General features: G+C 39.0%; 3 protein-coding genes across 8 annotated transcripts; 2 read left to right on the top strand and 1 right to left on the bottom strand.

Moving 5' to 3' along the window:
- The first annotated feature begins 5,897 nt into the window (after nucleotides 1-5,897).
- LOC143847156 (uncharacterized) lies at nucleotides 5,898-71,177 on the top strand. Of its 6 annotated transcripts, none has more exons than XM_077355873.1 (14): nucleotides 5,898-6,050; nucleotides 6,850-6,919; nucleotides 7,002-7,131; nucleotides 51,847-51,964; nucleotides 55,682-55,776; nucleotides 57,356-57,413; nucleotides 59,294-59,488; nucleotides 61,345-61,421; nucleotides 64,133-64,215; nucleotides 65,765-65,816; nucleotides 69,515-69,583; nucleotides 69,971-70,057; nucleotides 70,152-70,213; nucleotides 70,616-71,177. In XM_077355873.1, exons 6-14 carry the CDS (start codon nucleotides 57,377-57,379, stop codon nucleotides 70,839-70,841), a joined length of 888 nt encoding a protein of 295 aa, XP_077211988.1. In that variant the 5' UTR covers nucleotides 5,898-6,050; nucleotides 6,850-6,919; nucleotides 7,002-7,131; nucleotides 51,847-51,964; nucleotides 55,682-55,776; nucleotides 57,356-57,376; the 3' UTR covers nucleotides 70,842-71,177. The 6 variants fall into 6 exon arrangements, with proteins under 6 accessions (XP_077211988.1, XP_077211987.1, XP_077211989.1 ...); XM_077355872.1 differs by having other exon boundaries at nucleotides 51,797-51,964; XM_077355874.1 differs by lacking the exons at nucleotides 51,847-51,964; nucleotides 55,682-55,776.
- Nucleotides 71,178-80,421: 9,244 nt separating this feature from the next.
- LOC143845580 (uncharacterized) lies at nucleotides 80,422-82,763 on the top strand. The gene is made up of 2 exons (XM_077353957.1): nucleotides 80,422-81,054; nucleotides 81,850-82,763. Exons 1-2 carry the CDS (start codon nucleotides 80,542-80,544, stop codon nucleotides 82,564-82,566), a joined length of 1,230 nt encoding a protein of 409 aa, XP_077210072.1. The 5' UTR covers nucleotides 80,422-80,541; the 3' UTR covers nucleotides 82,567-82,763.
- A 6,464-nt stretch (nucleotides 82,764-89,227) lies between these two features.
- LOC143847153 (dolichol-phosphate mannose synthase subunit 3-like) lies at nucleotides 89,228-102,876 on the bottom strand. Its single transcript, XM_077355866.1, has 6 exons — nucleotides 102,725-102,876; nucleotides 102,042-102,135; nucleotides 101,852-101,889; nucleotides 91,441-91,576; nucleotides 91,248-91,355; nucleotides 89,228-89,375 (listed from the first exon to the last, which is right to left on the bottom strand). The coding sequence occupies exons 4-6, from the start codon at nucleotides 91,540-91,542 to the stop codon at nucleotides 89,316-89,318; spliced, it is 270 nt and encodes an 89-aa protein (XP_077211981.1). The 5' UTR covers nucleotides 91,543-91,576; nucleotides 101,852-101,889; nucleotides 102,042-102,135; nucleotides 102,725-102,876; the 3' UTR covers nucleotides 89,228-89,315.
- Nucleotides 102,877-104,360: the final 1,484 nt, after the last annotated feature.

Genomic DNA, 104,360 nt, shown 5'->3' with positions numbered 1-104,360 from the left:
CGTTCAGAACACGTGGCTCACTACATAAATAGGCTGTATTTGATGAACCTAACGCTCCGATCTATAGTGGTGTCTATACTACATAGTTTATGTATCTAAGGGTTAGGATCATCCTATTTAGATGACTTACGAGGTACATCCTATTTACGTAGTGGTCCAACAAATGAACGGTTTTGGATATCCTACAAAGTGGGCCCTAGAGTACTTTTTAAAAAGAGAGTTTATATGGTGCCCGGCATGAAGTCCAGTGTGGGCAGTATGATAAAAGTACCGCGCTTGATATTTAATCAAACAGCCGACACTTGCTGGATCAAATATCAAGGGTGGTGCCGCCCACAGTGGACTACATGGTCGGGCACCAAATAATTTCCCCTCTTGTAGAAAGAGGAGTGATAAATTGACCTCCCATGTATCTTTCTCTCTCCTCTGGGTTAGAGAGAGAAAGATGACAGAGATAGACACATGGGAGTCGATTTATCATTTTGGAGGGTCGATTTATCACTGCCCTATAGAAATGGTAAACCAAGATTTTATACGGTGTAAGCCGTATAGTCCAATATTTCAGCCGAAATTCTGATGGATGGCTAGGATAGAAACACATTTTGAAACTGAAATTTGAAACCATAAGAGCTAGATCCATCGTGTGGTGGAGGGACCATCTGAATGGCCTTTAACTTATGGTAGGCCCATTAGACCATGGATCCCAACTCCCAAGCGGAGATCTACACTACGGTTTCTTTCTCCTTTAATATCATAGAGTGCGCCTTTGACACGTAGCAGTTGGCTTTTTGCACCCACCCAACCACAAAGTTTTATAGAGTTTCACTTCCCCATAAAACGCGTCTCTAAGAAATCAGCCGTTCATATTTTTGTGAATGGCTGACATTAAAAGAGAATTGTTAACGTTAGTTTTTCTTCCAACGTGGGGCGTCTTTCTAATTTGCTTGCCCATTAAGTCATCATTAATAAAAGGAAAAATGACCAAATGAAAGGGCTTTCTACTGACTATGACATTTGAAGAGGGGAGACTTGGAAATAACCAATCTATAGTGATGGTGACCGGTTTGCAAGGGTTTAGGACAAAAATACCCTCATTTTTAAAATACCGTCACCTCTCTCTCTCGTGAGATGATCCCAACCGTCCATTAAAGGGCCACAATGCCCCCTCTCTCTCATGGGATGATCCCAACCTTCCATTAGAGGGCCACAATGCCCTCCTCTCTCTCATGGGATGATTCCAACCGTCCATTAGAGGGCCCCAATGCCCCCCTCTCTTTCTCATGGGATGATCCCAACCGTCCATTAAAGGGCCACAATGCTCCCCTCTCTCTCATGGGATGATCCCAACCTTCCATTAGAGGCCCACAATGCCCCCCTCTATCTCATGGGATGATCACAACCATCCATTAGAGGGCCCCAATGCCCCCCCTCTCTCTCATGGGATCAACTGTCCATTAAAGGGCCACAATGCCCCTCTCTCTCTCATGGGATGATCACAGCCGTCCATTAGAGGGCCACAATGCCCTCTTTCTCTCATGGGATGATCCCAACCGTCCATTAGAGGGTCACAATGCCCCGCAGGTTCGTGCACCTCTCTCCGGTATCCTCTAATTCTGAGTGAACCTCCTCTCACAGGTTGGTAGTCTCTCCCTCTTAGTTGTTTAAACCATTGATAATCCTAAATAAACAACTTATAAACACTCTAAAACCACTGCTAAGTCTATATAAACCACTTATAAACACTCTAAACCACTGATAGGCTTATATAAACCACTTATAAACACTTTAAGCCAATGATTACCCTATATTAAACACTTGTAAACACACTAAACCACTCCTAGGCTTATATAAAACACTTATAAACACTCTAAACCACCGTTTACCCTATATAAACCACTTGTAAATACTCCAAACCACTGCTTACCCTATATAAACGACTTATAAACACTCTAAACTGCTGTTAGGCTTACATGAACCACTTATAAACACTATAAACCACTGCTTACACTGTATAAACAATTTATAAACACTATAAACAACTGTTTACCTTATATAAACCACTTGTAAATACTCTAAACCACTGCTTACCCCTATATAAACCAGTGCTTACACTGTATAAACAACTTATAAACACTCTAAACCACTGTTTACCCTATATGAACCACTTGTAAAAACTCTAAACCACTGCTTACCCCTATATAAACCACTTACAAACACTATAAATCATTGCTTACACTATATAAACAACTTATAAATACTCTAAACCACTATTAAGCCTATATAAACCACTTATAAACATTATAAATCACTGTTAGGCTTATATAAACAACTTATAAATACTCTAAACCGCTGCTAGGCTTACATGAACCACTTATAAACACTCTAACCCAGTGCTTACACTGTATAAACAACTTATAAACACTCTAAACAATTGTTTACCCTATATAAACCACTTGTAAATACTCTAAACTACTGCTTACCCCTATAAACCACTGTTTATACTGTATAAACAACTTCTAAACACTCTAAACCAGTATTAAGCCTATATAAACTAGTTATAAACAATCTAAACCACTTTTAGGCTTATATAAACAACTTATAAACACTCTAAACCATTGTTTACCATATATTATACACTTATAAATCCTCTAAACCACTGCCAGGCTTATATAAAATACTTATGAACACTCTAAACCACTGTTTACCCTGTATAAACCATGTATAAACACTATAAACTACTGATAAGCCTATATAAACCACTTATAAACACTTTAAACCACTTATATGCTTAGATAAACCATTGTTTACCCTATATAAACCACTTGTAAACACTCTAAACCACTGATAAGCCTATATAAATCACTTATAAACACTATAAACTACTTCTTACCCCGTATAAACCATGCATAAACACTCTAAACCACTGATAAACCCATATAAACCACTTATAAACATTCTAAATCATTAATACGCTTATATAAACCACTATTTACCCTATATAAACCAATTGTATAGGGTAAACACTCTAAACCACTGTTTACCCTATATAAACCACTGTTTACCCTATATAAACCAATTGTAAACACTCTAAACCACTGATAAGCCTATATAAACCACTTATAAACACTATAAACTACTTCTTACCCTGTATAAACCATGTATAAACACTCTAAACCACTGATAAGCCTATATAAACCACTTATAAACACTATAAACTACTTCTTACCCTGTATAAACCATGTATAAACACTCTAAACCACTGATAAGCCTATATAAACCACTTATAAACACTCTAAATCACTGATAGGCTTATATAAACCACTGTTTACCCTATATAAACCAGTTGTAAACACTCTAAACCACTGATAAGCCTGTATAAACCACTTATAAACACTATAAATTACTGCTCACCCTGTATAAATCACTTATAAACACTTTAAACCATTGTTAATCCTTATAAACCAATTATAAACACTCTAAACCACTGGTAAGCCTTAATAAACCACTACTTAGGATTATAAACCACTACTGAGGATTCTTAATCAAAGAAGCTATATAAACCACTTATAAACACCCACTTCAGTAGTGGTTTATCGTAGTGAAATAGTAGTTTAACTTAAGAAATTAGTGGTTTACAGTAAAATAATAATGATTATAAAGTGGAAAACAGTAGTTTAACATGGAAAGCTTTCATTCAAGTTTATAAACATGCCTTATAATTGAAAGAGAAGGGAGAGGGCTAAAAATACACACCTTTCCATTGAATGGAGGCTTTGTGCAATAGAATGATGGTTTCTAGTGAAGATTTTTGCGATTTCAGAATCTAATAACGTTTTTTTTGCAATAGTTGTTGTAAATGGAGGCGTTTTCCAATGCAATGAAGGATTAAGGAGGCTTTGACATCTAAAAATGAGGTTTTCAGCAATAGAATTGCGCTTTTGGCATCTAACGATGGAGGTTTTTGGGTTTAAAAAATGAAGGTTTTTGGGTTTTTCATAAGTACGTAGGTGGGAGGAAGAAGAAGAAGAGAGAAAAAGGTGGGTTTTAGGATTTGTATTCTAAATATAATCATTTCAAAAAGGTGATTTGATAGGGAGAGAGATAGAGAATCAATGGCATTTTAGTCATATGCACTCTTAATTGGTGATTTACAAAACACCCATCTTCAAATGTCATAGTCAGTAGAAACCCCTTCTATTTGGTCATTTTCCCATAATAAAATAAAAGGGAGAGAGCGGGACTTTCTAATTTCAGTGAGCATTAAGGAGAGAGAGAGAGAGAGAAGAAAAAAGAACGAGCCCCTACTCACGATCGCTTCTAGGGTTTTGCAGATCTGTCGTTTCCCGATTCCTATCGCTCATTATAAATTTATAATCTGATCTTTGCCTCGGATTTGGATCAAATTGAGTTGTTCTACATCTGATCTCGGTGGTTGAACTTGTCAAACACTGGTTTTTTTGAATTCTGTTGAAGTTAGGGTTTTTTTCTTCTTCTTTTTGTGGTGGATGAAACCCTAATCAGGTGAATCAGAAGTGATTGGGTGAAATATGTTTCAGGATTTCGAATTCTGTTGAAGTTGGGGGTTTTTTTTCTGGTGGATGAAACAACCCTAATTAGGTGAATCTGAAGTGATCTGGAGAAATTCGTTTGAATATCTTGGACGGTCCTGATTTGATCGGAAATTTGGAACCGTTGGGGAGAGATCCAATGCCGGAGGAGGAATTAATCGAGCTTAAGTTTCGTCTCTATGATGGATCAGATATCGGTCCGATCCGGTATTATTCTAATTCTAAGGTTGGGATGCTTAAGGAGAGAATCGTCTCCGAATGGCCACGAGGTTTGAAATTTCTAATTTTTTTTTTTTTTCTAATTTCCGATGTGTTTGTATCTTGTTTTGCTTTGATATGGTTTCTGGTATTGACGTAAACTAGATCACTCTTCAGAAGTTTTTTGTAATTGATCATTATGAATTTGTTGATTGGCATCCACACTTTCGAGAAACGCCTGTGTGTGTGTTTTTTTTTTTTTTTTTCATTGTATTTGATGAAAGGATAGTTATTTAGACCTATAGGAGCGCCACACGTTTAGTGTTTTGTTTCAGTTTAATGACCCCTTTCTGAACAGAAGTCATCATTTAACAGTTCAATCATGCTCCAACCATGGGGAAATTTTAGATACTGGTATTGTAAAGGAGTAAGCTTAATGGGAATATTGAATTTTATACTGTTTGTATCAGACATGGACTGATGGCCAGGCTGTGGAGATTTTTGGAGAGTGGCTCATCCATAGGAGTTCCATTTGATGATTGGTTCTGATATGTGGAGGTGAAGGTTGGGGCCTGGGGGTGGACTACCAACTTTGGTAGTCTGGTGACTCCTAACTGAGCTCAATATCAGAGTGTCATTAAACTTTGGGAGATGATAAATTCGCACCACCTGGAGAATAATTCGCACCCCTTTAACGCTGTTTGACGTCAAAAAGCGTAAAAACGAAGGTTATGTGGCAGCCTTTAACGCTGTTTGACGTCATTTGACGTTAAAGGGGTGTGGATTATCCTAAAAGGGGTGCAAATTTATCATCACCCTAAACTTTTTGCACTCAACCAAAAAGTTTTATAAGAGGAGGTGGTTTCACTTCCCCATAAAACGCGTCGCCTAGAAATCAGCCGTTCATATTTTCGTGAATGGCTGAGATTAAAAGAGAATCGTTACCGTTAGTTGTTCTTCCAACGTTTGGCGACTTTCTAATTTGCTTGGCAATTAAGCCATTAAATACAAGGAGAGGGAGAGAGCGCGACTTTCTTTCTAATTTGCCGTTAGTTATTCTTCCAACGTGGCGCGACTTTCTAATTTCGTGGGCATTAAGTCATTAATAAAAGGAAAGGGAGAGAGCACGACTTTCTAATTTGCGTGGCATTAAGCAATTAATAAAAGGAGAGAGAGAGAGAGAGAGAGAGAGAGAGAGAGCTTTTGTTTCCTTTTTGTCTCATCTTGTGACTGATATTGCAAATGAAGCTCAAGAAAAGATGTGATTCCGCTAGGGTTTATAAGGTATTTCAGTTTTCTGATTCTGTTTTTAAATCTGTCTATATGGTTGCGGAAAATCCACATGCATTTGATTTCACAAAGGATAGATCACTGGGTATGATTTTTTTTTTTAGGGTTTTATAGTTTTTTCGGCTCTTTTCTTTCATTTCTTCTAATAGAAGCAAGGGAGTAAAAAAAACAAAACGTAGCATTTGATTATATTTCTGGTGATAATATTTTACAACGATTTATTTTAATCTTAGGGTTTTCTAAGCTCTTATTTTAACATGGATTTATCTTAATTTTAGGGATAATTTTGTACAGATTAAGGCATTCCATATATTGGCTTAAAAGATATTACCAACAGAACCCATCTTCTCTCTTCTTGGTTTATTTTCTTATTTTTTTCAAATTAGGTTTGTTTTGGGGTTTGGGGTTTGAGGAAGGCTGTTTTGGAGGGGCTGAGTTTGGATCATTCGGCCGTTGAAGTAAGCTTCCAAGGAATGGAGATAATGAAACCATAATTTGGTCGTGTTTTTGTTTTCTTGCTGAAATTCCAAAGTTACAAGGATTTATCTCCCTCTTTCTCTCTCTCTATTAGCTCTTGGGTTTGTTTTAGGAATCTCTTTGAATTGCCAGTGGTAATGGGTGCTCAATATGGGTTAGATTGAACCTCTGTTTTTTGAATAAAAAATGCTATTTCATGTAGAAATGGAAATGGGTTTTTTTTTTTCACAAAATGTTTCAGAGGATTATTCTACCTCTGCGCTATGGTTGATGTAGAAAGAGTATTGTTTTGACGTTGTGATATTGTCAATTGCAGGACTGCTTCTTCTGGGTGCTCAAGTTGGGTTGGATTGGACCTCAATTTTTAATAAACTACACGGTTTCAGGTATGATTGGATTATTCTACCTTGGATCTATGGTTGTTGTAGAAAGTGTATTGTTTTGACACTCTGAGAATGTTCATTGTAGGACTGCTTTTTTTTGGGTTTGATGTAGAAGTCGTTGCCAAGTAAGGGACACGTTGCATCAATCACTGCGGATCACAGCATGGATTTAAATCAGGGTCAGAGGGGCTTTTTGCAATAATCAAACCATCCAGGTCAGGAACACTCCATGTTCTTCTCTACATACACCTTTCATTTCTTTATTAATATATTATTCTCATGAAATGCCTATCTTGTAAAGAGAGGAAAAAAATCTCACGTCCATGCCTCCTCATCACTACCATTCTATTTCTGATATCAATGAAACCCAAAAAAAAATAATTCCTCCTTCCCTTGTAAAGCTACAATTTATCCCCAAAGCAACTTTTTCCTCCAAAAATATGTCATGAATAAACTAAACATTGCCGAATTTTCAAAATACGCCTGTTTTTTTTTTTTTTTTTTTTCATTTGGTGGGAAAAGCGAGAGCATAACCATAATCGCCATCCACTTAGAATCAAGGTTTTAAAGTCCTGATATATATATATATATATATATATATATATATATATATATATATATTTTAATTTTTTTGGTTATGAAGTTCATGAAGCTGTGACCATTCAAAACCAAAAAAGTTCGTGAAGTTGTGATCGAAGTTGAATGTGTTTGAAGTTGATGAGAATAATATCAGGTGAGGGTTTCTTTTCGTTTCTGTTTGTTTTTATCGGTGGTTTTGTATGCCGGTATGCTTTTCTTTCAATTTTTCTTCACTTGGGTTTTTTTTTTTATCTTTTTATTGTTTCAATTATGTCCTTTTCCCCATATTTTTTTCTTAGTTAATCTTTGATTGGTGTTTCATTGTCTATTATTTTGTTGGTGTTGTTGAATGTTGTTGGGTTTTGGTTTATTTCTCTTGTTTTGTTTTCTTTGCTGTGGTCTTCAGTTGTTGTCGGTGAATATTGTAATACCACAGACTTTATATTCTTAAATCATTTTATCGAATTTCATGAAATATCTTTGGTTAGAAAATTTGTATGATGAAAAAATTCCTGATAATGGTCAAAATCTTTTTTGGAATCGGATACACACAATTGGTTCTAATATGTTGAGATTTAAGAGATTTATGCTGAAAATGAGGTAGATCGAAAGTCCAGTTGTATGCTGAAAGAACAAATTCCAATGGGTTTTGGAGCATTTTGGTACTGATAATATTATAGTACACGGAGATAGTGGACAAGAAGAAATAGAGGCCCATTTTGTATTTTTTCAAACAATGCAATATGGTATGCAATTGCTGAGAATCATTTTTAGTGGAAGAAGAATAACAGCTGAGTTCTTGGAGATTAAAGTGATAGAAGAATTTCAAATATGTTGAGATTTGGGAGATTTCAGTTGAAAACTGAGCTAGATCAAAAGTGTAGATGTGGGCTACAGTGCATTTTCCAATGGATTTTTTGGCATTTTGGTATTGAAACTGTCGGTATATGGAGATGGGAGACGAGAACAAATATAAGAAGCCCATTTAGTATTTTGCTAAACAATGCAATATGGTATGCACTATGCAGTTTCTGAGAATCATTGTTCGAAGAAGAAGAATGAAGATGTGAGAGATGAGTTAAATTTTTTACAAATACTTGCTTAGTAGTGCTAGTGATATGATGTGGATCGAGATTGAAGTCTTAATGAATCTATTCAAGATCAAAAGGGATCTGGCCAGGAAGAAAGGAGCCAGAGACAGATTAGTCATTTGGTTTATTAGAGTCTGAGGCCCAGGAGTTGCTATTTCAGATTGACCCTCCGCTGGATACACTCGCACACAGGCATTCGGAGGCGCGATAAGGCTTGATGGTTTAAAAGGAGATTCTCCAGTGAGGAGGGAATTTATAAAAAAAGGTATTTTTTTCTGGGTTTTGATAGGCAGGCCGTGGGGATACTGAAGAGCATGTTTTAGGATAAACCTTGGGTACTCTAGCAATATTCGGAGGCTTGATCAAGCTCATAATCAATCTGGAATTGAGATTAAGGCTTTGGTTAATGTTCAATAATAAGAATCCTGAGAAACAACTCAAAGGAAATTGAGAAGTATCTTCCCACAATGAATAGTGACTAGATCTATCTAAGACTCATCTTGGAGTTAAAACCTTTGTGAATCGGTTAAATGATGGCAGATCTTCATTGTCTTATTTAATATCTTATTCATCATAGAACTTAAAGATTCAAGTGGTTCTACAAGAACAGCATGTATTAGAAGTTTAGAACTGTGTTGCAACAGTCCTAAATCAATACTAACAATCCGATTCTATCTCTTGCTGGAAAATCTTAGATATAAACGATCCTTTACACAAAGGTGAAGATGTTACAAGGAGGATTGAAAAGAACCACAAAACTTCAATGTATGCACAGCTGCAGGAAATAGATAGGAAGCAAGGAAGGGATTTTGTATCTACTAACAATCCGATTCTATCTCTTGCTGGAAAATCTTAGATATAAACGATCCTTTACACAAAGGTGAAGATGTTACAAGGAGGATAGAAAAGAACTACAAAACTTCAATGTATGCACAGCCGTAGGAAATAGATAGGAAGCAAGGAAGGAATTTTGTATGAATGGATCTAAATAACATGGAAATATCAACCCTGAGGGTTAAATGATCAAAGACGAATTACCTGATCTAAGTGCTTCATAGTGATCTTGATTATTAATCTTTATCCACAGTTGACCTAAGTCGGTAGATCATCTTTGCCACTATATATGTTCTAAATGAAAGAAAAATCCAGAACGTAACTTGGGAAATAGGAGAAAATTTTGGAAGAAAATAGACACTACAGTGTATGATTTCCAGTAAGTTAGTAATAGGAACAAGACTGGACTACCGAGAAGATTCGTTGCATTAAATGAAAGAAAGAGGGAAATGAAAGGCCTTACTCTCCCAAGGAATTTCTCCTCCTCTCTCTCTCTCTCTCTCTCTCTCTCTCTTCTTCAAGCTCTCATCTAACCCCATAACTGTCTCCAAGCTGGAGGAGAAGAAAATTTTCAAATCTAAGAAATACTCAAAAGGAGAGCCCTCATCTTTATTTATCGAGGGAGGTAGGGGCCTTGAACGAATCCCTTGCTGCCACTTGTCCTCCTTGCCAGCTCATGGCCATTTGGAAGCTGACGTGGCATGCCATGTGCCTACATATTAGCTGCCCACCCCATTGGGTAAGGGAAGAGGATCCAACAACCCTTATGGATTGCTGCCATAGACAATCTCGAAAGGAGAAAATCTAGTGGAGAGGTTCATCATCGAGTTGAATTCAAACTCAATCTTAGAGATGACCGAATCCCAACTTTCAAATCTCTCGATGCTACTCTACAACAAATTCCCGAGTGTCCTATTAACTACACCTCCGTTTGACCATTAGTTTGCGGATGGTAAGGGGAGCTAAAATTCAAGTCGTTTCCAAGCTTCTTCCAAAGACTGCGAAAAAGGGCTCACAAGCTTAGAGCCCTATTAGATGTAATAGTCGTGGTATTTCGTGATGGCGTACAACCTTGGTGAAATACATGTTTTTTGCACAATGCTTTTGCATTCTTCAAATAAGGTTAAAATAATGGAAAAAACTTTTTTTTCTCTCTCTTAGAAATCCTATTAAAAAACCCTAGTTTTTGTTTAATACGATGTTTTCTTTTAATCCGTAGATGCTATTCTAATCCTTTTAAAACCCTAGTTTTTAATTTTTCATGATCCCAATTTGATATTTTTGTTCCATACACGCTTTTTTCCTAATGCTTGCGCATTCTTCAAATCAGGTTAAAATAAGGAAAAAACACTTTTTTCTCTCTGTTGGAAACCCTATTAAAACCCTAGTTTTTGTTTACTATGATGTTCTCTGTTATTCCGTAGATGCTATTATAATCCTTTTAAAACCGTAGTTTTTTATTTTTCATGATCCCGATCAGATCTTTTTGTTCTATACACGCTTTTTGCATAATACTATTGCATTCTTCAAATTAGGTTTAAATAAAGGAAAAAATGTTTTTTTTTTCTCTTCGAAAACTATTAAAACCTTAGTTTTTGTTTAGTATGATGTTTTCTTTTAATCTGTAGATGCTATTCTAATCCTTTTAAAACCCTAGTTTTTTGTTTTTCATGATCCCGATCAGATCTTTTTATTCCATAGACGCTTTTTTCTTAATGCTTGTGCATTCTTCAAATCAGGTGAAAATAATGGAAAAAAACTTTTTTCTCTCTCTTGGAAACCCTATTAAAAAACCCTAGTTTTTGTTTAGTATGATGTTTTCTCCTAATCCGTAGATGCTATTCCAATCCTTTTAAAACCCTAGTTTTTTGTTTTTCATGATCCCGATCAGATCTTTTTGTTCCATATACGCGTTTTGCATAATGCTTGTGCATTTTTCAAATCAGGCCAAATCAGGCTAAAATAATGGAAAAAAACCCTCTCTTTCTCTCTTCGAAACCCAATTAAAATCCTAGTTTTTGTTTAGTATGATGTTTTATTTTCATCCGTAGATGCTATTCTAATCCTTTTAAAATCCTAGTTTTTGTTTTTCATGATCCCAATCAGATCTTTTTGTTCCATACAAGTTTTTTGCATTAATGCTTTTGCATTTTTTAAAACAGGTTTAAATAATGAAAATAACTTTTTTTCTCTCTCTTGGAAACCCTATTAAAATCTTAGTTTTTGTTGAGTATGATGTTTTCTTTTAATCCGTAGATGCTATTCTAATCCTTTTAGAACTCTTGTTTTTTGTTTTTCATGATCCAGATCAGATTTTTTTGTTCCATACCCGCTTTTTGCATAATGCTCTTGCATTCTTCAAATCAGGTTAAAATAATGGAAAAAATCTTTTTCTCTCTCTCTTGGAAACACGATTAAAACCGTAGTTTTTGTTTAGTATGATATTTTCTTTTAATTCGTAGTTTTTTCGTTTTCATGATCCCGATCAGAACTTTTTGTTCCATACACGCTTTTTGCATAATGCTTTTGAATTCTTCAAATCAGGTTAAAATAATGGAAAAAACTTTTTTCTCTCTCTCTTGAAACAATATTAAAACCCTATTTTTTGTTTATTATGATGTTTTCTTTTAATCCGTAGATGCTATTCTAATCATTTTAAAACCCTAGTTTTTTATTTTTCATGATCCCGATCAGATCTTTTTCTTCCCATATACGCGTTTTGCAGAATGCTTGTGTATTCTTCAAATCATGTAATGGAATTTTTTCTCTCTCTTTCTTTGGAACCTTATTTAAATCCTAGTTCTTGTTTAGTATGATGTTTTCTTTTAATCTGTAGGTGCTATTCTAATCCTTTTAAAACCCTAGTTTTTTGTTTTTCATGATCCTGATCAGATCTGTTTCTTCCATACACGTTTTTCGATAATGCTTTTGCATACTTCAAATTAGGTTAAAATAATGAAAAAAACTTTTTTTCCTCTCTTGGAAACCCTATTAAAATCGTAGTTTTTGTTTAATATGTTGTTTTCTTTTAATCCGTAGATGCTATTCTAATCCTTTTAAAATCCTACTTTTTTGTTTTTTATGATCCCGATAAAGATCGTTTTGTTCCATACACCCATTTTGCCTAATGCTTGTGCATTCTTCAAATCAGGTTAAAATAATTGATTTTTTTTTTTATCTCTCTTCGAAACACTAGTTTTTGTTTAGTATGATGTTTTCTTTTAATCCGTAAATGCTATTCTAATCCTTTTAAAATTCTAGTTTTTTATTTTTCATGATCCTGAACAGATCTTTTTGTTCCATCTATGCTTTTTGCATTATGCTTTTGCAGTCTTCAAATTAGGTTCAAATAATGGAAAAAACGTTTTTCTCTCTCTCTCTCTCTCTCTCTCTCTCTCTTGGAAACCTTATTAAAACCCTAATTTTTGTTTAGTATGATATTTTCTTTTAATCTGCAGATGCTATTCTAATCCTTTTAAAACTCTAGTTTTTTGTTTTTAATGATCCCGATCAGATCTTTTTGTTCCATATACGCTTTTTGCTTAATGCTTGTGCATTCTTAAAATCAGGTTAAAATAGTGGATAAAACTTTTTACCCTCTCTTGGGAACCCTTTTAAACCCTAGTTTTTGTTTAGTATGATGTTTTCTTTTAATATGTAGATGCTATTCTAATCCTTTTAAAAATATTATTTTTTGTTTTTCGTGATCCCGATTAGATCTTTTTGTTCCATACATGCTTTTTGCGTAATGCTTTTGCATTCTTCAAATCAGATTAAAATAATGGAACAAACTTTTTTCTCTCATAGAAACCCTATTAAAATCCTAATTTTTTTTAGTATGATGTTTTCTTTTAATCCGTAGATTCTATTCTAATTCTTTTAAAACCCTAGTTTTTTATTTTTCATGATCCTGATTGGATCTTTTTCTTCCATACACACTTTTTCCACTATGATGCTTGTGCATTCTTCAAATCAGGTTAAAAATGGAAAGAAACTTTTTTTCTCTCTCTTTCTTGGAAACCCTACTAAAACCCTAGTTTTTGTTTGGTATGATTTCTTTTAATCCGTACATGCTATTCTAAACCTTTTAAAGACTCAGTTTTTTTCTTTTTCATGATATCGATCAGATCTTTTTGTTCCACACACGCTTTTTGCATAATGCTTTTGCATTCTTCAAATCTTGTTAAAATAATGGAAAAAACTTTTTTCTCTCTTGGAAACCCTATTAAAACCATAGTTTTTGTTTAGTATGATGTTTGCTTTTAATCCCTAAATGCTTTTCTAATCCTTTTAAAACCCTAGTTTTTTATTTTTCATTATCCTGATCAGATCTTTTTGTTCTAGATACGCTTTTTGCTTAATACTTGTGCATTCTTCAAATCTGGTTAAAAAAACAGTATTGTTTTTACAATATTGCCATATTGCCATTAGTTATAAAAACAATAAGAGACAAAAGAGTTCTGTGAAATTCATTTCTGCAGCTTGCAAACCTTTAGATACTTATTTTGCACCCAATATCTACTTTTGTCTCATGTTTCAAACAGCTTGAAGCTAAGAGTTCCAACTGAACCCAAACTTCACCATCCGATCCCTATTTAGCAAGCAACCCTTCTTAGTTGCAGAAACCTTAGTTCCAACTGAACTTGTTTATAAGAATGAAATTAAAGAGAATTTCATCAGTTTTATTTAGAATTTTTTGATATGAGACCTTGCATGCTTATGGGATTAAGCCTATAGGTTTGCGGTCGCTGCCACGTCACCGGCTCGTGCTGCCGGGTTCGGGGCTTGACAACACCGATAAAAGATGCCAGATCTGTGATAGGATCGCACCTAATGAATGTTATGAGGTGTCAACCACTCAACTACGACCTCTTTATCGATACTAACAGTCCGATTCTATCTTATTCATCATTGAACGTAAAGAATTGAATTCAAGTGGTTCTACAAGAACAACACGTATTAGAACTGTGTTGCAATAGTCCTAAATCGATACTAACAGTCCGATTCTATCTCTTGCTGGAAAATCTTAGATATAAACGATCCTTTACACAAAGGTGAAGGTGTTACAAGGAGGATTGAAAAGAACTACAAAACTTCAACGTATGCATAGATGCAAAAAATAGATATGAAGCAAGGAAGGAATTTTGTATGAATGGATCTAAAATGTATTGGACAGTAACATCGAAATATCAAGCCTGACAGTTAAATGATCAAAGGCGAATCACCTGATCTTAGTGCTTCATAATGATCTTGATTATTAATCTTTATCCACAGTTGACCTGAGTCCGTAGATCATCTTTTCCACTATATGTTCTAAAGGAAAGAAAAATCCAGAACGTAAATCGGGAAAAAGGAGAAAATTTTGGAAGAAAATAGACACTACAATGTATGATTTCCAGTAAGTTAGTAATAGGAACAAGACTGGACTACAAAGAAAATTTGTTGCATTCAATCTGAAAGAAAGAGGGAAATGAAAGGCCTTACTCTCCCAAGGAATTTCTCCTTGTGTCTCTCTCTCTCTCTCTCTCTCTCTCTCTCTCTATTGTCCTCTTCTTCATGCTCTCATCTAACCCCAGAACTGTCTCCAAGCAAGAGGATAAGAAGAAAAATTTCAAATCTCAAAAATACTCGAAAGTGCCCTCACCTTTATTTATCGAGGGAGGTAGGGGCCTTGAACGAATCCCTTGCTGCCACTTGTCCTCCTTGCCAGCTCATGGCCATTTGGAAGCTGACGTGGGATGTTATTTGGCCACAGTAGCTACCCACCCCATTGGTCAAGGGAAGAGGATCCAACGACCCCTGTGGATTGCTGCCATAGACGATTGTGAAAGGATAAAATTTAGTGGAGTGGTTCATCATTGGGTTGAATTCAAACTCAATCTGAGGGATGACCGAATCCCAACTTCCAAAGCTCTTGACGCTTCTCCACAACAAATTCCCGAGTGTCCTGTTAACTGCCTCCGTTTGACCGTTAGTCTGCATTTGGTAAGGGGAGCTAAAATTCAAGTCAGTTCCAAGCTTCTTCCAAAGACTGCCAAAAAGGGCTCACAAGCTCAAAGCCCCTCTTAGTCGTAATGGTTGTGGTATTTCATGATGGAGGTAATGAGCCTTGTTAGGGAGCACGACCTCAGGAAGAAGATAGATGTGGTGCTAGACCTCTCTCATAGGAGGCAACTCAGGTGGGAGGTCTTGAGGAAAAACATTTTGGAACTCTTAAATTACCTTCATAATTTGAGGGGATAATGCGGCCATTCCCTCATTAACACTATTTGTTGAAAAGGTAGTGGCAGCCAAGGCAAATACGACTTCAGAGTGAAAAATAAGGCAAATATGGGCCTGTTTAGGGAGCACAACTGCAGGATGAAGATCGATGTGGCGCTGAACCTCTCCCATGAGAACCAACTCAGTTGAGAGCTCTTGAGGAAAAACATTCTAGAACTCTTCAATGGCCTTCATAACTCGAGGGGATAATGTGACCACTCCCTTATTCACACTGTCTGTTGAAAAGGTAGTGGCAACTAATGCAAATATGACTTGAGAGTCCCCCATGACCACCTCAATCTCGGATCTGGAGAGACAAGTGATCCGCTTGTTAGAAGCCGGCTTATTAATTTCCCCTTTATGAGGTAAAAGAGTCTGCCGATCCTTTATTTATGAGGTAAGAGAGTCACCTTTTGTCGATCCTTAATGAAGGAATAGACATTTTTCTGTCAATCATAATGGTGTTACAATCATTTTACTTGGGATGCCCAAGAAGGACAAGACATGACATGACGCCGGCTATCTCATTATGCACCACGGACTTGTGTTTTATGGTGAAGGAGGACTCTGGTAGGTAAGAGAACTGGCCGATCCGTGAAAGGATTGTATCTCATGAATGTTTCGAGGTGTCGAACTAAGGCTGCTACGTCGTTGTCATAGGGCAGAAACTAGCTGCAGATACCTGATAACCCGAGAAGATGAGCTGTGGGGCCATCGAGACTTTTGAAAATTGACAAACAGTTTCTTCGTCTTAAAGTCCCTATGACGGTTCGGAGGTGGTCAAAATGATCTTCCTCACTCTGACTGCCAACAAAGGATATTAAAACCTGGTTCATGACCCTAATGATTATGCTCGGTGCATTTGATAGGCCGATTGGCATAGCCATGCTTTCAAATAACCTTTCCTTGGTTTTAAAGGACGTCATCCTGTCATCATCTCATGATAGCCACTCTTCAGGTCAATCTATAAGAAGACCATGGCCCCACCCAGTTGATACAATGTATCTAGCCAAGGTATGAGGGACTTGATACTTAATCATGATGAGGCTGATTGCTTGACTATCTGTCTACACACATTCTCCGATTGCCATCCGTCTTTGGCACAAGTAGGACAGGGACAACACAAGGAACTACTCTTTCTCTGATAAAGCTCTTTACAATTTTTCCAGTTTTCGACGTAGTTCCTGCTGCTCCTTAGGAGATGCGCGGTAATGGACCTTGTCAGGTAGCATATGACCTCAGAAAGATCGATGTGGCGTTGGACCTCTCTCATACCTGGCTAACTCACGTGGGAGCTCTAGAGGAAAAACATCCTTGAACTCTTCAATGACCTTTATAACTTGAGAGGATAATGTGGTCAATTCCCACATTAACACTGTCAGCTGAAAAGGTAGTTGCACAACTAAGGCAAATGTTCCGCTTCTCAGTAGGTGGCTTATTTATTTCCCCTTTATTAGGTAAGAGAGCCCCCTTCCGCTGATCCTTCATTCATGAAGGAGAGAGAATCACCTTCCGTCGATCCTTAATGAAGGAATAGACATTTTCGTCCATCATAATGGATGCTACAATCATAATTCCAGGGCCGCCAAAGAATGGCTCAACATGACGTTGATTACCTTATTCTGCACCCTGGACTTGTGTTTTATGGTTAATGTGAACTCTTGCAGGTAAGTGACCCATTGCCTTCATTCGACTTCTTCTATCCTTGTAGAGATGTAAGGGATTGATGGTCCGAATATGTCTTTCACTTAACTTTTGCTGCCCTTGTAGAAATTTAAGGGCTTGATGGTCTGAATATTGTACAAATTCCCTCCAGACCACATAATGCCATCAATAGTACGCAGGTTTTGCTATGGCAAAAAGCTTGAGGTAATATGTAGAGTACTAGAGTGCAATTCTTCCCTGCTTCTCACTGTAGTACCTAACTAGTATGGCTTGGCTCAGGAGCGCATCGATTCCCATTTTGAGGCATCACAATCTACCTCAAATACCTTAGCGAAATCGGGAAGTGCCAACAATAGATCTCTAGTCAGACAAGCCTTTTTTTTCTTCAAAGGCTCGTTGGGTTGCTGGGATCCATATAAAGTTGCCCGTCTGCATAAGATCTGTAATTGGAGCCATAATCATGTTAAACGGGTGTGTCATCACCCAGCCTAATCTACAGCTCATGCCACTCTCCAGGTCAATTTATAGGAAGACCTTGACCCCACTCAGCTGATGCAACATTTCTAGTCAAGGTAGGAGGGAATTGATACTTAATCATGACCCCACTCAGTTGATGCAACATATCTAGTCAAGGTATGAGGGCACCAATACTTAATCATGATGAGGCTGATTGCGCGATTGTCTACACACATTCTCCAAGTGCCAATTGTCTTTGGTACAAGTAGGACGGGGACAACACAAGGAACTACGCTTTCTCTGATAAAGACCTTTGCAGTTTTCCAGTTTCCGACGTAGTTCTTGCTGCTTCTTATGAGAGGCGTAGTAATGGGCCTTGTCAAGGACACGACCTCAAGATGAAGATTGATGTGGCGCTTGACCTCTCTCATAGGTGGCTAACTCATGTGGGAGCTCTAGAGGAAAACCATCATTGAGCTCTTCAATGACCTTTATAACTTGAGGGAATAATGTGGTCATTCTCTCATTAACATGGTTAGCTGAAAAGGTACTTGCGCGCAACTAAGGCAAATAGGACTTCAAGGTCCCCCATGATCTCCACAAACTCTGATCTGAAGAGGCAAGTGGTCAGCTTCTCAAAAGCTGGCTTATTAATTTCCTCTTTATTAGGTAAGAGTCCCCTTCCGCTGCTCCTTCATTTATGAGGTAAGAGAGTCACCTTCCGTCAATCCTTAATGAAGGAATAAACATTTCCCTCCATTATAATAGATGCTACAGTCATATTGCCAAGAAAGACATAACTTGATGTTGACTACCTTATTTCGCACCCTAGACTCGTGTTTTATGGTGAAGGCGAACTCTTGCACGTAAGCGACCCATGTGGCATGCCTTTCATTCAGCTTCTGCTATCCTTGTAGAGATTTAAGGGGTTGATGATCTGAATATGTCTTTCACTCAGCTTCTGCTACTGCGGTAAAAATTTAAGGTCTTGATGGTCTGAATATAGTACAAATTCCCTCCAGACCACAAAATGTCGTCAATAGTACATAATAGGTTTTACTATGGCGAAAAAGCTCGAGGTCATATGTAGAGTACTAAAGTGCAGTTCATCCTTGCTTTCACACTGTAGTACCTAATTGATCGATTGGCTTGGCTCAGGAGCGCACCGATTCCCATTTTGAGGCATCACAATCTACCTCAACTACCTTAGTGAAATCGAAAAGTGCCAACAATATATCTCTTGTCAGACAAGCGTTTTTTTTTTCTTTCAAAGGCTCGTTGGTCGCTGGGATCCATATAAAGTTGCTCTTCCGCATAAGTTCCATTATCGGAGCTATATTCATGTTAAACGTGTGTGTAAAGCATTGACAAAATTAGCCGATCCGTGAAAGGATCGCGTATCATGAATGTTTGGAGGTGTCGGCCACTCAACAACGTCCGGTACTTTCTCTTCATAGGGGCGAATACTAGAAGATATGTGATAACCCGGGAAGATGAGCTGTGTGGCCATCTAGACGCACTACTCTGGGACGGATCAGAGTTGGTGTAAATGATCTTCCTCACTCCGACTGTATATGAGAATGTCGTCAAAGTAAACAACCTGGAAATTGCCAATGAAGGGTCGTAAAACCTGGTTCATGACCCTCATGAACCATGTGCGTTTGATTGGCCGAACGACATAACCATCAATTTAAATAACTTTTCCTGAGTTTTAAAGGCCGCCTTCCACTCATCTCCCCACCTAATCTGTATCTGATGATAGCCAATTTCAGGTGGATCTTGGAAAAGAACGTGGTCCCGCTCACCTGATCTAACGTATGATCTAGTCGTGGTATTGGGAACCAATAGTTAAGCATGATGCATTTAATGGTGCGATTGTCTACACACATTCTCCAAGTGCCATCCTTCTTTTGCACAAGTAGGATGGAGACAACATAAGGACTTATCATTTCTCTGATGAAGCCGATCCTCGGCAATTCTTCCACTTTTCGGCGCAGTTCCTCCTGGTCCTTAGGTGTCATGCAGTAATGGGTCTTGTTAGGGAGCATGTCCTCATGAAGAAGATCGATGTGGCGCTGGACCTCTCTCTCACAGGAGGCAACTCTGGTTGGAGCACTTGAGGAAAAACATCTAAGAACTCTTCAATGAACTTCATAACTAGAGCGTATAATGTGGCCATTCCATCATTAACAGACAACTGAAATTGTTGTGGCAACTAAGACAAATATGACTTCAGAGTCCTCCTTGTCCTACTCAAACTCAGATTTAGAGAGGCAAGTGATCCCCTTCTCAGTAGCTGGCTTATTAATTTCCCCTTTATGAGGTAAGAGAGTCACCTTTCGTCGATCCTTTATTTATGAGGTAAGAGAGACACTTTCCATCGATCCTTTATTTATGAGGAATAGACATTTTTACGCCCGTCATAATGGATGCTATGCCCATGCTGCCAGGGCCGCCTAAGAAGGATATGATAGGACATGACATCGGCTACCTTATTATCGTGGAGGTGAACTCTTGCAGGTTAGTGACCTATTTGACATGCCTTTCACTCGGCTTCTACGAAATTTGAGCGCTTAATGGTCCTAATTTAGTACTTATTCCCTCTGGTCTACATAATGCCGCCAATAGTACATGGCTTTTAATGTGGCGAAAAGCTCCAGGTCATATGTGGAGTACTTGAGTGCAGCTCCTCCAGCTTCTGACTGTAGTACCCAACTAGTCGACCGGCTTAGATCTGGACCGCACCGATTCTCATTTTTGAGGAATCACAATGCCTCAAATACCTTAGTCAAATCGGGAAGTGCCAACACTGAGCTCTAGTCAGACAAGCCTTTTTCTCTTCAAAGGGTCGTTGGGCTGTTGGGGTCCACATGCCCTTCCAGATACGATTCGTAATCGGAGCCATACTCATGCTAAACAGATGTGTGAAGCACCTATAAAAACTGGCCTATCTATGAAAGGATTGCATCTCATGAATGTTCCGAGGTGTCGGCGTCTGTACCACGACTGCCACTTTGTCGTAATAAGGGCGGATATTAGCTGCAACTACTTGATAACTCGGTACGATGAATTGTTGAGCCATCCAAATGCATTTTATAAAATTTACAAACAGTTTCCCGGTCTTCAAAGTCTCTAGGACGGCTCAGAGGAGGTGCAAATGTTCTGCCTCACTATGAATGTATACGAGGATGTCATCAAAGTAGACGACAGAGAAACTGCCAATGAAGGGTTGTAAACCTGGTTCGTGACCCTCGTGAAAGTGGTAGGTGGGTTTGTTAGGCCGAACGTCATAACCAGACATTCATATATACCTTGTCAGGTTTTAGAGGCCGACTTGCCCTTATCTCCTGGCCTAACGTAATCCATATCTGATGATGGACTTTCTTTAGGGCGATATCTGATAGGACCGTTTCCCTAATCAACTGATCCAACTTATCATCTAGTCGAGGTATGGAGAACCAATACTTAATTGTGTGCGGTTGATCGCGCCACTGTATCCAAACATTCTTCAAGTGCCACCCTTCTTTGGCACAAGTAGGACGTGGACAACACAATGACTTATGCTGTCTTTGATGAAACCCATCCTTAGTTTCTTCCCTTTTTCAGCATAGTTCCTTCTGCTTCTTAGGAGACCTACGGTAATGGGCCTTTTTAAGGTGCATGGTCTCAAGAAAAAGATCGATGTGGCGCTAGACCTCTGTCGTAGGAGGCAACACAGGTGGGGAGCTCTGGAAGAAAAACATTTTGATCTCTTCGATGACCTTCATAGCTTGACGGGATAATGTGTCATTCCCTCATTAACACTGTCCGCTGAATGGTAGTGACAACTAAGGCAATTATGACTTCATAGTCTTCCATTACCCCCCCTCCACCCTCGAAACTCGGATTTGGAGAAACAAGTGATCCACTTCCTTCGGAGCCTGCTTATTAATTTTCCTATTATGAGATAAGGGAGTCACCTTCTGCCAATTCTTTGTTTATGAGCTAAGAGAGTTACCTTTCGTCGATCGATCCTTAATGAAGGAATGACATTTTTCCGCCCATGATAATGGATGCTACGGTCATATTGCCAGGGATACCCAAGAAGGACATGACATGACATGACGTCAACTACCTTATTCTGCACCCCCGATTTGTGTTTAATCATAAAGGTGTACTCTTGGTAAGCGACCCAATTTGGCATGCCTTTCATTCAACTTCATTTGCTCTTGTTGAGATTTAAGGGCTTGACGGTTTAGGTATATTACGACTTCTCTCTGGACCAGATAATGCCACGAAATAGTACATGGCTCTTATGATGGCCAGAAGCTCAAGGTCATATGTAGAATATTTGAGTGGAGTTCTTCTCAGCCTCTCATGTTCGTACCAAACTGGTCGACCGACTTGGCTGAGGACCACACTGATTCCCATTTTTTGCTCAGACTAGCCTTTTTCTCTTTGACAACTTGTTGGCCGCTGGGGTCCACATAAAGTCGACAATCCACATAAGATTCGTAATTGGTGCCATAATCTTGCTAAACGGGCGTGTCAAGCAACGATAAAAATTGGCCGACCCGTGAATGGATCGTACTTCATGAATGTTCCAAGGTTTCGTCCACTCAACTACGACACCTCATGAATGTTCAACATAAGATCCGTAATTGGTGCCATAATCTTGCTAAACGGTTGTGTAAAGCAACGATAAAAACTGACCGACCAGTGAATGGATCTACACCTCATGAATGTTCCCATAAGATCCGTAATTGGAGCCATAATCTTGCTAAACAGGTGTGTAAAGCAACTATAGAAAATGGCCGACCCGTGAATGGATCGTATCTCATGAATGTTCCAAGGTTTCAGCCACTCAACTATGACACCTCATGAATGTTCCGCATAAGGTCCGTAATTAGAGTCATAATCTTGCTAAACGGGTGTATAAAGTAATGATAAAAACTGGCCGACCCGTGAATGGATCCCTCACGAATCTTTCCGAGGTGTCGGCCATTTAACTACGACCACTACTTTGTCGTCTCAAGCGCAGTAAGTACCCATAGATAATTGATAACATAGCAAGATGAGCTATGTGGCCATCCAGACACACTTCTTAACTGATGATATGGTCATACTCCCAAGGCTGCCCAAGGACTTGATATGATGTCTGCTACCTTTTACGGCACCCCAGACTTGTGTTTTATGGTGAAGGTTAACTCTTGTAGGTGAGCAAGCTGTTTGGCATGCCTTTCACTCAACTTCTGCTGCCTTTATTGACCTGTGTTTTATTGTGAAGGTTAACTCTTGTAGGTGAGCAAGCTATTTGGCATGCATTTCACTCAACTTTTGCTGCGCTTGTTGAAATTAAGAGCTTGATGGTCTGAATATCATACAAATTCCCTCAGGACCAGATAATGTCGTCAAGAATACATGGTTATAACTATGGTGCAAAGCTCCGGGTTATATATAGAGTACTTAGGTGCATATCCTCCTAGCTTTTCACTGCAGGCTTGGCTCAGGACCGCAAAGATTCCCATTTTGAAGGCATCACGGTCTACCTCAATTATCTTTAGTGAAATCGGGAAGTGCCAACACTGGAGCTCTAGTCAGACAAGCCTTTTTCTCTTCAAAGTCTCATTGGGCAGTAGTTGGGCCACACACAAAATCGGCCTTTTGCATAAGATCTGTAGTCAGTCTTAATCAATACTAAACAGGTGTGTAAAACACCGATAAAAGCTAGTCGATCTAGGAAAGGATTGCACCTCATGAATGTTCCGAGGTATCAACCACTCAACTACGACTGGTCATTCCATCATTAACATGGTTAGCTGAAAAGGTAGTTGCGCGCAACTAAGGCAAATAGGACTTCAAGGTCCCCCATGACCTCCACAAACTCTGATCTGAAGAGGCAAGTGGTCCGCTTCTCAAAAGCTGGCTTATTAATTTCCTCTTTATTAGGTAAGAGTCCCCTTCCGCTGCTCCTTCATTTATGAGGTAAGAGAGTCACCTTCCGTCAATCGTTAATGAAGGAATAAACATTTCCCTCCATTATAATAGATGCTACAGTCATATTGCCAAGAAAGACATAACTTGATGTTGACTACCTTATTCCGCACCCTAGACTCGTGTTTTATGGTGAAGGTGAACTCTTGCAGGTAAGCGACCCATGTGGCATGCCTTTCATTCAGCTTCTGCTATCCTTGTAGAGATTTAAGGGGTTGATGATCTGAATATGTCTTTCACTCAGCTTCTGCTACTGTTGTAAAAATTTAAGGTCTTGATGGTCTGAATATAGTACAAATTCCCTCCAGACCACAAAATGTCGTCAATAGTACATAATAGGTTTTACTATGGCGAAAAGCTCGAGGTCATATGTAGAGTACTAGAGTGCAGTTCATCCTTGCTTTCACACTGTAGTACCTAATTGGTCGATTGGCTTGGCTCAGGAGCGCACCGATTCCCATTTTGAGGCATCACAATCTACCTCAACTACCTTAGTGAAATCGAAAAGTGCCAACAATATATCTCTTGTCAGACAAGCGTTTTTTTTTTCTTTCAAAGGCTCGTTGGTCGCTGGGATCCATATAAAGTTGCTCTTCCGCATAAGTTCCATTATCGGAGCTATATTCATGTTAAACGTGTGTGTAAAGCATTGACAAAATTAGCCGATCCGTGAAAGGATCGCGTATCATGAATGTTTGGAGGTGTCGGCCACTCAACAACGTCCGGTACTTTCTCTTCATAGGGGCGAATACTAGAAGATATGTGATAACCCGGGAAGATGAGCTGTGTGGCCATCTAGACGCACTACTCTGGGACGGATCAGAGTTGGTGTAAATGATCTTCCTCACTCCGACTGTATATGAGAATGTCGTCAAAGTAAACAACCTGGAAATTGCCAATGAAGGGTCGTAAAACCTGGTTCATGACCCTCATGAACCATGTGCGTTTGATTGGCCGAACGACATAACCATCAATTTAAATAACTTTTCCTGAGTTTTAAAGGCCGCCTTCCACTCATCTCCCCACCTAATCTGTATCTGATGATAGCCAATTTCAGGTGGATCTTGGAAAAGAACGTGGTCCCGCTCACCTGATCTAACGTATGATCTAGTCGTGGTATTGGGAACCAATAGTTAAGCATGATGCATTTAATGGTGCGATTGTCTACACACATTCTCCAAGTGCCATCCTTCTTTTGCACAAGTAGGATGGAGACAACATAAGGACTTATCATTTCTCTGATGAAGCCGATCCTCGGCAATTCTTCCACTTTTCGGCGCAGTTCCTCCTGGTCCTTAGGTGTCATGCAGTAATGGGTCTTGTTAGGGAGCATGTCCTCATGAAGAAGATCGATGTGGCGCTGGACCTCTCTCTCACAGGAGGCAACTCTGGTTGGAGCACTTGAGGAAAAACATCTAAGAACTCTTCAATGAACTTCATAACTAGAGCGTATAATGTGGCCATTCCATCATTAACAGACAACTGAAATTGTTGTGGCAACTAAGACAAATATGACTTCAGAGTCCTCCTTGTCCTACTCAAACTCAGATTTAGAGAGGCAAGTGATCCCCTTCTCAGTAGCTGGCTTATTAATTTCCCCTTTATGAGGTAAGAGAGTCACCTTTCGTCGATCCTTTATTTATGAGGTAAGAGAGACACTTTCCATCGATCCTTTATTTATGAGGAATAGACATTTTTACGCCCGTCATAATGGATGCTATGCCCATGCTGCCAGGGCCGCCTAAGAAGGATATGATAGGACATGACATCGGCTACCTTATTATCGTGGAGGTGAACTCTTGCAGGTTAGTGACCTATTTGACATGCCTTTCACTCGGCTTCTACGAAATTTGAGCGCTTAATGGTCCTAATTTAGTACTTATTCCCTCTGGTCTACATAATGCCGCCAATAGTACATGGCTTTTAATGTGGCGAAAAGCTCCAGGTCATATGTGGAGTACTTGAGTGCAGCTCCTCCAGCTTCTGACTGTAGTACCCAACTAGTCGACCGGCTTAGATCTGGACCGCACCGATTCTCTTTTTTGAGGAATCACAATGCCTCAAATACCTTAGTCAAATCGGGAAGTGCCAACACTGAGCTCTAGTCAGACAAGCCTTTTTCTCTTCAAAGGGTCGTTGGGCTGTTGGGGTCCACATGCCCTTCCAGATACGATTCGTAATCGGAGCCATACTCATGCTAAACAGATGTGTGAAGCACCTATAAAAACTGGCCTATCTATGAAAGGATTGCATCTCATGAATGTTCCGAGGTGTCGGCGTCTGTACCACGACTGCCACTTTGTCGTAATAAGGGCGGATATTAGCTGCAACTACTTGATAACTCGGTACGATGAATTGTTGAGCCATCCAAATGCATTTTATAAAATTTACAAACAGTTTCCCGGTCTTCAAAGTCTCTAGGACGGCTCAGAGGAGGTGCAAATGTTCTGCCTCACTATGAATGTATACGAGGATGTCATCAAAGTAGACGACAGAGAAACTGCCAATGAAGGGTTGTAAACCTGGTTCGTGACCCTCGTGAAAGTGGTAGGTGGGTTTGTTAGGCCGAACGTCATAACCAGACATTCATATATACCTTGTCAGGTTTTAGAGGCCGACTTGCCCTTATCTCCTGGCCTAACGTAATCCATATCTGATGATGGACTTTCTTTAGGGCGATATCTGATAGGACCGTTTCCCTAATCAACTGATCCAACTTATCATCTAGTCGAGGTATGGAGAACCAATACTTAATTGTGTGCGGTTGATCGCGCCACTGTATCCAAACATTCTTCAAGTGCCACCCTTCTTTGGCACAAGTAGGACGTGGACAACACAATGACTTATGCTGTCTTTGATGAAACCCATCCTTAGTTTCTTCCCTTTTTCAGCATAGTTCCTTCTGCTTCTTAGGAGACCTACGGTAATGGGCCTTTTTAAGGTGCATGGTCTCAAGAAAAAGATCGATGTGGCGCTAGACCTCTGTCGTAGGAGGCAACACAGGTGGGGAGCTCTGGAAGAAAAACATTTTGATCTCTTCGATGACCTTCATAGCTTGACGGGATAATGTGTCATTCCCTCATTAACACTGTCCGCTGAATGGTAGTGACAACTAAGGCAATTATGACTTCATAGTCTTCCATTACCCCCCCTCCACCCTCGAAACTCGGATTTGGAGAAACAAGTGATCCACTTCCTTCGGAGCCTGCTTATTAATTTTCCTATTATGAGATAAGGGAGTCACCTTCTGCCAATTCTTTGTTTATGAGCTAAGAGAGTTACCTTTCGTCGATCGATCCTTAATGAAGGAATGACATTTTTCCGCCCATGATAATGGATGCTACGGTCATATTGCCAGGGATACCCAAGAAGGACATGACATGACATGACGTCAACTACCTTATTCTGCACCCCCGATTTGTGTTTAATCATAAAGGTGTACTCTTGGTAAGCGACCCAATTTGGCATGCCTTTCATTCAACTTCATTTGCTCTTGTTGAGATTTAAGGGCTTGACGGTTTAGGTATATTACGACTTCTCTCTGGACCAGATAATGCCACGAAAATAGTACATGGCTCTTATGATGGCCAGAAGCTCAAGGTCATATGTAGAATATTTGAGTGGAGTTCTTCTCAGCCTCTCATGTTCGTACCAAACTGGTCGACCGACTTGGCTGAGGACCACACTGATTCCCATTTTTTGCTCAGACTAGCCTTTTTCTCTTTGACAACTTGTTGGCCGCTGGGGTCCACATAAAGTCGACAATCCACAGAAGATTCGTAATTGGTGCCATAATCTTGCTAAACGGGCGTGTCAAGCAACGATAAAAATTGGCCGACCCGTGAATGGATCGTACTTCATGAATGTTCCAAGGTTTCGTCCACTCAACTACGACACCTCATGAATGTTCAACATAAGATCCGTAATTGGTGCCATAATCTTGCTAAACGGTTGTGTAAAGCAACGATAAAAACTGACCGACCAGTGAATGGATCTACACCTCATGAATGTTCCCATAAGATCCGTAATTGGAGCCATAATCTTGCTAAACAGGTGTGTAAAGCAACTATAGAAAATGGCCGACCCGTGAATGGATCGTATCTCATGAATGTTCCAAGGTTTCAGCCACTCAACTATGACACCTCATGAATGTTCCGCATAAGGTCCGTAATTAGAGTCATAATCTTGCTAAACGGGTGTATAAAGTAATGATAAAAACTGGCCGACCCGTGAATGGATCCCTCACGAATCTTTCCGAGGTGTCGGCCATTTAACTACGACCACTACTTTGTCGTCTCAAGCGCAGTAAGTACCCATAGATAATTGATAACATAGCAAGATGAGCTATGTGGCCATCCAGACACACTTCTTAACTGATGATATGGTCATACTCCCAAGGCTGCCCAAGGACTTGATATGATGTCTGCTACCTTTTACGGCACCCCAGACTTGTGTTTTATGGTGAAGGTTAACTCTTGTAGGTGAGCAAGCTGTTTGGCATGCCTTTCACTCAACTTCTGCTGCCTTTATTGACCTGTGTTTTATTGTGAAGGTTAACTCTTGTAGGTGAGCAAGCTATTTGGCATGCATTTCACTCAACTTTTGCTGCGCTTGTTGAAATTAAGAGCTTGATGGTCTGAATATCATACAAATTCCCTCAGGACCAGATAATGTCGTCAAGAATACATGGTTATAACTATGGTGCAAAGCTCCGGGTTATATATAGAGTACTTAGGTGCATATCCTCCTAGCTTTTCACTGCAGGCTTGGCTCAGGACCGCAAAGATTCCCATTTTGAAGGCATCACGGTCTACCTCAATTATCTTTAGTGAAATCGGGAAGTGCCAACACTGGAGCTCTAGTCAGACAAGCCTTTTTCTCTTCAAAGTCTCATTGGGCAGTAGTTGGGCCACACACAAAATCGGCCTTTTGCATAAGATCTGTAGTCAGTCTTAATCAATACTAAACAGGTGTGTAAAACACCGATAAAAGCTAGTCGATCTAGGAAAGGATTGCACCTCATGAATGTTCCGAGGTATCAACCACTCAACTACGACTGGTCATTCCATCATTAACATGGTTAGCTGAAAAGGTAGTTGCGCGCAACTAAGGCAAATAGGACTTCAAGGTCCCCCATGACCTCCACAAACTCTGATCTGAAGAGGCAAGTGGTCCGCTTCTCAAAAGCTGGCTTATTAATTTCCTCTTTATTAGGTAAGAGTCCCCTTCCGCTGCTCCTTCATTTATGAGGTAAGAGAGTCACCTTCCGTCAATCGTTAATGAAGGAATAAACATTTCCCTCCATTATAATAGATGCTACAGTCATATTGCCAAGAAAGACATAACTTGATGTTGACTACCTTATTCCGCACCCTAGACTCGTGTTTTATGGTGAAGGTGAACTCTTGCAGGTAAGCGACCCATGTGGCATGCCTTTCATTCAGCTTCTGCTATCCTTGTAGAGATTTAAGGGGTTGATGATCTGAATATGTCTTTCACTCAGCTTCTGCTACTGTTGTAAAAATTTAAGGTCTTGATGGTCTGAATATAGTACAAATTCCCTCCAGACCACAAAATGTCGTCAATAGTACATAATAGGTTTTACTATGGCGAAAAGCTCGAGGTCATATGTAGAGTACTAGAGTGCAGTTCATCCTTGCTTTCACACTGTAGTACCTAATTGGTCGATTGGCTTGGCTCAGGAGCGCACCGATTCCCATTTTGAGGCATCACAATCTACCTCAACTACCTTAGTGAAATCGAAAAGTGCCAACAATATATCTCTTGTCAGACAAGCGTTTTTTTTTTCTTTCAAAGGCTCGTTGGTCGCTGGGATCCATATAAAGTTGCTCTTCCGCATAAGTTCCATTATCGGAGCTATATTCATGTTAAACGTGTGTGTAAAGCATTGACAAAATTAGCCGATCCGTGAAAGGATCGCGTATCATGAATGTTTGGAGGTGTCGGCCACTCAACAACGTCCGGTACTTTCTCTTCATAGGGGCGAATACTAGAAGATATGTGATAACCCGGGAAGATGAGCTGTGTGGCCATCTAGACGCACTACTCTGGGACGGATCAGAGTTGGTGTAAATGATCTTCCTCACTCCGACTGTATATGAGAATGTCGTCAAAGTAAACAACCTGGAAATTGCCAATGAAGGGTCGTAAAACCTGGTTCATGACCCTCATGAACCATGTGCGTTTGATTGGCCGAACGACATAACCATCAATTTAAATAACTTTTCCTGAGTTTTAAAGGCCGCCTTCCACTCATCTCCCCACCTAATCTGTATCTGATGATAGCCAATTTCAGGTGGATCTTGGAAAAGAACGTGGTCCCGCTCACCTGATCTAACGTATGATCTAGTCGTGGTATTGGGAACCAATAGTTAAGCATGATGCATTTAATGGTGCGATTGTCTACACACATTCTCCAAGTGCCATCCTTCTTTTGCACAAGTAGGATGGAGACAACATAAGGACTTATCATTTCTCTGATGAAGCCGATCCTCGGCAATTCTTCCACTTTTCGGCGCAGTTCCTCCTGGTCCTTAGGTGTCATGCAGTAATGGGTCTTGTTAGGGAGCATGTCCTCATGAAGAAGATCGATGTGGCGCTGGACCTCTCTCTCACAGGAGGCAACTCTGGTTGGAGCACTTGAGGAAAAACATCTAAGAACTCTTCAATGAACTTCATAACTAGAGCGTATAATGTGGCCATTCCATCATTAACAGACAACTGAAATTGTTGTGGCAACTAAGACAAATATGACTTCAGAGTCCTCCTTGTCCTACTCAAACTCAGATTTAGAGAGGCAAGTGATCCCCTTCTCAGTAGCTGGCTTATTAATTTCCCCTTTATGAGGTAAGAGAGTCACCTTTCGTCGATCCTTTATTTATGAGGTAAGAGAGACACTTTCCATCGATCCTTTATTTATGAGGAATAGACATTTTTACGCCCGTCATAATGGATGCTATGCCCATGCTGCCAGGGCCGCCTAAGAAGGATATGATAGGACATGACATCGGCTACCTTATTATCGTGGAGGTGAACTCTTGCAGGTTAGTGACCTATTTGACATGCCTTTCACTCGGCTTCTACGAAATTTGAGCGCTTAATGGTCCTAATTTAGTACTTATTCCCTCTGGTCTACATAATGCCGCCAATAGTACATGGCTTTTAATGTGGCGAAAAGCTCCAGGTCATATGTGGAGTACTTGAGTGCAGCTCCTCCAGCTTCTGACTGTAGTACCCAACTAGTCGACCGGCTTAGATCTGGACCGCACCGATTCTCATTTTTGAGGAATCACAATGCCTCAAATACCTTAGTCAAATCGGGAAGTGCCAACACTGAGCTCTAGTCAGACAAGCCTTTTTCTCTTCAAAGGGTCGTTGGGCTGTTGGGGTCCACATGCCCTTCCAGATACGATTCGTAATCGGAGCCATACTCATGCTAAACAGATGTGTGAAGCACCTATAAAAACTGGCCTATCTATGAAAGGATTGCATCTCATGAATGTTCCGAGGTGTCGGCGTCTGTACCACGACTGCCACTTTGTCGTAATAAGGGCGGATATTAGCTGCAACTACTTGATAACTCGGTACGATGAATTGTTGAGCCATCCAAATGCATTTTATAAAATTTACAAACAGTTTCCCGGTCTTCAAAGTCTCTAGGACGGCTCAGAGGAGGTGCAAATGTTCTGCCTCACTATGAATGTATACGAGGATGTCATCAAAGTAGACGACAGAGAAACTGCCAATGAAGGGTTGTAAACCTGGTTCGTGACCCTCGTGAAAGTGGTAGGTGGGTTTGTTAGGCCGAACGTCATAACCAGACATTCATATATACCTTGTCAGGTTTTAGAGGCCGACTTGCCCTTATCTCCTGGCCTAACGTAATCCATATCTGATGATGGACTTTCTTTAGGGCGATATCTGATAGGACCGTTTCCCTAATCAACTGATCCAACTTATCATCTAGTCGAGGTATGGAGAACCAATACTTAATTGTGTGCGGTTGATCGCGCCACTGTATCCAAACATTCTTCAAGTGCCACCCTTCTTTGGCACAAGTAGGACGTGGACAACACAATGACTTATGCTGTCTTTGATGAAACCCATCCTTAGTTTCTTCCCTTTTTCAGCATAGTTCCTTCTGCTTCTTAGGAGACCTACGGTAATGGGCCTTTTTAAGGTGCATGGTCTCAAGAAAAAGATCGATGTGGCGCTAGACCTCTGTCGTAGGAGGCAACACAGGTGGGGAGCTCTGGAAGAAAAACATTTTGATCTCTTCGATGACCTTCATAGCTTGACGGGATAATGTGTCATTCCCTCATTAACACTGTCCGCTGAATGGTAGTGACAACTAAGGCAATTATGACTTCATAGTCTTCCATTACCCCCCCTCCACCCTCGAAACTCGGATTTGGAGAAACAAGTGATCCACTTCCTTCGGAGCCTGCTTATTAATTTTCCTATTATGAGATAAGGGAGTCACCTTCTGCCAATTCTTTGTTTATGAGCTAAGAGAGTTACCTTTCGTCGATCGATCCTTAATGAAGGAATGACATTTTTCCGCCCATGATAATGGATGCTACGGTCATATTGCCAGGGATACCCAAGAAGGACATGACATGACATGACGTCAACTACCTTATTCTGCACCCCCGATTTGTGTTTAATCATAAAGGTGTACTCTTGGTAAGCGACCCAATTTGGCATGCCTTTCATTCAACTTCATTTGCTCTTGTTGAGATTTAAGGGCTTGACGGTTTAGGTATATTACGACTTCTCTCTGGACCAGATAATGCCACGAAATAGTACATGGCTCTTATGATGGCCAGAAGCTCAAGGTCATATGTAGAATATTTGAGTGGAGTTCTTCTCAGCCTCTCATGTTCGTACCAAACTGGTCGACCGACTTGGCTGAGGACCACACTGATTCCCATTTTTTGCTCAGACTAGCCTTTTTCTCTTTGACAACTTGTTGGCCGCTGGGGTCCACATAAAGTCGACAATCCACATAAGATTCGTAATTGGTGCCATAATCTTGCTAAACGGGCGTGTCAAGCAACGATAAAAATTGGCCGACCCGTGAATGGATCGTACTTCATGAATGTTCCAAGGTTTCGTCCACTCAACTACGACACCTCATGAATGTTCAACATAAGATCCGTAATTGGTGCCATAATCTTGCTAAACGGTTGTGTAAAGCAACGATAAAAACTGACCGACCAGTGAATGGATCTACACCTCATGAATGTTCCCATAAGATCCGTAATTGGAGCCATAATCTTGCTAAACAGGTGTGTAAAGCAACTATAGAAAATGGCCGACCCGTGAATGGATCGTATCTCATGAATGTTCCAAGGTTTCAGCCACTCAACTATGACACCTCATGAATGTTCCGCATAAGGTCCGTAATTAGAGTCATAATCTTGCTAAACGGGTGTATAAAGTAATGATAAAAACTGGCCGACCCGTGAATGGATCCCTCACGAATCTTTCCGAGGTGTCGGCCATTTAACTACGACCACTACTTTGTCGTCTCAAGCGCAGTAAGTACCCATAGATAATTGATAACATAGCAAGATGAGCTATGTGGCCATCCAGACACACTTCTTAACTGATGATATGGTCATACTCCCAAGGCTGCCCAAGGACTTGATATGATGTCTGCTACCTTTTACGGCACCCCAGACTTGTGTTTTATGGTGAAGGTTAACTCTTGTAGGTGAGCAAGCTGTTTGGCATGCCTTTCACTCAACTTCTGCTGCCTTTATTGACCTGTGTTTTATTGTGAAGGTTAACTCTTGTAGGTGAGCAAGCTATTTGGCATGCATTTCACTCAACTTTTGCTGCGCTTGTTGAAATTAAGAGCTTGATGGTCTGAATATCATACAAATTCCCTCAGGACCAGATAATGTCGTCAAGAATACATGGTTATAACTATGGTGCAAAGCTCCGGGTTATATATAGAGTACTTAGGTGCATATCCTCCTAGCTTTTCACTGCAGGCTTGGCTCAGGACCGCAAAGATTCCCATTTTGAAGGCATCACGGTCTACCTCAATTATCTTTAGTGAAATCGGGAAGTGCCAACACTGGAGCTCTAGTCAGACAAGCCTTTTTCTCTTCAAAGTCTCATTGGGCAGTAGTTGGGCCACACACAAAATCGGCCTTTTGCATAAGATCTGTAGTCAGTCTTAATCAATACTAAACAGGTGTGTAAAACACCGATAAAAGCTAGTCGATCTAGGAAAGGATTGCACCTCATGAATGTTCCGAGGTATCAACCACTCAACTACGACTGGTCATTCCATCATTAACATGGTTAGCTGAAAAGGTAGTTGCGCGCAACTAAGGCAAATAGGACTTCAAGGTCCCCCATGACCTCCACAAACTCTGATCTGAAGAGGCAAGTGGTCCGCTTCTCAAAAGCTGGCTTATTAATTTCCTCTTTATTAGGTAAGAGTCCCCTTCCGCTGCTCCTTCATTTATGAGGTAAGAGAGTCACCTTCCGTCAATCGTTAATGAAGGAATAAACATTTCCCTCCATTATAATAGATGCTACAGTCATATTGCCAAGAAAGACATAACTTGATGTTGACTACCTTATTCCGCACCCTAGACTCGTGTTTTATGGTGAAGGTGAACTCTTGCAGGTAAGCGACCCATGTGGCATGCCTTTCATTCAGCTTCTGCTATCCTTGTAGAGATTTAAGGGGTTGATGATCTGAATATGTCTTTCACTCAGCTTCTGCTACTGTTGTAAAAATTTAAGGTCTTGATGGTCTGAATATAGTACAAATTCCCTCCAGACCACAAAATGTCGTCAATAGTACATAATAGGTTTTACTATGGCGAAAAGCTCGAGGTCATATGTAGAGTACTAGAGTGCAGTTCATCCTTGCTTTCACACTGTAGTACCTAATTGGTCGATTGGCTTGGCTCAGGAGCGCACCGATTCCCATTTTGAGGCATCACAATCTACCTCAACTACCTTAGTGAAATCGAAAAGTGCCAACAATATATCTCTTGTCAGACAAGCGTTTTTTTTTTCTTTCAAAGGCTCGTTGGTCGCTGGGATCCATATAAAGTTGCTCTTCCGCATAAGTTCCATTATCGGAGCTATATTCATGTTAAACGTGTGTGTAAAGCATTGACAAAATTAGCCGATCCGTGAAAGGATCGCGTATCATGAATGTTTGGAGGTGTCGGCCACTCAACAACGTCCGGTACTTTCTCTTCATAGGGGCGAATACTAGAAGATATGTGATAACCCGGGAAGATGAGCTGTGTGGCCATCTAGACGCACTACTCTGGGACGGATCAGAGTTGGTGTAAATGATCTTCCTCACTCCGACTGTATATGAGAATGTCGTCAAAGTAAACAACCTGGAAATTGCCAATGAAGGGTCGTAAAACCTGGTTCATGACCCTCATGAACCATGTGCGTTTGATTGGCCGAACGACATAACCATCAATTTAAATAACTTTTCCTGAGTTTTAAAGGCCGCCTTCCACTCATCTCCCCACCTAATCTGTATCTGATGATAGCCAATTTCAGGTGGATCTTGGAAAAGAACGTGGTCCCGCTCACCTGATCTAACGTATGATCTAGTCGTGGTATTGGGAACCAATAGTTAAGCATGATGCATTTAATGGTGCGATTGTCTACACACATTCTCCAAGTGCCATCCTTCTTTTGCACAAGTAGGATGGAGACAACATAAGGACTTATCATTTCTCTGATGAAGCCGATCCTCGGCAATTCTTCCACTTTTCGGCGCAGTTCCTCCTGGTCCTTAGGTGTCATGCAGTAATGGGTCTTGTTAGGGAGCATGTCCTCATGAAGAAGATCGATGTGGCGCTGGACCTCTCTCTCACAGGAGGCAACTCTGGTTGGAGCACTTGAGGAAAAACATCTAAGAACTCTTCAATGAACTTCATAACTAGAGCGTATAATGTGGCCATTCCATCATTAACAGACAACTGAAATTGTTGTGGCAACTAAGACAAATATGACTTCAGAGTCCTCCTTGTCCTACTCAAACTCAGATTTAGAGAGGCAAGTGATCCCCTTCTCAGTAGCTGGCTTATTAATTTCCCCTTTATGAGGTAAGAGAGTCACCTTTCGTCGATCCTTTATTTATGAGGTAAGAGAGACACTTTCCATCGATCCTTTATTTATGAGGAATAGACATTTTTACGCCCGTCATAATGGATGCTATGCCCATGCTGCCAGGGCCGCCTAAGAAGGATATGATAGGACATGACATCGGCTACCTTATTATCGTGGAGGTGAACTCTTGCAGGTTAGTGACCTATTTGACATGCCTTTCACTCGGCTTCTACGAAATTTGAGCGCTTAATGGTCCTAATTTAGTACTTATTCCCTCTGGTCTACATAATGCCGCCAATAGTACATGGCTTTTAATGTGGCGAAAAGCTCCAGGTCATATGTGGAGTACTTGAGTGCAGCTCCTCCAGCTTCTGACTGTAGTACCCAACTAGTCGACCGGCTTAGATCTGGACCGCACCGATTCTCATTTTTGAGGAATCACAATGCCTCAAATACCTTAGTCAAATCGGGAAGTGCCAACACTGAGCTCTAGTCAGACAAGCCTTTTTCTCTTCAAAGGGTCGTTGGGCTGTTGGGGTCCACATGCCCTTCCAGATACGATTCGTAATCGGAGCCATACTCATGCTAAACAGATGTGTGAAGCACCTATAAAAACTGGCCTATCTATGAAAGGATTGCATCTCATGAATGTTCCGAGGTGTCGGCGTCTGTACCACGACTGCCACTTTGTCGTAATAAGGGCGGATATTAGCTGCAACTACTTGATAACTCGGTACGATGAATTGTTGAGCCATCCAAATGCATTTTATAAAATTTACAAACAGTTTCCCGGTCTTCAAAGTCTCTAGGACGGCTCAGAGGAGGTGCAAATGTTCTGCCTCACTATGAATGTATACGAGGATGTCATCAAAGTAGACGACAGAGAAACTGCCAATGAAGGGTTGTAAACCTGGTTCGTGACCCTCGTGAAAGTGGTAGGTGGGTTTGTTAGGCCGAACGTCATAACCAGACATTCATATATACCTTGTCAGGTTTTAGAGGCCGACTTGCCCTTATCTCCTGGCCTAACGTAATCCATATCTGATGATGGACTTTCTTTAGGGCGATATCTGATAGGACCGTTTCCCTAATCAACTGATCCAACTTATCATCTAGTCGAGGTATGGAGAACCAATACTTAATTGTGTGCGGTTGATCGCGCCACTGTATCCAAACATTCTTCAAGTGCCACCCTTCTTTGGCACAAGTAGGACGTGGACAACACAATGACTTATGCTGTCTTTGATGAAACCCATCCTTAGTTTCTTCCCTTTTTCAGCATAGTTCCTTCTGCTTCTTAGGAGACCTACGGTAATGGGCCTTTTTAAGGTGCATGGTCTCAAGAAAAAGATCGATGTGGCGCTAGACCTCTGTCGTAGGAGGCAACACAGGTGGGGAGCTCTGGAAGAAAAACATTTTGATCTCTTCGATGACCTTCATAGCTTGACGGGATAATGTGTCATTCCCTCATTAACACTGTCCGCTGAATGGTAGTGACAACTAAGGCAATTATGACTTCATAGTCTTCCATTACCCCCCCTCCACCCTCGAAACTCGGATTTGGAGAAACAAGTGATCCACTTCCTTCGGAGCCTGCTTATTAATTTTCCTATTATGAGATAAGGGAGTCACCTTCTGCCAATTCTTTGTTTATGAGCTAAGAGAGTTACCTTTCGTCGATCGATCCTTAATGAAGGAATGACATTTTTCCGCCCATGATAATGGATGCTACGGTCATATTGCCAGGGATACCCAAGAAGGACATGACATGACATGACGTCAACTACCTTATTCTGCACCCCCGATTTGTGTTTAATCATAAAGGTGTACTCTTGGTAAGCGACCCAATTTGGCATGCCTTTCATTCAACTTCATTTGCTCTTGTTGAGATTTAAGGGCTTGACGGTTTAGGTATATTACGACTTCTCTCTGGACCAGATAATGCCACGAAATAGTACATGGCTCTTATGATGGCCAGAAGCTCAAGGTCATATGTAGAATATTTGAGTGGAGTTCTTCTCAGCCTCTCATGTTCGTACCAAACTGGTCGACCGACTTGGCTGAGGACCACACTGATTCCCATTTTTTGCTCAGACTAGCCTTTTTCTCTTTGACAACTTGTTGGCCGCTGGGGTCCACATAAAGTCGACAATCCACATAAGATTCGTAATTGGTGCCATAATCTTGCTAAACGGGCGTGTCAAGCAACGATAAAAATTGGCCGACCCGTGAATGGATCGTACTTCATGAATGTTCCAAGGTTTCGTCCACTCAACTACGACACCTCATGAATGTTCAACATAAGATCCGTAATTGGTGCCATAATCTTGCTAAACGGTTGTGTAAAGCAACGATAAAAACTGACCGACCAGTGAATGGATCTACACCTCATGAATGTTCCCATAAGATCCGTAATTGGAGCCATAATCTTGCTAAACAGGTGTGTAAAGCAACTATAGAAAATGGCCGACCCGTGAATGGATCGTATCTCATGAATGTTCCAAGGTTTCAGCCACTCAACTATGACACCTCATGAATGTTCCGCATAAGGTCCGTAATTAGAGTCATAATCTTGCTAAACGGGTGTATAAAGTAATGATAAAAACTGGCCGACCCGTGAATGGATCCCTCACGAATCTTTCCGAGGTGTCGGCCATTTAACTACGACCACTACTTTGTCGTCTCAAGCGCAGTAAATACCCATAGATAATTGATAACATAGCAAGATGAGCTATGTGGCCATCCAGACACACTTCTTAACTGATGATATGGTCATACTCCCAAGGCTGCCCAAGGACTTGATATGATGTCTGCTACCTTTTACGGCACCCCAGACTTGTGTTTTATGGTGAAGGTTAACTCTTGTAGGTGAGCAAGCTGTTTGGCATGCCTTTCACTCAACTTCTGCTGCCTTTATTGACCTGTGTTTTATTGTGAAGGTTAACTCTTGTAGGTGAGCAAGCTATTTGGCATGCATTTCACTCAACTTTTGCTGCGCTTGTTGAAATTAAGAGCTTGATGGTCTGAATATCATACAAATTCCCTCAGGACCAGATAATGTCGTCAAGAATACATGGTTATAACTATGGTGCAAAGCTCCGGGTTATATATAGAGTACTTAGGTGCATATCCTCCTAGCTTTTCACTGCAGGCTTGGCTCAGGACCGCAAAGATTCCCATTTTGAAGGCATCACGGTCTACCTCAATTATCTTTAGTGAAATCGGGAAGTGCCAACACTGGAGCTCTAGTCAGACAAGCCTTTTTCTCTTCAAAGTCTCATTGGGCAGTTGGGCCACACACAAAATCGGCCTTTTGCATAAGATCTGTAGTCAGTCTTAATCAATACTAAACAGGTGTGTAAAACACCGATAAAAGCTAGTCGATCTAGGAAAGGATTGCACCTCATGAATGTTCCGAGGTATCAACCACTCAACTAAGACTGTTACTTTGTCATGATACGGGCGGATACAAGTTGCAGATACTTGATAACCTGGGAAGATGAGATGTGAGGCAATCCAGATGTACTTCTTAAAATTACCAAACAATTTCTTGGTTTTCAAAGTCCCTAGGACGGCTTGAATGTTGTCCACATGATCTTCCTCACTCCGAATGTATACGAGAATGCTATCAAATGAGGCAACAACGAAATTGCCAATGAAGGGTTGTAAAACATGGTTCATGACCATCATGAATGTGCTAAGCGCGTTTGATAGGCCGAACAACATAACCGGCCATTCAAATAACCTTTCTCGGGTTTTAAATGTTGTATTCCACTCATCATCCGACCTAATCTGCATTTGATGATTGCCGCTTTTCAGGTCGATCTTAGAGAAGACCGTGGCCCCACTCAACTAATCGAATGTAACTTCTAGTGGAGGTATTGGGAATTAATACTTAATCGTGATGCTGTTGATTGTGGGACGGTCTGCACAGATTCTCCAAGTGCCATCTTTTTTTGGCACAAGTCAGACAGGGACAACACTAGTACTTATGCCTTCACCGATGAAGCCCATCCTTAGCAGTTCTTCCACTTTTCCGTGTAGTTCTTTATGCTCCGTAGGAGACATGTGGTAGTGCACCTTGTTATGGAGCAAGGCCTCAGGAAGAAGTTTGTTGTGGCCTTGGGCCCTCTCTGATAGGAGGCAACTCAAGTGGAAGCTCGGGAGGAAAAACAGCCTCGAACTCCTCAATGACCTTCATAACTTGAGGGGATAATGTATTCATTCCATCATTAACACTATCTGCTGAAAGGGTAGTGGCAACCAAAGCAAATATCACTTGAAAGCCCCCCATGACCTCTTCAAACTCGGATCTGGAGAGGCATGTGATCCGCTTCTCAGGACCGGGCTTATTAATTTACCCATTATGAGGTAAGAGAGTCACCTTCCACTGATTCTTCATTTATGGGTTAATACAGTCACCTTCCACTTATTCTTCCTTTATGAGGTAATAGAGTCACTTTTTGCCGATCATTGATGAAAGCATAGACTGTTTTCCGGTCATCATAAATTAAACTATGGTCATACTACCAAGGCTGCCCAAGAAGGACATGACATGCCTTTGTCTACCTTATTCTACACCCTGGACTTGTGTTTAACGTTGAAGGTGTACTCTTGCTGGTAAGCGAATCATTTGGCATGCCTTTCATTCGACTTATGCTGCCCTTGTTGAGATTTAAGGGTTTGATGGTCCGGATATAGTACAACTTCCCGCTGGACCAGATAATGCCGCAAATAGTACATGGCTTTTATTATGGCGAAAAGCTCCAGGTACTATGTAGAGTTATTGAGTGCAACTCTTCCCAGCTTCTCACTGAAGTATCCAATTGGCTGACCTGCTTGACTCAGTGACACACAAATTCTCATTTTGAGGCATCACGGTCTACTTCAAATCCCTTAGTTAAATCGGGAAGTGCCAACACCTGAGCTCTAGTCTAACAAGCATGTATCTCTTTAGAGGCTCGTTGGGCTGCTTGGTCCACATAAAGCCCCCCTTTCGTTTAAGATCTGTAATTATAGTGACAATCTTGCTAAACAGGTGCGTAAATCACCTATAAAAACGGGTCGATCCTTGAAAGGATATCGCCACATGAATGTTCCGAGGTGTTGGCCACTCAACTATGGCCGCTACTTTATCGTCATATGGCGGGATAATAGCTATATATGCTTGATTACCCGAGAAGATGAGCCTTGGGGCCATCCAAACACTTCATAAAATGACAAACAATTTCCCGGTCTTCAAAGTCTCTTGGACGGCTCAGAGGTGGTCCAAATGATCTGTCTCACTTTGATTGTATACGAGGATGTCATCGAAGTAGACGACAATAAAACTGCTTATGAAGGGTCATAAAACCTGGTTCCTTACGCTCATGAATGTGCTAGGTGCATTTGATAGGCCGAACGACATAAGTAGCCATTCAAATAACCTTTCCCTATTTTTACAGGCCGTCTTCCACTCATCACCTGACCTAATCCTCATCTGATGATAGCCGCTTTTCAGCTTTGATCTTGGACAAGATCGTGGCCCTGCCCAACTAATCCAATGTATCACTAGTCGAGGTATAGGGAACCAATACTTAATCATGATGCGATTGATCGCACGACATCTATACACATTCTCCAAATGCCATCATTGTTTAGCAGAAGTTGGACGAGGACAACGCAAGGACTTACGCTTTCTCTGATGAAGCCCATCTTTGGCAATTCTTCGTCATCTGATGATAGCCTCTTTTCAATTTGATCTTGGAGAAGACCATGGCCCTGCCCAACTGATCCAATGTATCACTAGTCGAGGTATAGGGAACCAATACTTAATCATGATGCGATTGATCGCACGACTATCTATACACATTCTCCAAGTGCCATGCTTGTTTAGCAGAAGTTGGACGAGGTCAACACAAGGACTTATGCTTTCTCTGATGAAGTGCGTCTTTGGCATTCTTAGCCCATCTTTAGCAGAAGTTGGACGCTGGACTTGTCTCTTAGGAGGCAACATAGGTGGGAGCTCTTAAGGAAAAAATATCCTATTACTTTTCAATGACCTTCATAAGTTGAGGGGATAATTTGGCCATTCTCTCATTAACACTGCCTGACTTTAGAGTCCCCCATGACCTCAAACTCGGATCTGAAGAGGCAAGTGATCTGCATCTCAATTCTCAAGAGCTGGTTTATTAATTTCCCCTTTATAAGGTAACATAGTCAGCTTCCATTGATCATTTATGAGGACATGAAATGACATGATGTTGGCTACCTTATTTTGCACCCCGGACTTGTGTTTTATGGTAAAGGTGAGCTCTTTGCAGGTAAGGGTCCCACTTGGCATGCCTTTTACTCAACTTTTGCTGCACTTATTGAAATTTAAGGGCTTGATGATCCGAGTATAGTACAAATTGCCTCTGGACCAGATAATGCCGCCAATAGTAGAATGCTTTTACTATGGGTAAAATTTTTAAGTCATATCTAGAGTACTTGAGTGCAGCTTCTCTCTGTAGTACGCAACTGGTCGACCAACTTGGCTCAGGACCGCACTGATTCCCATTTGGAGGCATCAATGTGTACCTCAAATACCTTAGTGAAATCGGGAAGTGCCAACACTAGAGCTCTCGTCAGGTAAGCTTTTTCTCTTTAAAGGTTCGTTGGGCCGCTGGGGTCATCATAAAGTCATCCTTTCACATAAAATCCATAATAAGAGCTACAGTCATGCTAAAGAGGTATGTGAAGCGATGATAAACTAGTTCATGACCCCCATGAATGTGCTAGGTGCGTTTGAAAGGCCGAATGACGAAACCAGCCTTTCTCGGGTTTTAAAGGTTGTCTCCCACTTATCACCTCGCCTAATCCGCATCTGATGATAGCCGCTTTTCAGGTTGATCTTGGAGAAGACCGTGGCCCTGCTCAACGGATCCAACATATCATTTAGTCGAGGTATGGGGAACCGATACTTAATTGGGATGCGTGATCAACCCAACCCTACCCAACTGATCCAACATAACATTTATTTAAGGTATGGGGAACCGATACTTAATCTTGATGTGGTTGATCGTTGTCTACAGACATTCTCCAAGTACTATCCTTCTTTGGCACAATTAGGATGGGGGACAACACAGAGACATGATTTCTCTGATGAAGCCCATCCTTAGCAATTCTTCCACTTTTCGGCGTAGTTTCTCCTGCTCCTCGGAAGACATGCGATAATAGGCTTTATTAGGGAGTACGACCTCAGGAAGAAGATCGATGTGGCGTTGGACCTCTCTCATAGGAGGCAACTCAGGAGGGTGCTCTTGAGGTAAAACATCGTGGAACCCTTCAATGACCTCCATAACTTGAGGGGATAATGTGGTCATTCCTTCATTAACACTATCTACTGAAATGGTTGTGTCAACTAAGGCAAATATGTCTTTAGTGTCTCCCATGACCTCCTCAAACTCGGATCTAGAGAGCTAAGTGATCCGCTTCTTAGGAGTTGACTTATTAATTTCTCCTTGATGAGGTAAGAGAGTCGTCTTCCATCGATTCTTTATTTGTGAGGTAAAAGTGTCACCTTTAGCATATTCTTAACGAAGGAAAAGTCATTTTTCTGCCTATCATAATCGATGCTACGGTCATACTGCCAGGGCCGCCCATGATGGGCATGAAATGACATGAGGTCGTCGCCTTTTTCTGCACCCCGAACTTGTGTTTTTAGTGAAAATGAACTCTTGCAAGTAAGCAACCCATTTGGCATGCCTTTCACTCAACTTCAAGGTGTATTTTGGAGGACGTGCTCCCCAGTCTGCCACCCAATAACAAGCTGTGTTTGGAGGAACAAATGGTGAGGCCAAAGCAGTAGATTATAACTTGAACATGGTCGAAGTATAAAGAATTTTGGTTTCTCTATTGCCTTCTTGCTAGAGAGAGTTTTGGGGGATGTTGCTCCAACAGTTGAGTTATTCATGAATGAGTTTTACTTCTATCATACTACCCATAAGACTGAGTTCTACCTCTACAATGCTTACACCAAAGATTTTTTTCTTCTTCTTTTGAATAGTTACACCAAAGATTATTAGTACATTGACATGAGAGACTTTTAACTCCACAATATGGTCAAAGAAATCTACAAGATGTAAAGGTCTTGCCGATGTGGTGAAAAAGTGATAAGTTCTATTAACTGGATATAGAGGGTTGCTAAAAAAGGACACAAATTCTAGCAAGTTTTGGACTTGGGAACAAGCTTCGAGGGGTCGCTTTCAAGAAGACATATCACAGGGATAAATTCAAAGCATACCACTGCAGGAACAAGAAAGGCAAAAAATGGCCATTTCCATGACACCCCGGGTCAAAGTAGTCAACCCCAGGACTTGATTTGGAGCTTCACTAAAGAAATGGACTCATATGGAAGGTAAATGGTTAATTAGATGGTCTTTTATAATGTTTTGGAATTCTCTATAATCTCTTTGCTTTTCTATATACGTAGGCCTTAGGGCCATCTCTTGAGACACGTTATGTTTATGAAAAACATAGCTTTTGCTTGCAACTTGAAGAATTCTTCTTTTCCTTACATCCTGAAGTAATTTCTCAATTGCCTTTGGGTTTGATGCCTTGGTCAATGGTGTGATGTCTTAGAGTTCTATATTTCCTTCTTTCTCCATCTTCCACATTAATATATCTTCACCATCTACTTTTTTTTTCTTGTTCGAAATTTGAAAGGCTCCCTATGATTGTGGATTTCGAATTTTAAAGTTCTCGTGGGTAGTTAGGTTTTACTAATACCATTGAGAGCTTTCAAAGGTGGTCCCTGATTCAATCTTCCCTGGGTCAGATCGTTATCTGCCGGAGGAACAGTCTCGGGCGATTGGGGGTTGCCTGTCTAGCGAGCCGTTGAACAATGGGATTCCAAATTTCAAATGTTCAGATCTGCAAGGCGGGGTTCACGAGAAAGACCTTTTCGTCTGCCCCGAAAAGTCGTTGCTCTGTCTGGTAGCTCCTAAGCCTAGAATTTCTGCTCATAAGCGACAAGTAGCCTGGTTGAGCACGTCTACAAAGTCAGCTGACCTGCACCCAAGATCCAAGAAAATGTTTGGTTATTAAAGGCCTGCAAGATTCTATAATGATTTAAAGTCGGTGGCAAAGTGGCCTTAGTCCCATCACAATAAAAAGATGAATCACTTGGTGAATGCACTCGCTTCGATCTCTGCATCAAGGACAAATAGGTTGCTTAAGATCCTAAGATCTTTTGCTAAATCGGGAAGGATTGGCCCATCCCACGATTAATATTCCGTGGTCATAAGTGGAAGGTCAAGGAAATGTTCCTTTTTTTAATGTTCCTGCCTTTAATTCCCATCTTGGGAAGGTGCGCAGGTCTCCCTTGATGGGATGGCTCGAATAAATGTAATTATTAGTAGTCTCCGTTAAAGTTTCTTTGGGATACTTGGTTTAGGATCACATCCCGCCTGACAAAACCCGAGCTGAAAAGCTTTCGTAAGGCTGTATACAAGTTAGTAAAGATGGAGGGTCAGGAGGTTATGCCCCAGGAATCATCCTCTTGTCCAGGGGCGAGGTAGAGGAATCTTTTCATGGTAATCATGGTGCTGAATTTAGTACTTCATAAGATAAGAAGAATGTTTTTTGATGAAGTGTTAGCAATCACTAACATGTTTCATGATATCTCTGGAACTTTGCTGGAGGATAGGAGCAAGGTTTAAAATTTCGGTTTCGGTAACCGTTTCGGACCCCGCCAAAAACCGAAATTTCGGTCCGAAATTTGGTAATTTTGTTCCAAATTTCAGACCGAAATTCCGAAATTTTGTAACACTTTATTTTTTTAATAAATAATATCATTAAACCAAAATTTCGGACCGAAATCCGAAATTTCGGTCCGAAATTTGGTAAATGGCGAAAAATTGAATTTCGGAAATTTTCGGTTTCGGTCCCCACCGGTATCTGAAATTTTGAATTTTGGTCGAAATTTTAAACCATGGATAGGAGATGGCGGAGTAGACTATGGGAGGCTTCGAGAGAGGCGATCTCTTACCTGGAGGGAGAAATTGAAATTCGATCATCCCCTGGCTTCCTGGAAAGAAATCCGGATGCAATTGCATGGGTTTGCCCTCTCCCCTCTTTCAAAGCTTTCTGGATGAACTTGGGAGTGACTTTGGGGGTTTGGAGGTGGAGACAACTGATGGATGAAGGCTAAAATGACTATATTATAAGGTATTTGGTTTGGCGTGATTGGGGAAGTACATAAATTGCATATGACATGATTTAGAAAGGAAGAATCTAGTTTTTGGTTTAGGCTCTTTTGTTCAGGGTATGCCCTGGCCAGCTCTATTTGATACTATGTAATGTCAGGCGGGACTCATGGTCCCTAATGTAATTATTATAGTATCAATAAAAATATGTCATCTTTCAAAAAAAAGAAAACTAATATCATTGAGAGTGAACAATATGAACAGATGATCTAAAAAACTGGCTGATGGTTTGAGACTTTGAGTTTATTGATTAGGCTAATCTCAAAATCCAATGGTCAGATCAGACTGATTTCATGTTGAATTGACATATGATAAACACTAGGTGTGAATTCTGAGACATAGAACTTTCATATCTGATCTATTTTTGAAAAGTTCCACTAAAGCCCTAATTTGAGCATATTTTGGTCCATTTGTATAAAAGTTAAAGATTGATTTTGCTTTCCTCTATAAGTTCTACATCAACATATGACATATGATTGGGTCGAGTGGATGTTTCTTCGTCTGGAGTTGGAATGAATTAGGTTCAGCCTCAAGTGAAAAAGATGGAAGTACCAGTGCATGAAACTAGCGCGTTTTATGACCCCAAGTAATGGGACTCCCTGGGGTTTTTCTTGTCCTATCGTATCCTTTGCTAGGGAGATCCACCATCCCTTATTAGTATTAGAATAAAGATGCTCAACATGATTCTTTAGTGAGCTACTTCTAGTGAATTGTTATATGGCTTCAGGGTCAGCAAGGATCAGGCTGGAGGATAGACATATACAACTGGTAGGTATTATAAGTCTATCAACCTTTTGTAGAAAGAAGCATCTGACAAGGACAGCCATGTGAATAGTAAAACGACAAACAAACCAGCTAGGAAATGGAAAATGTGTCCTTTTGATTTTCTCGCTTTTTGGTGCATCCAAACAGACCCTTAGATTGGATGAGAATGAAAGGAAAGAATGAGATAGAATTGCCTCCATTCTTTCCAACTTCAAATTAAAGAGAGGCCTTGCCTAGCTTTTGTCTAACCCGCTCTAAAACCCACAACTCACAATTCTCCCCTCCATCGCCCTTCTATATTGCGCTCATTGGAAAACAGGATTCCGAAAGAGGCATTTTGCTTTGCCTTATCCACTTCGATTTCAAAAGGAAATTATTATTTTGGATTTATTATTTTTACTATCTTGTCTGTTTATGAGTACTATGATTTGAATTTTACAGTTGATATTGATATAATTAATAATTATACTATTATTTGAATTTTTACTAACATAGTGCATTTGAGTAATTAATATATTGCAGGAGATATGTCGTTTTAGCTTCTTGTAGACATTATGGGACAGTGTGATTAATTAATAATTTTCAACTAAGAATAATGACCTGAATTCTCTTTATGGTACACCTTGCTATTATGGGACAGTGTGAATTCTATCTGTCATTTGAGTAGAGACCCTCGGTATGCATAATTGATATGTACAATTAGCATGATATAAGTTTATAGAATATCTAATGAAAGAATCACTACTACATCTTTGGGGATTATCCTATTTACATGATACAATTATTCTCTAGACACGAGGGGTTCAAATTATCTTGTGTGTTGTCCGTGTAACTATGATATCACCAAACAGTGATTCACAATCAGGGAAAATGTACGGGTATGTTGGGATATGTATATGCTCAATCAATAATCCACCACTCCAATTGGAGAGAATATTTTAGATGGTATCACATATGCTTGTAGTATTGATTTCGTAAAATTTAAAGTTCGATTATCAATGGGTCTATGCAGAGCAGAGAATTCATTGGCCAGAGATAAGCTAGTGATTCTTCTAGTCCCAATGGTCCACACAAAACTTTAGAAATATTGTAATATTTTTCTTAATTTTAAGGAAGGAGCAATAGATGATTTCGTAAATTTTTTTTGAATAAACTAGGTGATAATCGCCTTCTCATTGTCCAAATTATGTGGATTTGAAGAGAAATCTGACCATAGATTGGTAAAAACAAATTTTAAATGGATTAAGAGAACAATAAGACAGAAACTCATTGGTAGGGTCAATAATGGTAGCACATAATTTTTGGGTCCCAATGGGGCTAAATATGTGTGAAATCAACACAAATGACTTGTATACCATCATAAGTCGACCTGTAGCGAATTTGGGAGAACTTGATAACGCTTTTGATGAAACAAATCGGAGGTTTGTTCGTAGAATCCGAACATCAGAAGTAAGAGTAGCTATGAAAAATATGAAATTAGGTAAGGCTAGGGGGTCTGACGATATTCCTATTGAGACTTGGAGATGCTTGGGTGATGTGGGTTTGGTTTGGTTAACTAGATTATTTAACAATATTTTGAAGACTAAGAAGATGCCCGGTGAGTGGAGGAAGAGTATATTAGTACCTATTTATAAGAATAAAGGGGATATTCAATGTTGCACCAATTACCGGGGAATTAAGCTAATGAGTCACACCATGAAGCTTTGGGAGAGGGTAATTGAGCATAGACTAAGAAAAGGGACTAAGGTGTCAGAGAATTAGTTTGGCTTCATGCCCGGACGATAAGCTATGGAAGCTATCTTCTTGATTAGGCGGTTAATGGAGAGATTTAGAGAAAATAAAAAGGACTTTCATATGGTTTTCATTGATTTAAAGAAAACGTATGATGGGGTTCCCAAGAGTGTTATGTGGTGGGTCATTGAAAGGAAAAAAGTGCCTACTAAATATGTTGATGTGATTAAGGATATGTACGATTGAGCAGCAACTAGTGTCAGAACCACAGATGGCACGTCCAATGAGTTTCCAATTACAATAGGACTGCACCAAGGATCATCTCTAAACCCATATCTTTTTACGCTAATTATGGATGAGCTTGCAGAGCGTATCCAAGATGAGGTGCCGTGGTGTATGTTATTTGCAGATGACATAGTATTAATCGACGAAACCAAAGCAATAGTTAATGCTGTGTTAGAGTTATGGAGAACTACTTTGGAATCCAAAGGTTTTAGAATTTAGAATAAGTAGGACTAAGACAGAGTATTTGGAGTGCAACTTTAGTAATGTAAGGAGGCGGGACGAGGATGTAGTAAATATGGCTGGACAGGAGGTACCTAAGAAGGATATCTTTCGGTATCTTGGTTCAATTCTACATAAGGAAGGAGAGATTGAAGAGGATGTTAACCATAGAATAAGAGCCAGTTGGTTGAAGTGGAAGCTCGCCTCAGGAGTTTTGTGCGACCGTAAAATCCCTACCAAGTTGAAAGGAAAGTTTTATAAGACAGCTGTGAGGCCAGCCATGGTGTATGGCTCAAAATGTGGGCTACCAAGGAACAACATGTGCATAAGATGAGTGTAGCGGAGATGCGAATGCTTAGATGGATGTGCGGCCACACAAGGTTAGATAGAATTAAAAATGAAGACATTCGTAAAAAGGTGGAGGTGGCACCAATTGAGGAGAAGATGAGAGAACACCGCTTAAGATGGTTTGGACATATCCACCGTAGGCCTTTGGATGCTCCAGTGAGAAGAGGCGACTTGTGCCAAAGTGGATGGAGTAAAAAGAAGTAGGGGCAGACCGAAAACAACTTGGGTAGAAACAGTGAGGAAAGACTTGATAGCTAGGAACATAACAGAGAACATGACCTTGGATATGATAGAATGGAGGAAAATGATCCACGTGGAAGAACCCAACTAGAGCTAGGATTAGAGCTAGGGAGATTCCTTTCACTTTCTTCATGAAATTTTTCTAAAGGATTCATTTAGCCAACCCCAACTAGTTTGGGACAAAGGCTTTGTTGAGTTGAGTTGAGTTGAGAGCCAAGTGATAATACTAGCCATAGTAGCCACAGGTATATGCCACGCTTAATGGTTGTGATGTTGACTCACCAAACTTCATGGTTGCATATATTTGTACTTCAGTCAATTTGCTATCCATCTTCAAAACATTGACACTTTGGGGAAAGGATATTATGAGATGTGCCTATATGGTACCCTCGCATAAGTATTAATCGTTGCTTTGCCATAGCCTAATTAATGATTGAAAAAATATTCCAATAAGCCAAGAGGAGGCCTGCAAATGCACGTTTGAAACTAAGGTTGCAACTCGGGTTTTTCATATTCCCCACCCCGGCGCCCCCCCCCCCCCCCCCCAACACCCACCCACACCCACCCACATTATATCAGGTTGGTCGGGTCTAGTCTTGTATGGCAAACCCGAGATTCATAAGCCCGACCCTTTCCGAGATAGTTTGTCGAGTCAAGTCGGGTTTTTATTGTTTAGCATAGTGCAATGACTAATTTCAAAGAGTGTATAAAACAACAAATCTTCACACCAAAAATCTGTAGATTTATGTCTCTATCATTGCATATGGGAATATAAAAAGTCAAGAGGAGAAGGCATGACGAAAAGAATCGTGTGAAGTGAATTTATCCAGTTGAGGCAGTTGAGGCATGATTGATTGAAAAAACAATGAATCCCTCCAGACAGAAGGAGACTCCTTCTTGTATGAGTAGTGAAGAACTAAACGAGAGCTGTGGTTGGTTGTTGAGACGGAAAGCATGGAAGAAAGAAAGATGAACGAAGAAGGGCGACTTGAGATGCCGCCCAACAAACTGCGGCATTACTAATAAAGGGACCCTCCAACTCTCAACCTTTTAAGGGCGCTAGCGCTTGTCAGAATAGTCATGGTCTCAATCAAACTCTTGATCTTATTGTAGCTTTGGTAAATAGTACTTTCCTAATGGTAATTTTATGTTCAGTGGTACGTCACCTGTACATAAGATAAGGGAGGGCTGTTGTCTAGCCCGTTCGATCCTTAACGGATCCGTTCTAGTGCAGCAGTATTCCATGGCTACCATGTGTGGGCTGTCGTGCTGACTATGGCGCCCCTATTCGAGTAAGGGAATCCATTTCGTTCGCGTTAGTTTAGCTTAGCTTGAGTTAGAGGAACCACCATTTGTATTCCCTATTTTAGAAGGAAACTAGGTTGTGTTCAGCAACCATTATGAAAACAAACCACTTTTTAAGGTTTGTAGAATGAAAATTGGTAAAGAATCCCTAAACTCACAGTCTGCTCACCTGGCCTGGTGGAGTGCAATCTAAGCCATATATTGGCGACCGGTCGCGATGTAATGATTATTGGGAGAGGTCCTGGGTTATAGTACAATCGCAGTTTTGCACGATCAAACGGTCAAATAAGCAGCCCATGTTGATAAGGTGCCATGAAAGTGTGCATTTCTTCATGAAAATACACCAAAGGGTCTATAAACAGACCAAAAACTCACCATATGAGAAGTGAGAAATTATATGATGAAGGGTCGTATGAAAAAGCACTCATCATCCCATCCTTGATACTTGATCCAACAACAGATCCTAAAGGAATATCAAGGGTGGTAGTTCTATCGTACCACCTTTAAGTGTTTATACGGCCCTTCATGATATATTTTTTCTTGAGAAGTAATCCGAGATCACTCTGTGGGAATTAAATCCCAGTTATTTTCAAAGCCTCCTCTCTCTCTCTCTCTCTCTCTCTCTCTCTCTCTCTATAGATTTATAAATTCTTCTTTTAATCCATTTCAATTCTTTTATTTCTTGTTAGTTGTTTATCGCGATAATAGAAACCAATATCTCATAGACCTGCAAAATCTAAGGGTATTTTGTGTTTGCTTCTACTTGTGCATAGCGTCAACAAACATCAGTAAATCATATCTATTGAGCTTTATTGCATCTTAGAGGCGAACTTGCGGATCCCTTTGCACGTCATTCAAATGGTGGAGGCGAATATCATCTTAAGGAAAGCATCATCGTGACACGCCATGAAGCATCATCTTCATCTACATATCCACCCAGGGTTCATCCGCTACACAAATTTCTCCAACATAAATTCTTTAATCAACATTAAGAAACTTAAACATTCTGTAATTATCCTAAAAGATTAATTTACAGCTCACAAAAAAAAAAAAAAAAAAACTCTAGGTTCACATCGGGGTCAATCCTATGGCCTGAAATTGTTTCATGGGAGTAATATAGTGAACCCTGTATTACTTGAATAAGTAGTTATATGAAAGTTTTAATCAATAAGTAAATTATTTAATAATTTAATAGCAGTTTATTCTAATTATTATACTTGAGCGTATGAATATCAAGTGTCATACACTCAAGGTAATATAATAAAAGGATTGACGACAGCATTAGCTAAAATTAAGAGTCTTACCCTAAGAGTGTAACGGTTTATAACTCTCATTATCAATACTTAAACTAAGTTTAACTGAGACTTTTAAAACAACATTTTTAACATTTTAAATTGTCTGTCTGTATATCATGCATCATTTTTTAAAACCGCTTAAAATTTCTAAGTTAGAGATTTTATTTGGTGTAAGCCGTTGTGGTCCCGTATTTATCAGAAAGTAGTGTACAGACCACATCATAGGATGATCCAAACCGTCCAAGTGATGGAACGCAACGGAAATAAGTTGTTCCCAAAAAAATCATTTCTACAGGATGATCCCAGCCCTCCGATCTAATGAGGTTTCCATAATATGCAGTTCCTCTATAGACCGGAGGGCTGGGATCATCATGTAGAAATGATTTTTTTGGGGACACCCTATTTACGTTGTGGCCCATGGACATGGACGGTTTGGATCTTCATATGATGTGGTCCGTACATTACTTTTGAAAAATACCACCATATAAAATCTCTAGAGTGAAATCCAGTATTTTTCGGAAAGTACAGTGGGGCGCACTTGACACGATGATCTAAGCAGTTCAATTCTTACGCTATAACATAAATAGCATCTAATCCGCAGGTCATATCCATAGGATGATCCTAACCCTACGTTCTGCATAGGGTTAGGATCATCCTATGGAGATGATCTTTGGGGTACTGCTTATTAACGAGTTGGCCCATCAATTGTACGGTTTGGTTCATCCTGTGAAGTGGGGGCCGCTCTACATTTTGAAAAAAAAAAAAAAAAAAAAACTGGAATTCCGGCTATTTATGCAAGGGCTCCCTTGCATCTATCGTTGCTCTCTTTAAATAGGAGTGTTTTAACTCTTTAAGTTATTTCTGTGGGAGGCTGATTTGATGCATCAACTTTTACGGGCCGTCTGGATACACGGATTTTGGAATCCTTGGTTTCTTCAAAATTGTAGATGGGAGACGAGAGAGAAGGAGACCAACCTTCGTTTTTTGATTTCGCCCTTCTTTCCGTCAACAAGAGAGCGGCAAAATGTAGCCCAAAAATAATGATTTTATATGGTTGATGGCCGTGCATGCAAATGTAACCCAAAAATACAGTGGGGCACAGGGACGGAGCCAGGAATTTACACTTGAGTTATTCTTTCTTTTAGCAGCATCCCATAGAAATTTTTTTCTTGTTGTAGTGATAAAAGGGATTTTGCAAGTCATTGGAGGGGAGGATCGGCATGCCACCCCCACACTATATGTCCCTCCGCTCCCGGTGGGGCACATATTGTTTGGGTGATCCAAACCATTAATTTGTTGGGACCTGTCAAAGATCGGAGGATTAGGATCCTCATATGGACAAGATTTTCTGGGTACCTTATATATATGCCAGGTCCCAACAAACGAATGGTTTGGATCACAGGTCCCACTGTGCAAGACGTATACAATTTCTCTAAATTACTCCTTACCTATTTCCCGTCCTCAGTTTCGAGAGAGACAGAGAAGACGACAGGAAAAACAAAAAAGAATAAGTACTCCAAAATCATCCTCGTTTTAGTCTCCTACACGTTATCTTCCCCCAAAAGCCCAAATCCCTCCCCAAAACCATCTTGCCCTCTATCAATTAGGTTTAGGGTCTTAAGTCTCTTAAAAGCCTTGGTTTTTTTTTCTTCTAGGTTTTCATCTCTCTGCTCTTCCTCTCAACAGAGACTGAAATAGGGCAAATCCAATAGAAAAAAAATGGGGAAGGGTGGGTCATAGAACGAGAACGTTGTGAAGAAGATCCTTCTCTCCAATTTACAAGTAAACTGAAATTATGCTCTCAATCTCTCTTGGTGTAGACATAGCTGCCTCAAGCAGGCCTCAAGCTTTCGCTTGGATTTCGCCATGTTAAAATAAGTACTATTTTAAACATGGGTGTTCATTATTCGGTTATAACCGAACGGAACTGAATTGGTTCTGTCGGTTCGGTTTCTGGTTTTTTTTTGGAAATTCGGTTATTCGGTTTTGGTTTCGGTTATCTCAAAAAAAAAAAAAAAATCGGTTAACCGAAACAACCGAAATAATGATAAAAGCCATGCTATATGGGCACTCCGTAGGATGATCAAAACCGTCAATTTGATTGATCACAACTTAATTAGGGTGTGCTCAAAAAATCATTTCGATTGGATGATCCTAGCCCTCCGATCGAAACCAAGATTTTGTTTTTTCCCTCTTTTTTTCACACTATTCGGTTAACCGAAATAACCGAATTTTTTAAAAATTTCGTTCGGTTTCGGTTACCGAAATAATTTTGATTATCAAATTTCAGTTATTTCAGTTCGGTATAACCGAATAACCACCTCTAATTTTAAATACTAGCAATCTGATTCTGAACAACTAACCTTCTGACAAGCGACTAACGAACAGTTCCAACCACTATCTTCTTTAGCTCATGGATTTGATCTGGATCATCTACAGCAGCCCCTGTAAGATTGTGTTACAACTTACAACAATGTAGCTTTGTAACATTGTAATATACGTTGGAGATGTAATTATTCTAGGCCACATTTTTCACGTACCTTATTTGCACTAGAATAAAGATACAATTTATACGTACCTTATTTGCATAAATTGATCATATTTTGATATTTTCACAAATCCATCTTATCTTTTATTATCTAAAGAGATCAGAACATTTCCCAAAAAAGCTCTAAGGAGGCAATTAAGGAAAAAAGACAACTGGGTTTGTACAGATATATCAAAATATTATTGTGCTGATAACATTTCCCTTTTCCTAAAAAGCTCTCACAAGCCATTTAAAGAAGAAACGACAGGTGGGTTTTTGCAAATATCAAATATGGTTGTGCTGATAACATTTCCCAATTTATCACAACGCTCTGGCCTCTTGAATTAGAACCGTTCTTTTTTGAGTCAAAAAGCACTGAACTCAATCAAACATCATCAAACTAAAGAGCGGCTAGTAGAGGTCGTCCTAATAAAAATATTCTTCTTTGGAATTCAAACTCACTGTGACCGTTGATTTGATTCGAGAGAGTCATCATCAATTCTCACTGTTGAGTGAGACTACAAAAAATGGGGCGGGGATTTTGAAGATAAGGAAAGGGTTTTGAGTTTGTCTGTTTTTTCTCTTCTCTTTTGATTTTTTTTTTGGGGGGGGGGCGGATTGGGAGAAAGAGGGGGTGAAAATGGTTGGGTTTTTGAAGAAGAAGACTCTGATTGCTCTAGGGTTAGGGCAGTTCGTTTCGCTTCTGATAACATCTACGGGTTTTTCATCTTCTGACCTCTCTAGAAGAGGTGATAATTCTTCTAATTTTTGAGAATTTCTTTGTAGGAATGTCTTTTTCTAAGCCTCTTTTTTTTCAATTGATTTTGATTTTTTAGGGATCAATGCTCCAACATCGCAGTCTTTTTTGAATTATGTGCTTTTGGCAATTGTTTATGGAAGTTTTCTAATTCATCGAAGGAAAGCCCTTCAGGTTATTGCCTACTCTGTCTTTTCTTTCTTTTATTTATAATTTATAATATGTTTGTTCTTTTGCTTTTAATTTTGATGAATTGAATGTGGATGATTGAATTTTAATATTGACTTTGCAAGACTTGGTATATAGCTATTAATGTTCCCATTTCAGTGCTGTTTACAAATTGATTGAATTCTCAAATTGATTTTATTATTGACTTCAATTGGCATTGTGTTATCAAACATTCACAAGCTCAGATTTCAGTAATTCGGGCTAGCCATAAAAATACCAAAAGTTAAGATATCCCAGTGTTTATTTGATATTGGTAGATTCCCTTCAAATGGTATCAGAGCTGGGGCGTGGTAACTCCTGGGAAGATCTCGGTAACCCCGGTGTGCCTCTGAGGACTGTGGAGTTCCCTTGGAGAAGATCTTGTCGTTCCCACGTTGCCGCCGCGTGGAGGGGCGAGATGGTCCACGTTGCTTCTGCATGGAGGGGGAGATTGTTGGGGTTCCATGCAAAAGCAAATAGTCCCACATCGGTAAAAACTGGTGGATGTGGGTGGGTTATAAGGGAGTGGGCACCCTCCCTCTAATGGCTAGCTTTTAGGGGTGAGTTCTACCCGGTTAAATTCCCAAAAATTTTGATGTAAAGCTTCATCTATACGGTGCTTTAATTTTCTATCCTTGGTTTTGAAATTGAAATAAAAGCTGTAGAAAATTGAAATAAATGTTGTAGATCCTGAATTTGAGGCTGTCTCAAAACAGAGTATTCCTGGAAGTGAAATGATCGGCGACAAGTAGATATGATCACATAAAACACTTTATGTAATTTAGGAGTCCCGAGAGATTTATGCATCCAACGAATGAATTTTTTGAGCAGAATACGAATGTTTAAACCATTCTCATGCGTTATTTGCTTTCTAAACTATATGACAAGGGGATTCATTATTTTTACCAAAAAAAAAAAAAAAACTTTGGATGCGCATAATTGCGTGTATAGTGCGTAACATTTTTTCTTGGTAGCGAACGATCAGCAAGTGATGGACTGATCCTTTAGCGCCAGTACTGTTGCGAGACTGGTACTTGGCGGCTCACAAGCAACATAGAGACTAAGGTTCCATCACTCCCTTGCTCCTTTTTGAAGGCCCACCTATTTAGTTCCTCCATAAGAACATTGAATGCCCAGCTTCGTAGAGCAACTCTCTCCCCAGCCCACAACATAGTGTGGAATCTAGATCTACTGTGGGTCATGCACGAATTTTCAACTCCGTTTCTTTCATTGTAAACTAGACTTCAAAAGCTTCGATTGGGTGCAAATTTCACTTAATTCGGAGTTGAATTGAGTAAGTTATGGTTGTTCAATAGAGTTAGGTCTGAAATCAGTTTGCCGAAAACATGCGAGTCCATTTCCGTTGACCGCCGTAACTCTCAAAATACTTGGAATTTTTCACCTCCGTTTCTTTCGTTGTAAACTAGACTTTGAAAGATATTGCTTTCTTTTGAAATGGTTTATATTTGTTTCCTTGCTTTAGACATGGGAATTTATCTAGTTTTTCTGTGCACTCACATTCTTCTCCCTTTCTATATTTGTGCAGATAAAATGGTATTACTATTTCATGCTTGCTATTGTCGACGTTGAAGCCAATTTTTTGGGTGAGTAATTATTGTATGCTGAATAACTTTGTTTCAAGCTATACACATTATCTCTGGTACATAGATAAAAATGTATGTATTGGATATTGCGAGGATATGGTATGCGGATCCTTCATGTTCCAAAATTGTTGGGTACGGATCATGGATACAAGGATTCAATATATGACAGTGGGATATGGGTAAGAATCCTTTAAGAAAATGTTAAAATTATTTTAAAAAAATGGTTTGAATTTTGAAAAGCTCTCACATCTCTCTCGTACAATAACTCAATGATATTGGTTTTGTTTAGTATCTAAACGATACTTTTCAAAAATTGCATGTCATCATTTTCGATCTTATGGTGCTTGCCTGCAGTTTCTGTTTTGGTAACTTTCATGCTACTAGTGACATAGATCTAGACATATCTGGACGTATTTGACTGAAGATCTAAACGAAAGAAAAGATGCAGAAGAAAAAGAAGAGAATATATACAAACCAGCTGTAAAATGGGCTCCAAACTAGGTCAAAACCTGTAGAAAAAATGGAGGAGGACTGATTTCCCTTAAAAACTGTCGAAAAAATCCACACAACATAGCCGGCCCCTGCCCTCTTTTTTTATCATGTTAATTTTCTCCTTTTTATTTAACATCCTAAAAAATGTAATCACATTTTTACTGCCCCACAACTTTTATACCTACTCAATCTCTTAAAAAAGCAGTAGACCCCCAAAAATACTCTTTAAGTAATTGATTACAATTTCCTGAAATACCCGTAAATCACTTCATAAACTCGAGATAAGTTCTAGTAAAGACATGCCGTGGGTATTAACACCAGTGTGGACCAGCCTTGAATGGAATTTCAGGCCCATTCAAGCCCCTTAATTGGTGTGCATCAATTAGTAGTATTGCTATTTGAGTATTTGTATTAACTAATTGCAATCTAAAATTTCTGTTACGAATGTAGTAGTAGTAGTACTAGCCTATTATACCCAAATACGGATACAAACACTAGAATGGAGACACAAGTCTGCATTTTCCAAAATGTTGAACACAGATACAGATATGAGTATCCCGTGCCATGAAATAAGACACGAGACATTTATAAACAAGATATCGTAAAAATTATTTAGGTTTAACTGAGAAAATAAAAGTTATAATAAATTTAAAATAGCATTTGTAAGAGTCACATTCAAAGTTATAATTGTAAATATAAGACACCAAGGAGCAAAAAACATGATAGTTAATTCGAATCAAGAGATATATTTTTAAAATGAGATGATCATTTGACCAACAGAAGTATCGATAAAGTATCAGTGAAGTATCCAAGTATTGTGTTGTGCCGGACACGGTACATAGGGCCTTTAGAAGTATCTGAGTATCATAGCTACTAGCATGCTATAATGGTTCCTATAATACGAAACTGTATCTGGAGCTCCACGGCTGTGGGTAAAATTGATGCTGGTTTCTTAGACATGAAGGGCAGCATATTCTATTGGTTTGTATGCACAAGGTTTAAAATTTCTGTCGGCCGAAATACCGAAATTTTGGCCAAAATTCGGTAAAAAAACAAATTTCATATTGTGCCAAAATTTTGGAAAAAAAGTAAATTTCAGATTTTTTTTTAAAAATTACGTTTTCCCGAAATACGGCCGAAATTTCAGATTTATGTACTTTCGGTGTCGGTCCCAACCGAGATCCAAAATTTCGACCGAAATTTCAGTATTTCAGCGGAAATTTAAAACCATGTTTGAATGTTATGCTGCACTAACATGCTTTTTTTTTACCTTCAAATCTTTGCCATCGATCTGTCATTGGTTGGTCTACAGTGGGTAATTCTTATCATATTCTTAACTAATCTTAATTTTTCGGAAAATTAATCAGATATGATCAATCTTTGTGTAGTGGTGAAGGCATATCAGTACACATCTTTGACAAGTGTGATGCTGCTGGATTGTTGGACCATTCCATCTGTCATATTTTTGACATGGATGTTCTTGAAGACACAGTACAGATACAGAAAGTTTGCTGGTGTGGGTGTTTGTGTTGCTGGGCTCGTTATGGTTGTATTTTCAGATGTCCATGCAAGTGATCGAGCAGGTGACTTAAAGCTCTACTGATAGTTTTACTAGTGGCATTCTTTATATTATCGAGTCATCTTTGTGCCAATGGTAAGGTTATTTGTTCTGTTTCCCTATCACTATGGGCAGTGGGTATTGCTTATAAAACAAAGCTTGTATCTAGTAATAGACACCGTAGAAGTGGCATGGTTGTAGTATTTTGCATTTGGATTCCCCTGGAACTAATGATATGCTATGCTATGTTGCATCTGTACGGATACGAGTGTGGGAATCCAACATGGGTATCGAGTGTCGGATTCGGCAAACCTCAAAAAGGACGATTCATGGATTTGCCAAAATATTTTAATCAATTTTCAAATATTATTTTTTTATATAATAATATGGTTATAATAAGTAATATATTGAATATTTCAAAAGGTTAAGTGGGTATATATTTTATTTCCCTACTTTTAGGATGCGCAAAATTCAAAACATGCAGTAATTGTAAAGTTGTGGTCGTAGTTTTTAGGGAAAAAAAGGTGAAAGAAATCTAGAAGTGTCTTCGAGAATCCTGAAGTATTGGAATCTGAGACATGTCCGACACGGATTCTTCACCCATTTAGAAGAATCCATGTAACATGGATGATATGTAAATGGTTATATCACATGTTCATTCTTACCATTCAAAAAAAAAAAAATGGTTATATCATATATGTTTGTCTGCCCTTCAAATATTTTCTAGCAGAAGTTGCGATATGAATTTCATCATGAAAATTTTCTACAGATTCATTAACCGACCCCAACTGGTTTGGGACAAAGGGTTAGTTGAGTTGAGTTGAGTTGAAGTTGTTATATGAATATGATACTCATCACTGTCGTGGCGTTGTTTTCATCATAGGATAACACAGGACATACTGGTTAACATAGGAAAGACCATCCCGCCACTATCCGAAATGTCCCAATCCTTTCAGAAAAATGCCTAACACATCCTAAATGAGTTCTGCAAAGAGAATAAAGAAATGCTTCGCATTCACTTTCACTTATCTAATTCAGCCATCTACAATCAGTTTTGGGCTCAAAATCGGTTCTCAAAATCCCAAACGAATAGAGCCTTAGCTATTGATGATATGATGGGTAGAGAAGTGAGAAAGATGTAACACCGATCATCAAACTCTGCAATTCTTTTGACTACATGAAAATGCCAAGTTTAGAAAAGGACCTTTAAATCTTATAGATCTAAGCATGGTCCATGCTTAACCTGAAAGACCTCATGGACAAACTAACTGAGAAGCTCAGAAGCCCTCTATCAAAGAAAATATGAGAGCTAACGGATCATTGTATAGTTATCCCCATGCAGACTGATTTGTTTCTCTCTTAAAGTGGATTGTAATCTCCAAGAGCTAATGATGTGTTTGTGCACTTAAAAAACAAACTTGGAAGTACCAGTTATACACTTTTAGCTACTGTTGAGAAAGTTCCCCTCAATGTTTGTAATGTTTCAATTTCATAATCAGTTTAAAAACTTATGAGGTGTTACCTTAAAGGTCCAAGTGTCCCTTCAGAGGCTTAGATTACTTGATGGTATATAACCATTTCAGAGTATCACAAGCATTGAGTTGTAAATGCTATAGATGGATATTATATACACACATATGTCTCTCTCTCTCTCTCTCTCTCTCTCTCTCTCTCTCTCTCTCTCTTTCTGTGTGTGTGTGTGTGTGTGTGAACGGTTATATAGATGAGTATATTGTGAGGTTCAATTCAACCTAGCAATTTTAATTTTTCTCAATTATGATATGGCTTTTGATCTTTGCTAATATGAATAATTTCACTTAGTTTTATCTGTACCACCTCATGTTATCCTGACTCCCAATCTAATTTATGCTTGGTTTGTAGGAGGTAGCAATCCTATTAAAGGAGACTTACTTGTGATTGGTGGGTCCATGCTTTATGCAATCAGTAATGTTAGTGAGGTATGCAACATTACTATTCTTGCTTAATACCGGAGAAGGTCATTGTTCTTCATTATTTTTTAGTGTTTACAAGTTTGTATAACACTGTAAAAGAGAAAAGACGAAATGAAATTAGACACGCACGCGCGAACACACGCGCGCGTGCGCACACACACACATAGACATACATAATATATATATATATATATATATAGCAGAAGAGAAAAGAAGAGAATTATTTGAATTTCTCCCAAAATTCTAATGGAATTACATATCACTTTTTATGACTCTTTTTAACCAAGGCACCCATTCAATCCACATATTTTCAATGCTACCCCCTCCTTTATGCTTTTTAGCAAAGGCACCCATTAAAGCCACATAATTTCAATCCTACCCCCCTCCTTTATGCTTTTGTAATAAAAAAAGTGGACAAAGTCAACATAGTGACGTTTTTTCTTTGCAAAATTACGGATTGGGTATATATGTTACATAATACTACGGATTTTTGTGAACATATTACATAATACTACGGATTCAGGACGCGTTTCAAAATATTGACGAACCCGATTATTTTTTAATACAGAACGTGTTCATTTAGTACATAATACCACGGATTTCGGCCACCTGTCAAAATATTCCGGGTCCCACTCGAATGCATGGGTTTGGCTATAGATGGTGCGTGAGACCCACCTGTCAAAGCATGAATGTGAAATACTCCACCGCATCAAATGGGAAAGTAATTAACCATTTATATTTTTCTTGCCCCCTGCATCGCACGGGTGTTTTTACTAGTGTGTGTGTGTGTGTGTGTGTATAGGGAAAAGTGTTGCTACTCAGTCTTGTAGCTAAGCTTGTCTACTCGGTCGGGTTAAAAATAGTGGGGGCCCACATTGTTTGGGTGATCCAAACCATTCATTTGAAAGTCCCTTACCTAGATAGGGTGTCCACAAAAAATCAGACCCATAGGATGATCCTAACCCATCCAACGGTGGAGAGAAAAATGGGCAATTTTGTGGACACACTGTGTCTGTCCTTTTTTTTCCATTTTTCCCTCCAATGTTGGATGGGTTAGGATGATCCTATGGATCTGATTTTTTGTGGACACCCTATCTAGGTAAGGGCCTTTCAAATGAATGGTTCGGATCACCCAAACAATGTGGGCCCCCACTGTATTTAACCCGACCGAGTAGATAAGCTTAGCTACAAGACCGACTAGCAACACTTTTCCTATATATATATATATATATATATATATAGAGGAAAGTGAAGCTACACCGCCGGCTTAAAATACAATGGGCCCACATTGTTTTGGTGATCCAAACCATTCATTTGATAGGCCCTTACATTGATAGGGTGTGCCCAAAAAATCAGCTAGGTAGGATCATCCCAACCCTACGATTTGTGGAGGCAAAAATGAACGTGTAAAAACCTTCACAAATCTGTCCCATTTTGCCTCCACAGTTTGAAGGGTTGGGATGATCCTACCTAGCTGATTTTTTGGGCACACCCTATCAATGTAAGGACCTATCAAATGAATGGTTTGGATCACCAAAAGAATGTGGGCCCATTTTGCCTCCACGGTGTAGCTTCACTTTCCTCATATATATATATATATATATATATATATATATATATAGGGATTTTTTACCAATACATCTAATCTATTAAGTATACTTTGCCAAATGTTTAACTTTTCATAACATGCTTCCAATAGCTCCATAGGTGTGACTTATGGTGAAGTTTTTGAACCCCTCCGTAGTGAAGGGGTTCAAAAAAAATATTTAGTTATTTAAATGGTGAAGTTTTGAGGGCGAGGCTTGGCGCAACGATAAGGTTGCTCCATTGTGACCAGGTGGTCACGGGTTCGAGTCACGGAAACCCCTCCGCTGGGATTGAAGTAGCCCATTCGAAAAAAGTGACTCTAGATATTTTGAAAGAAGCAGGCTACCTTGCAGCAAAGCCAACAATGACGCTTATTGAGCAGAATAACTGGCTGAATGAGAAGGACGACAAAAGTTTGATTGGTGCTACTCGTTTCCAACTATTTGTGGGTAGATTAATTTATCTATCTCTTACGCAACCTAATAATGCATATGTTGTGAGTGCCACCAGTTCTTCATGCATGTCCTAAGGACCCCACAATTGGATCCACTCTATCACATTATGATGTATCTAAAATCCTCACCCGGTGAGAGGATTGCTATCTTGATTAGGATTTTCTACATCTGATCCTATGAACCTGTATTGTGACAAAATAGGGTTTACATATGTTTATAGGGGCAAAATTGTATTTTCTGCATCTTTCACTTATGAGTGGCAGTCCTGTAATTATTTTATATCATTAATATAAAAAGGAGAGAGAGAGAGAGAGAGAGTGGTCGACCAACACACACTCTCTCTCCCCATTTCTTTTCCATCTCTTTCCTCTTCTTAATTCAAGAAATCACTTCACTATTTTCCACTATTCTCAACTTGCCAATAGTTGGGGCTGCGACATTCAAATTAGTCTAAGTCACCTGATTCACCATATCTTTGGTGAATATAATTACAAAAATTTCAAGTGTCATGATATTGGATATGCTTTAAGTTGGTCTTGTTGTTACTCACAAATTAGCTATTTAAATTTGTGTGTTATGAGAGTGGATGCCTAAAGCTTTCTTGTTTAGTTTGCTCATATGAATGAAACTTTTGTGCTAAAATTGTTGTGATTGCTTTATATTATCTTTATAAAGGAATTTCTGGTGAAAGAGGCTGACAGAATTGAGCTCATGGCAATGCTGGGTTCGTTTGGAGCGGTTGTCAGTTCTTGTCAAATGTATCCTTGACTTAATAGTGCATCAGTGATTATACTTATTATAATTCCATGAGAAAACTTTCCATGTACTTACAATATAGTTACGTCGTATCTGCATATCCATAGGAATGATTCAATATTGCCGGTTACTGTTATGTCTTCCCACATTCTTTGGTATTGAGCTGGTTTACCTCATTAGCATGATGCACAACTTATAATGCACAATTTTTCTAGGATGAGCCTTGAGTTCCAAATAATGCCTTAATTTTCTTATAATATTCAAACAGAAGTTTAAGAATAGAATGCTTCAATGAATTTATTGACATAGTTCTAAATTTCCACAGAAACCGACACGAAACGACCGAAATGTTTCTGTTTCCATCCTTGCCCAAACACCTACCGAAACTGAAATCTGGAGCAAAATCAAAACCATAAGTGTATGAGTGGTATATTGTAATAGTATATTTTGCATACACCACATTTATATGAATTGCACGTGAAATGTGGTGTATGCAAAATATACTGTTACAATATACCACTCGTACACTTATGGTTTGATTTCGCTCTGCATTTCAGTTTCGGTATGTGTTTCAGTGGGGATGGAAACAAAAACATTTCGGTTCTTTCGCGTTGTTTTCAGTGGAAATTTAAAACCATGGTTAGTACAACGGTAGATTGATTTTGGTTGATGCATTTCGGTCATTTCGGTTTCGGTGGGGATGGAAATGGAATCATTTCGGCCGTTTCATGTCGATTTCAGTGGAAATTTAAAACCATGGTTAGTATAAGAGTAGATTTGTGTGTGTGTGTGTGTGTGTGTGTGTGTGTGTGTGTGTGTGTGTGTGTGTGTGTGTGTGACCTTCTTGTAATATTTTTAAATTGCTATTGTATAAATATGAAGAGAAAGGTCATGAGGGCATAACACTCTTTATTCCGACCTCTTGTTTCTCTCTTCTGCCATCTTCTCTTCTCTTTTGTCCTCTTATCTTTAATTCTTTAGTGATATATCCGCTCCTTTTCATTACTTGGGACACCCAAATCTAGTGTATCTATGACTGGCAGAGGACCAGACTTAAGTCATGGGGGGGAGTATTCAACTGCCCAGATTGCCACGTACACTGATTTCGGGTGTCCCAAGTAATGAAAAGGGGCGGATATATCACTTCCCTTCTATAATTCAGTTTTAAATTTCATAATAGTAATGAAATTGGATAATAGCTTTAGTTTCTTTCAAACTTGGGTCTCTTAGAAGCTTCCTGTAAAGAATAACACTTGTGAGTTGTGATATGAAGGTGTTTAAAACCGTCGAGAGGCAGAAAATACTTGGACACATAGCAGACTAGTATTCCCCATTTTTTATTTTTTTACTATTCAGATTCCATCTTTCTTCTGTGCAATACCTTATTCTTTTCTCATATTTTACATCACACTGGTCATTGCTTGTTGTACATTCCAGATGAGCTGCTAGATACTAGATGATGTTTTTAAAATTTAACAAATAAATATGGTACTTTTGATCTCTTCTTGTGTTAAGAATTTCAACATCCAATTCCCTTAACCACTTCTACAGAAGCATACTTGAGCGTCATGAGCTCCGATCAATCCATTGGACAGCTGCTGCAGTAAATCTCTCTCTCTCTCTCTGATTGTGCTTGTGCTCATGCGTGTGTCGGTATATGTAGTGCCAAAAACTTGCATCTGCCTCAAAGTCTTGAAGCAAGAACACAACTGTGTTTAAAAGAATACTTCTTTTTTTTTTCTGAATGATAGTTTGAGAAAATTTACCATTGTATGATTTGTTTTGGACACAAGAACCCATGGGCACGCAGAATGAGATATTTTTGTCTTATAATTGCTAGAGTGCCATGCTTCAAGATCACCCAAAAGGGCACTTGTATGTACATACAGAGATGCATGCCAATTTACTATTTCCCCTTTTATCTCAGTCGATGGAAAGTCATTTAAAGTTTCAAACTGGATCATACTTAATCTGTTAAAGTGATTGAAGTCATATATTACTTAAAGCAAGATAAACAACGTACCTGAATTTCAAAGTCTTTTGTTAGATGGGACTTGAGACTCAAAACAGTTGCATTATGTGGAAAAAAAAAGTCATGAGTTCAATTTCTTAAAATGGTGCACTATTTTCCAAAAAGCAGCCTTACGCATATTCTTTATCTACATTTTATTTGGAATAGAATATGAGGGATTCCACTTTGCTATCTCATGCACTTAATACTCTACAATTTTATAAGGTCGAACCAAATTTTTAAGTCAATATCTGTAGTAAAGCCGTCAGTATGAAGTGTTATGTAGCCCAACAGTATTTTGATGTCAGAATGAGATGTTTTCTTAAGAAAGCTAGCTTTATTAGAACACAAATAACAGAAGATTTACAAATGTGTGAGGAGCATACCCATAGACATGGAGCATCCCCATCACCTATAGTAACATAGAAACCCAAACAAGTTACATGAAATTATGAAGATATCATTAAAACAAAACACACATCATCAAAACTGGTTTGGTGAAACCGGTGGTTAGGATACTCAGTATCATCCTCACATTTTACATAGTCCTAGGTGTCAAGTATGGCCTTTTGGATGTTGAACACCTTTGATCGTTTGACTGTATTACAGATAGTCTGCCTCTTGGTTACCTTTTACAGAATTTTGAGAATAGATACATTCTGAGTTGGTACCTAATTAGTTAGAAAGATGGACATTATTTCATGGTGATTTACAATGTAGGAAACTAACTTTATTCTGATATTTTTGGTGATTAATGAGATTTTTATCGTCTCATATAATAGATGGATTTACTCGTCATATGGTGATGTATTGTGTGAATATTAAAAAAAAAATGGTGATGTATTATTTGGTAAAAATTTCTAATTTATTTAACTGGAAATTGAAGAAGCCAACAAAAATTTAAGAGTTGCAAAAATACGGATTACTGAAAACAATAGACAACGTTTTGGGTTTCTGGCTTGTAGGACTTGATGCATGGCCAGTTACAAACTATGTCGCCTTCAAACAACAAAAGTGGATGAGAAATGACCTTTAGTTGCGTGAAGCAAAAGGAGTGGAGAAGTGTCAAAACTAAAAGAATTAGGAAGTAATGTGCTGCAGTTCGGAAGTGGTGAACTCAATCTTGAGGATTAGAATCCAGCTTGCAAGTTACGTAGCCAAGTACAACAGACAAAATCAAGAAGACTTAATCTCTATCAACATTCATTCAAAATAGAGTAAAAACCCATCAACTAAACGAATGTCACACCGTAACTTTGACATATGGACCTACGGAACCTGGGTATTTGCATAAAATATGCTAGAAAATGGTAACACATCAATGGAAAGCTGAAGCACATTGGGGCTTTAAAGGGTTGTGCTTGGGTTAACTTGTACCTAAGCAGCAAAATTTATTTAGGTCCAAACTTGTGACTAATTTCTAAGCTCCAGCATGGCCTGCCCAAATTTATTAAATCCTGCATGAGATCCTGCATACCGGTTCTTTCTACTATAATTGTGGTTGTCATGTGGGCTCGTTGCTCAATGTTGATGCAGGAAGATCGAATGTTGAACATATATTTCTCTCCAATGCCAAATCTGGAGGAAGGGTCTATAGAAGGGACGCTTTGGATGAAAAGGATGTGTGAAAATTAGGGTTTTGGCTCCTAAAATATGTTATGAGATTGGAAAAATATTTTTGCTAGGTTTAGGGTAGGTTTAGAGCGGCACAGACATATGCTGAGTGGTTAGGAAGGTGTAAAATGAGTTTTGGGACAAGATGAGAGAGACACGGGATATGGATGGATCAGAATGATGTTTCTACGGTTGAGAAATTTTTTTAATGGATATTTTAGGGATTTTGTGTAAAAGAAGAGCGAAAAATAATGCAATAGAGGTTTTCGGGTTCCCGAGAAGGTGATTTATAGGAAAAACTAGAAAAAAGAAACATGAAAGAAATAAATAGCAAGGTCGGAATCTCACCAACCAAAAACCCAAGGCATCACACCAAGGGGTTCCTAGGCATCGCACCATAGGGATGATCAAGGCACCGCACCTTTGCAAGAGTAGACATCACATCCACACAAGAGGAAAAAAGCTCAACCCTAAAGAAAAAAACCAACACTTTTAGACCAAAGTACCCTCTTGCTTGCTTCCTACTTAAAAATCCCATAATACTCAAGTGGGGCCTCTTTAAAACATACATAACTCAAAGAGCTTAAGTTATTTTGATGGGAAAAGACTCTAATACCCCTATTATAACTTAAAGGACTTAAAAGACATCTAAAACACACTTAAAAATTAAAATATCGCCCTACGATGGTCCCCATCAAATGTCTTTTAAGACCCAACCATGTTGGTCCGTGTGCCTGTGTATGACTTAGTTGCCAGGTGCAGCCCACCGGATTTCTTGGTAAAGTACCTACTTTCAAAGGTGCTTCTAGTGCGCTTGGACCGATTTCGTGCTTGTGAATATCAAACCTCCTATACATGATAGATTTTAGTTATCTAGGGAACTGTATTGCATTTATTGTATGGTTAAAACATTAATGACATAGTTATGGATAAGATGAACAACATCTGTTTTGCTTGTAGTGTGCTTGGACTGATTTCGTGCTTGCATGTATCATTCCACCTTGGAGTAGTGTGCTTGGACTGATTTCGTGTTTGCATGTATCATTCCTCCTATTTCCAAGGTGCTTGTAGTGTGCTTGGACCGATTCCGTTTTTGCAAGTATCATTCCTCCTATACATGATAGAATTTAGTTATCTATGGAACTTGTGAAACAAGCAATTACTCCAAAAGCTTGATCTGTTGGAGATGCCGTTAATTAATCTTTTATACTTCGACACCCCCCCTCAGGTGTGGCACCTCTTTTTTAGGGATGGCCTACATGTAGCACATGTGGCACATGTGTCCCCTCTTTTGGGGTGGCCATTACATGTGGATTTTTCTAATATCAATGAGTTTTGAACCCAGAACCTGGCTCTGATACCATGTGAAACAACCAATTACTCCAAAAGCTTAAGCGGTTGGAGATGGCGTTATTTAATCTTTTATACATTAACAGAACTGTATTTCATTTATGACATGGTTAAAACATTAATGGCATAGTTATGGATGAGATGAACAATACAGTTTGAAACTCTGAACTATTTGGTTTTTTACTCTTTTTTTGTTACAACACTGAATAGATTTTTCACTGGTTGCAATTTTTGCTATGTTAACTTTATATGACATGATATTTCTGAAGCCTTCCCCATTTAAAAAAAAAAATGAATTATCTTTTTTCTGTTTCCTTTGAGTGCAGGTGCTACCGTTCATTGGATTTGCAGTGGCAATGTTTTTATTTTACTCTTTGGTCCCAGTTTTGCTTAAGGTATGCATTGGTGGTCATCTATCTTAGTCTGTGCATGATGCCTGAAAACTGGAATCCCGTCCAAAACCTTTCAAAACAAACCGTCTGGTTCGTTATATAGTATCCAGTTTCTCTTCTTCCAGATACTGTATCTCTTGTAATGTTTTGCGTGCTTTGATAAATAAAGACTCCTACTGTGAAAACATACCTCATTACATTGGATAGAAATTATGAGAACTAAACTGAAGTCATCAACACATGTTTTTTGTCTACTTCACATAACTGTAATAAATATTCAGGAAAATTCTATATAGTCACTTGGCAGCGATTATCTTATTTTGTGCCATTTACCATTTCCATTTCAAATTATGTTTTATGTATAGCTGAACTTCATATTTCATGTTGCAGATGAGTGGGTCTACCATGCTTAATCTCTCTCTGTTGACCTCAGACATGTGGGCCGTTGTTATCCGCATTTTTGCATATCATGAGAAGGTTGCAACCCTTTTTTCATCTTTATTTTCGTTGTTATGCTTGAGATTATTCATTATTGTAAGAACTTATTAAGGCAGATAACAATCCAATGCAGGTTGACTGGATGTACTTTATAGCCTTTGCCGCGGTTGCAGTGGGGCTTGTAATTTATTCATGGTATCTTCATTTCTATCACATATGATTCAATTGGGTATTTTCATATATGCTTAGGCCATGTTTGGAAACCATGAATTGTTTTTTCACCGAATATTAGTTTACCAAGTGGTGGTGGGGGGGGTAGAAAGGGTGGGAGAGGGAGAGAATTGAGACAGCAAGAGGAGATGGTGCAAAGTGGCTGAAAAAAATTGGAAAAATGGAACTCAATTTTGAATTGAGCTTTTCTTTTCCCTTTTTCAGCCATTTCTCACCCTCTCCTCACCTCACGCCCTCTCAATTCTCTCTCTCTCTCTCTCTCTCTCTCTCTCTCTCATTGGATAAACTAATATTTCATGGAAAAAATTTCCATGGCTGACAAAAATGTTAGAAACTTCCTCACCTCCATTTTCATCAATTGTGTAGGGGTGCAAAGGACGAGGATGAGACTAGAATTCAGGCGGTGGACACCAACGTGCAGCCCAAGGAACAGGATGAGGAGACTGGATTAAACAATTCAGTTCAAGGATATACAACTGAGAGCCAGAAAATAGATGGTAAACAGCCGTCCTTTGCTCCAGTTTTTGTTGCAGAAAGTGCCTCCATTGATAACAAGAACTCCGAAAAAGATGTCCAAGAGAAAAGTTCTTGATGAAAAAAAAAATCTCTAGTAGGGAAGGGTCCTTAATTTCATGCTCATCGGCAAAGGGCGATGACAAGGAAGCAACGCCATTGTCGGATGATGAACTTGGTAGAAACAGCATGGCCTGCAGTTCACGACGAAGGAGTTGGCATAATTGTTTAAGCTTGCGCAAATTCAGAGAAATAAGTCAAAATTGATAGGTAAAATATCCATGTAGGATATGGGTATTTTAGAGGTGTTATGTTTTTTTGGTTGGCCGGGTTCCATGACAGTTGGGTCTTTCTTTTGTAATCATTTTATTTGAAAATATATTATGTTACCTCTCTCAATAAGTTCATTTAATAAGTCTTGTCTAAGTAAAATGCAAGGAAACTCGTATCTGAAGTTTTAAAAGCAAAGTACATATCCGAAGAAGCTAAGAGCAAGAAATTTGTAGCGAGTCATTTTTAAATTTCTGAATGACTGATGATAAATTATTTGTCGATCAACTTCATGACATCCAACATATCATTAGTGAAATTCATAATCAAAATATGAGGAATGATAGATACAAGGGAGCCCTTGCGTAAAGAGCCAAAAAAGGGCTTTTGATTGGATCCATGCCATCAAATGTAACTGATTTTACCTTTTCAACTGATTTTAAAATGTAACTGAAAATGACATGGATCCAATGAAGAACCCTTTTGCGGCTCTTTATGCAAGGGCTCCCTTGTATCTATCATTGCTCTCAAAATATTAGTTTGGATGGTAATTTTATTATTCCTTCGTAAATAAACTTCTACGTTCATGCAGGGGCGATGCCAGAAATTTTGCACAAGGGGGGCAAAAATTATAGTAATTTTGTATCTATCTTGAAATTAAGATAGAAAAAATTTCTATCTGAAATTTTGCACAGGGGGGCAAAAATTATAGTAAATTTTCCACAAAAAAGGGAGATAAAAATGGTAAAATTAAAATTTTAAACTTATTTTCTATCTTAGGGATGATTGGAAAGGGGGGCATATTTTTTAAAAAAAGGGGTAAGTATTAAAAAATAAAGGCATATATTTTTTTTTCCAAAAAAATAAGGGGGGCAATTGCCCCCCTTTCCTCTCATGTGGCATCGCCCCTGCGTTCATGGAAAGTCTTAAACATAAGAAGGGGGTGACCTAATTAGAATGAATATAGTCCCTAAAGGCGAGGTCTCTTCTTAAACATTAGAGAGGAGGAAATGCCTTTTGATGATTTGGCTCGATTCCTCTTAAGTGGAGGAAGAGTTGAGACTTTGAGATGACATTGAATAACATGACTAATTCTTCCAAAGTGAGTAAAGGTCTACACAACCCTTTCAATCTGGGAAAGGAAATCAGAAGAGGCACCAACACTTTCTGTTAAAAACAAAATGAAGAAATGCTCATGTTTCCATTGTGGAAAGGCTAACCACTACAAGAATGAATACAATCTTCTTATGAAGTCAGATGAAAATAGACATAAAAAAAGAATTTGTCGGCATGATTTCCAAAGTTAATCTCCTAAAAAATGATGGTACATGGTGGATAACATAGATGCATCTAGACATGTCAGCAAAGACAGGCTGCATTCTCAATATACGAGAATGTTGAAGATTGTGATGTTCTCTGTATAAGAAACTTCTCACTCGATGAGGTTAAAGGAAAGGAGAAAGTAGAAATAAACTTAAGAAAAAATTCTTAAATTTTACTAGCGTATAACATGTACCAGTTGTTGGGAAGAAGAATCTTGTCTTTGACAGCATTTTGAATAAGAATAGTACCTTTATAGCGAATGACATGTATGATGGAATGTTGAACGTCAAGATTTTTAAAATTAATGTTTATGCTTGTATGCTTGATTCTTATCTTTATGGCACGATCATCTAGGACATATAAATATTAGAAAAATGAATGACATGATTAAATTAAACTTAATACCTAAGTATAATGAGGACATTGTAGATGAATGTAAAATATGCATGCAAACCAAAATGATGACTTTCTTTTCTTAGGGTAGAAAAATCTTCTACTGTGTTAAAGCTTACATATATTGATGCATGTGATTTACATAATACTCTCACTAGGGGAGGTAAAAACTAGTTTTTTACTTTATTGATAATTTTGTATATTGTTATATTTATCTTTTTATGCCATAATGATGAAGTTTTGAGAGAGTTTAGATACAAAATGAAGTAAAAAATTAGAGTGAAACCAAGATGAATTGTCTTAAGTTAGATAGAGGTGGTGAATACCACTTATTTGATTTTTATGAATTTGTACGTATAATTTATGAATTTTTATGCCTTATACATCACAACAAAATGGTGTCGCAGAAAGAAAGAATGAAACCATAACTGCAAAGATTAATACAATGTTAGTTAATTCAAGTTTAAATAAAAGTTTTTGGGGTGAAGTTTTAGCAACAACTTGTCACAAATTAAATTGAATTCCCAATAATGAGACTAGCAACAGACACAAGTGCGAGTGATTGTGAAGCAAAGAGAAATGCTCACCTATGAAGATGAATCAATTCAGTCATGTATTTAATTTTTGGAGAGAAGCTACGAAAAGAAAAGGTATACATTGCAGAAAAGTAAAAATAGATGCAAATGTTAAGACATGTTTGATTTTGGTTATGGGACCTCTTCTTCTGAGGTAGTCCCACCAGCCACTGTTCCACTCGTGTCTCTAGCTTTCATAGCACAAGTCATCTAGCTAGAGGTGGTGCCATATGATAGTGCACTGCAGATAACGTTGGCAATGGGGCACTAGTGGTGCCTTTTGGCGCAATTACAATTTATTTTAATTGGATCTGGGCTGTAGATTATGATCCGTGTTGATCTTGAATGAATGGTGTGATCTGATAATGAGCAGATGAGATCGATCATAAGCAGATGAGATATAGACCATATGATCATGACCAGATGAGGACTATTGGTTGAACTCGATTGGGTTCAATCTTTAAAGCACAAGATCACAGAACAAATGCATATCAACGACACAAACTAGATCAAGCGTAATTCATACCACATGTTGGTGATCATTTGTGGTCCAATGATCAAATAACTGTTGCAGGGCAGACCAAGACTATCATTTTCTATAGGAATACAAAACTGTATCTACATGTTTATTGTTTTAAAAAAGGCTCTTCTTATTGAAAATCATAATGAAAATTTTATAACGCCGGAGAAAATAACCCATTTCTATATTGCCTTTGCCATTAACTTGTAGCACTAGATTTTTATATTTATCAGGCGAGTACTGAAAGAAAGGAAAATGAAAGCACTGAGCAGGATGCTCTCTCAAACGCTAAAATAAATTGTTCTTACCTGTTTTTGAAGTATCTAGATAAGTTATATTGAATTATTTCAACATTTCAAATTACTTCTCTAAAAGCTTTTTATTTTATTTTCTTTTCTTTTCCCCTCATTCTATTCAAGAGAGTGAGAGATTAATTTCTTCTAGAAACACATGCAGTAGTTTCCTAAAATGGCTGGCATTGTAAAAGCACCATCCTTTTTCCAGATATTACGATTCACCCAAGCGAAAAAACCCGGCAAAATTCTTTATAAATCCCTCCACCGTTACCCCTAAAAACCATCCTTCTCCGTCTTGAAGAGAGGAAGAAAGATGGTTTTTAGGGGTAGGGGTGGAGCGGTTTATAAAGAATTTTGAAGGGTTATTTTGCAAAGGTGAATCGTAATATATGGGAAAAAAAGATAGCGGTTTTGCAACACTCATCAATTTTAGGAAATTATTGCATCTGTTTCTTAAAGAAATTAATTTCCCACCCTCTCCAATAGAATGAGGGGAAAAGAAAAGAAAATAAAATAAAAAGCTTTGGCAAAAGAAATTTGAAATATTGAAAAATTCAACATAAATTGTCTAGATATTACAAAAACTGGTAAGCGCAATTTAATTTAGGGTTTGAGAGAGCATCCTGCTTAGGGCTCTCTTTTTCCTTTTTTGCCAGTAAATCATGCCTAATAAATATGAAAAACTACTTTGCAAATTACCGAAATGCAATGTAGAAATGGGTTAACTTTTTATGGGGTTTTAAAATTTTAATTTTCAATAGCAAACGTCTCAATTAAAACAGCCATTTTTGTAACATAAAACATGAGATAGATATAACTTACAAAAATGAATTGATGATGCCGAATCTGGTTCCACAATCAATGGATGGTAGAGCTCCAGCATGTATTCGCTTTGTGCTGATAGAACACACATTGGAGGTCCTGGAGTCGTGATTTAGGGAGACCACTCCGATGCTCAAGTCAGAAATCGGCGCACAAGAGAAGCAAGCAATGAAACTAGTAGGCTATTGTAGTAATTGAAGATGGTGATGATGTTGACGATGACGGGAAGATGAGTACCTTTGAGCATGGAGATCATTTTATAGGGGGCAGTTTAGGAGATGATTCCACGATGTGCTAAATATAAACGAGAACAGGTTGGCAAAAATCCCAGTTCAGATACTGTGTCATTTTGTAATTAATTTTTATTCGTGTTAGGTGTAAAATCCGCACTCCCTATAAGCGTACGAAACCTGGAACCCAATTAAAACCCGAAACTGAATGTAACACCCGGTTACACTTTACGAGTTTCGTTATCAATTAAATCATGGCGTTCTTACCAAAATTAGATTGTGGTTGTGATGGGAATAGGGTGTCACTATCAAATATCCGTTTTGGTTAATTATTAGAACCGAGTGTCATTATCAATTTGAGTTTATAACTATAACATTGAAACGGGGTATATTATCAATTAACTATAATGATTTTTTTATCTTGGAAAATGGAGTGTCGTTATCAAATGGAGTCTATGAGTATTCTTGGAGTAGAGTTTCATTATTAAAAAATTAGCCTATGTTAGACGTGCCCACAGCCCAACGAGCCTCTCATCTTTCACCCCCAAAGTCAGACAGGAATGGGTAAAGAAAAGCACTCCTGCTCCCCCACCAATAGAAAAAGACCCTGAATGTGTTCAAAGCCTTCCAAACCTCCTAAGGGAGAAAGATATAAAATCAGAATGCCCAACTCAAAAACAGTTTTTCAGTATTCTAGACAATCTAGACCCTGGAGCATTATCCAACATTGAGCAAGACAATCGGATTTGACAAAAGGATTCAACATTCTTCAAGACCTAGACTCATAAGCCATATAAGACAATGCCAATCAGGACTCAGATGCAATGACTGATGATGAAGAGAGTGAAGAGGACTCTGATCAGATAACCACTCCGACCCTGAAGAGGTTTCCTCACTAGAATCCTCCTCAGAAAAGGAGGACGATCAAACAAACACAAAAGGTCCAAAAAAATCTCTCAAAAAAATGTATCCTGCGCGGATGAACGTAATCAAGTCCACCTGATTCCCGTCGAGGATGAGGATAGTGGTGAAGAAGAGACTCCAAAACTTGAAGAATCAAATGAATCATGGCAAGAAGTTCACAAGAAAATTTGGCCAAAACAAGAGCCCAACATACCCCTTCCAAATTAGCTAATTATGTAATTCACATGTATTGAGCATTTTGATCTCTTAGACTTAGTGTTTATCGCTCATATGTGCTGAGCCTTGGTTCTCCCTCTCTCGCATGTTCCGAGTTAGGATTGGTTTTGGGCATTTATTGTATCATAATTCTCTTTATCTAATAAATTGGTAGGGCTCCCTGCTAAACCCCAACTTACCCATCCAAAAAAAAAAAAATTTGCCTATGTTTAAATTCATAGAAAGTGGTGTCATTATCAAAATCCAGTCTATGTTTAAAAATGGGCTCTCTTTATTAAAAATTAAGTTAGTTGTTCCCTTAAAAGGGAGCTATCCTTATCAACATTGACTCAAATTGTTGTACGGTTGTGTGTGTTGGGGGGGGGGGGGGGGTGGGGGGGTGCGTGGGCAAGAGATAAAGAGAGTGGGAGAGATCTCAGGAGATCTCCCCATAACCACAGAACTCACCACAACCCCACTCTCCCATAACAGCCCACGACACCTCCCTCTCCTTGCAAAACCGAGCACCCACTCCTCTTCATCCACCCTTATCAGAGTTGGGGGGAGTTAATACCCATATTTCCCCACCATCGCTTATAAATACCAAAGAAAATGAAGCTTACCACATGAACCAGGCTTATAGGATGTAAATAGATCTTTAAGAAGCTCAAAGTAGATAAAATTATTGAGAAGTTTAAAGCAAGGTTAGTAGCTAAAGGATTTGCCTAGAAAGCCAAAATAGATAATTTTAACACCTATGCTACAGTTGATAGGATTCCAACAATAGCATCTATTTCCATGTTCCATATTTATCAAATAGCTGTTAAAACTATATTTTTAAATGGTGAATATAAGTGTTGCAGATATGATATAAGTATTAGAATGATGGGAAGGAACAATGACTTATTTCTAACCCAATTTCATTACAAGAGCTCCTCATGTGTCCCCCAAATGATGAAATTATATGGCCCCTTTCTCCACTTGAAAAATTCTATATTTATAAAAATTAATCGATTACAAGACATGAATTATATGAGAGAGAGAGAGAGAGATTATATGATGTTTGAGTGTATTTAATTTTCCAACAAAAACTACAACTGAAGCTCTCTCTCTCTCTCTCTCTCACACACACACACACACACACACATATATATATATATATATATATATATAGAGAGAGAGAACGGTTCCTACACATATGTGTAGAGAGTTCTCTACACACTAGCTTAAAATACAGTGGGGCCCATATTGTTTGGGTGATCCAAGCCATCCATTTTAAAGGCCCTTACATAGATAGGGTGTCTACAAAAAATCAGATCCATAAGATCATCCCAACCCTACGATTTGTGGAGGTAAAATGGATGTCTTTAAACCTTCACAAATTAGTTCAATTTTTGCCTCTACAGTTCGAATGGTTAGGATGATCCTATGGATCTGATTTTTTGTGGACACCCTATCTATTTGAGGGCCTTAAAAATGAATGGTTTGGATCACCCAAATAATGTGGCCCCCACTCTATTTTAAGCTAGTGTGTAGATAACTTATCTACACATGTGTGTAGGAACCGTTTTCTCATATATATATATATATATATATGAGGAAAGTGAAGCTACACCACCGGTGTAGTTAACTTAGCTACACCGCCGGCTTAAAATACAATGGGCCCACATTGTTTTGGTGATCCAAACCATTCATTTGATAGGCCCTTACATTGATAGGGTGTGCCCAAAAAATCAGCTAGGTAGGATCATCCCAACCCTTCAAACTGTGGAGGCAAAAATGGACAGATTTGTGAAGGTTTTTACACGTTCATTTTTGCCTCCACAAATCGTAGGGTTGGGATGATCCTACCTAGCTGATTTTTGGGGCACACCCTATCAATGTGAGGGCCTATCAAATGAATATTTTGGATCACCAAAACAATGTGGGCCCATTGTATTTTAAGCCGGCGGTGTAGCTAAGTTAGCTACACCGATGGTGTAGCTTCACTTCTCTCTCTCTCTCTATATATATATATATATATATATATAGAGGAAACTGTTGGTGAGCTTAAGCTCACCAAACTTATGGTGAGCTAGCTTGCCCAATCACATGGGTCCCACATTTTGGGGAGTGATCCAAACCATTCATTTGCAAGGCCTTATCATAGATAGGGGGTGTACCAAAAATCAGCTCCATAGGATCATCCTAACCCCTCCATTTGTGGAGGACAAAAATGGACAGACACAAATTTGCCCCATTTTTGTCCTCCACAAATGGAGGGGTTAGGATGATCCTATGGAGCTGATTTTTGGTACACCCCCTATCTATGATAAGGCCTTGCAAATGAATGGTTTGGATCACTCCCCAAAATGTGGGACCCATGTGATTGGGCAAGCTAGCTCACCATAAGTTTGGTTTGGTGAGCTTAAGTTTCCTCATATATATATATATAGAGGAAAATGTTGGTGAGCTTAAGCGCCCAATCACATTGGGGCCTACTTTGTTAGGATGATCCAAAGCATTCATTTGAAAGGCCCTTACATAGATGGGGTGTGTACCAAAAATCAGCTCCATAGGATCATCCTAACCCATCCATTTGTGGAGCTCAAAAATGGACAGACATTATTTGTCCACAAATCTGCCCATTTTTGTCCTCCACAAATGGAGGGGTTAGGATGATCCTATGGAGCTGATTTTTGGTACACACCCTATCTATGATAGGGCCTTGCAAATGAATGGTTTGGATCACCACAGAAAATGTGGGACCCATGTGATTGGGGCGCTTAAGCTCACCAACAGTTTCCTCATATATATATATATGAGGAAACTGTTGGTGAGCTCACCAAACTTATGGTGAGCTAGCTTGCCCAATCACATGGGGGCCTACTTTGTTAGGATGATCCAAACCATTCATTTGAAAGTCCCTTACATAGATGGGGGGTGTACCAAAAATCAGCTCCATAGGATCATCCTAACCCCTCCATTTGTGGAGGACAAAAATGGACAGACACAAATATGCCCCATTTTTGTCCTCCACAAATTGAAGGGTTAGAATGATCCTATGGAGCTGATTTTTGGTACACCCCCTATCTATGATAAGGCCTTGCAAATGAATGGTTTGGATCACTCCCCAAAATGTGGGACCCATGTGATTGGGCAAGCTAGCTCACCATAAGTTTGGTGAGCTTACCATGATTTAAATTCTTTGGTTCTCATTATAGGTAGGATCTGCACAGGATTAACCTAACCCTATGATATATTTGGTGTTAAAGGTACGACTTATATAGTTCAAAAAAAAAAAAATTTATATAGAAAAACGAAGAGCACGTTTGGATGCAGGGAATTGTTTTTCATGATAAATTGCCGTTTCCAAGTGCAGATGAGGGTGAAGTCGCTGAAAATCAGGAAGCAAAATCTTGAAACTAGTGTCTCCACGAGATTTATCATGAAAAACAATTCATGGGAGCCAAATGTGGCCTAAAAGACAAGATGCTTTAAAGAAATATCAAAACATGGTATTGCTGATATCATTTCCTTAGTGAAAATGATGAACTTAGTACATAGTGTTTTTTTTGGGGCGGTGATAAGTTCACCCCCTTCTATTACAATATTCCCCTTATTTTTCAAAATGGAATGTACAGCCCACACCATAGGATGATCCAAACCGTCCATTTGATGGGCCACAATGTAAATAGGTCGTGCTCCAAAAAATCATTTCTATAGAAAATGATCCTAGCCGTCTGATCTATTGAGGTTTGATCTATAGATCAGAGGGCTAGGATCATCCTATGGAAATAATTTTTGGGCACGACTTATTTACATTGTGACCCATCAAATTGCCTGGTTGGGGTCATCCTATGGTGTGGGCTGTACAGTCCATTTTGAAAAAATAGGGGGTGAATATTGTAATAGAAGGGGGTGAACTTTTTCACTCCCTTTTTTATTGGGGGGGGGGGGGGGGGGGGGGGGGGGGCGGGGCGCGGGGGTCATTTATTGGGTTTTACCTTTTTTAACAAAAGAAGTCCACAAAAAGAAAAGACAAGCTGAGTTTGTGCAGTTATAGTGTGCCAATATCAGTTGCCTATAGAAACCACGATACAAGTAGCCGTTCTCTCTTTGTCACTGCTCATTCCGCTAAATTTCCGTCCCTCCGTAAACGTGTAAAACCCTAACCCTAGATTCCACTCTCCGCTCCACTAATCTTCTCCACCCCACCAAAACCCTAGGAAAAACCCAAATCCAGAGAGAGATGATAAAGCGCAAGAAATGGACAGAAGAAGAAGAAGAAACCCTAATCAGCAAATACTCAGAACTCCTCCAATCCGGAACCCTAGCTAAACTCAAAAGCAGAGAAAAAAAATTCGAACCCATAGCAGACCATGTGAACTCGGTTCACCACCTTCAAGATCCCCTCAATTTCCCATTCCAATGGACATGGCGTGATGTCTCAATCAAAGTCCAGAACATGCGCCATCAGTACCTAGGCGTGAAACAGAAGATCAGACTTACGGATGATCAGTTCAATTGGAAGGATGCTGAAAATCATTGGCAGAATTTTTTGAAATATAAGGAGGTTTTTGGGGATTTGGAGCTTGAAGTGAAAGACACTACCATTAATGATAAGCACAATCAGGAGAGGGGATTGTTGGGTGATGAGAATGATGAGGATGATGGCGTGTTTGGTTTCGTTGGGGACGCCTCGGATGTTTTGGGTTTAGGGTTAGGGATTGAATGTGAGGGTTTGGATGGAGATGATGATCAGGTAGTGTGAAACAACTAATTAGTTTAAAAGCTTAAGCTGTTAGGGTTGGTGTTATTTAATCACTTGTACTTCAACACTCCCGTTCAGGTGTGGCTTGGGTTGGCCTTACAAGTGATTTTTTAATATCAAGGAGTTATTGGGTTCAGAACCCAGCACCTCCCGTGAGGCAATAGCTCTGATACCATGTGAAACAACTAATCGCTCCAAAAGCAACCAATCGCTCCAAAAGCTTAAGCTGTTAGAGTTGGTGTTATTTAATTATTTATACTTCCGCACTCTCTCTCACGTGTGGCCCGTCTTTTTTTGGATTGGCCGTACACGTGGCAGATGTGACCCCTCTTTTGCATTGGATGTACATGTGGTTTTTTAATATCAAGGAGTTATTGGGTTTAGAACCCAGGACATGAGCTTGATATAGGGTTTAGAACCCAGGACCTGCCATGAGACAATAGCTCTGATACCATGTGAAACAACCAATTACTCCAAAAGTTTAAGTTGTTAGAGTTGCTGTTATATAATCATTTATACTTCCACACACCTCATGCATGCCCCCCCAACACACACACACACACACACACACACACACACCTATTTTTTTGGGTTCTGCACATGCGGCAGATGTGACCTCTCTTTTGGATTGGCCTCATATGTGGATTTTTAATATCAATGAGTTATTGGGTTTAGAACCTAGGACCTGTCATGAGGCAATAACTATGATACCATGTGAAACAACCAAATACTCCAAAAGCTTAAGCTGTTAGAGTTGGTGTAATTTAATCATTTATATTTCAACAGGTAGAAGCAGTGGTGGCAAGCGATGGTGATTTTGGTGGTGGGGTTGATGAGAAGGAAGAAGGGGATTCGGGGTTTGTTAGGGCTAAGAGATTGAAGAAGAAGGGATTTGGGGATGGGGAATGGGGAGATGGGAAGTTGGGTTTGGTGGGTACGAGATTGTTGGAATTGAGGGAGGTGGGGGTGAGGAGAGAAGAGAGGAAGAGGGAAAGGGAGTTTGAAAGAGAAGAGGAGGTTGTGGCGAGAGAGGAGAGTAGGAAAGAGAGGGAGATTCAGAGGGAGGAAAGGCGGAGGGATAGAGAGGAGTGGGCGAGGAAGAGGGAGTTTGAGTGGGAAGAGCGGCAGAGGATATGGTGGAGGAGGGAATTCGAGAGGAGGTTGCGGGTGGAGCGGGAATTTGATGAGGAGCGGTGGCGGCGAATGAAGATGGAGGAGAAGAGGGAAGAGGAGGAGATGGAGTGGAGGGAGAGAATGGTGGGTATGCAGATTGAGCATGAGAAGCAGATGATGCAGATGCATGCCGACGCATGCCATAATCAGATGCAGATATTGGGGATCCTGGTTCGGCTTGTCTGTCAGTTTTACGGGTCAGGGAATGATGGGTTGGGTGGCGGACTTGGTGCTCTGCCGCCACAGGTTTTGCAGAATTTACAGCATCCGGGGAGTTTGGTGGGTGACAATGGGAAAGCAGATGCAAACTCAGCTGCCCACTTCATGTAGAGTGTAAGTACCACCCTCACTTGATTGAGTATTTTATATATATAATCTTGTGGCTGCTGCAATTGAATTAAGATGTCAAAGCCATGATTATTTGTTGCAAGCTGTGGTGATAGATGGAATCTGTGGTTTCTATTTTCTCGCAGAATTAATGCATTTTTAGTTTCCATTTTGCAATGGAGAGAAATGTTTGCTATTCATTTTTTCTGATAAATTAAAATGACAGGGTTTTATTAAGAGATAATAGAAATTACAGATGAGACCGAGTTGGTCCAATATTGAGCAAAACAAGTACTCTGCAATTCCATTATGATTCTTGTGTGATCAACAATGTAATTTGTAAGCCTGCCTGCCCTCCACATTGTCTCCTTTTGTGTGTTTGGGTTGAACTCCATTAAAAATGAGTGAAGGGTCTAATTAGTTTCTTTGAATTTGATATAGTTCTGTCTAGAGGAATTAGGCAGGTTCTCCAACCAGCCAATACCAGGGGTTGAAGAGCTGATAACTTTGAGTGAAGAATCCTCAACTTCAATCATTAAAGGTCTTACCTCAGGTGCTTGATCCCTCCATTGGATGGCATGACCTTGGCGCTAACAATTATTATCATGTACAAGGTTGATATGTAGTTGATATTGAAGAAACAATGGACTTGCCCTATATGGAAGCTGATAAGAATAGAATGTTTTCCCGACTTTTCATTCTTCCCATCAAGCGACCGGTAAAGTAATTAATAAAGAATAGGCGGAGTATGTGATCCTATTAGCTGACCAATACAATGCACTGGGGCAATATGAGTGTTTGGAACAGTTCACTACTCCCATGACGTGTTCTAAGGAAAGTCTTCTCTCCCAATCGGGGGCCTTTATTGAGGGGAGCCAAATTTTGGGTGGGGTGCTTATTGCAAATGAGTGCCTTGACTCGAATAAGTGAGCAGGGAGGGTGGGAGTCATTTGTAAGGTGGATATGGAAAAGGCGTATGACACTGTGGAATGGGCCTTGTGGACTATTTATTAGGGAGAATGGGACTTGGGACCGGTGGAGGAGATGGTTGATGGTGTGCATGTCCTCGCCCAATTTTCCATCTTAATCATCAGGAAGCCATTGTGTTCTTTAAGAGCCCAAGGGGATTGAGTTAAGTGGACCTGTTATCCGTTGGCTGGGGAGGCACTTACTAGAAGAATCTATAGAGCCGTTAAGATTGGGCTTGTCACGGGATTGTCCACAAGGTGGAATGGTGTCTATATCCCATCTCCAATTTGTGGACGTTATGCTCTTGTGAAGACTCCATGGAACAATTTAGGAATCTATGGTGTGGTGTGTTCTTGGTTGAAGTAGAGGAAGAGAGGAAATAAGAAGACGACCGAAAAACACAACATAGCTTCTTGGCTACTTCAATCCTTGATGCATCGAGACCGAGAGGGAGCACAGGGCTCCAAGCCAGCCATCCAGAGACAAAGGGAGATGAGGGGCGAGAGGCGGAGAAGGTTAAAATCGAGAATAAGAGATATTGGGAAAGGCGAGAGAAAAGTGACAGACCAACCACAGAGGCCCTCTTTTCAGCAGATTTTATCTTCATTCACGGCGTGGCTGGTCTGACATGCGACAGACCATCTGCAAAATGCCTTTTGCGATGGACGCTATCAAATCCCATATTGTAAAATATTTTAAGAAAACGTAAATAGAAGTCGGGTTAGGTTTTCCCTCTTAAACCCGAAGAATCAACCGAGTTTTCCAATTTCAAACCCGACCAGCCCAAGACCCAACCTTTTTTAACCTGATTCAAGGTTTTTTCAGGTCGGATTGATGCGGGTCGGTAAAACTCTACCAAAGTTGCAACCCTAGCTAAAAGGTTATAAAAGATGAGTTTAAAAGGATAAGTGGGCCATGGAAAATTGGGTAAGGTGGGTCATAGGCTAATGTTGACATTCCTCACATCTAGGTTAAATAAAATGCTAATAAATCAAATAAAAATGACCTCAAAGAGAAATAACACATGTCTAATAATCCTATAAAAAAAACTAAATCTAACGGGTAAGATGATGGTTGAAAGACATCACTCTCCATATTCCCCATAAAAAAAATTGAGAAGAGGACGCTAAACAGACAAATGAATCTGATAAAAAACCTCTCTCTCAAGAAAAAAAGAAAAAAAAACCTCTCTCTCTCTCAACAGTTTATTGCCATCTTTTGTCGCCACATGTTCACACACATTTGAGAGAAGAAACATACAGCGAATGAATCTGAAAAATGATGTCATACTTTAGGAGTATGTGAAGATGCTTTCACTTCGCACATTCTAATGACATCTTCTCGGTCTAGTGTTTTCTAGTCTTTAAGCCAGATAAATTTATGTTATTTTGAAGTTTAGGCACATCATCATAAGTAATTCCATCAAAATATTGAATCCCAGTTTGAGGGTATGTTAGTTACTTTCTAGGCTTCAAATTCTTTTGTTTACAGGAATTCAAGGATAGGCAAGCCTTACAAAACTACTAGAAAAAATGGCGTTGATCCCTCTGTTGTAGACTTGTAGCATGTGAGTACAAATTGGTGTTAGTGAAGACTGATAGACGATAGCCACCTATGAATTGAAATGTTGAAAAGAGTTATGGAGCAAAAGCTGGATAGGCTCTAGTAAAAGCCTTTAGTGTGCTTAAGCGTCCTTGTGTTTTCTTGCATGGCTGGAAGTGTTGCCTATAATTTACTTGAGTTGTGTTTTGCAGAAAAATTTCACTTAGGTAATTTTAATAAACTTTGTTGGTAGATGGTGCAAAAATTAGTGCTGTGAAGGTTATACTAGACTCCTCTTTTGCAGATAAAATGACTCAAAGTATGAATTTTTCACTTAAATTTTTTAAGTAACTCGGATCCGAATCAGGCCATTGACATATGCAGCCAACAAGAGAGTCCAAGTGGTGGGTATTTGGAAGACATGAAATAAAGTAACCTAGGCACAATGACTGTCTAAAAGGTTAAACAGAACCCAACTCTAAATAAATGAAAACATGAAATCTTTGAGCAAAAGTATAATGGATATAAAGACTGAACTTATCTCGGCTAATGTCTTGGCATGGGGCCATGGAACTTAGATAGCACAATTTTAGATATAAAAAAAGAGGCTGATCGATTAGCAAAGGATGGAGTGGAGAAAAACCCACCAGAAGCTACAAGTTGAGGAAAGATAAGAGGAAGATGGCAGTTGGCGCCACCTCTTTCAACGACTATTAAGAAAGGGGACATCTTGTTCGGGACAATCAATCATGAAGGATCCAACCCTTTCTCGAACAAATAAATTAAAGATAGGTCTTTAATTTATTTGTTCGAACTTTGAGATTCTCAACAGCTTCCTTTATGTATTTATATGGGTAGACTCATAGAACTCTCAAAGTTCTAGGGATATCTAGCATGAGTCAGTCCTGTAAATACGGCCCCCGAAGTAACTGTATCTACAGAAAGGGGACATCTTGTCCCTTCTTGTACCATCGCCTGCTGTAATCAGGTCTTTTTGAATAAAATTTGTTACCTTCAGAAAAAAAAACGCGAAATAACAAAAATTGTCAAATAATTCTTTCCAAGAAATCTTTAAGAAATGGAAGAATACTATTTCAAAAAGAGGTTCGAAAATCATACCTTTACTGAAAGGGATTTGCTAAGCTCCATCGCAAAAGGCTTTTCACGGCTGATCTGTTGCACGTCAGACCAGCCACCTTGTGAATGGAGACAAAAGCTGTTGTCTACATTAACGAGGTGGCTGGTCTGATATGCGACAGACCAGCCATGAAAACCCTTCTGTGGTGGACGCTAGCAATTCCCTTACCGAAATGGTCGGGATTAAATTAAATTTTGACAGTGGCTCCAAAGGGAAGTTGGGTTGAGCGTGTGTATTATTTCGAAAAGAGGCATATTATTTTGGTTTTCTCTTATTAGCTTATGTGTATATATGTAGTTCTCACAAGGCGGAAGCAAGAGTGGTTTAAATATTTTTGTAGAGGAATGATAGATGCAAGGGCTCCCTTGCATAAATAGCCCGAAAAGGGCCCTTGATTGGTTCCATGTCATTATGTGTAACCGGATCTACTTTTTCAATGGATTTTAAATGCTTACACTTAATGACATGGAACCAATCAAGGGCCCTTTTCCGGCTATTTATGCAAGGGCGAACCCCTGCATCTATCATTGCTCATTTTTGTATGTTCTGTTAGCGGACATCTAATCATACAAGGTGATTTGAATTTTAACTAATCTAATTTCTTGGGGGAAGAGGAAAGCAACAGGGCCGAAGAAATTAAGATAGAGGGTATTGAAATACAAGATAACTCCGCAGAGTGTTGGGTAGTAAAGGCTCCATATGAAAACAAAAAAAGCTTCTTATTGGCACTTTATTTCAAAGAACTAAATACATATTTTAACTTTCAAACTGCTATAAATAAAAGAGCCAAACACAAATCAAATAATAGAACTACATGCAATAGAAATTGAAACTACGATAGAGAAAAAGAATGGGAAAAACAAAGAAGAAAATGGTGGCACTACCTTTATTGTTTCTATCCAAGGAATTGACATTAAAGACTGCTGTATTGTTTGTAAGAGCAATGATAGATACAAGGGAGCCCTTGCATAAAGAGCCACAAAAGGGCTCTTCATTGGATCGTAATTTAGTTCTTCACCATCTTCTGTATGATACTTAACATTAAGCTCTAATGGGGTGGTTACTATAAGGACCTTGTTTTAAATTTTGGGAAGGGAAGTGAGCACTTTTTTTTAACTTAGGACAGCCTCTCTAGTGTATTTATGACTACTCTTTTGCATTACAGGTGGTTGTCCAGAGTTTAAAAAAAAGGGGGTGAATATATCATTTCCCTTTAGAGAATCAATTTTGGTAAAACTGATTATTAGACTCAAAACTAAGGTCCTGTTTGTTTTGGATTTTGAGAATTGATTTTTAGTCCAAAGCTGATTACGGGACTCAAAATTGTGTTTAGTTTTGAGTCCAATAAAACCAGTTTTGGCCTCAAAATCCAAAACAAATAGGGCCTAAACATAATTGGGTCCAATAATCAGTAATCGATTCTCAAAATCCAAAGCCAACCGGGCTTAAGTTACATTAACTAAAACAACATATCAGATTATTCTGGTTATGTGGGAGCCAGGGTTTGAAAAGTTTTTGAACCAGTTCATTTCCATTTCTTCTTCCTTGTGATCTCTTATTGATTAAATGTAGGGGACTGATATCCACACTACCACATTTTGATATCGACACTACACACTTTCTTTTTCACTTTGAGTAGCCCCACCGTAAAAAAATTGTAGTGTGAATATCAATTGCCTAAATATAACACTCTACTGAAAAGGAGATCATAAATTAGAAAAAAAGTTTTAGAAACAGAAGATCTGAACTTGCTTATTCCATATATCTCTTGTGGAATCTTATGTAACATTTTACGGAAAGAAAATGCCTTCCAAGAGTATGAAGAACCGTTATTAGCATTAAATTAGTAGATGAGATTGATTAGTCTGCTGAATATGAGTAGTAGGGGTGCAACCCTGGTTGAATTTTGGGAATTCGGGTTGAGGTTTTACCATAAAATGGGGTTGGGTTCCAATTCATTTCTCTGCAAAAGCTTGACCCAACCCGCCCCAAATTGCACCCCTAAAATTTAGAAGAGGACCTTCATCCGATGGGTTTTCACAAGGCAACCCTAGTTTAGTTGATTGAGTTACAATGTTGAACGAAGATATCAAAATCGCAAGATTGATGATGCACACAAAATCAACGGCTTAAACACATCTTAAAGAATGTCTTTTTGTATTTTCAACAAATTTGATCATCGCTCTAGAATCATCCGATCATGGTGGGAACAAGGGCAATAGACTAGACTCGTGACGGCCAATAATATTCAGACATGAAGATTGTAAACATGGAAGTGGAACCATTGATATGATGATTGTTTTAGTTAATGAAAACAATTATAATGCAAACAGGGTGTGATATTTTCCCTTTTCAAACTTTTCCACAGTAAAATGAAATACACAGTAGGATTACTCTCCATGTATCATTCTTGTGAACTAAAAGACATAGTGAGCCCACCCTGCTATGTCACACAGGGCTTGTAAAATGAAATAGATTTGTGAACACTCTGATGTGCCACATATGTAAATTGAGATAGATGGTCCTCGAGTCCAAACTTGTGAGGTAAAATACATGCCTGGCTCCCACCCTTTGCTACACCTGTAATGAAAAAATGGTAAGCCCACTGAAGGTGTACCACACTTGTAAAATGAAATGTGTATTATCATTTTATCAAAAGAGGGATCCCATACTCTCCCTATTTGTTAGTATACAATTACCTCCTACATTCTTATATAGAGGACCACATTCAACAAGCAAACGTCCCAACTATCACACAACTAAAATGTCCAATCCATATGATCATCCAAAAATTGTGCCTCTGATATCAAAATGCCAAGGTAGAAGAAGTCCCTTAACAAATATGTTGGGATAAGCAATTTGTTTTCATGATGTTGACTAGCTTATCAATGAATAGCTCTTAACTTTGCCATCCATTATCAAAGAATTGCAGTTCCACAACACACTGTTTTTAAATTGTAATTAAAGCCACATCCCTAATACTGACAGGAAATACCAGTTAACACTAAGGAGTCAAACTGAACAAATTTGAATGGCTGTCTGGCAGAAAAGTCACTTTTAGGGTTCCTTCTTTAAACCGGCCAGAGAATGAATGTGATGTACTTTAGTCAGAGCCCACATCAACCCCTCTTCCCTTCAAGAATTTCTTGGCCTCTGCAATATCCTGCATAAAAAATATTAATTCTTAAATTCTGATATTTAAAGTGACGGTTATATATATGTATTGATGAGCTGCTCATGATGGTAGAAATTACAACAGAAGGACGTAGTACTACAGAAAGCGACTATTTTCCGATTGTCAAAGCCAGAAGTTATACTATAATGGTTTTATTTAGGGCGATGATTTTTTGCCACCCTGTAGGATAATGCCCCACACGCCACCCTTCTCCTCTCTCTAATGTGATTTGACATCAGAAAGCGTTAAAGTCTGCCCGCAATTCACGTTAAAAGGGGGGTGCATTATCCTATAGGGGGCGAAAAAATCATCTCCATTTATTTAATGAAGTTACCGTTCTCAAAAAAAAAAAAAAAAAAAAAGGTTATAAGATAATCACTTTATTGGAGTTCGGGAGATTAAGAATAGCTCCATCCCTATCTAAAGATTGCCCATCCCACTATACGACTCTCCAAAATATTAAAAGAAATGAAATATAAAGACATGGAAAAACAGGATGAGTTGAACACAATAAAATGTTCAAAACTCAGACTAGACTTGCAACTCAGCGTTTCAATTGCAGACTTCGTAGAACTAACCAGGATAACCATTGACAAAGCTGGTTTAAAAGGATTGAGTGCTTACCTAAACAAGGCAATGTGTTGGCTTTAAGAAATTGATATACAATTACATAAGGGAAATGATATTGTCGGTACCTTGCTTTAATATTGGCAATCCTCTTTCCATTTCACACTTTTCAAATTAGCTGTCAAAGGCTGTTAAATTTCCCACAAGGCAATCGACAGCCAATCGAAAAGGTGTTTAATAAAGTGAAGGTTGCCATTATCAGGAGGAACTGTAGATATCATCTCCCTTTAGAAAAAGCACTGCGAGATCTCACTATATACATTTTATTAGTAACAAAACCTTATTGACAAAGATGGCACAAATACATTTCATGATATATTTACAATAAATATCCATTTTTCAATGGTAAAGATGATTTATTGAAAGCAGAAAAAGAAAAAACAGACGACCGAGAAGGTCGAACAGATCTGCATCAAATCAAAAAAGCAAAGAGAAGACTCAAGGCAGATCATCAATAGGATAATTGCCTAGGAGGTTTGAGGAGGATACTAATCTGTTCTGGAGGATGGTGATTAATGAGAAGTATGGGTTGAGCTATGGGGGTTAGGAGTTTTTGGATGGAAAGGTACTACATTTTGGAGGGACAGCTAGAAATTTTTTATGAGATCTCAGAGAGGTGTTCAATTTAGAGTAGGGAGTGGAAGGCGAATTAGATCTTGGATGGACCATAGGTTTGGGGTTGAGTGCTCTTCTTGATGATTTTCCCGAACTTTTCAGAATCTCTGCCTATCAGAATGCTTATGCAACTGATTGTTTTGACAGGCAATGCAATTTGGAAAAGTGGGCTGGAAAGTTTTGTTTCGCAGAATTTTTCTTGACAGAGTGATCAACATAGTTACAGCTTTATTTAACATGCTAGATACAGTTTACATTCAGAGATGCAATATTAATAGTAGAATCTGGATTTGGGAATCCGATGGGTCAAACAAGAGATCTACATCAAATCAAAAAAGTAAAGAGAAGACTCAAGGTGGATCATTAATAGGATAATGGTTATTAGACACAAGGTCCTCCCCTGGAAGCCCAAAAAAGGTACATGCTTATGCAAGTGTGTGTGTATGTGGGGTTTTTTTTTTTTTTTTTTTGAGTAATCATGCTTACGAAAGTTTGGAAGAAAAAAGACTGACATGTCACATGATAAGTTCACAAGAAGAAAAATGATGAACACAAAGCCGCATATTTTTTATATACAAAAGCAAAGCTTTTAAGGCATCAAAGAGTTAGCGAAAAAACCTTTTGAAGCAACAATGCTTCTTGAGGACATGTTGGGAATAGCATCAGACCGACCCCAACCATTAAAAGACCATAGCATCCCAGTGACACCACAAAGTAGACTGGCAGCTGGGAAGAAAATAAAGAGCAAGAAAATATTATGTTATCGCAAGTAAACCAAGTTAATCCACATAAATCCAGAATGCAAACTCACCATCCAAGTGTACCTACATGAGACCACAGATGTCTCCAAAAGTCCGATCCAAACAGCAGAGATGGCCATAAGCAATGCCATGATCTTTAGAATATGCTTCATTTGGTCTTACAGTGAGATGTTTCCAAATTCCTTCCTACAGGAGAAGAAAATGGAAAACAACTTTAAATCGTCAATTCGGATAAAATTTGCGTGCCCATTGAACAAAGAGGAACAATCATGCAGTCTACATCAACAATACAAAATATTAACTAACAAAAGATTTTTGAGACGGTGAACATGATTGTGAAATTACAAACTGTCATAGGTACTGACAGTGCCACAATCACATGCATTTACTTGTTCAGGGGCTGGACATACATGTAACAGTAAAAAATGTGTCACAAAATGTAGAACAAAGATTAAATTCAAGATGAGCCGTGGTAGACTTTAGATCTAAATGTAATCTTCCCACCTATGCAAGATAGAGAGGATTGTCACCCCATCAATGTGATCTGTTGTGTCAAGTGAAAAGCGAAAATCAAGATAATCAATGGTCAAATGTAAAAATACAAGAGATAGACCCACCACCAGTTATCATCATCCCTCGATGCAAGATCTATAAAAGGGGGGGTCTACTTTGATAGAGTAAAATTCTTGGGGAGAGTCAATAATCAACAAGTATCAGTAACTGCCAATAAATACGGATGGGATTGTTATCAGCACAACCATATTTTGATATTTAAATAAACCCAGCTCCCTTTTCTTCTTTAATTGACTTGTGAGAGCTTTTTGGGAAATGTAATAACTTTTGACAGCTCTTTAAATACCAAACGACAAGATGGTTTGTGAAAATATCAAAATATGGTTGTGCTGATATCACTTCCCATACGGATAATGCAAAAAGGATGCACAATTCAAATTGGGTTTAATGAAATCCGGGTTGGGTTCGGGTTGGAAAAACTCAACCCGATTTGAATTTGGGTTGGGGTGTCGGGAACCCAACCCGACCGGCCAACCCGATTTGCATTTTTAAAATAATAAAATATACTCAAAATGAAAGTTGCAACTTTGCCTTTCTGATTTTCCCTCTCAAAAATTTGATTTTCTATTTTACTTTTAATATTACCTAAAATGCTAAAAGTCAAAAAACTAAAAAGGAATGATATTATCCCCCTCGGATGCATAAAATCCCCCCCTTTCATGTTACTTACTCATTAAGTTTTCAAAGCAAACGGAAACGTTAAATGCTTAAAGCCTAAAGGAGGGTGAATTTATCCTGGAGCAGTGAACCATTATCACAGAAACCGTTAAAGGGGGGGGGGGAGATTTATCCGTTTAGGGAGTGAAATCACCCTTCCAACTTTTTTTTTTTTTTGGTGGTTTAATGTGTTTAATTTTCGGGTCGACCCGACCCGACCCGAGCCGATTTGAAAATTGGGTCGGGTCGGGTTCGGGTTGAGGAAATGGCTCCTCGGGTTGGGTTCGGGTTGGCCTCAACCCGACCCAAGTTGCACCCCTAATGCCTAGGATTGGTGGGGCACACTGTCTCTACCCAAACCAATGCAGAAAGTGGGGCCCACCATTTTACCCCAAATGTTATTGACAAGGTGGTGTCCACCGTCCCTACCCAAACCTATGCATTTGACTGGAGCCCACCATTTTACATCTCATGTTTTGATGGCGTGGGGCTCATCATTTTACTAGTAAATAACTACATGCGTGTAACTTACAAAAATAATTAAGTTTTAAGTTCCTACTTCCAAGTTTTCAACCATCAAAGCAAGAAAGCCAAGGCCCAACGACTCGATTCGACTCGTAAGTCATAGTTTTTTTACTCGACTCGGAGCGACTCGTAAGAGTCACCAGATGACTCGTAAGAATTTTCGACAGAGGCGACTCACATGGGCGACTCAACTCGAAAGCCCGGCGACTCGACTCGAGAGTTGACTCGTACGACTCGTAAGAGTTTGACAACTCGACTTACTCTGGCCCAAATTTAGGAGAGGTGTGTCCAAGAATTGTGCTATAACTGCATTGAAAAATTCTCTCCAAGACATAGGTGCAAGACAAAAAAGTTGAATCTAATGGAAGGCTCTTAGTCGAAAGAAGTAGGAGATAGATTCAGATGTTAACACTATGAATTCAAATGCTAACTTAGAGGACTAGGTTATTCAAAGCGAGGGCAGGTGATGCGTGCATATTCTAGCTTCATCACATAGTAGGAGTCATTGAAGTTTATCAAATATGTCTTGTAGTTTCTAGCAAATAGGAGTTTTTGATATTATCAATGATGATAAGTTCTAGAGATATTTTAGGAGCATCTATACAATTGTGTATAGATAAGAGTAGTTGAGAACTTGAGATGATATGAGTAGCTGAGAAATTACAGAGATTAATCATAATCGAGTTATTGTATTTAAGGATATGATGTCAATAAAGAAAGGCATGCAGATTTCTCTCAAAATAAACTCTTTCTTTAACTTTTTTTGAAGGAGGTTATGGTTTTCCTCGAAGAAAGCCATCTAAAGACCACCATTGCACGGGGTATAAGAAAGCATGCGTGGAATGTGACGTGCCTAAATGGGTCCCGATTGGGGTCGAATAAAGTAGTTTAGATTTATATAGCTTGTGGAGTTTGCTCTCTAGTTGTTTGGTACGGGTAGGAGTCTTAGAGATAAAGGTTAAAATATCTAGATTGACTTGGGTTGGAGTTTTAGAGGAAGTGGTCAAGTGTCTGCAAAGTTATTAGGTACCTAACCCCTAACCAATATGTCAAAAGCTTGAGAGCTAATGGTACACGTTAGGATAGGCCCTTTAAACCAGTCCCATACGCGGTTGGATCCCACCTAGTCCCATACATAGGCATGCCCCCATTCATAACCGCAACATTCTACTACGCTTATATGTCCGCCATCTTCGACGGCCCACTCTGTGACAGCTTTCAGTCTGGCCTTTTTTCCAGGTAGCCCTTTCCACATGCCAACTCTGTGGTAACTTTGCTCTGACAGCTTTCACTGTGGCTTTTTTACCAGGTATCCCTTTCCACAGGTTGCCCCTTCTGTGACTCAAACAAGGGAAGTGGTGGATGCTTTGATAACAAATGTTAAGGTACCTAACCAATACGCCAAACAGGAGAGGTCGTTTACGTACTAATGTGATAATGTAAGGGGTCTTAGACTGGCTTACTTGTGAAAGTGAGATGGACGTTTCACAGTGAGAGAAAAAGGGTAAAAGAGCGTGAGCTAAGAGTTTTTCTATTCTATTTTTATCTATAGCCAATGGAGCGCGTTACGTTAGGCCCTTTAAACCTATCCCATACATGGGTGGGTCCATGTTATTAAATATCCCCGAAATGATCGAAGTACTTTTGTTTCCATCCCCACCAAAACGAAATCTACATGAATTCCTTCCATGTCATTATTTCCGTCGAAATTCTTGAAATTTTGAATGAAATTCCCGAAATTCGACTGCAGTGGTCAGAAAGACAAAAAAAAATGGAAAGAGGTTATGATTTGCATTTCATTTCATTTTATTAGTTTAGATAATGATATTTGGTAGGTACCATCATTGAGCTGCACAACAAAGTAACCACATCTTATGTATGGGATGTCAGATCGGCATGGGACCAACGCATGTCACTAGGTGTTCGATCTGATTAAGCCATTATGGATGGCTTTCTTGCTTATGTTTTGGTTTCTAAGTATGTATTTGTTCTTAATCTACCATTTCTGAAAGTTTCATCTTAAAATTTCATCATCTCCATGTTAATAAAAATAAAATAAAAAATCATCATCTTCATGTGTTTCAGTACGTTTCCGTGATTCTGCAAGATTTCCACCGAAACCGAAATTTAAAACCTTGGCTGGGTCCCAACTAGTACCAGCCATGCCCCCACTCATGACGTAGCACAAGTGGGTTTTCTATTGGGTATAAATAATATATAAGTACCATTTTTCAAACTTAATGAAGAAAATTACTTGGGATTCTTAATCACAGCTAAAAAATCTCGGAAAATCTGGAACTCAACACAAATGAACGAAGAAATTTATCTAGAAAATTGTGTCTTTACACACAATGGAAGACTAGCCCTTCTCAAAGTTAGTCAAAGGCTGATCTTCCCACTAAGAAGATCAATCACGTTGCGAATTGATTTGGGAAAAATCCTAACACTAACAGTGAAATCACAAAACATAAGAAGAGATCACGATCATGAATTCGGTTGAACAACATCAAAGAGGCCGTTTTACATCAACCAAAAAAAAAAAGGGACAGAGGTGGTTTCATGGCATAATTTATCGGAGAAGAGACGAACTCCTCCTGAAAATTATATTCATAGGAAAATAAAGGAAAAATAGGCCATAATCAAACATGCCTTGATGTGGTCACGGGCGACAGGAGAAAGAAGTAAAGAGAGCGGTAGGTTCTTCAACAGGACAGTCTGTGAGATTCCCCTCTTAGAATCGATCGGCAGCAATCTCTGTTCACTAAAAAATATTACTTCGAAAAATGTTTTAGATACTGACGACTCAGTTTGACGATAATGCCCCTCTCTCTCTGTCTCTTAATTAGGTTTCTAGATAACTACAAACCTCTCTCCTCCTTATTAATTAGATTTTGCGATAATTAGTACTGGTAGGGGTGCAACTCCGATTCGGGTCGAGTTTCCAAAACCCTACCCGACCTGAGAATTATCTCGGGTCAAGTCTAATTTTTTTAAAGGAAAACCTTAGATTCTTAAGCCCGGCCCTACCCAGGTTGGTTCAGGTTGGGTTTTCATTTTTTTAATGTAGGATAGTGACTAATTTTAAAGATTGTAGAAAAAAAAAATCTTCACACCTAAAATCTCTGAATTTATGTAATCAACTGTATAAATTTAACTTTAAATTTATATAAATTTAACTTTAAATTTATATCAATTTAACTTTAAATTTATACAGTTGATTAGTAAATTTATTCAGTTGATTACATAAATTTAGAGACTTTAGGTGTGAAGATTTATTTTTCTTTTCTACAATCTTTAAAATTAGTCACTATCCTACACTAAAAAATGAAAATCCAACCTGACCCAACCTGCGTACGGTCGGGCTTACGAATCTATGATTTTCCTCTAAAAAAATTAGACCCAACCCAAGATAATTCTCAGGTCGGGTAGGGTTTTGGAAAACCCGACTCGCCCAACCCGAGTCGGAGTTGCACCCCTACTAGTACTAATTATCGTAAAATCTAATTAATAAGGAGGAGAGAGGTTTGTAGTTATCTCGAAACCTAATTAAAAGACACAGAGAGAGAGAGAGGCATTATCGCCAAACTGAGTAGTCAGTATTTAAAACCTTTTTCCAGGTAAGATGTTTTGCTGAGCAGAGATTGTTGCCGATCGATTCTAAGAGGGGATATCTCACAGATGGTCCCATTGAAGAGCCTGTCGCCCTCTCTACTTCTTTCGCCTGTCGCCCGTGACCGCATCAAGGCATGTTTGATTATGGCCTTTTTTTTTTTTCCTATGAATACAATTTTACAGGAGGAGTTCGTCTCTTCTCCGATAAATCATGCCATGTTATCACCCTCTTTTTTTGGATGATGCAAAACGGCCTCTTTGATGTTGTTCAACTGATTTCATGATCGTGATCTCTTCTTATGTTTTATGATTTCACTGTTAGTGTTAGGATTTTTTCCGAATCAATTCGCAACATGATTGATCTTCTTAGTAGGAAGAAACTTTGAGAAGGGTTAGTCTTCCGTTGTGTGTAAAGACACAATTTTCTAGATAAATTTCTTCATTCATTTGTCTTAAGTTCCAGATTTTCGGAGATTTTTTAGCTGCGATTAGGAATCCCAAGTAATTTTCTTCATTCAGTTTGAAAAAGGGTACGTATATATTATTTATACCCAATAGAAAACCCACTTCTGCTACGTCATGAGTGGGGGCCTGGCTGTAGGGTTGCTTAGTCGGTTATAACATAACCGAATAAGCATTTTTTTACTAACCGAAATAATTTTGGTTAGTCAAAATTGGTAACCGCAACCGAAACCGAATTTTCTACGAACAGAAACTAACTGAACCGAAATAAACATTCGGTTAGTTCGGTTATAACCGAATTAGGCACAAAGATTCAAGAGTTTTTAATTAAGGTTTCACATCCAACATTAGGGTTTCTTTCTTTTTTTCTTACTGGAAAAATAAAAAAATAGGCTCCACATCCAACACCAGCTCATCAATCTGAAACCCAAAATTAGGGTTTCAAATTCCCTTAAGATGTTGATGCCCTATCTTAAGAACCATCCTTATATGGAAAAATAAAATCAAATAAAACCCCCTTCTATTTTCTTTATGAAATGGCAAAATAATATCAGATTCCCTTCTTCATACATCATTACATCAACAGATTGTTGTGCTGTTTACCTGAAAGTTTGTTCTCACCGGATTCTCGCAAGGTTGATGGATCCCGGAGTTGGAGAGGCGGTGACGGTGAGGTGAGACTTGAGAAAGAAAAATTCATGTAGAGAAGAAAACCCTAGACTCTCGAATCTCTTATTCTCGATTACTCTTGCTTTGGCCTCGATTATAGATTTTTTGTCTTTTACTTTTACTGGTAAAAGGGCACGTGCGTTGCACGTGTGCGACTTAGATATTTTACAACATTAAACTGCAAAAAACATATTTACTTTACAACACAAAACTTCATCAGATATTTTCATAGTGTTTATGGGCCGGGCAAGGCCGACCAGCACCCATGTAAACATTAAACAAATATGGGGTGGCCGATAGCCTTGTGAAAATTCAGGAGTTAGATACATTCACAAGGTGTTGTTGCAACTACTCCAAAAACTCCACATTGAGCTAGAAAAAAGTTGTCAAAGTGCAATGTAATTTCTTATTTCCATCAAGGAAGCATTGGTTCTCCAAAAACTCCAAATGCCGTGACTTTTACTCCATTGTGTCATCCAACAATCTGTCACCTCGAAAGACCATAATCCATATTAGAGAACACTAATAAACATCGCATACAAAACATGACTGACACCATAAGCTCATTAATTAACTAAATAATGATTAATTCATATATGTCATTCCAAGATAAACATACAAGCATCAAAGCATCAATAGTTTTTGTCTTGAATCATATTGTGGTTATGATCTTGGGACAATAGAACTAATCACAAACACTATCACTACCACAGAAGACTGGCATGCCAGTAGTTTATATGAATGGCAGTGATTTAAATGAATACTGTCCAATTTTTTTAAGAAGATAGCTTATTTTTCTAAATATTAAAAATAAATGAAAAATAATTGTTTTATCCTAAAAAAATCCAAGCAAATATCAAGATTTTTTGATATCATAGATATCTATTGAGATTTCTCCAGCGGACTTCTTTTTGTTCACTAATAGTAATTTCAATGACAAAAAATCCAAAACTAAGAAATGCTTACATTTACAAACTCGACAAGAGGTGGAATATTGATAGTCTCCAATCAGTCTCAAGAAATAAACCCATACCATACACTTCAATTGGTTTTTCTTCACCAATTTCTTTGAACTTTATTGAGTGCAACGCCCATTTTATTTTCTCTTCGTGAATCCAAAGAAAGCACTGTCTTTACTGGTAGTGAAAGCATGTTCATCAATTAAGATCCCATTATGGCCATCTTATTCTTCTTCTCTTCTTGTTATGAATAGGTGCAGAGATGTCTAGAGGACATGTCAATACTCATAACAACATATGAAGGGACACAACCATCCATTGCCTGTGGGCGCGACCGCCATGGCTTCCTCAACAGCCACGCCGGGCACTTTTATGTTGGTGTCTGGAGAGGAATCTAGACCTCCAATCCTTAGTACCATTGATAACAACACCCATATCCCAGCTTTATCTTATCCTAGTCATTATAGCATCTCCACATTCATCTACCGCCAACAATATCTTGAGTTCTACCAATACATCCAGAGGGGTCATTATAGATCTTATAGATCTAAGCCACAACGGGCTCCATCAACCATCCATACCTAGTTCTCCCATAATCTTGCAGAATGATTCAAAACACAAAGTTAAGGAACAGTGCCATTTTGATACTACCAAAAGCCGCATCAATGTCTCTTTTCTTTAAAGAAATATGAGAAACCGCATCAATATATATTCCATATGTTTCCATATGTTTCATGGGAGCCATATTCTGGAATTCGGCTAGAGTTCAACTACAAATTTGCATGTAGCTAATGGCACATTTTATAATCAAGCCTGATGTTAGCATTGCATGGATGTCAAAGTACAGAAACAAGAAACGACCATGTAAGAAAAAGCATCCTTTCAAGTCGTCCTTAAAGTGGCTTTACTAATTTACTTATTTACACTATGGAAAAAAATCCTAGTGACTCCGTTATAAAAATTCATGCGGAGTAGACAGAAAGGCAATAAGCTATTCGAAGAATTGCTTCTTCAAGATCATTGGACCTCAATCGTCCAAGTAGATGTAATTCAACTTTTTTTCTCAAACTGATTGGTCAAGGGAACTTTGAGAACAACCCTCTGTATGAGAGGGTGAAACTATGTGTTACACTAGTTTTCTTACCAGGGAGTCAGACGATTTCATGAAAGCAGAAACCACCTTACAAGTTACAACTGCAATGACAGCAACATCAAGCAGAGCACGTAACAAGCAATAACATTTATTAATCATGTAATTTAAGTGTTCTTTCTTGAAAATAACTTCACCTGTGACCCTCATCTGTGACCGTCAGCCCACATGCACAGTTTCCTTCCAAAGCCTCCTTCTTTAGGGTTAGCAACAAAGACATGGCAGTCCAAAACCAGTTTATTTTCTAATATTCCTACTGGAATGGAAGTTTTCACGCAAATGCTCATTAGCTGACTCCTCTGTGACTCTGCCTTAGGCAATGTATATCTTAAATCGACCCCCAATGTATGGAAAAAGAAAAAGAAATGCTAAATTATGATAAGCACCGAAAATTTCTTACCACTGGAATGCCTAGGAAAGCAAGATTACAAAAAAAAAAAAAAAACAATACATGAAAACTAAATGCTGCTGAGGCAGAGAAAAGGAAAAAAAAAAAGGATGAAAACCAATGCCTACTTTAGTGTGTTGAATAGTGATGCAAATGCTAGGATGATAGTGACTTTTGATTTAAATGTGGGCATAAGGTATAATGCTTTGCATGTAAGAGAGAATTAGAAACCTAGAAGCATGGTATTAAAAATATGAAGGGAAAGGAAAAGATAAAATAAGGAAGTCTACTCACGTCTAAAGTGTCAACCCACACCCTTACTATTCCCTTACCATCACAATCTCAAACTCCCAACACCCTCCTAAACTAATCAACTTTTCTGCAACATGGCTTAGTCAAAGCTCTAATCAAGTGATGTTGAATTCTGATGTTCTTTGATCTATTCTGAAATACTCAATTCTTCTATTACGATTGTGCATAAAATTTGGTTTAAGCCCATTTTATGTCAGAAGAAAACTTTCCCACACCAATCAAACAAAGACGTACTTGACGGCCGGAATTTTGGTTGTTGAAAAGTCAGAAGACTAATGAATAATGGAGTGATGATGAAGATTTGGTTTTAGACGAGACCTGGCCACCTGGCCATGAGTCGTTTGTTTTGAGGGAAAAAACTGAATGGTTCTATGGATGAACACAATTCAAGTAGATTCCACTCAAATTACAACAAAAATCACCAAGTGCAGCAGAAAAGAGAACCAACAAAGTAACATGAAATGATAAAAAGGAAAATAAAAGAAAAGGACTGAGAACTTCCTCTGTGCACTAATGCTTAAGAAAAACTTCTGTGTATAACTAAAATTCAAAAGAAAACAAATTTAACTCGGATTTGTGAGTCCCTTTTTCTATGACCATGATCATCTCCTGTAACTCCTCCTAGGTAGGGTACGCAATCCTTCAAGTAATAATGAATAAGTCTTCCGCCAAAGCTATAGGAGAATTACGATTTTAAGCTAAAAGAAAATAAGATTTCAGAAAGAAATTAAGATTTTAATACATGTTTTTAATTGTTTTAGTGTTAACAGTCAAATGACATCATTTTAGTTTGAGCATGTCTTGGTGAATAGCTTTTTCATGCTAAAGCAGCAGATTTCATTAAATTCGATAGACCAACATAAAAGGCTATCAAAACAATCATACATTTCAATGAAGCCAATCAAAAAAATAAATCATACATTTCAATAAATAGCAGCCGTTGTGTGTGATCCCAGAAGATGAACCACACAGAGACCATGTGCGGCAAGCAGATGAACTTTTAAACTCACTATGAAAGAATTGGAAATTCGCAAAAAGGATTCATAATAACAAGAAAAAATGCAAAAAAAATATTGAATAAGGTACAAAAAAGACTCTAGTAATACAATTCAAATCCAAGAATATGCTAAAATAGTAAATTGAAACATAACTACCTCTCTTTCAACTTGTTCGTGAATGCTAGGGCACGGTCCTGGGAAAATACGAAAGAGGAATTCATGAACTTTTCCAAGAGAATTCACAATGTAATAAGCCATGCTAAATAATCCACACTGTATTTGATGTTATAACATAATGGCAAAAAAATTATCCTGTAGATGATAAGCCAAGCTGTTTTTTTCTCACAGATGGATTGTTATAATGGTTGAGATTTCCAAGACCATCGATGCCATCACCTCCCATAATAAAACACCATATCAGTTTCTTCAACCAAGATATCCTGGAACAACAAAATAGTGAAAAGGTTATTGAAAGACCCAAAAATATGACATGAACTGACCTAAAAACACAATAAGTGATAATAAAAAAAAAGTCTCGAGAAGATGCTGAGGGAAAAATCACAATCAATAAATAGACATCAAAATACCCAAAAAAAAGCCTAAAACTAACCCAGAAGAGAAAAATAAGGCCTAAAACTGATACAGAGAAGCCAAAAGAAAAGGAAAAACGAAAATGAGTGTGGATACACCCATTTTAGTATCTCCTTCGTTTAAAAAAATAAATTAGAAAATCTTGATTTTGTGCTCTTGACCAAGTTTGAGGTGTAGATTAGAAAAATAAAAAAGCAGAGAAGGAAACCCTATACTAAAAGGAAAACAAAAAAACCAGAGAAGGAAACCCTATATTGAACAGATGGTAGAAAAAAGAAGCAAAAGAATTATTTTTGCAACTATCAGATATAAACAGGTTTTAATTGCATCTGTTAAGGGAGAAGCTAGGGTTTCCGTGTTCGCTGGTTTCGCGAAAGCATAGAGAAAAACGTAAATTCGGAGAGAAATGAAATATGAAGAAGGAAAGAAAAGAAATACCTAGGGTTCTTCTCATCGAAAAGACATGGGGCTAGGGTTTCCAAGCACTGAATCCGTTAAAGAGGAGAAAATGAACTGCGCTCAGATAAAAGAGGGCGTGCACTGCAAAAGTGGGACGGACGGAGAAACCAAAATATGAAAAACATAGAAGATGCGCAATTGATGGATGACACGTGGCATGGGAAAAGATGTAGAATTGAAATGTCGGAAATACCCCGGAGAAATTGGATATAGCGGGAAAAAAAAGCAAAACAGGGGCAGGGAATTATGGATAAAGATGGTCGATGAAATTTCAGTGATTTTAGTATGGAAATGCAAACAAAATTTCACTGTGTTTTTTCCTCGGTACAACCCCCATAAGTGAATCTTTGAATGAGTATATTGAGTGTGGGGGGGCTGTCCCAGGTGACAAAACTAGGTTAAACCATATTTGTTAAGTAGTTAATGAGTTAAATGCTAATCCGGTTACTTCGGGTTATTAACCCGAATTACTTTCAGAACTAACCACTGCCGAAACCAAGAACCGAATTCCATTTTTTTTCACCACTGAAACCGAACCGACCAACAAAATTCGGTTCGGCTCGGAAACGCACACCCCTAAATTTAAGGATATTATATTTTCACATAACAGACATGATCACCTCAATGAAAACAATTATATCAATATATTGGAAAATAATTTGCTATGTTATTCAACAGCTATTTAAGAAAGTCACAATACAATACACCCATATGAGTCAGGTCGGGTTTCGGGTTGTTTTCTTTAAACACGGCCCTACCCAACATTGAGTTGGGTTTTCCAATTTAAAACCCAACCCTACCTAAAACCCATAATTTCTAAACCGACCCATGCTATTTTCATGTCAGGAAAAGCCAGACCCAAGTTGCAGCCCTATTAATTACAAACCTCTCTCTCTCTCTCAATTCGGTTTTGCAATTATAAAACACAAAATCACCGGATTATGTTCCAAGCTTCTCTTCCTTTATTCATCGTTTTATAGAGATTTTATATGGTGTAAGCCCTTATAATCCCTTCTTTTTCGAAAAGTACAGTGCGGACCATGATCCAAACTGTCCATGTGATGGAACACAATGTAAATAGGTTGCACCGCAAAAATCATTTCCATAGCATGATCCTAGCCCCCGATCTATAGAGGTTTCCATAATCTGCAGTTCCTCATAGATCGAAAGGTTGGTATCATCCTATAGAAATGATTTTTGTACACAAGCTATATACGTTGTGGACCATCACATGGACGGTTTGGATCATCCTATAGTGGAGTCCATACAATACTTTTTGAAAAATACGGGGCTTACACCATATAAAAACTCCTTTTTAGAAGTGTTTTCCTTTTTATTTTTTTCTCCTTTTCTTTGTCTTTTTTTTTGCATAAACTCCTTTTAGGCTTTTACACATCATGTTCTCTTCACCCAAACCATGCACAAGGTAGGCCCCACCATTTGAAACCCCTTTTTATAGGATGGGCCTCCATTTTGCACCTCATATTTTGATGGTTGGATCCATCATCTCATGGGGTAAGGTCCACCATTTCGCATCTGATTCTTTTTTGGGAGGCACCACTGTTTTAAAACTCATGTTTTGATGGGCAAGTCCCGCCATCTTCACCAAAACCCA

The sequence above is a fragment of the Tasmannia lanceolata genome, unplaced genomic scaffold (assembly GCF_043159265.1).
Source record: "Tasmannia lanceolata isolate RefF3 unplaced genomic scaffold, GAP_Taslan_0.1 ptg000015l, whole genome shotgun sequence".
NCBI lineage: Eukaryota > Viridiplantae > Streptophyta > Magnoliopsida > Canellales > Winteraceae > Tasmannia > Tasmannia lanceolata.
This window is presented reverse-complemented; position numbering and strand designations above follow the sequence as displayed.

Excerpts from the sequence above, each read along its gene's own strand:
- LOC143845580 (XM_077353957.1), top strand. The coding sequence starts at position 80,542 with ATGATAAAGCGCAAGAAATGGACAGAAGAAGAAGAAGAAACCCTAATC. Across the intron at positions 81,055-81,849 it reads TGGATGGAGATGATGATCAG|GTAGAAGCAGTGGTGGCAAG; the intron begins GTAGTGTGAAAC and ends ATATTTCAACAG.
- LOC143847153 (XM_077355866.1), bottom strand. The coding sequence starts at position 91,542 with ATGAAGCATATTCTAAAGATCATGGCATTGCTTATGGCCATCTCTGCT. Across the intron at positions 91,356-91,440 it reads CATGTAGGTACACTTGGATG|CTGCCAGTCTACTTTGTGGT; the intron begins GTGAGTTTGCAT and ends TTTTCTTCCCAG. Across the intron at positions 89,376-91,247 it reads AAGCATTGTTGCTTCAAAAG|GATATTGCAGAGGCCAAGAA; the intron begins GTTTTTTCGCTA and ends TTTTTTATGCAG.
- LOC143847156 (XM_077355870.1), top strand. The coding sequence starts at position 55,486 with ATGGTTGGGTTTTTGAAGAAGAAGACTCTGATTGCTCTAGGGTTAGGG. Across the intron at positions 65,817-69,514 it reads TCCATTGGACAGCTGCTGCA|GTGCTACCGTTCATTGGATT; the intron begins GTAAATCTCTCT and ends CTTTGAGTGCAG. Across the intron at positions 69,584-69,970 it reads TGGTCCCAGTTTTGCTTAAG|ATGAGTGGGTCTACCATGCT; the intron begins GTATGCATTGGT and ends TTCATGTTGCAG.